This window comes from Populus alba, chromosome 11 (assembly GCF_005239225.2).
Source record: "Populus alba chromosome 11, ASM523922v2, whole genome shotgun sequence".
Classification (NCBI taxonomy): Eukaryota; Viridiplantae; Streptophyta; class Magnoliopsida; order Malpighiales; family Salicaceae; genus Populus; species Populus alba.
This window is the reverse complement of record NC_133294.1, coordinates 17,561,650-17,703,368: the sequence shown is the minus strand read 5'-3', so window position 1 is coordinate 17,703,368 and position 141,719 is coordinate 17,561,650. Positions and strand designations below refer to the sequence as shown.

At 32.3% G+C, this 141,719-nt stretch overlaps 13 protein-coding genes, 1 non-coding gene and 1 pseudogene across 27 annotated transcripts; 11 read left to right on the top strand and 4 right to left on the bottom strand.

The window, feature by feature from the left end:
- Positions 1-5,894: 5,894 nt before the first annotated feature.
- LOC118031435 (uncharacterized) lies at positions 5,895-8,788 on the top strand. The gene is made up of 3 exons (XM_035035858.2): positions 5,895-6,631; positions 7,036-7,438; positions 8,352-8,788. The coding sequence occupies exons 1-3, from the start codon at positions 6,103-6,105 to the stop codon at positions 8,407-8,409; spliced, it is 990 nt and encodes a 329-aa protein (XP_034891749.1). The 5' UTR covers positions 5,895-6,102; the 3' UTR covers positions 8,410-8,788.
- Positions 8,789-10,804: 2,016 nt separating this feature from the next.
- Positions 10,805-12,637, top strand: LOC118031434 (vacuolar protein sorting-associated protein 28 homolog 2). 3 transcript variants are annotated; one of them, XM_035035854.2, is made up of 2 exons: positions 10,805-10,920; positions 11,642-12,637. In XM_035035854.2, the coding sequence occupies exon 2, from the start codon at positions 11,770-11,772 to the stop codon at positions 12,397-12,399; it is 630 nt and encodes a 209-aa protein (XP_034891745.1). In that variant the 5' UTR covers positions 10,805-10,920; positions 11,642-11,769; the 3' UTR covers positions 12,400-12,637. The 3 variants fall into 3 exon arrangements, with proteins under 3 accessions (XP_034891745.1, XP_034891747.1, XP_034891748.1); XM_035035856.2 differs by having other exon boundaries at positions 10,806-10,916; XM_035035857.2 differs by lacking the exon at positions 10,805-10,920 and adding an exon at positions 10,923-11,038.
- A 690-nt stretch (positions 12,638-13,327) lies between these two features.
- On the bottom strand, positions 13,328-15,990 carry LOC118031433 (syntaxin-124). Its single transcript, XM_035035853.2, has 2 exons — positions 15,851-15,990; positions 13,328-15,368 (listed from the first exon to the last, which is right to left on the bottom strand). Exon 2 carries the CDS (start codon positions 14,602-14,604, stop codon positions 13,696-13,698), a length of 909 nt encoding a protein of 302 aa, XP_034891744.1. The 5' UTR covers positions 14,605-15,368; positions 15,851-15,990; the 3' UTR covers positions 13,328-13,695.
- On the bottom strand, positions 15,613-24,818 carry LOC118031432 (B3 domain-containing protein Os07g0563300). The gene is made up of 14 exons (XM_035035852.2): positions 24,425-24,818; positions 23,391-23,472; positions 23,171-23,269; positions 22,606-22,924; positions 22,160-22,481; positions 21,805-21,901; positions 20,996-21,170; positions 20,603-20,682; positions 19,476-19,523; positions 19,128-19,385; positions 18,251-18,300; positions 17,489-17,602; positions 17,019-17,089; positions 15,613-16,773 (listed from the first exon to the last, which is right to left on the bottom strand). The coding sequence occupies exons 1-14, from the start codon at positions 24,625-24,627 to the stop codon at positions 16,004-16,006; spliced, it is 2,688 nt and encodes an 895-aa protein (XP_034891743.1). The 5' UTR covers positions 24,628-24,818; the 3' UTR covers positions 15,613-16,003.
- A 14,681-nt stretch (positions 24,819-39,499) lies between these two features.
- Positions 39,500-44,667, bottom strand: LOC118031430 (sphingosine kinase 1). Of its 2 annotated transcripts, XM_035035850.2 has the most exons (10): positions 44,254-44,667; positions 44,044-44,166; positions 43,647-43,747; positions 43,433-43,505; positions 42,519-42,605; positions 42,320-42,397; positions 42,091-42,161; positions 41,189-41,485; positions 40,180-40,302; positions 39,500-39,884 (listed from the first exon to the last, which is right to left on the bottom strand). In XM_035035850.2, exons 1-10 carry the CDS (start codon positions 44,579-44,581, stop codon positions 39,687-39,689), a joined length of 1,479 nt encoding a protein of 492 aa, XP_034891741.1. In that variant the 5' UTR covers positions 44,582-44,667; the 3' UTR covers positions 39,500-39,686. The 2 variants fall into 2 exon arrangements, with proteins under 2 accessions (XP_034891741.1, XP_034891742.1); XM_035035851.2 differs by lacking the exons at positions 44,044-44,166; positions 44,254-44,667 and having other exon boundaries at positions 43,433-43,508.
- Positions 44,668-48,294: 3,627 nt separating this feature from the next.
- LOC118031429 (uncharacterized) lies at positions 48,295-51,274 on the top strand. Its single transcript, XM_035035849.2, has 4 exons — positions 48,295-48,502; positions 48,645-48,750; positions 50,306-50,417; positions 50,811-51,274. The coding sequence occupies exons 1-4, from the start codon at positions 48,381-48,383 to the stop codon at positions 50,957-50,959; spliced, it is 489 nt and encodes a 162-aa protein (XP_034891740.1). The 5' UTR covers positions 48,295-48,380; the 3' UTR covers positions 50,960-51,274.
- A 6,563-nt stretch (positions 51,275-57,837) lies between these two features.
- LOC118031427 (calmodulin-binding protein 60 B) lies at positions 57,838-61,996 on the top strand. The gene is made up of 8 exons (XM_035035848.2): positions 57,838-58,243; positions 58,672-58,747; positions 58,889-58,947; positions 59,119-59,612; positions 59,732-59,892; positions 59,972-60,175; positions 60,337-60,574; positions 60,818-61,996. Exons 1-8 carry the CDS (start codon positions 58,116-58,118, stop codon positions 61,366-61,368), a joined length of 1,911 nt encoding a protein of 636 aa, XP_034891739.1. The 5' UTR covers positions 57,838-58,115; the 3' UTR covers positions 61,369-61,996.
- A 555-nt stretch (positions 61,997-62,551) lies between these two features.
- LOC118031428 (calmodulin-binding protein 60 B-like) lies at positions 62,552-66,278 on the top strand (annotated as a pseudogene).
- Positions 66,279-71,924: 5,646 nt separating this feature from the next.
- TRNAD-GUC (transfer RNA aspartic acid (anticodon GUC)) lies at positions 71,925-71,996 on the bottom strand. Its single transcript has one exon. It is a non-coding gene; the product is annotated as a tRNA-Asp (tRNA).
- A 1,132-nt stretch (positions 71,997-73,128) lies between these two features.
- On the top strand, positions 73,129-91,266 carry LOC118031424 (ABC transporter C family member 12). Of its 8 annotated transcripts, none has more exons than XM_035035839.2 (27): positions 73,129-73,279; positions 73,473-73,823; positions 74,050-74,231; positions 74,959-74,998; positions 75,821-75,977; positions 76,176-76,290; positions 76,371-76,451; positions 77,126-77,150; positions 77,548-77,604; positions 77,956-78,021; positions 79,551-79,625; positions 79,794-79,901; positions 81,048-81,182; positions 83,294-83,400; positions 83,492-83,585; positions 84,269-84,436; positions 85,071-85,211; positions 85,475-85,675; positions 85,821-85,919; positions 86,006-86,158; positions 86,488-86,870; positions 87,474-87,654; positions 87,859-88,182; positions 88,714-89,470; positions 89,699-89,820; positions 90,191-90,436; positions 90,663-91,266. In XM_035035839.2, the coding sequence occupies exons 2-27, from the start codon at positions 73,488-73,490 to the stop codon at positions 90,813-90,815; spliced, it is 4,506 nt and encodes a 1,501-aa protein (XP_034891730.1). In that variant the 5' UTR covers positions 73,129-73,279; positions 73,473-73,487; the 3' UTR covers positions 90,816-91,266. The 8 variants fall into 8 exon arrangements, with proteins under 8 accessions (XP_034891730.1, XP_034891729.1, XP_034891732.1 ...); XM_035035838.2 differs by having other exon boundaries at positions 76,362-76,451; XM_035035841.2 differs by lacking the exon at positions 81,048-81,182 and having other exon boundaries at positions 76,362-76,451.
- Positions 91,267-93,361: 2,095 nt separating this feature from the next.
- Positions 93,362-97,325, top strand: LOC118031426 (uncharacterized). Its single transcript, XM_035035847.2, has 14 exons — positions 93,362-93,634; positions 93,740-93,802; positions 93,908-93,963; positions 94,119-94,199; positions 94,323-94,396; positions 94,690-94,772; positions 94,909-95,015; positions 95,105-95,247; positions 95,327-95,374; positions 95,766-95,818; positions 96,184-96,268; positions 96,384-96,450; positions 96,555-96,665; positions 96,953-97,325. The coding sequence occupies exons 1-14, from the start codon at positions 93,447-93,449 to the stop codon at positions 97,069-97,071; spliced, it is 1,278 nt and encodes a 425-aa protein (XP_034891738.1). The 5' UTR covers positions 93,362-93,446; the 3' UTR covers positions 97,072-97,325.
- Positions 97,326-100,479: 3,154 nt separating this feature from the next.
- Positions 100,480-102,605, top strand: LOC118031423 (putative FBD-associated F-box protein At1g61330). 2 transcript variants are annotated; one of them, XM_073412304.1, is made up of 4 exons: positions 100,480-100,707; positions 100,857-101,633; positions 101,758-101,922; positions 102,038-102,605. In XM_073412304.1, exons 1-4 carry the CDS (start codon positions 100,522-100,524, stop codon positions 102,386-102,388), a joined length of 1,479 nt encoding a protein of 492 aa, XP_073268405.1. In that variant the 5' UTR covers positions 100,480-100,521; the 3' UTR covers positions 102,389-102,605. The 2 variants fall into 2 exon arrangements, with proteins under 2 accessions (XP_073268405.1, XP_034891728.1); XM_035035837.2 differs by having other exon boundaries at positions 100,511-101,633.
- Positions 102,606-109,920: 7,315 nt separating this feature from the next.
- Positions 109,921-111,408, top strand: LOC118031422 (F-box protein At1g61340). Its single transcript, XM_035035836.2, has 4 exons — positions 109,921-110,072; positions 110,189-110,497; positions 110,627-110,701; positions 110,805-111,408. The coding sequence occupies exons 2-4, from the start codon at positions 110,237-110,239 to the stop codon at positions 111,036-111,038; spliced, it is 570 nt and encodes a 189-aa protein (XP_034891727.1). The 5' UTR covers positions 109,921-110,072; positions 110,189-110,236; the 3' UTR covers positions 111,039-111,408.
- Positions 111,409-117,576: 6,168 nt separating this feature from the next.
- On the top strand, positions 117,577-118,338 carry LOC118031474 (uncharacterized). The gene has a single exon (XM_035035910.1). It carries the CDS (start codon positions 117,577-117,579, stop codon positions 118,336-118,338), a length of 762 nt encoding a protein of 253 aa, XP_034891801.1.
- Positions 118,339-123,149: 4,811 nt separating this feature from the next.
- LOC118031421 (external alternative NAD(P)H-ubiquinone oxidoreductase B2, mitochondrial) lies at positions 123,150-132,396 on the top strand. 3 transcript variants are annotated; one of them, XM_035035835.2, is made up of 11 exons: positions 123,150-123,530; positions 124,114-124,381; positions 124,589-124,795; positions 124,938-125,188; positions 125,524-125,746; positions 125,869-125,973; positions 130,884-131,156; positions 131,248-131,369; positions 131,673-131,792; positions 131,884-131,993; positions 132,172-132,396. In XM_035035835.2, the coding sequence occupies exons 1-10, from the start codon at positions 123,442-123,444 to the stop codon at positions 131,969-131,971; spliced, it is 1,746 nt and encodes a 581-aa protein (XP_034891726.1). In that variant the 5' UTR covers positions 123,150-123,441; the 3' UTR covers positions 131,972-131,993; positions 132,172-132,396. The 3 variants fall into 3 exon arrangements, with proteins under 3 accessions (XP_034891726.1, XP_034891725.1, XP_073268406.1); XM_035035834.2 differs by having other exon boundaries at positions 131,884-132,396; XM_073412305.1 differs by lacking the exon at positions 125,869-125,973 and having other exon boundaries at positions 131,884-132,396.
- The last annotated feature ends 9,323 nt before the right edge of the window (positions 132,397-141,719 follow it).

Below are 141,719 nucleotides of genomic sequence, written 5' to 3'. Positions count from 1 at the left end.
TGTTTATTTTATTAATTTAATTAAAAAAAACATAATATATAGTGAGATTTGAACTTTCAATTATTTACTCATTGAGACGTTAATACTATGTTAAAGAAATATGTGATTTTATGTTTGATTTTATTAATTTAATTATAAGAAACAGGATAGTAAGATTTGAATTTTTTATCTTAATACTGTGTTAAATAAATATTTTAATTTTAAAATGAGGGATTTTATAATACTATCTAATTCAGTAATTAGCTAACGATAAAGCTAATTTATCAGCTAGCACCCTGCTAGTTAGGTTTTAAACATGATTATATTCCATGATTATTCATGGAAATTCAAGCTTAAAAAACAAGCCATGCAAGCTCTAGCTAGTTTGAAATGGTCATTTTCGGCAGCTGTGTCTAATGTCTATTAAAAACACTGAAACTTTGTTGCAAATGCATGACAAGTGGCAACCTTAAGTGCTTTCAAGTGTTCAAAACGAGTGATTTATTAGATTAGGGGAAATTGTTTTTGCATGTGAAAGTATTTTTAAAAAGATATAAATATTTTTTTTTATTATTTATTTTATGTTTTAATATATTGAAATCAAAAAATAATTTTTTAATATATTTTTAAATTAAAAATACTTAAAAAATACAAATATTATATTAATACGGGTTTATTTCCCAACATGAATATTCTAAACCCCAAAACGTGTAAGCACATGCATGGCTTTCCTATTCTATATATATATAGGGATAATTATTTTTTGTTTGGTTCGGTTTTTATAAAATAAAAAAAATCAAACCCAAATTAAAAAAAAAAAAAAAAAACCGGTTCAAACCGACCAGTTTTAGTTCGGTTTTTTAGGACAAAAATCGGTTCAAATCAATTTTGCTCTGTTTTTTTTGTTTAACTCGGTTTTTTCAGTTTGACTGGGTTTTTTGGGGTTTGGCTCGGTTTTTTCGAATTCGGTTTCAATCTTATAAAACCGAAATTGAACCGGTCGGTTTTTTTTAAATTTTAATCGGGTTTTTTTTTACGGTTTGATTTTTTCAGTTAATGTTTTTTAGTTTTCTTGGTTTAATCGGGTTTTTGGTTTTTTTTATCACTCCTCTATATATATATATATATATATATATATATATATATATATATATATTATTATTTTTTCTTTATGTAAATATTCTTCAACAATCCTGTAAGTAAAGTGTTGCCATCACATCGTTTTATTATTAATAATAATAATTAATCTTGTTTGTGCTAAAACTATGATGCAAGTGTGAGGTCATCATGAGATTATGTTTCTTAAACCTTTTTCAGTTTTTGGTCATATTGAATGGATGATATTCTTCGAGCACTAATGAATTGGCCTAATTAAGTAGAAATTCAATAATTAATTGACAATTACAGAATTATAATGATTATGGGCATTGCATCTTGAAATCATTCAAAGAAAATCCAAAGTACCACCGTCCAATATTGTTCTGGTCACGTACGTGTGAACTTAATCACTTCGCCAAGAAGGGCACGAACAAGCGAGGCGTTGGTATCCATAGATTTTCTTTCTTCCTGTGTTTGACGGCAGAGGTAATGGGATCCCTTTTTTTCTGTGGATAGAATACGTTACACGGAGCCTGAAATTTCGCTCCAAAAATTTCGTGCGACACAATTCTTCACTCTGTTTGGTCCATCTTGGGCATCTAGCTAGGTATAGCCATGAGATGTCTAGAAGGATGGTGTACGTTATTTTAAAAAAAAAAAATTAAAAATTTAATTTTAAAAAAAAACACATTTAAATTAAAAGGAGACATGATATTAATAATCAGACAAAACTATACATTAACAGCTTGAAAAGACCCAGAATTAAATGTGGATTTGGCTTCGTTAAGGTGCATGTCATTGATCAACAAGTATGTTCATATGTCTATTCTAGCTGAGGTGGCAAGAACAGGAAAACAGGCATGGCACGCCATCAATGGCTTCCTATCTTTTTGCTGGATCGGGAGGTTACATAAACAGCTGCCTCTGTGGATTATTGTTTATCTCGAGATTTAATTAAGATATTTTTTATCGGATATTTTTTAAAATGTTCTTTATTTAAAAGTATATTTAAATAATATTTTTTATTTTTATAAAATTATTTTTAACATCAATATATTAAAATAATAAAAAAATAAAAAATATTAATTTTAAATAAAACAATTTTTTTAAAATATAAACATAAAAGGTCATAATCCTAGGACACAACTCGAACCAAACTATACGTGTGTTTATGATAATAACATGCATGATCATCTTTTAATGGTAGGTTAGGTCAAACATTTGCTAAGTTGAATTCAGGAGACTTGACCAGTAAGAATGGTCCACGCATATAGATCTGGCATGGAGGGAAATGTGCTTATGAGGTTAGATCGTAATTAAGAAAGTAAAATTGAATTATATATGTATTTTTTTTTTCTTGCTGGAGGTTGCGCTGGCTATCGTAATAGATATTTTCCTTGAACTGATCTTTAATCTATCAAGATGATGTATTTGTGAGATCAATGGGATTGATTGATTAATTAAGCATTTTTAATTAAGATGTATTAAAGAAAGAAATATATATCAAGGAGCATGATTAATTTTTATAATTAAGACCCTGACCAAACAAGAGGAATTCTTGAATAAAAAAAAAAAAGAGAAGGAATTCTTGAATGTAAAGATCATCTCATCTCTTTATTTATTTATTTATATATTTTTGAGTAATAACTTTTTTATATATAATCAACCAGGAGTATTTGGCACTGCAATTGAAAAGCACTTTTAAAAAAAATTATATTTTTTTATTTTTTATTTTGCTTTAAATTAATATATTTTTTATGTTTTCATATCATTTTGATACGTTGATAACAAAATTAATTAAAAAAAATATTATTTTAATGTGTTTTGGAATGAAAAACACCTTGAAAAGCAACCACTGTCACATCCCAAAATAATATATTTTGGAATGATAACTAGCTTTTTGGCAAAGGCCCAACTACTGATTAATTAAAATAATATAGTTTTGTTATTTTATCTTTGTATTTTATCTGGTTTAATAAAAATCTCAATATGACTTAAGTTTTAATTTCTAGATTTCTAATAAACTTATCAAGACTAGTTGGAGTTTTTTTTTTTTTTTTTGGTTTGTGTCTAGGTATTCTTACATGCTTTTAAATAGTGAGACTAGTGACGTTTAGGATTTGTGGTTACCCCTTTCAATAAATGTTTTTTCTGGGGATCGAATTTGTATTCTCATTCTTGTAATGATATAGCAGTGCCTTAACCGTTAGACCAGCACTTCATTGGTCGAGACTAATTGGTTTTAATAACTAAATTTACCGTACAAATCATATTGAATTTGATATTTCAATACTGTTATTTTTTTAAATTAAATTTATCTCAGTTTTAAGATAATTATTCCTAGTAAAATAAAATGTCAAAGAAACAAATATATAAATAATTGCATAAATGCACGTGGGGCATGTTTAGCATTTTCATTGTTGGTTTTACGTGGGGCTTCAATCAAATAGATGTTAGGCGCTCCTTGATGGGACAAAGAAACCATAGCTCAAACCGATTGATCCAGAAATGCAGGCAACCTATGGGCTATGGTCATTGGGTCAATCATTATAGTCATTATATTAAAATATCATCTTTTTATTTTTTTTTTCGTGGTAGGTACATGTTTCAATAGTTTTAATTAAAAACTCAGTTTAAATTCTAAAATTTGGAGTTTTTTTTATATAAATTTCGTATTATGTTTAATAGCTGTAGCTAAATTGCACGTTTCAACTTGACTATTCAAAAGTTTTGAATTTTTTTTAATATTTTTAGATTATTTTAATGTTCTAATGTCAAAAATAATTTTTAAAAATTAAAAATATATATTATTATAATATATTTTAAGATAAAAAACATTTTAAAAAATAAATCTACAATTTTCATAAAGAAATGAATTGAAGATAATTATTTTATGAGTTTTTTATATTCATTGAAGCTTTTTTGATCTTGTTTGTTTTTGTGTTTAAATATATTTTTTTAAAAAAAATGAAAAGTTTTTATTTTTATTTATTTTAAATTAATATTTTTTTAGTATTTTCAAATTATTTTGATGCTTTAATATCAAAAATAATTTTTAAAAAATAAAAAATATATTATTTTAGAATATTTTTAAATAAAAAATATTTTTAAAAACAGCAATAATTATATTCTCAAAAACCCTTTAGTTTGCTGAAACGCAATCTTTAAACCTTGAAAAATCACTTTGTATTTTGTACCGAGTACTCATTATGGTCGGTTAGCGGGTACACACCTACCAAACTGTTGGTCACGTGCCAGGGGTGAGCCAGCCCGCACCCACTGGACTAGCGCTCCGGGATCCTGGTACAGCCTGCGGGGGCAACGGTCACTAATATGACCGTTGAGGAAAGGCTCATTTAAATATTCAAATGTTTCTTCTGACCGCAGAAAGGCTAAACCCCCACCTGAGCAACAATAAACTCAGAAATGCCTGAAACTAGCAGCGCTCTCTCTTTGCATTCCCTAGAATGATCAGAGCAGGATGAATCCAATTGGTATTTGGAAAGGAAGCCCAACTTGTTTAAGCATATGCAAGTAACATTTGACTATGTTTTTGAATTTGTGTTTTAAAAATTATTAGTTTGAATTTTACAAATTTTAAAACTATTAAAAATTTATAGGATTGTTAATTTTAAAATTCATGAGATTAGTCGAGGTGCACGTAATCTGATTCGAACATCAATATTAATAAAAAACATGAAGGGAGTAAAATAAATTTATATTTATGTATTAATTTGGGCTTCTCACTTTCAAGGGTCAAGCTATTTGATAGCATGAAAATTCAATATAATCCAAATTCATCTTACATTATAAATATAAAAGGATATGTGAAATAGATGTATTATAAATATATGAGTAATTTTATGATGAAGATGAAGTAATTAATTATATAATATTTTTATTAATTTTTGTGGACCATGAGTTTTATTATATCTTTTCTGCTCGTGTCTTTTTTTTTCTTCAAAGTGGATAACTCAATCTTGTGCATCCAAGAATTTCTCATGAAAATATAAAACAATAAATTTTTAATGTTATTTTTTTAAAAAAAATCAAGGTATACTTGAATATTCTTGTGTACATAGAAACTAAATTTTAAAATCTTAAATATAGATATCATTATTATTTTTTGTGGAACATGAATTTTATTTTTTTCTCCTTTACATGCCTTTTTTTTTTCAAGATGAACTCAAAAAATAATTAGTAAAATGTCACTAATTAATCCTCAAGCATCATAAAATTCTTCGAGTTTATTAGTGAGACGTTAAGATTGAATTTTTTTTGCAATAAATTCAAATTCGAATTAAGATTTGAAATTATTGCTTGAAAGTTTTATGTTTAAACTTGAAAAAAAAAGGGAATAAATTTTGCCTATTGTGAAAGTAAAGAAAGATATAATTTCTACTATTTTACCATCATTTAGTAGCTACTTTCCACTTTATTTTATTAGTTTTTTTTAAAAAATAAACTTCCCACTTTATTATTACTTTAACATGGAGATAATCACTTTGGTAAATTCTATATATATATATATATATATATATATATATATATATATGAGAAGAGAGAGAGAGAGACCACTTTCCATGTCACACCTACCATAAACAACAAACATTAATAAATTTTCACATTTTACAATATCGCCACTGTTAATTAATTACCCTTAAACGCTACTTTATCCTTCTACTCTCTTCCCTAATCAATTATTTCCCGTCAAGGGGGCCACCACAATATTCTAAAAAAGCACCATCGAAGAAGAAGATCAGTTAGGGGAACCTACTTCCACCCCCACACTCGCTCCAAAAAACCCACAAATCTCAACCGTCAGATCCCCTCTCCCTCAAATCCAACGCTCCGAAATCCATACCCCCCATTATCCCCTCTCTCCTCTATATATATGTACCCTCATTTCATCCTAACCTCACCCTCCATATCCCCCACACTCGCAGCCTCCCATGCTTTACACAAAATCCAGCTCTTCAAATCCTTAACATTCAAGCCCAGGTAAGGTTTTCAAGGTTCGAAAACATGGGTTCTCTTTCACTTTCCTTAAAAGTTATATTACTTTCAACGAGTGTGTTGTTCTTGTCCTTGTGTCTCAAAATCTCTGTTCCATTAGTGCATGATTTCTCTGTAAATCAAGCTCCTCTACTCTGGAGTTCAATCCTTTCTTGGCTTAAACCTCCTTATATTTACATTATCATAAACTGCATCATCATTACCATCGTTGCTTCCTCGCGTTTCCACCACAGCCACAGCACCGCTAATAGTACTACTACTCACGATCAAATTGAGAAAATCCCAATGGATGAGTATCTTCATGATGAGATGAAGATTTCCACAGTGGAGATTCAGTCTCATCATTTTGGTGGTGAGCAATTTGTTATTGAAGACAAGGGTCTTGTTAACGCTGTGGCAGTGCTAGAGGATAGCAAAAACGAAACGGTTGATTCGTCGGAGAACAATCTGTTGCTGCCGGAAAATCTTTCTCCTATGGAGAAACCCCTGGTTTCTTCTAGGTTCGGTCACCGGAAATTTGTTAAAGCTAGCCCTGAAGGTACAGTACTATATATTCCACCATTCTTTTTATCATGACAAAAAACTATTTTTGTTTGGTTCTATTTTCCAGGCAGATTTCCCGACCCGCACTGTATCTATTTTTTGACCGGTTCGAAAAAAGCTCTTTGGTCGGCGTCGACCAGGCTTTTTCCGGCGCCGTTTTCTCATCTTCTTTTGAAGTTTGAATTTCAGGCGTCAACGCTGTCGTTTTTGCGTTTCGAACTTTTTTAATTGATTTTATTTTTTGCAAGACAAAATAAAGTTCAAACATGGCGTCTGATTGACGCAACAGAATAAAATTCCCAAAAAGTCCTCGTATAGTATAAGTTTTACTATGTGCACAAAGAGGTTAATATGAAGGTTAAAATGGTCTCTTGATTGATTTTACGATGCCTTCTTCAGGTGGAAGGGCGTTAAGGGTGGCAAAGCCAAAACGGCACGAGACATTGGAGAACACATGGAAGACGATAACAGAGGGGCGTGCAATGCCCTTAACAAGGCACGTGAAGAAATCGGAGACGTTCAAGGACACGTGGGAGAACCATGGGAGTCAGTTTAACACAAGTGTCGTGGACCCACATGAAGTGAAGAAATCAACGACGTTCAAGGACAGGACCAATTATCAGCTGCCACTTGTGAACTCGTCTTCTCCTTCTTCAGGGAAATTAAGGAAAGAGCCTTCACTGAGTCAAGATGAGCTGAACCGGCGAGTTGAGGCTTTTATTAAGAAATTTAACGAGGAGATGAGGTTGCAAAGGCAAGAGTCATTGAATCAGTATAAGGAGATGACTAGCCGTGGAAGAAGGCATGGCCATTAATTAATTTTTTTTAAAAGTTTTGTTGTTTAATTACATGGTTTTGATGGGTTTGGATTGAATTAAAAAATTGAAGCTATAAAGAATTTGTTTTTTTTTTCAATTGTTATTATTAGGTAGATCTCAAACACAGACGGGGCTAAGAAATTCATTTTGATTTATAGAAATGTGTAAAGGAAAAAAAATTATGATTTTGAGTTCTTTCATTCATGTTTCTTATCTTTATTTCTGGCTTTTTAGTATGAGTAGCTGTAAAAGGTGGATGATGTCACATCGATCTGGTTTTGGGTTTCAGAAAGTAGAAAGATGGAAAGAAAAGAATCTTTGAAGGTCTAAAAAACTTTTCCAGGGAATTGGTCCATTCGCAAAGAGATGTCAGGTCATAATCTCTGCTAAAACCCACAAATTTGGAAATATATGTTAAGAAACATATCTCTTTTTTTTTTTTTTTTTTGGATAAACATACTTTTAGACCAAGGCTCCAGGCCACTAAATTAGCAGCGAGGTGGTGGGGGAAAGAGCACATTAGGGCTAAAAGCCAAAGCCTCATAGACCAAGGCTCCAGGCCACTAAAATAGCAGCGGAGGTGGTGGGGGAAAAGAGCACATCAGGGCTAAGCCAAAGCCTCATGGAAGTTGCAGCATAAACAGAAACAAGATGGACCAACATCTATATAATCCACGAACAAAAAATAAATTTAACTGATGAGTTCTTGAATTTATTTTTTTAATGATTACGAGTTTGAGTTCTTTTAAAATTATTAAAGATAATTATTAACTTTAAGAATTCATTAGATTAGTTGAGAGATTACATGTAAATAAGTTGCATAAGAGCAATTATAGAAGTCCATACTTGCAGAAGCCATGCATAATTGATGATGATTTGTGGGGTGGCTATTCGCAGGTCTACTATCCGTTCATATATGGCTCGAGTGGACTCAGCAGCTCCAGGGCACCTTTAAAATTCTGGTGTCTGATTTCCATTTCAGCCCAATCGCACCGCACACCAGCTAAATTATCCACTTTTTTGCTAATCCAGGCCGTCTATCCATTAGATACTCAAGGGGTGTGCTAACATCAAATCGACGTCGTTATCATCATCTAACCAAAACCCATTAAGTAACTTCTTCTCAAACTTAGAACTCCAATTCCACAACCTCCAAATTAACATCATCCGTAAGCTGTTACAATCCACACGAGGAGAATTCTGTTAGTAGCAGTTAGAAAATGGCAGTTAAATCAGTTACTAGCAGTTGTTAGGAGAGAATTAGTTAGATATAGCAGTCAGCTTGTATGTAATGGACGCAAACCAATTTCATTCAATTGCATAATTCTCCCCTCTGTTCTCTTCTGTTTCTCTCTATCTTCTCTTCTACCTCCTCCTTCTCTTCTTAAACATTGCTTGTTTAGGTGTGAGAACCTTAACATGAACATCAACCCCAAAACCAAATAAGCATGCCAGAGCTTGCAGCTTCCAGGCAATGCCTTGGGCTCGTTCGTAAATGATGAAAGAAAGGAGATTCTCTTCTGGCTATCAAATAACGCCACCAGAGCTTTAAGGAAAACGAGTTTCTCAAGATTTCTTCTTCGTAGAGACCATTCGAAGGGTACAGGTTCTTTTGAAATCGAAATTAGGGTTTTTTAAGGATTTATTTAGGATTACAGAAACAAAAACCTCAGATTCTTTTGGTTTGAAAAGAAGAAATACAGAGGAGGAGAGAATTCGCAGCGGGTAGTGAGAGCAGTGTCGCTCTTGAAGGATTTGTTTTTTCTAATTCGAATTCGGATTATGAAGTAGTATGGGCTTTGGCCCCATTTTTTCACCAAAAGGATATTGTGGGCCGGGAGCCTGTGGTGAGTTTTTGGAGAATTAATTCCGGAAATTAATTTAACAATATGAGTAAATTGGGAGAAATTTAATTTAATAATATGATTTAACTGTGAAAAATATATATGGTACTTAAAAATTAATTAAAAAATATGAGATAAAATTAAAAAATATATTTTTTGAAGAGTATTGAGGTATATTTTTATTACTTTTAATAGATTTATAAGAAACTATAATAAAAATATCTTTTAAATAATTTTAAAATAAACTCATATCCGTTCAAAACACAAAAGAAATAAAAAACATTTTCCCTCTAATTATATTTTTACCGGAAGACAACAATCATACAATAAAATAACGAACCCCTACAAAATGGACTTCCAATTTTCTGACAAAAAATCATCACGGGCCCACAATGACAGGCCTTGGAAACTGAAAGCGATCAGGATCTATGATCAATCATAAACACCACAAAGAGAATCAAACGGTGGAAAAAGGTTGAGAACATAACGGAGATCCCCTGCCTTTCTCTCCGTCACTTTCTTGTGAGTTCTTGGCATGGGTTTCTTTTCTGGCCATCTCAACTGCTACACGTAGATGCCGTAAGCAGTAATTATATTATAACGTCCCACACGCAACCCTTCCCTCTTTCTCCAAATCATAAAAAGAATATAATGGTAAACTACAAACAAGTCCCCCGACTATATATTCTTTCTTATAAAAGTCCACAAATAACTTTTTGCCTCAATTACATCCGCACTCATCCTTCTAGTGTGATATTATTAGATGATATATCCCGATTAGGGGTGATTATTTTCGGGTTCGGTTTGGTTTTTATTAAAAAAAAAGTAACCAAACCAGAATTTTTTAAAAACAAAAACCAAAACCAGTTCAAACCAACTGGTTTGGTTTTTTAGGATAAAAACCGGTTTGACTCAGTTTTTTGGTTTGACTGGTTTTTTTTTTTTGGATTACGATTCAGTTTTTTCAGTTTTAGGCTCATAAAATCAAAACCGAACCGAACCGGTCAATTTTTTTAAAATTTTAATCGGTTTTTTTTCATGATTTGGTTTTTTGTTATTATTTTTCTAGTTTTTTTCAGTTTAATCAGTTTTTTTAATTTTTTTACTCATCCCAAATCCCGATTCACTTAAAACTAGAATCTAAATATAATTGCCATGAACAATGTGTTTTAACCCAAATACCAACAAAAAAAAAGGAATCATGGGAGTATTCTATCAATTCTATAATAATAAATACTTATTTAGAAGAGAGATTCACTAATATCTTAATTTTAATATAAATTCATCTTTCAGTCTTTAGGGTTAGTTAAAGATTTTTATTTTCATAAGAACAATTACAGCTACAATCACATTCATATTTCATGATTGGCTATGGCTAACCTCTAAACCAATCACATGCTAAGATGGTCATCAATTACAATACTTTTGAGGACCCGATTGAAAAAACAATTCTTTTAAGACTCGTTCAAGATTTAGTCTATAATTTGGGGACTAACTTGAGGTTTGTCAAAAACAAATTACAATTCTTTTCCTTTTCTTATAATTTTTCTCTCTGCAAAAGTGAAGAGAAAGAAAGAAAAGACCCTTCACGTTATTCAAAGCCGCGTTTCACTTCCCTGTAGGTACCCCTCGACTCTCTCTCACTCTGTATGTATATATATAATAAGTTTATTTGTCTGTTTCTGTGATTTAAAGCTTTAAAGCTTGGTTGTTTCATTGCTTTTTAAACGATGATTTAAGGTAGAGTTTGAGCTTTTTTAATGGTTTCTTTCATTTTATGTTCTGGGTTTTGATTTTGGTTCCTGGGCTTTCCTAATGGTTTGTGATTTCATGATCTGCTGTGCTTATATGGTGATTTTTTTGTTTGGTTTTTGGAAACTCGAGGAATCTTGAAAAGAGGGACTTTTTGCGTTTTCTTTATAATTGAAATGAAATTTTCTTGAATATTGTTTCAAGGGTGGTAGCATTATTATTAGTTCTCTGATGGTTAGGTAAGTAAAAGGGTGTGGTGGAAATGGGTTTTTTATGGTGATGAATTCCAAGTTTTATGATTTGGGTTTTTTTAGCTTGTGGAAGTCTCTAGTCCTTTGTGTGTTCATTATTTCCTTCAAGCAAATTGCCTTGCTTGTTTAGGCATAGATGGGTGTTGTTTTGAATGATTTGTTTTCGTTTCTAGAACCGCTCCATGGAAACGACAATGTGTGTCCAGAACATGCTTTATTGAACCGAAGAAAAGTAAAGGAGTCTATGTTGCTTTTAGACTCATGACTTCATGTGTTGCATTTTAGATTCATGCAATTGATTGTATTTTTTTTTTCTTATGATGTGTATGATTGTTTGCAGTGAAGGTCAGTGCTCTTTGCGCGTGTCCCGTTCTCTTCTCCAGTCCTCCACAGATATCCTATTTATCCTACTTTGAAAGTGATTTCTATTTTTTTTTGCGTCTTTAAGTCTATACTTTGTGTAACTAAATGGAGGTCAAGCTATGGAACGACAAGCGCGAGAGAGAAGTGTATGAGAATTTTGCTGAGCTATATGCTATAATCAAAGCCACGGAGAAGCTTGAAAAGGCTTATGTTCGTGACATTATATCCTCATCTCAGTATGAAAATGAGTGCCAGAAACTCATTGCCCATTTCAAAACTTTGGCTTCCACTTTTAAAGACACAGTCCCTAGCATCGAGCGCTTTGCAGATACATACAAGATGGACTGCCCAGCTGCCATTAACAGGCTTGTGACCTCGGGGGTGCCTGCCACGGTGGAACACCGTGCTGCTGCAGCTGCCTCATCTACCACCTCAGCTGCTGCTGTGGCAGAGTGTGTTCAGAACTTCATCACAGCTATGGATTCGCTGAAGTTGAATATGGTGGCGGTGGACCAGGTGCATCCTTTGCTTTCAGATCTCTCGGCTTCACTGAACAAGTTGAGTATTTTGCCACCTGACTTTGATGGCAAGACAAAGATGAAAGAATGGATTTTGAGGTTGTCTAAGATGGGGGCAGCAGATGAGTTGACAGAGCAGCAGGCTCGGCAACTTCACTTTGATTTGGAGTCCTCGTACAATTCATTTATGGCAGCTTTGCCTAGTGCTGGCACTTGATTGATATGAGTACTTGTATATTACTAAGCAGGTTCATTTGGTTTGGGTTATGCAAAATATATAGTTTCCTATCTACTACTGCCGTGGCATAGCAGAATCTTGGGTGGTGATGGAGCAGAAGAATTACTAATTTTGTAACTGCTTTACCTTTGAATGGTTTTCGAGCTGGAGAATGGTATTCTGTGCCCATTTTAAGGGAGTATTTGTTGTCATATATGAAAAATTGGTTTGTACTTAAGTTTGGTTTCTTAAATTGTGTATTCATTCATCTACTTTTTGTGAAAAGATCCATCTTCTAACTGAAATAGAGTTAAAATTTCTTGCATTTCTGATGTGGCATACTAAAGCACTGCTGGATCATGAAATTCAATATGATCAGCTTGATTTTGTTCTATTGAATCTGGAGAAAAAATTGATCCTATTGGAAGAGCGTTGGCTTGATTTTGAAAAAGGTTGCGGTGTATTTATAGAATTGCAGGTCTATCATCAATAAGAAATCTGTTTTTCCAGCTTGTACTCGAGTCAGATAGGTAGGTACATGCCTAAATAGTCCATCAATTAACGTCTTTTCATTTGTAAAAGGATGCAACTCTTTTCCTGGCAATCATGCACTAGTTTTTCTCTAGTTGTTCAATAATGATTTTGCTAAGCTGATAGTACCCCCATTGGGACTCCCAGTTTGCCTCGTATGAATTAGGTTTCATGCATGACCTAGCTATATTAATTGCTCAGCAATACCAATAATTTCTCTTATGATACTGAGATATCCAGAGTCATTTGTATGTTCATTCAAGAAATGTTGAAAATCTTCTTGCTTCTGCAGAGATGCAGAGAAATTCACCCATTGATTGCAAGATTGATAGTTTTCTATTGCCATCTTCAAAAGATAATTTTCTTTCATGTATAATCAATAAGAAGAAATAGAGGAGAAAACAAAACTAGTTGACAGGCATGCAATTCCTTCCAATGAGTAAAAAAATTGATATTACAATGACTTCATTTTTCTCTCGATGCGTCTTCTTCTCCCCAGCCATGGCCTTAGTTTGGAATTTGCACCAAATTTCATGCAAACAATGCCAATTGCCTCTGTCGGGGGTGCCAAACAAGAAATGTATTTCTAGGATGCCTCGCTGAGGAGAAACTTTCCAATCATCCTTGCTGTTGTGCTTATCAAAATTGCTACCATTGGAAAATAAAACCAAGCTTTCCAAGATAACCTTACAACTAACAATTTTCGGTTGGGGTAAATCAAATGTGTTTCTAGAGTTTTAAAAGAAATTCCGCCCCCTATTATTCCTACAAGAGAGCCAAGATATGTGGTGAAAATGGTAGTAGCATGACAACAATGAGGACAACACCAGCTATGATGGCAATGCACGTCCACTTCCGAGAGCTCTTCTGATGTTCCCTGGCTTCCTGAAGCTGCTCAGTTCCTCGCCGCACGAACGAGCTGGCGTGAGCAACATGACTTTCAATATCATTTAGCTGGTGACCCTGAGCTTCCACAAGAGCAGCCATATCCAAGAATACCTGGTGAAGCTCAATCAAATTCTTCTCTATCTCCTTCACAGCATCATGTCTCTCTTGGATTTCTGATATCGTGTCAAGAATCTGGCCTCTTCCTTGTTCCTGAATTGCCTTTTGCATGAAACTTTCACTTTCACCACTGGATATCAAATTCTCAATCGTTTCGTCACTTGCTCTTTCTCCTGTGATAGTGAAATACCTGCGCTCCACAGTTTCCTTGTATTCAGCTGCCATTCTAGCTCTCAAGTCCTGAAAATTATCCATGAGATCCTTGAGCTTCTTTCCCAAACCACTAACCACAGATGTCCTGGTTCGATCCGTAGATGATCCTGGACCACACCCTGGAATATTGCGGTGAGCTGCATTGGATCGATCTAAGGCTTCGAGCTTTCCCTTGATGATTTTAACGCGTTTCAGCACTTGTTCAACGTCCATGTCCATCCGCGAACGGAGATTTTTCATGGTCTTAGCATTGTGAACAGTCTTGCTTTCTTCATTGGCTTCTTGTAAACTCCTGTAAAGCCTCTCAACAGTTTTCATATCTTCCTTGATATTTTCGACATCTTCAAAGAATCTGTCCAGATTCATACCCTCCTTCCCTGCCTCCATGTCATCCATTTGAGCCTGCTGCTTGAGGTCAGTGTACTTCTTGAACGAACTCGAGAACAAATCATTCATCTTGGAAGAATACGACAACCAATCCTATTCTTGGGCGGTTGTATTTCTTTTATGTTGGTGGGATTACTGGAAAATGTTTATAAAGCCAGGATAAAACAATTCCTGTTCTTCTACAAATGCACTAGCTTTTTAGGGTTTTTTTTTTTTTTTTTGTGATCATCTTCCAGTTCTTAATCTAGAGCCTAATGAGGAAGGGAAAGGAAGAGGTGGCAAAAACAAGAACTGACCAACAAAATTTTCTTTTATTTCTGGCTTGAGGTTATTATGAGAATAGGATTTAGGACCAGCCAAGATTTGCCTGGAAGACCGTTTACAAAGTTTCCAAAGGTTGTCAAATATATGTTAAAAACGGTTTCCCCCTCTTCTTTGGGAGGCATTATGGCTTTGCTGACTTGGTCTTCCTTTTCTTTAACCCTAACCACAAATCTAATAATAGAAATTGCACAAACCTATCAAAATCTCTACTTTGCTCCTCCTTCTAACTTTAGGGCATACAAAACATGGCCAGGGAAACATTTTTTATGTCCAAAGAAAAACTTGAAGGGGTTCGTTCATTCACTACTTTTTGATGCCTAAAGGAAATCTGGGATATGACTGCTGCTCATGCTCTGCCTACTTTTTTGGAGGAGAACATGGGAGTTATCCTCAACAATATATACTTACCTACAAGATTTTGAAGATCCTGGACATCTCAATAGATTCTTTCCAGAACATTTTTCAGTTTTTCTTCTCTGGCAAGAAGAAAACAATAGCACCGAGATTACCTTTAAGATTAGATGATGAATCAGAAGACTTCGCCGAAGGCGTTTTAAAACAAAAAAAATATCAAATTGATAACTTTCTAGTGCTTTAGATGATATGCTCATATAAAAATAAATTATTTTAATATATTTTGAAACGAAAAACATTTTGATAAAAAATTAAAACCACTGTTAAATTTCAACCACGTAGAGCAAAAAGCTACTGTTGATTGAGCAAAAAATCCCATAGTAGAAACCCAAACTAAAATTTACAAGAATGCAATTTTCTTTCGACTATGTGCGAAAAAGCACAAGCTTAATTCCATCCTCTGTGTTTCTTAATTAAGGGTAGCAGTGAGCTTCTAACAATAAACTACATAGCTGCAACCTGCTACCCACTTGATTGAATCATCAATCATCTTCTAAAAGCATGTCTGTGTCCAATTGTATTAGCATAGAGAAGAAGATATTATACAGCATGGACCAGAAAAAATATTGGTTCTCACCCATGTTTACTGCTTTCCTACCCCTCTCTACTTTATGTACAGAACAACGGAGTTTAAATGCCGGTGTGGACAAACATGCCACGAGAGTATCCTCGCGTTCAATCACGGGGTCTTTCTTGGTTGATGGCCATGCACAGTAAAGGGCATTGTCTATCAGGTGGCTGGAGTGGATGCAGATGTGATTATCGAAAAAGCTGAGGGGTGATCCTCACTAGCATCTTGATGGCTGCCACCAAGCATAATGCCACCACCAGCTTTTTCATCTGCCCCCCCACTTGACACCGAGTGATTACTGGCAGGGATACTATCTCCATCTGAGCTCAAGAATCTTTGCATCCTGAGGTATCTCTCAGAGGCATCTTGGAGCATCCTCATCATGCCTCCAGAATCCGAACCAGGTGAAAACTCATCCTCCCTCTCTGGCTGGATATTCAGGTCTATTTGGCCTTTAAAAGGAGAAGTCGAGGATTTCATTCTGTTAGGATCATCATCAGAAACTTCACTGACTGCTTTTTTCTTGTTAGGACTGCCACTTGCACTTCCTGCATTGCTAGATGGTGAGGGGTCATCATCAAGCAACTTCTCAGCAGAAGACTCCTGCTGCTTCCGAGTAGTTTCTGCTTCTTTCTCTGATTGCTTCTTCTCTCGCTTCATCATTAAGGTCTTAAAACGGCGCTTCACTGTTTGGCAGACATTACATGTGCATGTCTGCTTGTGTTTGGGACCCTTCCCACTTGGGGGCTGAATACACACAATGCAGGAGCAGCCTGGTCTGTGTCGGGGGTGCTTCGTGGTGGCCTGGGATGAAGCCAGAAGAGTCTCACCCTCTCCCAAAATAGCCAGGTTAGCGAGAGTGTCAAGGCCCCCCAAAGCTTCAACATTATCAATATCCTTCTTGGCAGCCTTCAATCTCTTGGAAGTGACTGTTGATTCACAAACATAGCACCAGGTGCAAAATGGGCAGTTGGGAATCATCACATTTTGCACAAGAAATTCCATTTTAAAATCATTAAAATACACATAAACAGCATCTGCAAAAATTGTGTAACATGATAGTGGAACTGGGTGCCACACTTGAGAATAACTTAATTACTCCACGACCATGAATTGCTGAATTTTAAATATGGACAAAACAGCAAAAAGCAAAGTCACTGTAAGCAATTTATACCTAAATTACGGGATGGCAGTAGATTTTCAAGCTGCTCTGGTGTCAAATCTTGAGCCGCCGAACATGATGATCTGGCAGCAGATGTAACCAAAAATGTTAAACAAAATGCAAGGAGCCTGCAATTAACATGTGTTCAGACAACATTCAACTTTCACATGTTGCCTTGTCCATTAGAGAGAAGGGTGGGCACTGCCTACGTTCATTATTTACCATGGAAACAACCAAACATTATGAGCTACTGGGAAAGAAAATGCCAAAGTAAACCAAGCATGCACCAAAGCTATAGTGAATTCTAGGACCTCAAATGCACGTTTGCATTCTGTAAAGAAATAGAATACATACAAACACATGCTTTGCACCACAGAATCATTTAAAAATCCCAGACTATATAACAGGCTCTCAGAGCATAAAACTACTAAAGATAGAGGGGAAAACCCAAGCCTGAAGGAATAAATGGATTCACATTATACCTTTCAGAATCCCATGTGTTACCAGAACATGTCCATTTGGAGGGAAGAAGAACATTGAGAGGCAATTTTCGCCACTTAAGACAATCTTCACATTGAACCCATTGAATCTTGTGACTGGCAGAAAACACATCATATTAGAATTATATTTCCTCAAAGAGATGAAAGAACATTGCAAATCTATTTTAGCATATGAAGCAGTGCTATAACAAGGAAAGTTTAGAAACAAAAAACAGAAAGTGCATATCAAGTCTGCATAACAGTCAACAGAGAGTAAACAATGCAGTAAAGCACCATTTTACCCGGGCTGCGAAAGGAGGAAACGTAATAATATGGAAACATCATCCTAGGTTTATGTTCATTGTTCACTCAAATAGTGTGAAGAGATTTACATACAAGCTTATAGGTTAGAGAGATCATATATTTCTCAAAGCACAACCAGCTAGTGTGAAATTTGAGCTGATTCAAATACATAGAAATTTATAGGACAGAGAATACTTTTCTGCTAGCACAGCCTGCAAGTGTGATACATGAATAGATTCTAATACACACACACTGACACCACAGATAGATGATATACTTGTAGATAAAAAACACCTGAACCACTTAGATCTGTCATGAGAGATCTCGCCATGTCAGGTGGTTTACAAATATAGGAGTGGATAAATTTTTGGTAGACATTTGTGTACCAAATCATGGTGAATTTAAGAAAACTAACAAAAAAGGTATAGGTGAAAGCTTGGGCATTCAGGATAAGCAATTTACCCCACATTATCCATTGCAAAAATTGTAGGTTTGCCGAGCACTGGTGCATCCTGTTATAGCAGTAACTAGTCAGAATCCATAAAAGTAGGACATCCTTGCCAGGATAAATTTTAGCTAGCTAAGTTCAGAGCATAAAACATATAGGAAGAAAATGTATCAGAAACCCAAAAAAAAACCCTTCAATGCAAACTCATTAAATGATGCAATGCATAAGGATGAAAAACATCTTAAATGATGTTTAGTTAAAATCACAAGGAAAGATTGTTCTTCAATCAAACAACCAATTGTATCAGTAATAACAACACACACAAAATAAAAATAAAAAATCCCATGCAAATGTGCAAGAGTTGGGCATTATTACACAATTGAAACAATCTTCCTCTGGGATTTCATATTCTTCTACAGTTGAATGTGCCAGAACCTAAAATTCAATGACTAGAGAAGGCAAGTATCTACCAATAGAATAGCAACATGTGATTATTCCAGGGCCTTTTGCAGCACTGAACAATGTATACCCATTATCTCCCTAAATGGCCTTATGATAGGAAGAAATTTATCTCTGCGTTTTTTTTTCTTCTGCCACCAGCCAAGAGTTTTTGGCAGGGGAACCAAAATTCAAGGGGTTTCACCCTCGCCAGATTAGCAGCCACATTGTGATAAGTTGCTAATCACAGTGCACTACCAAAGTTCTGTACATGCTACTGTAACTATACTCCAAAGGGACAACTAAATAAATAAACCAACAGTTATTGATATCAAAGTAATAAAAAACAAGCAGAACAGAGGAACAAATGGAAAAGGGAATGCCAAGGGCGGCTAAAGACAGAGAAAACCCCTCATTGGCAGAAACTTATTTTGGGCAAGGAAACAATCAAACCTCATATTCCTCGAACTCAAATCCTTCAATCACCACAATACTGGGAACATGGTCAGGAGCGGGGCGGAGCAATCCTTGTGCTTCTTCCCATGTTAGCTTCAGTTCTATCATATCTTCATTTTCAATCCTTAAGCGCTTACTCTTAGAACCTAACGTGCTGCTCTTCCTCTTTTTGATTGAAGATTTTGCTTCAAGAACTTCTTTTGCTATGTAGCCTGATTTGTCAACTTTAGACCAAGGACTAGGACCCAATTCAGCCTGTTAGGTTAATGGAAAGCTCGGTGACCTTGTGTTAATTTGAAAAGGAAATAAAGCAATTCCACTAATATAAGTTTTTGTGATACTAACATCTCCATTTGCAGAAACACCATCGCCAGTCTGGCTAGTTTCATTGTCCTGTAAACATAACACATTTAAATTTATTTTGGACTAACTGTTAAAGCTGACAGCAAACTGAAAGGGCATCATTTGACAAACCACAAATTTTTACTTTATTTAACTAAAAGCAACAAACCAAATCTTGAAGCACATTGCAATCACTCTTATGAAACTATCTACCATCCTATTTTCAGGTTATCACTAGGCTTCGTCAGATGAAATGCCAGACATGAAACTGATGGGGGAGAAAGCAACCAGAGGGTCTTCATTGTTGAGAAGCATTTGATTTGAATTCTTTTACTGTTAGGATTGGTTGAATTGTCATTTAGTTTCATTAGTCAGTAGCTTTTGTTTATATATGTAAGTGTTGTTTGTGTGTTAGAGTGGTCTGGTTTGGTTAGCCACGTGTCAGTGGTCACAACTGCCTCTGCAATTGTCGGGATTTGCTTATATAACCTGCAGCAGCTAAGAAAGGAATCAACAACAAGAATTTCATGAATGTGATGTGTGTTGTTTTCTTCTCTTGTCTTCTTTTTACAAACACCATAGCTGTCTTACCCTTTCACCATTGATCCATCAATGGGTTGGATTCAATTTGGTTTTCTTGATTTTTGCCACATATCAGAAACACAAATGAAGTTAGCCAGAAAAGAAGAAAAAATGAACTAAAAACCCCACTTTATCATACCTTAACCTTTTTCATGTAAAATGAATTACAATATAAATATTACCAGGCAACAAATTTACCATTCATCACGCGGAATTTGATTGATACATGAACTTCAAGTTTTTAAAGACATGCCATGTAAAGTTCCATGCCTAGTTTTCAGATCAAGCTATGTTGCAATGAATTCAGAAGAAAGGATGGAGTTAATTAAGTATCAAACTAGGACTTAACTATTTCTTGTATTGGAATATAAATTCATTGATCATGATGAGGTACCAGAGAAGATTTCAAATCTCCAGGGTCACCAATTATATTTTTTTCCCAATGATACCTCATAGCATTCAGAAACACTATCCTAGCAAACATCTACATAAACTATTGTTCGACCTCCAGCAAGTTAAGTGAATCATCTAGGAAAAGGAGGGCATACCTGATCAGATAGTGAAGCTGAGGATGCCTTTCTGAATCCCATAACCAATTTGCCTTCTGGCTCTAATCGACTAAACGTTACTGAGGAAACAAAATTACATTTCAGATCCAAAACCATAAACCCTAAAACCATGATGCACTAGAGCACAGGAAGAATTATAACTAAAATGAATTGAAAGGCATGAAACAAGAAAAAGAAAAATAAAAAACTATCAAGCAGCATTTAGACGTTTGACCAGATCCAAAACCATGACATTGACAAATCAAGAAAACAGAAATAAACCAAGTCCAACTTAACTAGAGAGAAGAGAAATGAAGATACAACCCAGAAACAACATAAACCATTGCTGAATTAAGACTCTTCTGAACCATTCTTTTCACATAATTTGGTTACCTATATCGCCTGCTTGCAATTGCATGTTTTGTATGCAAGGAGTAACTCCCTCCAGAACATACATTCTGCTATTGTTGTTGGGCCAAAACCGAAATTGAAATATCCACTCTTTTCCTTTAGAATCTTGGACCCTGAGAGGTAGACCTTCAGGCTGCGAGATGGGTGGGAAATAGGCCTGTGTCAGAGTGAGTACAATGTTAGTATTTTACAATCATTGATGACACGTGTTTCCATGCAAAGGGAGAGAGTTCAATATTAAATCGGAGAAGAACTACTTAATGAAATTGAGAAGAGGTACTCATGAAATTCTATTACTCATACAGTGCGCCATTAAAGTGGTGTACAGTAACTAAAATTCCACTTGTAAACATGCCTAAACTCTTCAATACTACATGTAGAATCATCTTTCAACTGACAATGCTGGGACAAAACTCTGACAGAATAAGAGGGCATGCAAGAGTACACAAGACTATAGTGGACTGCTGCTAGTATATGCTGCTGTCATCACAAGCAGTTTTGACTGTGAGCACAGTGCACATCAGGATTATTATCCGAGAATCACGACCGGATTTCAAAGCTCCTCGGTCCATATAAAGAAAATAAGACCACGACTATAAAAGCAAATATCTATAATCCACATATATTGTCAAGGCTTTTCTTTGTATCATAACCTTGTTTATTCTTTTTTCTCATTTTCTAAAGAAATCAAACAATAAATTCTTGGTTCCTCTAAAATCCAATATGCAAAGCTTTTAGAATAAAACCAATGAACAAAGTTAAAGGTCAAGCTGACAAACAAGAATACCAACCTCAGCACATTTTTTTGGCAGCACCAGACGCCCAATTCGTCCAGCATCACTGGCACTCAGCATCTTCTCAAACAAAGGTTTGATAACAGAATTAGGGCTTAAATAGGGTTAAGGTTTCAGGATCCCTGATCTTAAAGAGGACAGGAAAGATACATCATCAAGAAAGTATGGAGCAGACACATCTACGGAACCTAACCAATCTTCATAGTTCAGAAAAAAAATATGGCGAAGAGTAGAGAATTGTCCTATTTTTTATATATCTGCCTCAAACAATATGTGAAAGATTATCTAAAATGATAATTGACTTTGCAGAAAAATTAAAATGAAGAGAATTCATTATTCATATAAAGGATACTTTCCAGATATCTGCTGTAGCTCTTCATCAGTAAACCTTGGCCAGTACCGAGGAAGTAACTGGCTTTTTCCACGGGCATCTATTCTAGGTCTTCCATTGCGTATCTGGCCATCAACTGATGAGTCAACTCCTTTATGTAAAGTCCCATGAAAACGCTTAGCAAACGGAGGCAGAGGGGCTGGCAGTAAAGGATTTACAGAGCCCTCGATTTGATCTTTTAACTCGCTTGGAGATGCATAAGGTATTGTTATACCAAATTGTTGAGCAGATATATCCTCTCTTAAAGATGACAACATTTGTGGTTGCTCATCATCAATGATTCCTGCAACAAAAAATTCACATCCAGTTGTTTCTACTACACTCTCAAGCATGGCAGCATGAAAATGCCAAGTCATCATGCACTCCTTTCCTTGAAGCAGCATAAAATGCAGGTTAAGGATCTGTACCTGCATTCCCATTCTCAACTATATCCTGTAAGTGATTCCTTGGGCTTCCATTGATAAATCTTTCAGGAAAATCCTCAAGTTTCCTTTTTTCTAGGGAAAGGGCAGAAAATCTTTCACCAGCATTGAGCCTGTCAACTTCATAAGGCATCCTCGGTTGCAATTCAGACTGGGTAGCAGAAGAATTGAACAGACTGGGTGCTTGACGCCATGGTACAGGACCTGACCCAGCTAATTGACTCCAACTCTTGACAGAAAGGTCTTTGAGTCTTTCAGGAAAAGGAGAATGATAAAATAAAGGAGGCCAGGCAGGGTTTGATGTCTGGAAAACAAAATTCAGGGCATAAATAAATCTATTATGCTTCAAATTCCAATTGGTAGAGGTTGTAGTCAGAAGAATTTGTGGATTACTCTCATACAATAGAAATTATAATGTGAAGGCAGTAACAAGAGGAACATATTTTCCATTATCCAACTAGTGGCATGACAATCATCTATTTGATCGAAGAAATCATAAATGGTCATAAAATGATTATGATTAAACAGTAAGAGATGAATCCATCCTTACCAGAACAAAACTTTTCCTTGCACATGCCATGCAAGCAATACCTCCAGCATCCAACAATGTAAATGCTTGAAGTGACACAATACATCCACAATGAACCCTCTGTGGTGGAAAATTAAACTGTGATGATTCATGCTAAAAGACATGGCAGATACATACCATCAACTTGATAACAAAATAAGCACAAAGAGCATATAAACAAACCAGAAGACTTTCATCTTACCTTCCCACAAGACTCACAACCCCTCCAGCCACTGGCATTCACGTGGAAAGTCTCACAGAACCTCCCCTCCTCATGAGCAGAACTAAACCAGAAGGTTCAGTCAACCATTAAGTTAATAAAATAATAATGATAATATCAACAATAATGACATCGCAACCATGAAAAAGGATACTTGGTTAAGTATAACCAAGAACATGCCAGAAAATTGTCTTGATAAGCACCTGTTTGAAGGTTCATCAAAGGATTTCTTTCCTCCCCTCTACTCTCTAGAGGCAAAGCCAATTCAAGAAAACAAAAGGGACAAGAAATAAAATAAATTCCACTCATAGTAACCATTTATGGTCTCAACCCAAAGACAGCACACCAACCTTTCCGTTTCACGCCTTACCAAAACCATAGTCTGAGATTTTACCTGAGCCTTACTGATACATCACTCTCTCAAACCATTCTCCATAAAAACAATTCCCAAAATTTTCAAAAGTAAAAACAAAATACTAATTCCTTGATGGTTTTCTCTCACAACTGTAAGCTAGTCATTGCCAAATAGACTAATAAAACACAATCATGAACAACTAAATCACAGCCACACTCGTTGATTGCAAACTGCATTAAATTTAATTCCAAAAGAAAATCAAATCCAAAATAATACATATTCACCGAAACATAAAATGAGTGGCTGAATTTTACTCCTTTTAGTTACACATACACAGGGATGAAATTTGGATAAATAATAAACATAAATATTCCAAAATTACACGCAGAAACACTTAGTTAAGAAAAGATTAATTATTTTTAACGGAATTGAATTCTTTCCTATCCAGTTTACCCAAATTGACCTACAACTTGTTAGCTCCACACATAACCACTTGCTAAATTTAGTAACAAAAACACAAACACGGTCCACTACTCCTCCCAAGAAAAAGAAAAAAAAACCTCCAAAATTGAAATAAAAGAACCAACCCGAGTAATCAACCGCTTTTTTTAGAAAATCCAAAATTGAAACAAAAGAAACGCAGTCATTGAGTGGAACTCACGCGCATCGATCGCAGAGGTCGGCAAAGTCACCGGACCGAAGCCTCCATCCTTTTCGAGATTTGAAGTCCGTACACTCGGAATTGAAACACTTCCTTGAAAGCACCGTTGAAGAAGAAGAGCAACATGAAGTGTTGTTGTTGTTATTCGTAGCAGTAGCAGTAGTTGAAGTAGCAGCAAGAGAGGAGCAGGAGGAGGAAGACATTGGAAAAAAATAATATAATTATTTTGAAAGAGAGATTAAGGAGTAAGACATGACAATTATAAACTCTGTGTTCTGAAAATTTCTAGGGCTGGAGTGTTATATGGAGAGGCGTTTGGAGAGAGGGATGGAGTGGAAATGGGCGGCGCGTGGTGTTGTTTGTAAAGAGAGAGACTGCGAGGAATAATAAAAAGTGTGGGATTCTGGGTATTTATACATGCGAGTGGGCGTGGGTTTGGGATATTTGTTTTTGTCTTCTCTTTTGGCGTCGTCGTTTTTCTTAGCTTTGTTTTTTAATTAGTCCCTTTTTTAATTTTATTTCTTTTCTTCTGAAAGGTTTTTTTTTTTCTTGATTAATGTTTTAGAGCATAAAATAAGTATAGAAATTTCATGAATTCTAACTAATATAGGGTAATTGGTTAAGACCTGAATTTATTTTTTAAAAATAATTGGTTTAAGTTTTACAAATCTCTATATTACTAGAGATTTATATAATTATTAATTTCAGGGTCTGCAGAATTAATCGATGTGTATATAAACTAGTCGAATATCTATATTAATTTTTAAAAAATAAAGTTAAAAATAACATGATTTTTTATCTTTTTAAAAAACAATAAAATAATAAAACACTACCTAATCATTATAAAAGAATGGTTGAAAGTGACACTCTTTTAACAAAAATCTGTGAAAAATCTACATATATATACGTGTGTGTGTGTATTTTTTCTAATAATAAATGGATGCATTATATGGATGGCTACATGCAAAACATGGATGTGCTAGTTTTAATTTAATGCATGTTGGAATTTCCAATAAATGCGTGTGTGAAGTTGCAAGATGATCTACGTCCGGGCTTTCATGCCTTTCCTTCCCCTTTTTTTTATTTCTTTCACTATTTTAAGCCATAATTCTAACCAATATAAAAAATATTAATTTGAAACAAATAAAAAAATTTAAAATAATTATTTAAAAAATATATATTTTTGAAACACAAAAACAAATAAAATTAGAATTTTAGAGCACAAGTTCATTCAAGATAATACAATTTTAGCATTATTCTAGCACGACTCTAGATGTGTTTTGTTATTGTGGTAAGCGATTGTTGTTCAAAGTAGTTTTTGCTTAAAAATGCATTAAATTAATATTTTTTTATTTTTTAAAAAATTATTTTTGATATCAGCATATTAAAACAATCTAAAATTATATAATTTTTTAATAAAATAAATTAAAATTTAAAATAAAACAATTTACACTGTATTTCCAAAACCGCACATATTGTCTAATTTCTTCAATTTCTGTACTCATCGTCATGGCATCTTCCGGTTCAAGTCACCACCAACTAGTTCCCATTTTCAACGAAAACAACTATAATTTTCGGAGTATCAAAACCAGAAGTAACATACGAGCTTATGGATTCTGAAAAATGGTGTTCCAAAAGCCGCCGCAGCCACTAAGAAAAAAAAATTGAGATTGCAGGAGGCACAAACACTGCTCCCATAAAACTAGAGAGCTCATTGAGTTCCAGGATAATTTTGAGTGGAAGGGAGTGTTTGATGTGATGAATTTTGATTTATTTTTTTTACTTAAAATAAAAAAATATATATGTTTTGAGATCATTTTGATGTGATGATATCAAAAATAATTTTTAAAAAATAAAAAAATTATTTTATTATATTTCTAAGTAAAAACATTTGAAACTACTACAATCCTGAATAAACTCGAAATCTAATAGGAATAAGATTCTGATGTGCTTACCCAATTCATCTTGGTGCCTTGAAATCGATATTTCCAAGAATTATGAATTTTTTATTAGCAAAGCAAGCAGTATATATTCTGAGTATTAAAGAATAATATAAATTATATCTTGAGATTTTATCTAAAAATTTAAGTTCTTAGGTTGAATTAGTTTTTTAATATAATATGAGAACCTTGATAATCAAGCGACTATAAATTTGAATTTCATCATCCTTATTTATTTGATTAAAAAATTAAGAATAAAGATAATATAGATCTGCATAAGTTTTAAACTTAAATGATTTTTATTTAAGGAAATATGTTAAAAAATTAATATAAAAATTTAAATTTTGGAGTTGAATTAATTTATGGAGAGTGAGATAAGTTTAAGGCACTGTTAAAATCCAGCCAATAAACCTTCAAACACTAAGAAAAGACTTTTGAAAATCTTCGAATAAAATGAGAAACCATCAAAGATTTCTCTTACAGTGTAATTGAAGTTGTTAGTCAAACGTTGTTTTATTGAGAGTGATGGAGAAAGTCCTAATTTCCCTCACAGAAAATTTTGATTATGTCGTCAACATTATGGAAGAGTCAATAGATCTTACTCACCTCTTGACCGTTGAGCTATTAAGTTATCTCCAAGCTAAGAAATAAAGAATTTTATATATTTAAGATGGTTGGGTGGTTATGGTTGTTTTTTAAAGTGATTTTTATTTAAAAAATATATTAAAATAATATTTTTTTATTTTTAAAAAATTATTTTTAAAATGAATATATTAAAATACCAAAAAAATATTAATTTAAAATAAAAATATTTAAAATATTTAAATTTTTTAAAAATATTTTTAAAATATAAAAACAAACATGAAACCTCATATGATTTTTTGATAAAGCACAAAAATAAATTTTCATCCAATAAAGGTGAAAAACATAAAAAATAAATAAAAATCACGAGGCAATAATAAGCAAGGTGACGTGGCACAGATGACTCCAAGGAAGGAGAGAATAAAGGCAAGTTCTTCTTCTTGTGGCGTGAGCAAAAGGACGTGTCACCAAGAGAAAGATCGTTGGTTTAAAAGTCACACTGACCAAACCTGCAAATGCAAGCGTGGCCAATAAAATTTTTCTATGTTGATTCTAAACTTCAACATTAGATTTTTTTTTTTTTGGTAGTGTAGTTTTATAACTGTCATTGATTTATTTTTTTTAAATTTATTATAATATTATAATTCAGGATTATGAATTTAACAGATTAACTTGTAAGTTAATTCAAGTTGTTTTTCATTTTTTTAGTTGCTTTTTTAATTGATTTTTTTATTTTATTCTCTTTTCTTAATTTTTTTTTTTAAACAAATTTTCACTTTCCAACAACTCATTTTTTTATTTAGTTTTTTTTGTAATTTCACATTTCAATACTAGATTACTTGGAATTAAGTTTCGTAATTTTTTTCAATTTATTTTATATAAAGTTATCTCAATCTCATAAATTTAGTTTTTTTTTTATTCTTAATTTTAACCATTTCAATATTGTATTTAATGGAAATACTGCTTCATAATATTTTTTATTTATAAAGGCATCTCAGTTTTATGACTTAGATTGTGGGTTTAATAAGTTAGCTTATGTTAACTTAGATTTTCTTCATTCTTTTTTTAATTAATTTTGTTTGATTTCATCATTCAACATCGAGTTGGTTGGAAATTAGGCTTCATAATTTTTTTAACTTATTTTCTATTAAGTCATTTTGATCTTATGATCTGGATCGCGGGTTTGGCAAGCTAACCAGGTTAATTCGAATAATTTTTTTTTTAATTTATTCCTTTCAATATTAGGTTGATTAAGAATCAACCTTTATAATTCATTTTGATATAATTTTTATAGTGTTATCACGGTCTTATGATCTAAATTGTAAATTTGACAAGTTAACCCAAATTATCTCAATATTTGAAAAAAAAACCATATAACTTATCACTTTATCAATACTTGAAAAAAAAAAGTTGTCTAATATATATAATATTTTAAGTTCATCATGAATTTTTTTATTAGAAAATACAATGGTAATATTTGGAATTTTTCTACATAAAATTTAGTCCGATTTCATAAATCAGTCAAATGGTTTTGGTTGGATACGGACTAGGATCCACGGACCATTCCTCTTTTTTTTTTTTTTTTTTTTTTTCCTAGGATAAGAACGTTGTCGTGTGTGCCTAGGGTAGAATTTGACCCTGAAAAGGCAACGCGGGCGAGTATTGATGTATGTTGTACTTGAGCGAGTAGCAGAGGAATACACACTCTGATGATTTCATGCATGGCCCGCCCGCGAGAGTCATGCAATCACGTAATGCCTAAGTGCTTTTGCTTTTGCTGTGCTCCTTTTTCCTTTCCCTTTTCAAAGTTCGATTAAATTCAAACCAGGAAGCGAGGGAGGGAGGGTGGGTTTAGTTTCTGTCTCGTACTTCCTGTTCTGTTAAATCCGGTTGGATATAAAATCTATTTGTCTATTTTAAATTATGATATTAATTGCAATGGTTTAAAATATTTTTTATTTAAAAATATATTAAAATAATTTTTTTTTATTTTTTTAAAATTATCTTTTATATCAGCATATCAAAATAATCCAAAAATATAAAAAAAATAGCAAGACCAAATTCAAAATTCTAGGAAACGCGGTTTACACCGCATTCCTAAATAGACTCTAAATCATAAGTAAAATGAGTAAACCTAAATTAATTTAGGTCAATTTAAAAAAATCAAAGCTTGATCATTTTGAAAATATATTTTAAAATTATTTAATCAAGTTTTAATTGAATCAATTAAGTTAAATTAAATCAATTTCAAGCTAAATTTTTTTTTTAAAATATAACTTGAATTAGGGTGAGGCATAGTTATTAAACCCACACCAATCTAGCGGGTCAACCTGGGACCTGGTGGCTAGACCAACCTAGGTTTGCCAAAAGATTGGCTGGTGCAACGACCCGGTCAAACCTAGTTAACCTGGTGGGTCAACCCATGATACAGGCGAGACTCGTTGTTTTTTTCTTTTTCAAATATGATTTTTATTCATATACCTTTTTTTATATTTTTTGCAATTGGTTATTAACACTTTTTTAAAGCTCGTTATATGAATATTAGAAAAGTGTTTTATTTTTTCAATGTGAGATATGAAACCCTCTAGTATATATAATCTATGTTTCCAAGAAAAAAGTTATGTTTTTTTAATCTAGGATTTGAAACCTTTTAGTATATATACTTTATGTTCACAAGAAAAAAGTTATATTTTTTTAATTTGCGATAAATTTTTAAAAAAATATTCTTTTAAACTTTATTATTTACAACATGTGTCTATGTTCATATGGATTTTTTAAAAAAAATTTATGTAAAATATTTAAACTTTAAATATATATTTTTTAATTTTTTCGGGTTGATCCGAGTTGGCCCATAAAACCTGGGACTCGGTTTCTTGACCGTGTTAACTCCGGACCAGGTTTGATAACTAAGGGGTGAGGTTGTGAAAATTATACCGTGGATCTATTTAGTAAATTATGAAACATTGAAATAATGAAAAATGGAACCAGAGATGTATTTTCAATATCTGGGCCTGCCTTAATAGATTTTTGTCACGTATAAACTTCTTCAAAATTAAAATTAAAATCCAAAATGTTAGAAATGAATAGGGATTATAACATTATTGCCATGAGATATTGGTAAATGTTATAATCCTTCCACTAAAAAGGATTGTGACATTATTTTATTCGTATGTATATGCATACATCTGCTAAATGTTAACCCCTTCCATTTTCTTGTAGTTAAAACTAGAGATCCGATATAGAAACTTCTCAGGAAGATGAAAAAATATCAATATTAGGCGAGCCACACCTTCTCTAGCAATTTCTTGTTAGCACTTAGCAGGGATGGCACGAGACATTGGTAAATGTGTCGGCATTTATTGTCATAGACAAATAGAGAGATTTTAATAGTTATTTCAGTGGGATATTAATGGATACAGATCAAATGTAACAAGAAAACTCGCAAAATAAACCTTAAAAATATCCTCAAATAGGCCCAAAAAACATTAGGTGCGGGTTTAGAGATAGGATCCAAAGTGACCACAAGTAGAGCATGAGTGTGGTAATCCAAGCTCAACTTTCTAGAGGGCATGGCTCGGGTAAGAAGCTCGAGCCCATACAGGGCACATCTCAGCACCCTCATGAGCTCAGCATCAGTAGTGTACCTAGATTTTAACATGTTTGGGTTCAGGCAGCACACCTAAATTTATATTTCACCTCTAATGAATTAGAGTCGAATGCTCGTCAAGGGTTTTTTTAAGACTCCACACGGGTTCCTTGATATTTTATACTTATCTAATACATATTATTTTGAGTGAAATATAATTCAAAATATCACAAAGGTGAAATTACACTTTAGCTCATCCTCTCCACAAAAAGAATAAGATTCATAGGCTATAAATACATTATAAATCCTTCAAGTTAAAGGCTCACAATCTTTTCATTCTCAGCATTTTTAGCATATATATTTTAAGAGTTTATCTCTCTAAAATATCATTGCACCACCTGCTACTATCAGTTAACGGTTGCTTGGCTTACCAAGCACCATTTGTTATTATCATAGCTACCAGTCACCTGACTTACCAGATACCACCTGTTATTACCACAGTTCTCGGTTACAATAGCTACTGATTGTCTGGCTTACTAGATATCACTTGCTATCACTTATCAACTCTCTAGGTTTTCTATATTAAATCACTAAATACCTTGACTATAGATAATGTATCAAATTATTTAAAATAAAAAATGAGTTAAAATACCCAACACATTAACTTTATTCATAAACATCTTGGATTTTGAGATTCATTAATATTAACAAAAAAAAAAAAAAAGGGATACAAATAATATATACATATTATCCCTTTTAGTGGATTTAGATATGTTTTTTTCTTATTTAGATATGGTTTTTTCTTATTTCTTTATGTTTCATTTTCATCAAAGCAGATCTACAAAATAATTATCGATAATTACTTATTAGATATTCTAAAAAATTCCCTTTAATAGCAAAAGTTTCGACAAATATAGCGCGCATTCATTAAACTTTGAATCTTAATTTTTTAAAAACTAGTAGAAGAATTCATAATCTAACCCTCAAGAATTGAGATTAAGTTACTGCACGATTGAATTTTAGAATCAAGCTCTTCGCATATGCATTTAGGATGCTATAAATGCAACAATTTTCTTTTTCTTTAGCCATTCATACACAAGATAATTTATAGATAAAAATCCATTTATTCGCTGAGCCACCACTACAAAAGGTAGACTAAATTCTAATTGAAAAATATAATGATGCTAAAATGATGATAAAATGCTGTGATAGCAATGGTGATGAGGTGAGGATGAAGATGGAGTAGTCATGCTAATTAAAGGAGTGGATATCATTGACAAAAATTATAATATAATTATACAAGTTAGAGAATTATTAGCAAAAGAATAAGATATTCAGGTGTTTCATATCTATAAAGGTACAAATTTAGTAGCAGATTGGCTAGCCAATTACGATAACCAGGAGGTTTTTGGATATATTTTCTATTTCCTTTAATGACCCTCCTGCGAGTCTTTACTGTATTTTGTATTATGATTTGATTGGATTAACTTTGCCGCGTTTAATTTAATTGGGCGTATTACCCCTAATTTTAACCCAAAAAATAGATATATAATAATAATAATAGTGATGAAGATAATAATGGGGTTAGTCAAGGAGGTGTCAATGTTAATGGTTGCAGTAATAATGATAGTTATATTAGTTATGACAATTAAAAAATACCATGAATGAATTAATTAATGGTAGTTAAATATTTTATAAAATTTAAATAAATTTAAAAATTAATTATGTTTTTGTAAAATATAGAAAAAATAAAAATAAAATCGAGAATGCATTTTTCTATAAAATACTGCCCGCAAAATAAATCGAAAGTTTTTTGCAGCTCTCAAAGGGTTTTGACAACAGCATCTTAGGAGGTCGGGCTCATCAAATGAAGGGTTCTCGTACGAGTGCATTAGGAAACGAATGAAGAAGCACTCATGTTTTTTGATTTTGTACAGCGGGGTAAGAATTTAGGGCTGTGATTATTAGCGTTGTAATTGTTATTTTTTAAAATATTTTTTATTTAAAAATATTTTATTGATGAATTGCGGTGAATTTTTTTAATTGAATATTTTCTCACAGTAGCCATCAATAAATATTGATGAAAATATCAATGGAAAAAAAAAAGAATAAAAAAGATGAAAATATATTAATATTTAATTATTTGTTAATAAAAAAACCCCAATATAAAATACTAAAATTTCTAAAATAAGAGCAAACAAGCACATTTATCTTCTTCTCTCTTCCTCAACTGCTTCTTCTCTCCTTCTCTCAAATCTTTATCTTTCTTTCTCTTGTCTCTCTCCTATCCTCGACCCATTATCTTGTCTTCTTTTCTTTTCCACGCATAGGTATGTTTTCTCCTCTCTTCTCCTTCTCTTCTTCAACCTATCCAAATCCTTTGACCCATATAGAGAATTGAAAAAAATATTAATGCAGATGTCATTGTTTACTTACCGATGGAATAACAAACAGTCTGTTTGATGGTTTTATCGATAGAAAAGAAAAATCATCGATGGAATGACATATAGTTTTTTTGTTTGTGATATATTATATTCAACAATAAAAGTACTGACAAAATAAAACGGGTAAAGTTTTTTTTTAACACACTTTGTCCATTTGTAAAGTTATTATTGATAGACTCAATGATGAGAGTTTTTCCAATGGATTATTTTCATTTGTGATCACGTCGACAAGTTTCGTGCCAAAGGACTATGAATATAAATACTTGAAAAAAATTATATCAGTAAATCAAAAACTTCTAGTTGTTAAATGCACGAAAAAAAATATTTTTTTTATTTTTAAAAATTATTTTTAACATCAATATATCAAAACAATTCAAAAACACAAATAAAAAAAAAATTCTGAACAAAAATTATCAAAAAATCACAAAAAAACAACTTCAACCTCAAAAACAGTCTGCCGCCTTAATTTGTCTCCTTTAATTAGAAGTGGGGAAAGCTGTAGGTGCTATTTCAGGCTCTTTCTTTTTCTTTGTGGGGACACTAAATAGAATGGTCAAGTTAAGCAAAGCATAACTTAAACGACAAGAAAGAAGTTAGAGTTTAAATTACCGTTCGAAATTGTAATAAACAAAATTAAAAAATTTTAAATTCTAAAAGCACAGCGTGACTATAGATAAAATCATGATTTAAAAAAAAATCCTTGAATAATTTGTGCTAGGAAATAACACATAAACTGTTTAAATAATAGCTAAAACTGACATGCTTAATAAAAGCTAAACTAAATATTTATTATTATTATTATTTTACCTGAGTATCTTTATACTCTTTTAAAAAGTGAAATTAGTTACGTTCGAGGTTCGGGGCTACCCCTCCTAGTAAGTGAATTTCCTAAGTGATTGAACTTGTATTTTTATTTTTATAAGGATGTAGCAGTGTCTTAATAACTAGATCAACACTTTATTAATAAAGCAAACAAAATTTAAAAATCTAATTAAAAATAATAAATCCAGATTAAATAGAAAAATAAATAAGAATTTTCTAAAACACCAATTTCAGCCTAATTCAAGCATTTTTTTTTTTTTTTTATCTCTACGAGTTACAATAAACTAAGCCTTATAGAATTAGATCCGGAAAAGATACTGTGAAAATAAAAAGTTATACATATTACTTTTTTTTTAAAAAAAAAGAAACTCATTTGATTGGTTGGAATTTTTTTATTGAAATGGACTTGGACGCGTCCTCCGTCGTCTAAAAAAAAAAAAAAAAGTTTACATTCCGACCGATTAAAGTGTATTTATGATAATGACCATCGGAAATTAAGATTGATATTGTAGTAGGTTGACTTGTCCTCAAAAAATAAGGTACAGGAAAAAATAAGGTACAGCAGTTTAAGGTTTGGATCTCCTGCGAGTTGCTAATGATAGAGTCGTGAGTTTTGGGTGTGTTTGTTTACGTGGTGCTTCAACAAACCAAACCATGAATAATACATGTTTGGTAATATATAAATAATTGTTTACTGTTTGTAAATCCTAGTTAAATTTTTGTTGAAAAAGCATGTAAATAAAAAGCTACTCCTAGCTGCTTCTCAGCTACTGTAGCAGGAAGTGCAAGGTGAAATTCACTTTTCATGTCCCATGAATATTCTTCCATGTTAATGATCGGACCGGGTCTGGTTTGAACCTAAATATATTAGATCAATCTGATTTAGAAAAAAATCTAATTTTTTTAATTTTTAATTATGTTTTATTCAAAAAAATAATATTTAACATTATAAAGTATTATTTATTTCAAGATCTAATAGCATCAATTAAATTTATAATATTTAAATTAAAAAATCATCATATATATAACCTCAATTTAAAAGGCATTCTTAACCAAACATATTAAACTACTTTTTATTTAACCTCAATTTCAACCACAGTTTTAACCAAACATATATAAATACCAAACCAACTTCAACTAAAAGTATTTTTTATAAAATAATTTTTTTTAAACCATAAAAACTACCATAATACCAAACACACTCTCCTGGAAAACGGATTAATGTATTAAACTAACTTAAAACTTGAAATGTTATCTTTATTATTGGTAAAATTAATTTAAATAAAAAACAAGATGTGTAAATCGAAGTTATGAACATTTTAATTGCTCTACTGTATTTTCTTGAAACTTATATTTTAATTATTGGTAAATAATATTTTAATTACATGCTTGCGTCATCTTATCTCGTGCTTGGGCCGAACCTGAATTTATATTTATGATAAAATAATATTTTGAATCAAAAAATTATTTCCTGCCAAAAAAAATAGGACTTGGCCTAATCCATCTTCCAATTCATTGTTTTATCTAGTTTGTTCCATAAATGTTAATAGTTTTTTTCAAAAGTTTTTTTTTTACAAATTTAAACCATTTAACTTCTAAAATATACTATAAAACTGGGTGTATGAAGCGTCAGAAAAAAAAATTTTCTTTCTTTCTCTTTTCATGTTTTGGTTTTCCTTCTAAATTTAGAGTCTAGATTCATCTTACTAAAAGATATTTGAGTTATGTAGTATTTATTTTACAATCTTTGTGCATCTAAATTAAAATAATGGTGCTGGAGTCTTAAAAGATATATTGCAAATATTCTAAATTCTAATTGCATAAATGATGAGTGATAAAACTTTTAAAACAAAGGATTTATCATTGACATCAACAAAAATTTCATACTTTAAAGTATTTCAACAAGCATCATTTTTTGTTTTAATTTAAATATATATACTTTTATTATTAATATGTATGCTAGAACTTTGAATTAATATCAATTGCAAGTTTGAATATATCTTTAAAACATGTTTATCATGTGTTTTTATCTTGTATGATTATGGATTTAAACTTATATGAACTTTAGACTTTCTATAATATTTGTATGTATATATGCATGTTGTTTGCTAAACTAAACAATCTCGTTTAACTATTTAAATTTATAGATTAATTTCAGTTCAAAATAATAATGTTTTAAATTTTCTCTATAAAAATTAAAACAAAATTATTTTGACTATTTTTTTAAAAAATTAAACTAGAGTTTACTCATATTTATACTTGAACAACTAAGATAATATTTGAGATTATAGTAATGGTTGTTTTTTCAAAGTGTTTTTTTTATTTTTAAATATATTAAAATAATATTTTATTATTATTTTAAAAAACTCATTTTTAACTCAAAATTATTAAAAAATTAATTGAAATAAAAAAAAACTAAAAACCTTTAAAAAAAACGTTTTCTAGAAGCAAAAACAAACATAATTATTGATAAATTGAGTCAAAACTAAAATTTGATGTCATTCACTTTCAATCCAATTCAATATGAAAGCTATGTCGTACAAAGTCTCAGACAATGGATCACCGTATTGACATGACAGCTGAACGAGTTTTTATAAAAATGGCATCGGCTGCTTTTCGAGCGAAGACAAAGATTGTTGCGTCAAATGATGCGCGTACATTGGCGTGGAAATCGATCGTTTATAATTTCTCTCTCGAAATGATAGCGTTTTTTTTTTTCGGGTGATTGTGATTGGTTATTAAATAATTTTTTATGTTAAAATATATATTAATAATATTTTTTTTTTTATTTTTTAATATTAATATCAGCACATTAAAAATGATTTAAAAATACTAAAAATATATTAATTTAAAATTAATAAAAATTTAATTTTTTTTAAAATATTTTTAAAATATAAAAACAAATAGATCTTAAGTCTATGCTGTCTTATATCGTGGAGGGCCACGCCACTGGTTTTGATAGTGAACAGCGGACATGGCTGCCTTGCTTCCTTCCTCCTTTCTCAGTTTTGACTTTTGAGGCCCAGAGAGAATGGTTTACGAGACAAAACAAGCAACAAAAGCACTTCATTTCCTTAAAAAAGAAGAAGAAAAAACTCTCTTCGTGAAACCAAAATCAATGGCTAATCATCCCAATCGAATTGAATGATTATATTTTTTTTAGGTTAAGAAATCATCATTGTTCGATTATGATTATAGTTTTAAATGATAATTAAAATATTTTTTTATGGTTATTTTTTAAAGCGTTTTTTATATATAAATATATCAAAATAATATTTTTTTATTTTTTAAAAATTATTTTTAATATTAGCTTATTAAAATGATATAAAAACACCAAAAAAATATATTAATATAAAGTAAAGAAAATATAAAAAAAAATTTAAATTTTTTTTAAAATATTTTTAAAATACAAAAATAAATAGAATCGACCCAACGGAAGGGTTATTCTTGAGACAAATGTGTTTTTTCAGATCACTAGATTTGATATGCCAAAATTGCAATAATTCAAGGACTAAAATGACCTTAAACCTCCTCCGGCCGCTCCAATGAAAAATAATCTGATTAATGAAATTACATATTAATTAACTAATATTAATTTTAATTCTATGAAGGTTAATTTGCTCTGACCTCCCGAGTTAGAATTTCTGGATTAACATTTAAAATAGTTTATTATCTTAAATATACTTATCAAGATATCCGTAGAAATAACAAATTGATACACTTTGAATCGAGAATATTTATTTTAGTTTAATAAAACTAATAACAATAGTTTTAATTTATCAATATCAAAAATAAATTTTAAAAAATAAAAAAATATTTTAATTAATAAATTTTTTGAAAAAAAATAAAAAATTTTAATTTATTTTTAATGTTTCAAAAATAAAATTTTATATAATTTTAAATAAAAAATATTTTAAAAGAATGATCGTCACATTTTACAAACATGCAATTAATCTTAATCCAGCATAATGTTAGGTTTTGACTATGAGATATCAACAACCACTAGCAAACAAAATGCTCGACTCACTCCCACTCAGACAAGAAAGATCCCAATTCATAAGAAAGAAAGTCGGTCGTGGCGCATCTCCCCAATCGCCATGCTACTTTTCAATCACAAAAGTGCAGGTACAGGATGCTGTTCTTCTTTTTCATACTCCCACCCAGACAAGAAAGATCACAGCCACTCCACGATCCAATGTCATATGGGCATTATGTTTAGATTTTTTTGTTTGGGAACTCAAATTTAGCCTATAAAGTATTGTTTTTATTGTCAATCAAGTCTCAAATCTTTTGAGTTTATCAATTTTACCTCAACCTCCATCCATCAACTACCAGTGAGATTTAGAAGATTACTTTCAATCTACATGTAATTTACACATGCTATTTAACTAAGGCTCCGTTTGTTTGCAAGAAAGTGGTTTTCTTTTTGAAAAAGTGAATTCCGGAAAAAATATTTTTCGATGTTTGGCAGTGTTATGGAAAATGAACTGGAAAATAATTTATTAATGAATTAATTTTTTTTTCAAGTTTATAATATATATATATATATAATATTTAATCACTTACAATAAAAAAAATAAAATCTAAAAAGTATTTATAATGATAATTTTTTTTTTTATTATTCCTATATTCATACGTAGCTTATTAAAATAATGAGGAACAAATCTTACAAATTAAAAAGTTAAATGATAATGAAATTGAAAAAAAAAAATATAATTTCATAAATTATCTCAAATAAAATAAATAATAATCAAAATAATAGAGATCAAATCTAAAAAAATTTAAAAAAATAAAAGATGAAAAATTAAAATAATAATAATCAACATTTCATAAATTATTTCAAATAAAATAAGTAACAATCAAAAGAATGAGGACCAAATTTGATAGATAAAAAAATTCAATAAAAATATGATAAGGAAAAGGCAAATAGCAATTATAAAAATAAGGATCAAAGTTAATATAAAAATAAAATTTTAAGAGATGAAATTGAAAAATAAATATTCAAAACAAAATATATATACCAATCAAAAGTTTGAGGATTAAATTTAATATAATCAACAAATAATGACATTTCTAAATTTTTCACAACTTCCGGAAAGTGTTTTTCCCCCAAATTTTTCAGGAAAGTGTGCCAAATTTTCCTTTTACTGGAAAGTGTTTTCCATTGACTAACTTTTCTACTGGCAAACAAACACAAGAAAGTTTGGAAAGTGATTTCCCGGAAATCACTTTCCGGAAAACAAACACAGTTAAAGGGAAAACACTTTCCTGAAAACCAAGTCAAATTTTTTTTTTATTGAAATTGACTGGAAAGTGTTTTCCGTTGACCGGAAAATTTTCCGTCTTTTCCGTTGACCAACTTTTCTAATGACAAACAAACACAGGAAAGTTTGGAAAATTGTTTCCCGAAAACTACTTTCCGGGAAACAAACATGGCCTAAGAATTGAAGATAAGTAAACTAGTATCAATATACTACAAATTTAGTGTCAAGACAATAAAACAGGAAAATCTTAAGCTCGAAAATATCTTTTATTTTACACTTTTGGATATATTATGCTATTAGTTGGTGAGAAATTTATGATTTTTAGAACTTCAAACTTCCTTTTCTTGTTAATGTATCATTAATGATGGTAATTATTTTGATGCTTTGGTAATTGGTCCAGATGTAATTTTAACTGTTATATTGAGATAAAAATGATAAGATCAAAAGATTTAGAATAAACTTATGCATGAGGACTACATTTAGGGTTTTTTTTTTTTAGTACCGTTTGATATTGCAGTACAACCGCAACTTTGTGGTAAAAAATGAATACAAGACCCTAGAAAGCTGAACCTTTGTGGTAAATATCAGATGGCCATGAAATCGATACCCGTGTTAAACCATGAACTATTGTTGTACAGGGCAAAATAGAGTGGCCAAACCTTGATCCACTGTTATTTGAAGCTTATCATATGTCATCAGCGTCTTCTGATCATGCTTGTATGTTCCATTTCCTCTGGCCAGGACCTCACCATCTATGTCTATGATCCCTCCCTTGGTTGGGTCCTTGGTGCGCTGACCAGGCTCTAAAATGAATGCTTTCACCTGTAGTTTGTTTCAGAACACATGAATAGCATGGGGTTACTGAATTATGTAGAGTAACACTAGTAAAAGTTGCGTGAAAGAAAAATATAGAATGACGGCATCGATATACATGACAATCTTCTGCCCCCATTGGAATGAGGATGAATGATGCATGTTTGTGGCAAACATAATTTTCTCCTATAGACATGTCATCCGTCGTGCAAGAGAAGAAAACGAAAAGTAATGTGCCAATTTTTTGACAATTAGCATAAAACAGCACGGGCAAAACATAATGGTACTCCTTTAGTCAACTAACCTTGAGATACATGACATGTGGTGATTTGACATGACCTCCATCGCTCAAATTGGTCATCAATGCTAGCAAGCCCAACTTCGGGCAATCCTTGATGAGGATCAGGTCCAAATTACCATCTGCGAACTGCACATTAACCAGGCATGTGAGGGAAACTGTCGTTTGTGTCTAAAGAACAGGGCAAACAATGAGAAAGCACCATTTAAATCTGTCTCTTTAAACTCCTTCGCAGATGGGGTTCAAGCAGCAGACCAAGAGCTATAACTATGCTCATTCATGATTGAAAACTGAAGTGGAAAACAGAAGTGGCAGCATCCAGGCCATTTATTGGCCATAAAACCAATTCTAAAAACATGTGACGCAACAAGAGAAAAATCTTAATGACCCTATAAAAGAAACATATGAGAAGGAATGGTTTATAATGCTCAAAATATGTCAAACAAAGCAGAGGTAGATCTCATCCCATATGACCAGGAATAGAAGAAACAAGAAGTTGCACAGAATATACAGCCACTTCGTTTATACTACAAATGATCCTATTTTAGATGGAAAGAGATACAGGTGAAAACATAGTGAAAGCAGCTGTTTTTTTTTTTTCCTTTGCTAACACTTCATTTTGAGGGCTGACAATTTCTTATTGATGCTTTCATACTTCTACGAATCTCTTTATCTTAGCTTTCTAATGATCACAAAGCACTACCATACCACAATTAAACAGGCGAGATAACTGGAATTTAAGAAAACACATGCATACACAGCATATGAATTTGGTTTCCCATGCACAATAAGAATGCAGGACCTGTATTTCTCCAATTTCCATGTATATTATGTTTATGTTCATGTCATTTAGCAAAACAGTTCCTAAATTACGATGTATTAAACTCCATGCAAATGCTAAAACATAGATGATTGTGTGTTGGTCTATGATACGAAAGAGAGCAAGAGTTGGAAAACAGGAGCGGAAGCATGCTATTACATTATGCATCACATGACAGGCACAAGATAGACAAACCTTGGCATCAGGTGCTGCCATTGTATCTTCACCACCCCAAGGGACATTATGAAGCCAGACTGAAATAAACGGTCCATTAATAGTCCTCCACTCCAGATTTGTTAAGTCAACATCAGGTCCCTGGTAACTGTATTGTTCAGCCTTAACATGCTGCTCTTGGCCGGGATTGACACTACTCTGTGTGCTGGTAAATTCACCATTGTACCTGGTCGGCTCCCCATAAGCTTCAAAGCCAGGTGCAGGCACAAAAGATATGCGTCCACTGTATTGCCTCAGACACAACATTCGTTGAAGGCCCTGCACATGGAGGAGAGGAAAACAAAGTCCGACACTAATTAAATTTCTCACTACACTTGACATATTAGCCTTGATAAAATATATTTTTCCCTTCTTTAATAATATTTGACATGAGACAAAAATAACCTAAGGTATGCATGTTGATGCGGCCCATAACATCTTATTAGATAATATTATAAATAAAGCAATTCTATTGCGAGGTTGATAATTCTTAGGCTTCTGGCAAGAGAAAGCCACCAAGAACATTGTCATAATAATATCGAGCTATTTGTTGAAATGCTCTTTTGTTTTGATTTTTGGGATTGTTTCAGTTTCTCTTTGGAAGATGACTAATTCTCCATTTGTGCAACCCTCTTACCCTTCTCTTCTGATAAAATGTCTCTTTCTTCAATAATAAAAAAAAAGGGATCAGCTCTTACACAACAAATAAAAAACTACTCATTTGTTAATTTAATTTGAAAATATAAATTCTAGGCCCAAAACAATGCAATCATAATAAACTAGCAGACCAAAAAACATGCACATGCACATATCCATCAAAGTGCAAATGTACATAACAAGATAGAACACTAGGAAAGGAAAAATATACTATGAAAATAACATACATAGAAATCAAGACGGGCACTCCCCATCCACCGGTATTTCTCAGACTCAATGTCAATATCTGCCACTAAACCTGAAAGAAATAGAGCAGCTAGTAAAATTGATTAAATTACGGTTTGTTGTGAAGTAAAAGCCAATTACAGATGGCATTAAATTCCAAAGCATACTATTGGGAGCATAAGAAAGTCATGATTCAACTCTAAACCAGTATTAATTGAATATTAACCATACCCCATGCAAACATCAAGACACTAAAGAATTTGGTATCTCCTTGCAAGATAGTAGCTACGTCCAGTGAGCACTTATGGCCTGACAGCAAGTGAAAACATAAAACAGAAACTCATTGATCAATGAACTCCAATGAATGACAAAAGCAAAATTTTGCATATTTTAAACATGGAAAGCTTAAAGTTAAAAGGCTGTGTTCAACCTCGTATAATAGCAACCACAGCATTAGATGCTGTACATGGTTCACCAGCAGAATCCAGAGTAGATTTTACCATGCCATTTCCTGTACCTGCATCCAGATATAATTTGTATTAATTATCAAAACCACAAATAAGGTACTGATCTATGCAATGCAAAATCCTGAACTGCAATTTAAAATATGGAATGAAAAGATCCAAAATAAGTTACAATCATAAAAAGAACATCTAGAAAGTTACAAATAACGTTGTGGAGAGAATTATACAGCCTGTACAGTGTAGATTACACAAGACTTATACTTTTAGGCAGGCTTTGCTGAAGTCTGAATGCTCGGAGTTGCGTCAGTTTTGGAATTTTTGTACTCAATAGTTCAGGAATTTTTGTTTCTTTATATTTCTTTGATTCTTTTGTTTAAGAAATCAAACAACATCTCTTTGCATAGGGTGAGCTCCTACCATCAGTTACTTTTTGATAAATGAATTTCTTCACAACGATGATAGAAAAAACAAAACTTCCATAGTATCATAAAGATCACATTTTTCCAAGGGGGGAGCCAAAAAAACCTGACTTCATCTAAAAAAAGAGCCTCAATTCAGACAGCATTAATTTGAACAGTATTACAAGGTTGGGAAGAGAAAGCATTACACCATGCATCAGCAGTGAGGAAGCAACAATCAAACTAATATCATCACAATTGCTTGTCTCCATCAGCCAACCAATTTAGAAATTTACACCTGGGTAACATTTATTAACAGGACAAAACCAAGAGCCGCTAAAATTTAACAACTTAGTAGTTCATTGATAAAGAAATTTTACAATCAGTTCCCAAGGCACACCAACCATAACTGAACCTGTGATCTATGAACAGTTCATGGCAAACAAGAATTATGCTCCAAGAAAGAAACAAGAACAACAAACCTGCAGGAACCGTTCCAAGAGGCATCTTTATCGCAGCATTCCAATCTTCTCTTTCTAAAAGTCCATTTACCACCTACTAAAAAGTACAGCACTAATAAGAAAGAAAGAAAAAACACACAACATACCAGATACTAAAAAGGTCACCGTTTAGCAATAAAACAAAAACGCAAACAACACATTTTAAACGATAACACAAAAACATAAGCCAGCTAACCTCAACGAGTATACCATCTCCACTGACACAAACAATACCATCATATTTCGTAAGGTCCATCGCGCAAACAACCTCCTTAGCATGGAGCTGATATTTAGTTTCTGACAACATAATCATCATCAACAACACAAACAAAAGCAAAACTTTTTACCAGGTAATGCTACATTCCACAAACAGAAACCAGTAACGCAGACTATCGAGCTCATCCGTGAAAGTTGGAACCCACTAATCGAGGTGCTACATTATTCATTTTATTGAAACAATACATTCACCACCATTCGATTTTAATAAAGAAGAAGAAGAAGAAGAAGAAGAAGCTATACCTCTAGCATTACTCAATCAATCACAAACAAAAAACAAGCCATCAATAATAATCAATACACAGATAATTTTCTACCTTGAACTGTAATTTGGACATCAGCATCTTCAAGCAAAGGCTTAACCACATCAAAATATATCTTCAAAGCCGATTTCTTCCCTCCAAATGGATTGACAAATATAAACAACCTCTTCGGCCTCCCTGTCATCAAGCAAAAACAACAAAAAAATCAATTAACTAATTATTATTAACTAATAATTAATTAAGAGAGAGTTACTCATTAATTACCTAAAGAATTAATGTAGTCTCGGAGATGTTGACACCAAAGGTGCAGTGATTCATCACTTAACGGTTCAAAAACAAAATTCTTCCTCGCCAGAGCTCCTCCTCCTGCGGATGCGAAACAGCCGTCTTGTTTTTCTGTAACTGCTTTGATTATTATTTTGGATCCTTGAATTGTGAATCCAAGCACCTCTTTTTCCACGGTCAGACTATGTTGACCTTTCTCCGTCGTCCACTGGAGCTTTCCTTCTGTTGTTAGAGATAACGGGGTTAGATTTCCGTTGACCTTTACCTGGTCTGATATTATCGAGCTGTCTTCTTGTTGATTCTCCATATCCGACGTCTCTTTCTGTTTTCCTGTTTGGTTGCTTGGGGGATGAAAGCAAGCAAGCTGAGTGCGTTCTGACTGGGCTTGTTATTTTGTTGAGTATTACCGCAGTCTTTTTGGACTGCAGCAGATTTTATTTTTTTTTTTTATTAGTAATATATTAAAATAATATTTTTTATTTTTAAAATTTTATTTTTATATCAATATATTTAAAAACATAAAAAAATTATTTCAAAAAAAAAAAAATATTTTAGTATCTTAATCAGAGTTGACCATCGATTATTATTTATTTATTGGTACATAAGAAATAGCTAGGAAAAAAAATAATATTAGAAGCCCCTGATACTCGGAGGAGAAGGAGGAGAGTCTCGTGATAACTCCAAATTTAGTAACTTGATATAATGAGGACGATAGTTAAAAAAACTATATCAAGATTACAAATAAATATTAAAAGGTAACGGTTGATATATTAATCAAGCTGTTTCAAAAGAAGAAGGAAATTAAAGGTAACAGTTGATTAAAAGGTAATTTAATTAATTTGTTAATATTTGGCTTAATTAAATGATCCAGTTGATTGTTTAACTTGATTAGATAAACTGGTTGACTCGCTTGTTTATTCGTGATAAACATTTAAAAAATTTATAGAAATCGATTAACCACGGGTTTTTTAATTGATATATATCTTTTCTGATTGTAAAATTATGAATATAATTTTAACTATATAATATGCAAGCTATTCTAAGTTCAAAAACACATCAAAATTATCAATTGTTGATTATGTAATCAAATTAGTATTATTAAATTTTTTATATTATAGTATGGAAGTATTTAATTTCATACTTATTATGTTTAAACATAATTAAATTCTTTAAGTGTTATCTAATGAAATATAAAGATATTAAAACATTGAATTGCATTATTCATTTTATTGGGAGAGTTAATTGTACCAAAATTACTCGTGTAAATCTTAAAAAGTTAGGTAAAATTATTGGTATTGGTAAGGTTTTTTTTTTATTTTAAAATCTTTATTTGGTTGCTTCATGATTAAATTAAAAAATATTTAGAAAAACAAATCAATTAAACTCAATTGGATTTATAACCGAAAGTTGCGAATTTGACATATTAATTTAAATTGATCAAATATATTGTTTTTTAATATATATAAAAAAGGCTAGAATGACATTATCTTGAATTTCTTCTTTTAAGTCAAATTAGGTTTTAACCTGAACATATTTTTACTAATTGTATTGATTAGATCATGTCGATTCAACTTCCATTTAATTTTATTTAAAACTCTAGTTAAGTCAAGTTATTTTCATGTTAACTTGCTAAGTTGAGACGAGCTGAGTTTATCATCACTTTTAAAAGATCTTCAGATTTATAATATATTGTTTTTATATTATTTTAGTATATTTATGTTTAATTTATCATAATATTAATATTTTTTAGTTAAAACTTGGCTTTACTGTAATGATAAGATCTTGTCTGAAGAATAAATATTATGGTATTTTTTTTTTTTGAAAAAATGGTGCAGGTAAATAAGGTATAAAAGGTTTTACCTGTAAAGATGCCTTTCTTATTTTTATTTCAAATGGTCTTTTTGTTTTTTACTTGTTCTTATTGATTTTGATTTTTATTAAATAACAAGCATAACAAAATAAGAAAAGGAGGAAACATATTAACAAATTGCTTTTTTTTTTATGGAACTTAATTTATTACTATTCTTATAAAAAAATTACCATATGATTAAATAAAAAAAAATAAAAAGACTTCTCCAGGATTAGATATTTTAATTTGTATCTATTTTTAAACTTTATAATTTAATCTTTAATTGGTCTTAATAATTTTTTTTAATATTTATTAATATAAATGATTTTTTTTTATTAAACATACACGCTAGGTTTTTAGTTTATAAATAATTTTTTTTTTCAGTACAAGGAAACATGTTGACAATACATTCACATTTTTTTTCTGTGTTTGTTTATTTGTATACAATTCACAGCAAGAGATTGACATGGCGTTGTGCATTTGTGAGGTCTAGTTTATTTATTTTATTTTAAATTTTGAGTTAATCAAGGATGAAGTGTAGTTTTTCAAAATATGAAAGCAAAGCAAAAAACAAGAGCCACTCAATATAAGTTTTTTGTGAATTTTTAATTACAGGGGGTGGAAATAAAAAAATGAATACAGGAATAAAAATAAAGTTGGCCCCTTTTCGATGCACATGAACCCTAATTTGGTTGTGTTGGGTTGATTATTTTCGGTTTGGTTTGGTTTTTATATAAAAAATGACCAAACAATATATATATATATATATATTTAAATCGAAATCAGTTCAAATCGACCGGTTTTGATTTGGTTCAGTTTTTTAGGATAAAAACCGATTCAAACTAGTTTGACTAAATTTTAGCTCGTTTTTTTCCAGTTTGGCTTGGTTTTTCCGGTTTGGGTTGGTTTTTTTGGTTTGAATTGTTTTTTTTGTCTGGGTTCGGTCGGTTTTTCTGTTTTAAGTTTATAAAATTGAATCAAACCAAATCGGTTAGTTTTTTTAAAATTTTAATTCAGTTTAATTGATTTTTTTTTATATTTTTTTTATATTTTTTTTCTTAATTAATTTTTTTTCTCACTCTTAACTTGTGTCAAGGAATTGTCTTGAAAGCGGTTAGAATTTATTTCCACCACACACATTGAACTTTCTTTTGGGACCAAAAGGAGTTAATTTGATGGGAGTAAAATATGATTGTGCGAGTCTCACATCTTTCTTTTTCATAATAAATTACTATAACATTAATGTCATTTGCACATAATTGCTCGGATTTTTAATCATATTATTTATTTATTATTTTTTATTATTATACTAATCATTTTAGATTTGATAAAGGTCTCGATAACGCAGGGATGGATTACCTATTTGAGAAAAAAAATCAGGTTCTTTTAATAAAACTTTTTACAAATTGATGTAAGCTGTATTTAATTTTAAAAAATATATTTGCTTGGATTTTTTTTAAATTAAAAATTGAATTAAAATTCTTCTTTAATAAAATTTAAGAATCTATAATTTATTAAATTATAATTTATACTATCTTTTTCTCTCTCTTAAAAGTCTGTTTTTGAAGCCATGCTTTCAGCTTCAGATTATTTTTATTTAATTATGAACGTGATCATGATCAAGAGTTAAAAACTATTTTTTTTATATAAATCATTTACATCAACAAAATCTTAACGTAAAAAAGGTTGGTCCAATAAGTGTCTGTTTGATGCTTAGATTGAACTTATTTTTTTTTATTAAAATTAAAATTTTATTTTGCTTTGAATTAATTTTTGTAATGTTTTTGAATTGTTTTGATGTTAAAAATTAATTTAAAAAAAATAAAAAAAAATATATTAATATATTTTAAAATAAAAAATATTTTAAAAAATAATTTTTATCATACTTCCAAACAATTGCATTTTATGTACCAAATGCAAAAGAATTAAAAAGCTGTTCTCCCAAGAAAAATTCTTTTAGGTCATCGAAGTTCATACCTTTCCTTCATGAAATAATGAAATAAAATAAAATAGATCTCTGAGAGGACTGGTCAAATTCTTTTCTTTTTTTCATTAAGTAAAAAAAAATGCAATAAAGCCCATACAAATGATTGGGCCCACAAAGATGATTAGGCCCAACGCTTCCAAACCGAGAAATGAACCGAAGTCAACTTTTAACCCAAAACCAGTTTGATAAACCTCAAGCTCTCTCCATGTAAGTTCGAAACCCTACACATGGACCAGACAGACTCAACAAGAAAACAGCTCTGAAGCTACCATGAAAGGTGAAATCGAGGGCAATGGAGCAATACAGATACCGCCAACTCGAGTTGGGCACATAAAGAAACGAGTTCTTAAGAACAAAGGTGTGTCTGTCTCTTTCAACGAGAAAGATCTCAGGTACTGCATACAATGTTTCTTCATATTTTTTTTTGTTGTTGTTGTTGTTACTGTGCATATGTTGTGGTAATAATTCGAGAGAGTTATTGTTCAACATGGTTTGTTGATGGGATTAGTGAAATGGGATTTTGATTTTGTTAAGGGATTATGTTACTGGGTTTCATAAGAGGAAGAAGAAGAGGAGAAAGGAAGCAATTAAGCAACAAGAGGTGAAGTTAAGGCTCAAGCGTATCGCGGCACGCAAACAGGTTCTTAAAAGGATTCCAATTGATTGTTCTTTATTTTTTATGATAGCAAGTTGAATTGAAGGCATGGTAGACAAAATGACTGAATGGTCTTGTTTTGAAGGTGCTGGTATTGGTCATGTGACAATCTGTTTGTCTGTTTTTGGTAAGATTGGGTGGAAAGTTGTGTGCTGTATTATTCCTTGGACACATCCAATTCCTGAGTGGTTGTATTAGAGGTTGAGAATATGTTGTTTCTTTGGGCTACAATTTGAAGGTTCCTCATTCTAGATATGGTTTTCTTTGAATGAGAATAATAAATAATGGCAAGATTGAAGGGTCCTCCATGATGTTTCTTCTTGTAAATAGGATGAGTTTCTAATTTGTCAGATAAGAAACCCTAGCCTGGTCGCTGGTGACCTGCATTTATGGTCAATATGATATATAAGCAAATACTTCTTTGAAAATACACAATAGGTCAGATAGGAAGCTGAAGTTCTTTATTTGTTTAGTATATGGAGAGCACTTTTCTGTTATTGTGGCATGTTTTCAGTTGCACAACCACCACAGCTTAGCAAACTAGCATTCGCCTAACTGGTCATGAAGATATAGGGAGGAAAGTCTTCTATTAGAGATTGGTCTGGCACCTGTGAAATATTAAGAACAAACAAAACTCCGATCCTCTTACAATTCCAAAGGGGAAAAGATTTCTCAATTTCTGGTAATTAACACTGATGAGGATGATATATCCTATCTTGCTCTCTGTTCCTTGGAACAGTGAGTGTTTTTGGATTCTTTTGTTCCTTGCATACCCTCATGTAAGCTTAATGACACCTTTGACAGCTGAGTTTCAATTAGCATTTCATCTTAATCCTGAGCCCCTGGACTTTAGCAAGATGATTTGCCATCATTTGGTTCATCTAATGCACAGAATTGGTGCATACTACAGAGCTTGTCTTTTTCTCAAAAACTTTCCCAGCACGAGTCCAACATGTGTGTGCTTGGTTTTATAGCCATTAACATGCTGAAAAATTCCAATACATTACAACAATTTATTTGGGTTGAGAGGCATCCTATTCTACTTTATGCGTTGATGGCTACTCCCTAACTTCTCTGTCCAATCAACACATGAGCAGCTGAGCTTTAGTAAATTGTCTAATCAGCAATCACCCTTATGCCAAGTTAGCAGTTTATGAAATGACAATAAATTAAGGGGAATGGACCTTTTGCTTTGCTAGGATGCAGTCTGTAAGGCAATGGTCCCTGCAACATTATAAGATGGACCCTGTTAATTACTGTAAACATAAGATTTTATTAACGATGCATTATTCTGTAATTTAAAATGTTTTGAATGCACGTAATGTGTTCTTTGTTCTGTGGTTTGAAAAAGTAGATTTAAGGAAAGTTGCAAATTGTAGCTTTTCGTAACTAAGGTTTTAAGAGAATTTTCAGTGGGATCGAGTGTCACCTTTTCTGGGACAGGGCTTGGTGCATATGGGCTATGGCCTGAGAGGAAGTTGGGGACCTTCATTTCCTGAGTTTTGATTGTCCTGACTTTGCCACCTAACTTTTGTTGTAGAGGAAACTGGAAAAAGAACTCGTTTTAAATGGAGGAGCTCCACCAGCTGCTGATGAAAGCGATAAGTATGGAGAAGATGATGAAGAAGTTGAGCCAATTGCATCAATAAGCGGTATTTTCATAAACTTCCAGCTTATGTCAAGAGAAAAGCATGCTGCATGGAAACTATTGATTACAAAGCCTTATGCTTATGCATCTTCAGATTTAACCTCCCTTTGGGGCTAACTTTTCTGGTTCTGGGGGTAATTTTGGTTTATAGAAATGGTTGGTAACCATTCCAATGGATCACAATCACTCCCTTCATGATGGTTTCTTCTGTGATCATCGCACACAGCCAATCCAATGCAATAGTAGCATGAGATGATTGTTGCTTGAGGTTACTTCTAACCATATAGTATGTTTAGAGTGCTTGCAGCATAGGAGCGTGTCGTTTCTTCATCTATTTCTGCTATAGCTAAAGCACTATAATCATTAATTTGGTTTTGGGATTTGTTTGTGGCAAAAGGGACAACAAAGTACGACAATGGGGACATGCAAGTTACTGTGACCACTAGCGAGATTTCGCGAGAAGATGAGGATGGCCATAGTGAAAAGACACAAGTGACAGTGCCAAGGTTGAATGAAGCTGATAAATCGCACAAGTTATCGTCGTGAGCAAAAAGAATTCATTCAAGAAAGTTTTGAAACACAAATCACGGTCAAAGCCACAAAACAAAAGGGACAGAAAGAAGGGAAAGACGAATACCAAGAAGCGGTAGTTTATACTTTATAGTCTATCTTCTTGCGAATCATGGGTTCAAACTGTGTTTTCTATTATTAAAATACAGTCTAACAGAGGCCAGTTGCTGAGACGTTATGTTAGTCCATGTAGAAAATTGGTTCTTTTCAGCATTTTGTATTGTGAAAGATATCAGAGATTTTTGGTGGCAGTTCTATCATATCAAAGATTTTTGGTGGCAGGTTCTATCATTGAAGCCTTTCTATCTACCCTCCTTTGTTTTCAATCAAAATTTAATGGCCAACAGAAATGATGGCCTAGGTAGAGTACATCTGTTCTTGTGTAGTTTTCTGTCGGTGGTTATGCTCGTGTACTATGTTGTTCTATTCGAATTTTACCTTTATGTGCTGTGTCTGATGGCAACATCATAGCTACAATTGTATGATAAAGTTAGCGATGAGACTCTATAGTTTGGTGGGAATCGAAAATTTCCCTTTTCTGGTGGGGTTGGCTGTGTGATTCGAAACTTTCTGATGACAAGGTTACACTGAGAATTCCTCCTTTTTTATGTTTTTATTTTCTCAACGAGAGAACTAGTCAACAAAAAGGCTATTATAGACACCTTTGGAGATTTAAAATGGATCTTCTAGCATGGTTGCATGATCACTTTGGGTTTAGTACAAGGTAAATACATGACAAAGAACTCTAATATAATATCAAAGCTGGTTTGAAGATATTGGAATTGTGTTCAAGAATATACCACCTCATTTCTTTCTCAATCTTGTGCGAAATTATTCACGACACTAGAAGTTATATACTCTCTTTCTTCACATAAAATTAAAATTTATGAATAATTTTTACAATGAATCCTATATTTATGTAATTAGAAGTGATGCAATTTCTAATACACCCAAACAATTTCTTCTATCCCTTCTATTTCATATGACAACTTTCTGGATCAAAGGCGCGAGAGAGTTAGAATTTGTGTTTTTTTTTAGCCTTGGGACTCTTGCAAATGAAGAAACTGTTTAAGAGTATCATAACTTTTGTTTTTGGGTATTTTCTAAAGTGTGTTTCCTTAAAAAAAAAAAATTATCAAATTGATATTTTTTTTAATGTTTTTTGTGATTTTAATATATTGGTGTTAAAAATAAAAAAAATATATAAAAAATTATTTTAATATATTTTAAAATGAAAAATACTTTTAAAAAGCATTTGTACCACAATTCCAATAAGAGAAAAGACGAAAGAAAAAGAGGAATTGGTGGACCCTTCCTTGTCTTGAATAGTTAGATTAGCAATATATAATTAGATCGGATTGGTCTTGATGCCCACGATTTGTCATGAGACTAAATTTTTTTGTGTAAAAAAATGATGTTGAAGTATTGAAATGAGGTAAAAAAAAAAAGAATAAAAAAATAGTCATGACAAACCTTTACCCATGCTAATTAAGGTCAAACCCGCGATCCATATTATATAATTAAAATAACATGATACAAAAGTAAAGATAATTGAAAAGCTCTTTTAAAAAAAAAATTGTGATAATTTTTCAAACCCGTGACCAAAGTCATTAAACCGAAAACACATAATCTAAAAAAACCATGAAGTTGAATTCTCAAACAATGAAATATTGAAGAATGTGATTGAAAAAAATAAATTTAATTATAAAAAAGATTTTAAAAAATAATAATTAAAAGAATGAGGATCAAAATTAAAATATAAAATAAATTATATATATAATTGAATGGTGAAATTGAGAGGAAAAAATTAATTTAGTAAAGGGATGAAAGAAAATTAAAAGGAATGATGATCAAAATTGACATGAAAAATAAAAACAATATTGTAATTAAAGAGTGAAATTGAAAAGAATAATAACTTTTATAAAAAGGGTTAGGGAAAAAAATTAAAATCAAAATAATGAGGACCAAATTGAAAAATATAATACCATCAATTTGAAATTGAAGGATTAAATTGAAAAATACTAAAACTTTTACAAAAGGCCAAAAAAAATTAAAAATTCAAAGAATAAGGACCACATTGGAGAATAAAATATTTGGCAAATTGGGATTGAAGGATGAAATTGAAAACAAATAACACTTCTATAAAAAATACAAAGATAAAAAATAGAAATTAAAAAAAACAAGAATTAAAGTTGAAATACTAACAACTAACAGGACTAAATTATAAGTTTTTAGGGAAGAGAGATAGTGAAAAAGGAGAAAAAAGGAAGGCCAAGTGGCACCACACTGTACCACCATCGGTGACACTCACAGTATCATCAAGAAGAGGGCACGATGATGATTTCATCTAGACAATGGAAAGGTGTTTTTTGATGTTAGGAGAGACTGCATGAGCATCCCTAAAGGCGTGGGCGCTTCTTATGCGCACCAACTTTTTCTTGCTTTTTATTTAGCTAAATACAAAATTACCCTTGTGTTGAATTTATAATGACCTAAAAACCTTAGTGAAAGACCAAAACCGCCCCTTGACCTCAAGTTTAATTTTTTTAGCTTCAAGAGTATTTTAATCGTTTTTACTGTGCATTTAAATTATTTATTATTTTTTTATATTTGTGAAAATACCAAATTGCCTCTTAGCTTAAATTATAATAACCAAAACACCATTGTGAAAATATAAAAACATCCTTTCACGCCAGGTTTAATATTTTTGCTTTTAAGTGCATTTTGATTGTTTCACTATCCGCTCAATATGAAAAAAAGACTTAAAACTCGTTTGGTTGTGGTCCAAAGATAGAAATGCATCGAAAATAATATGTACAAAAAATTTGCAAAAGCGTTTTTGAAACATAAAAACAAATGGACTCGTTGTTTTTATTGATCAATTTGAAAATGACAAATGAACCATGTGAAAAAACTTCAATGCCCTTGTAAATCAATATAATTTTTTAGGGTGAAAAAAACCATTGCACTATTTTTAAGTGAATAGTGTAAACGTCTTTATAGCTTTAAGGATGCTTGTGAGTCTGATAGCAACCGCTTTTTAAAGTGTTTTTTTTTTAATCTAGAAATACATCAAAATATTTATTTATTTATTTTTAAAAATATATTTTTGACATCAGTACATCAAAACAATTTAAAAACATAAAAAAAATTAAAAAAAAAAGAATTTTAACTAACCTATATTTAGGCTGCAATTCCTAAATGGTGGATTTACCTCCAACACCACCATTTAATTGAACCAGTCTAGCCTAGATTGAGTTTCTCGTTAACTTACCATGCTAAATCAATTTAATAACTAAGCATTAAACACAATAAAAAATTAATTTAATTAAGTAATAATCTAAAAGGCGTGGGGAAAGTACTGCAGCTTTCCCCATGCCTTTAACATATTAGTGTTTCACTAATTTTTTTTAAATTTTTTTTATTTTTTTATGCCTTTATGGGTTTTTTTTTTGCTTTTTTTGTGTTTTTTTTTCTTTTAATGATTTTTTTTGTGTTTTTTAATGTGAAAAAAATAATTTATTTGGTTATCAGACTTTCATGACACGAATCTCGGTTTGACGAGTTAACCCGAATTGTTTTTTGCTTTTTTTTCCTTTTTAATCAATTTTTTTCATTTAGTTTAGTTTATTAATTTTTTTCGTTTAACTCGTCGATTTTTTTTTCTATTTAGTTTTATACTTTTATAACGCGAGTCTCAGGTTTGAAGGGTTAACTCAGTTGATTCAGATTTTTTTTCTTTTTCCTCATTAGTAACATGCTTATGTCTTTTGTTTGTTTTTGTTTTTTATTTTTAATTATTATTTTTTGTTTAGTTTAGGTTGTTAATGTTCAATTTGTTTCTATTTAGTTATTAGACTTTCATGACACAGATCTCGGGTTTGACAGGTAACCTGGTTTGACGGGTTAGCGCAGTTAATTCTAGGTTAACCCGTCGTTTGTTTTATTAGTTATCAAACTTTCACGACATGAATTTAAGTTTTTTTTAATTAACTTATTTAATTATCACACTTTTATCACACGAACTTGCAGCCAAACCCGTATCCAGGGCTATTAGGTCTAGTATTGGAGCGAGACCTACTGGATAATGCAAGTTTAATGTTATTATTAATATTATAAATATTACTTTTGGGTCAGACGTTACAACTAAACCCAAGATTCTTGGATATAGCTTTGCAGAAAGACCTAATACTTTTAAATTTTAGCTTTTTCTTGGTATTTTTTATACAAAAAAAAATTAACCAGCAGTATCACGCGGGTCATGTAACTAATATAAGACCTAAAACATGTGAGGTTTTCACTATATGATGTGATAAGAGACTTTTTTAATTGTAATAGTGTATTCATTATTTTGGTGTTTCAAGTGTTTTTCGATTTTAGTCGATAATATTTTTTTCAAGTTATTCTTTTTACATTCCATTGAATGAGAATTAGATTTGATCATTTTTTTTATTAATTTTTTCATGGAATTATTATGGTGTTAAAAAAAAAATCTCGACATTATGTTGTTGCTCGGCTTTACAAGAAAAATCAATTTTATTACTAGTAAAAAAGTGAAACTAATGCATCAAAATTGACAATGAGACAAAAATAAATTTTTTTTCAACACTATTCACGGGCATTTTTTCAGTAATTGTTTCCTTCAGAGTTTTGTAAATATTATTTTACTTTCCTTTAGTTTGACACTTTTACTTTTTTGATTTAAAACTTTATTTTATTTATATTTTAATCTATAAGTTTGAGAAATGTTAGAGAATATTGTTGAAAAAAACAATATAGAAGAGAAAAGGGTGTCCGACAATATAAAAAAATAATCTTTGTATCAATTGGTTTCATTTAATGAGATGAGTCTTAATTAGATGTTTTTGACCCATAATATCATTGGAAAAAGTTTATAGGGGCTTGGAATTTTTTTTCTTTTCAAGTTGATTTTCTAGTTTTTATTAATTAAATGATGTTTTTAGATTGGATATGAGTTTATTGAGATTTACCATGTATTTTTTATATATTTTCAAGTGAATTTTTTTTTGAAAATAGGCTTTTTTAGAATCACGTGCATGATACATCCACATAATATGAACAAAGTTGAACAAGTAGAAGACGCGTCACCTGCTTTTTAAAAAATAACAATAAAATCAATGGATGATGTTGTGTCCATCCATTTCAGGTAAAATAAAAATAAAATAATGGATAGGCATGCCAGCATGAACTTTTTTGAATGGGCCTAGTGTGCCAACTCATCTTGGCCTAAGCACTAAACTTTTTTTTTTTTTTAATTACAATTCACCAGGATGAGTTAATCAAAGATTTTTTTTATATTAGTTTATTAAATATCACTTGGTTTTTTGTTTGTATTTAAATAAGGCATGGCATGCTTTTTATAAAACTAGCAAATACTTTTTTACAATGTTTTTTTCTTTCCAATAGCTTTCCCATGCATGTCAACTTTTATTGTTGTATGATTAAACAAAAAATATATATTTTAACAAAATTATTACATCCAATTATGTTAGGTTCATGACTAAGTTGTGGTTTAATTTGAATTAACTAAAATCGATCCCTTATTATATATATAAAAAAGTATTAAAGTAACATCGTATTGAATTTTTTTTTAGGTTTAACCAAGTTGCATATGAACATGTTAGACTGACCAAGTCACATTAGATTAGATTCCACCTCTAATCATTTTGAAACCTAAGCTAAGCAAGGGGAAAACCTCTTTTTAATATGTGTTTTGGCTGGTTTTGGTTTTTATTAAATAAATAACATAGATAAAAAAATTTTTTTTTTTTTTTGTAAAAATAAAAAATATTAATAAGAAAATGAGGAATTGTTTTTAACAATATATTTTTTTTTTAAGTGAAATTTTAATCATTACACTTCTTATAAGATAAATTATTCCCATATAATTAAATAACAAATAAATTAAAGGCTCTCCACAGTATAAAATCAGTATCTTAATTTGCTTCTATTTCTCAATTTCTTTACTTAGTTTTTAGCTTGCATTCAAAGCCTTTTCTTAACATTTATTTGCATATTGAATTCTCAATTTATTTTATTAAACATGCATATTAAATTTAAATTTCACAATATTTTTTATACTACCAAAAAACACATTAATAATGCCAACATTCTTTTTTACTTTAAAAAAAAAAACTCTCGATAGAACCATGGAGAAAAGCACATTATCCATTTGTTTTTGCATTTTAAGCTATATTTTAAAGTTTTTTTTTTACTTAAAAAAACATTGAATTAATATTTCCTAGATTTCTTTAATAATTATAATATGCTGATTTAAAAAATAAAAATATATTATTTTAATTAAAAATTAATTTTTCAAAAATACGTAACTGAATTATCAAACACACTGTATTACACGTAACAGAATTAGCGTGGGAGTGGGACTCACGGCGGGAGGGATTCGCTTTCCCTTTTCGCTTTCATTTCATTTATTCGTCATCACTGTAACTAAGCTGACTTGTCAATTAAAAAGTCAAACTAAATATATGTCCTTAAATTATATACCATGTCTCAACTTAGTTCTCTAAGTTTCTAGTTTAACAATGTACCCTTAAACTACTTTCAAGTACTATTTTTCAAGGTGTGTTTGGAGGTAGAAGGAGACAATATGGGATAAGAGATACAGGAAGAAATTAAATGTTTCATTTTGTTTTAGTTTTACTTCAGAGAAGCAAAATGAAATAAAGTATATTCGACACCTGGAGGGTGAGATTGTTAAAGAGGACAAATAGAGGATTAGGTTGAAAAGTCACCATTATTTAGAGGACACATATGGAGTTTCTTAAAACCATGGAGAAAAAGCAACAAAACCAAACCAACGAAACACAAACACACCTTCACTCTCAGTTCAACGAAGATTCGCAGACACTTCGAGGAAACTTCACAGATTCATCCCTAAAATTCAGAATTTTCCATCAAACCCACCATTATTTCACTTTCCCGCCCCCTTTCTATCCCATATTTTCTCTTCTCTGTAAAAGAAAACAAAAGCTTGGTGGTGTTTCTGTTATTGTCTCTCTTATACACATAATACAGAAACAAATCTCTGTGTGGCAAAGGTAGTTTCTTGCTGCTTGTAAGTAGTGAAAGACAAGGTGGGAAATTTCTGAAGATGCAAACGAGGTATGTGGAGAGATCGAATAGTATGGCGGCGGCGCCTGCCAGAGAGAAGAGAGGACTTGACTCAAGCTCTGGTGGTGATGAAGGCCAGCCTGAAAGGAAAAGGCCTGCTTTAGCTAGGTAAAAAAAATATTATTTTTTTTGAGTGAGATTTATAATATATTTGCTTTGATTTTTGTTTTTAATTTCAGTTACTGGTTTTTTGAATTAATGTTAGTTATGAATCTTTTACTTTGTGTCTTTTAAGTAAAAGGGAGTCTTTGCTTCTAGTAACCTACACAAACTAGAAGATATAAATTTATGGTCGAAAAAAGAATTTTTGGTTTTCTTTCTTTCCCTTTTTATGTGATCTGTGAAGAATATTAAGTAGAAAGCAAAAAATATTAATTTTTCTTGCTTGGTATTTGTATGAAATACGCCTTCTGTATTGTTTGAGGGAAATGAAATGAAGGTCATTTAAGTGTGTTGTTGGGCTTGAAATTGTTACCTGGTTGAAACTTGATATCCCTGTTGAAATTTGTCTCAAAAGTTTTTGAATTTTCTTGCAGTGTAATTGTTGAAGCTCTGAAGGTGGATAGTTTGCAGAGGCTTTGCTCGTCATTGGAGCCCATTCTTCGGCGCGTTGTAAGATAATTTGTTCCTTTTCTATTTTTGTTACCATCTTTGAAGAATTCAGGATGTTTTATAGCTGACTCCGTGTGTATCTGTGAGTGTTTTCTATATTTTTGGAAAATTATTTATTTTTGAAGTGTTCAATGCAAACAGGTTAGTGAAGAAGTAGAGCGTGCTTTAGCAAAACTTGGCCCTGCCAAGCTTACTGGACGGTAAGTAATGTTTTCTTGTCTCTCTTCAGTGTGCTGGTGCACAGATAAGGTTGCATTTTCACATTCAATTATTTTGAAACCACATCATCTGATAATCTGTTGAAAGAGCATGAGATTTTGCATTGGGCTCTAAATTGGCATTATTACTAATGCCAATTGAATGGAATGCAGGTCATCTCCTAAATGTATAGAAGGGCCTGGTGGAAGAAACTTGCAGTTGCACTTTAGGTCCAGGTTATCCCTCCCTCTGTTTACGGGCGGGAAAGTAGAAGGGGAGCAGGGTGCTGCTATCCATATTGTGTTGATTGATGGAAACACAGGCCATGTTGTCACTTCTGGTCCAGAATCCTCAGTAAAGCTGGATGTTATTGTGCTTGAAGGTGATTTCAACAATGAAGATGATGATAATTGGACTCAAGAGGAATTTGAGTCTCATGTGGTTAAAGAACGTGAGGGCAAGAGACCACTTCTAACTGGGGATCTGCAAGTAACACTGAAAGAAGGTGTTGGAACTCTAGGCGAGCTGATATTTACTGACAACTCAAGCTGGATAAGGAGCAGGAAATTCAGGCTGGGGCTGAAGGTTGCCTCAGGCTGCTGCGAAGACATTCGCATTCGTGAAGCGAAAACAGATGCCTTCACTGTTAAGGATCACCGTGGAGAATGTAAGTCCATAATTAGAACCAGAACTTCATATTTCATTTGTGTGCATGTGTGTTAACTGTGGTGCATGCTTGTCTTATTCTGTCTAAAATATACTAAATCTGCCATTTTTCCCTTGCAGTATACAAGAAGCACTATCCACCAGCATTAAATGATGAGGTTTGGAGATTGGAAAAGATTGGAAAAGATGGATCATTTCACAAGAGGCTGACCAAATCTGGAATATATTCAGTTGAAGACTTCCTACGCCTAGTAGTTCGAGACCCACAGAGGCTGCGAACTGTAAGTAGGCTGTTTGGTTGTCAAATTATATTTCAAAATTCATTTTTTTGTACTTATTCTTCTCATCCATTTACTCTAGATTCTTGGGAGTGGCATGTCAAATAAAATGTGGGATAGTCTTGTTGAGCATGCAAAGACATGTGTTTTGAGCGGGAAACATTATATCTACTATCCTGAGGATGCGAAGAATGTCGGCGTTGTTTTTAACAATATCTATGAATTGAGTGGCTTAATTGCCAATGGAGAGTACTACTCATCTGACTCTCTTTCCGACAATCAGAAGGTAAGAAATCTTGGATTATTGATTGGTTTGTTCCATGTTGGATCTTTTGCTGCATCCTCCGTGCATTTGAATGAAATTCAGATTGCATCCATCTGAAATCAGGAAAAAGAAAACAATAAAGATGAAATCTTAGAAATTTGTGATTGGTTTGGTTCTTGCAGGTCTATGTTGATAGCTTGGTGAAGAAGGCATATGAGAATTGGATGCATGTTATAGAGTATGATGGCAAATCCCTTCTAGATTTCAAGCAGAATCAGGGCATAGTTGCTTCACAAAATGATGTCCCATCTAGTCAACAAGAGTTTTTGAACTCATATGATCATCAGGTGACTTTACCAATCATGTCAGTTCCAGTCCCTTCAGAGCAGCCTGTTATGGACTCAGGTCCCATTGTTGGAGGTATGCTTTTGACGTTCAGAACAATCATAACATACACGAATAGCATAGAAGTAAAAGTAGGAGAATTGTTGGAATGCTGTACGGTTGCTGTTACTTGTTTAAACTTAAACCACGAGGAAGTGTTTCTTTCATGAAAGTCCCCCTGTTTGTTTAGAGGTTTTGTATTTTCTTGTTAGTACTGAGTTACTTCATATATTTGGTTGCTGGCTCTTTGAATGCTCACTCATAGCACTCTCTCTCCAGGTTATAACAATGATATGGCTGCGAGATTCTCAATACATTCACAGAATGGAAATCTCAACACCCCATTTCAGTTCGATGCTGCTTCAATAACCTTACAGAATCCTATGGTCAATACTTCACAGCAAATCCAGGTTCCAGGAACTGACAATTTACTAGCTCTTGCCCCTCCACAGTCTTCTATGTCAGGCTTTCAGAGTTTTGGCACATTGAATCTTAATTCATACAGGGGAACTGAGGACTACTTTGCAGAGGAGGAGATTCGTACAAGAAGTCATGAGATGCTTGAAAATGAAGATTTGCAAAATCTTCTTCGTGGATTTAACATGGGAGGCCAGGGTACCTCCTTCAATGTCACCGAAGATGGTTATCCTTACTCATCATACATGCCATGCCCATCTCCAAACTACTGCTTTGGTGACGATCCATCTCGTTCATCAGGCAAAGCTGTTGTCGGATGGCTGAAGCTCAAGGCGGCCCTGAGATGGGGCATCTTTGTGAGGAAGAAGGCTGCTGAGAGGCGTGCACAGCTCGTCGAGTTAGATGATTCTTAGATAGCCCGCAAGGCAATGTTGATCTGGTTTTGGTGCTAACAGGCTTCCTGCTCAATTCCTAACTAACTAGAGCAGGCACTGCTGTTTTGGACGCATTTTACTAGGTAGTTTGCTTGAGGTTCCGCTGCTCTTAGACATTAAACTAGATTTCCAAGGATCTGTGTTTGTAGAGTCCTTTTACTGCTCAGTAAGCCAATATCCTCCATCAACAGCTGTTCTGCAGTTGCTTCCCTTCCAGCATTCGTGAATTCTGAAGGTTGACTGAGTTGAGCGGTTTGCATTGAAGATAGTTTTGGATGGCGGAGCCTTCTACTATATTAGGCAATGCCTACCGATACTGAGAATTCAGTATGGACCGTCTCCGTTTCTGTTAGGAAGTAAATAGAACAGGACCGGATGCTAATTGAATCACCTACGCATCTGGCTAGTAGGATTTTTATCGTATTTAGTGTGTTTTTGTTTATACAGGGTCAGCAAAATCATGCACAGCATATTTTTCTTGTTCCTCTGTAACGTTAAAAATAATTGTTAGTGCTAGTGATGAAGCTGCCAGATCACAACCTCAATTCAGGCCTAAACTGTTGTAATTTATTTCGACATAATGAAATAAAATTGGTATTTTGCTGGATGATCATCGCCTAAATATGATATGATTTTGTGTTTCCACCACACTTGCCAAACCTGGATTGACTCGATTCATAGGCCACTCAACAGGTTGAGTTTGAAAGTTAACTCGGTATAAAATTATAAATTAGTTAAAAATGTGTATCAACTAATAATTTAGTCAAAATTTCCTGTTGACTTTGAAGTGTTTAGGCGAAAACCTAGTTGCCAAAGTTTGCTACATGACAAGTGTTTAGTTTGGTATCATTTCCATTCTCAAACTTTGTAAATTATCAGTGAAAGGATCAAAGGCTGTCTCCAATTGCAGAACACCAACATATATGAATGATAGGAGCTAGTAAAACAATGGTCAACAAGAGCCAAAGGGCTAATTTATAAGTTTTAAAACATAAAGGGCTAATTTTTAATCCATTGAAAATACAGGGACTAAATAAAATGATTCACTTCAGAAAACTCTGTTAATCGTAGGGAGATGACTGTAATGTTTAAAAGGACAAGGTGCAAAGTGTAATTATGCTAAAAAGAGTAGTGGAGGTAATTAAGTCGAAAATATCTTGTTTAGAAAACGAAACAATCTCAGATTGGCTTAAGCTTAGTTCTTACTGTTTCTGAGTGAAAGGGAAGGCGGGTAATGCAAAACGCGGTAAATGGAGAGATCGGATAGCATGGAGGCGGTGCTGGCAGCGGCTGCGAGGGGGAAGAGAGTTCTTGATTCAAGCTCTGGTCATGATGAAGGGCAGCCTGATAGAAAAAGACCTGCTTTAGCTAGGTCAAAATCTTAAATTTTCTCCTTCTTCTTTTCAATTTTTGAAAGTGAGATTCGAAATATAGTATTTTCTTAGATTTTTGTTTTTTAATTTGAGTTACTAATTGTTCAGTTAATGTTAGTTTGGCAGTTATGAATCTTTGACTTTAGGTCTTCAAGTCAAGTGAGTTTTAGGAATCTACAGAGACTAGAAATTATGAATTTTACTATTCAAGAGATCGCATTTTAAGAAAGTAGCTGTGTTTTTTTTCCCCTAGAATGTTAGGTAGTAGGTTTTTAGAATCGGATTGGTTCAAATTCGTTTGAAGAGAATGAAATGAAGGTAATTTCTTAAGTATAAATTGTGGTTTTTTTGGGTTTTAAGTTGTTAATTGGTTGAAACTTGAAAACCCACTTGAAATTTGTCTAAAAGTTTTTGAAATTTGTTGCAGTGTGATTGTTGAAGCTCTAAAAGTGGATAGTTTGCAGAGACTTTGCTCGTCGTTGGAGCCTATCCTTCGCAGAGTGGTAAGATGATCTTATGCTCCTTGTCTGTTTTACTATCCTCCTTGAATGATTTATGTTTCTGTTGTTTATTTTATAGGATCCTGAAAGATCAATTTGATTATACATTAATCTTTTGGAAATTCTTTTAAATTTTCTGACATATCCAATGTTTAACAGGTTAGTGAAGAAGTGGAGCGTGCTTTAGCGAAACTGGGACCTGCCAAGCTTAATGGACGGTATGCAGTGTTTCTTTTCTCCTCTTGTAAATAATGCTCAAAAGGAACCTTTAGCCTTCAATGTGCTGGGGTATAAATGAAGTTGGATGTTTCCATTCACATTCAATCATTAGGTATTTGGCCCAGCTTGAAATTTTTTGCAAGAGAAATAGATTTTTCATTAAGCTTTAAATTAGCTTTGTAAATTTACACTTGAGGTTATCCCTAAATTATTAATGCATAATGGGATGGATTCCATTACATCCATGCCCGTTCCACCTTTACAAGTGATCAATTGTCTAGGAATTGGACGGAGCTTCAGATTCTTGTTTACATGATTTAGAGAGAATTATGGTGCTTCTAATGGTCAAGACAATGCAGGTCTTCTCCTAAAACAAATAGAAGGGCCTGATGGAAGAAACTTGCAGTTGCACTTCAGGTCCAGAGTGTCCCTCCCTCTCTTTACAGGTGGTAAAGTAGAAGGGGAGCAGGGTGCTGCTATCCATATTGTGTTGATTGATGCAAACACGGGCTGTGCTGTCACATCTGGTCCGGAATCCTCGGTAAAATTAGACCTTATTGTGCTTGAAGGTGATTTCAATGATGAAAATGATGATAATTGGACACAAGAGAAATTTGAGTCTCATGTGGTTAAAGAACGTGAGGGCAAGAGACCACTTCTAACTGGGGATCTGCAAGTGACACTGAAACAAGGTGTTGGAACTCTAGGCGAGCTTACTTTTACTGATAACTCAAGCTGGACAAGGAGCAGGAAGTTCAGGCTAGGGCTGAAGGTTGCCTCTGGCTATTGTGAAGGCATTCGCATTCGTGAAGCAAAAACTGACGCCATCACTGTTAAGGATCACCGGGGAGAATGTAAGCTCATGAATATAACCAGAATTTCAGATTTCATTCTGTGGGTGCATGTAACTGGCAGTAAGTGCATGTGTTGTTCTGTCTGACAGATGTTAAATCTGTATTTGTTGCCCCACAGTATACAAGAAGCATTATCCACCTACATTAAATGATGAGGTTTGGAGATTAGAAAAAGATTGGAAAAGATGGATCATTTCACAAGAGGCTGAATAAAGCTGGAATACATACAGTTGAAGACTTCCTGCGCTTAATAGTCAGAGACGCACAGAGGTTGCGGACTGTAAGTATGCAGTTTGGTTGTCAAATTATATTCTAATTCACATCTAGTTTATAGCTTTCTTCTTTTCTGTTATTGCAGACTCTTGGGAGTGGCATGTCAAATAAAATGTGGGATAGTCTTATTGAGCATGCAAAGACGTGTGTTCTGAGTGGGAAACTTTATATCTACTATCCTGACGATGCTAAGAATGTTGGTGTTGTTTTTAACAATATCTATGAATTAAGTGGCTTAATTTCTAATGGGCAGTTCTACTCAGCTGATTCTCTACCTGACAATCAGAAGGTAAGAAATCCAGGATTATTGATTTGCTAGTTCCATGTTAGAATTGTTTTTGTTGTATCACCCATGCATTTGAATGCAATTTTGGTTTGCATTTCATCTGAAAACCAAGAAATAGAAAATAACAAAGATGTGCACTTAGAAATTTTTGAATGGCATGGTTCTTCCAGATCTATGTGGACAGCCTGGTGAAGAAGGCATATGATAATTGGATGCATGTTATAGAGTATGATGGCAATTCCCTTCTAGACTTCAAGCAGCATCAGGGTGTAGCTGCTTCTCAAAATGATGTTCCATCTGGTCATCAAGACTTTTTGAACCCATATGATCATCAGGATAGTTTACCGACCATTTCAGTTCCAGTTCCTTCTGAGCAGCCTGTTGTGCACTCAGGCCCAGCTATTGGAGGTACCCTTCTGAAGTTCAAAACAATCATAATATTTTAATTGTGTTTCAGTTGCTTGTTGAAAGCATCAATAAGGTTTTCTTTCATGAAAGTCCTGCTGTTTGTTTAAGGCTCTTCGTATTTCCTTTGTTAGTACTATACTTCTTCATAGGTTTTGTTAATGACTTTGTGATTCTCTCTCTCTCTCTCTCTCTCTCCCCCTCCCTCTAGGCTATGCTGATGGTACGGTTTCTAGATTCTCAATAGATCCACAGAATGGAAGTCTCAACACCCCCTTTCAATTCGATGCCATACAGAATTCTCTGGGAACTAACAATTTACTTGCTCTTGGCCCGCCACAATCTTCTACCCCAGGCTCTCAGGGTTTTTGCGCATCGGATCTTAATTTACACAGAGGAAAGGAGGACTTCTTCTCAGAGGACGAGATTCGTACGAGAAGTCATGACATGCTTGAGAATGAAGACATGCAACAACTTCTTCGCATATTTAATATGGGAGGCCAGGGTCTCTCCTCCAATAGTGTCACCGAAGATGGGTATCCTTACTCATCATACATACCATCCCCATCCCCATCCCCATCCCCAAGTTACAGCCTCAGTGATAATCCATCTCGTTCATCAGGCAAAGCTGTTGTCGGATGGCTCAAGCTCAAGGCAGCCCTAAGATGGGGCATATTTGTGAGGAAGAAGGCTGCTGAGAGGAGGGCACAGCTCGTTGAGTTAGATGATTCATAGATAGCCTCTGAGGAAGAAGGCTGCTAAGTTCCTTACTAACTGGAAGGCACTGTCATTTTGGACCCGTTTACTGGCTAGGATCTTTTCGTTCAAGTTGTGAGAATCTCTCCATTTGTACAGAAAGCTACTAGGTTTTATCTCGTTTAATGTTTAGTGTGTGTTGCTTGTATAGGTCAACAAAAACAAACAGCTTGCATTTGTTATACCTTTGTAACATTAAAATTTAACTTTCAGTTTCTAGTGATGGAATCTTGCCAGATCAAAACCCCAATTTAGGCTGAAATTTTTTGTTATTATTTTTGAATTGAAGTAGTGTTCATGTCAGTTCATCGCCATTTGCCAGAGGAAGAGTTGGCCTATTCGAAGCAACAACAATTTCAATCCGTGGATACTTAATTCCTTTTGAGGGATTTCCATTAGAACCCAGATGAATGGCCATCATAAAGGAATGCTCATGATATAAAGTTTGGGTGATCAATCAAATATGAAATAAATTTGACTGGGAATTACAAAATTGATGCACGGATATGTATAGAATTACAAAGGAGCTGTGATGAGATAAAATTGCTCATATATTCATTTTCATTTTGCATGTATATATACAGAATGGAGGAGCATATTAAGCCTGAAGATTAGCTATTCTATAACTGATTACAAGCTGTCCATAATTCAAATTCTTAGCTATTCTATAACTGATTACAAGCTGTCCATAATTCAAATTCAAACGTGAGGATCTGATGCTGGTGAGTGAGGATTTTGTGGAAGAGTGATTGCTTTCCTTATATGCCCCCGCAAGATGGAGGTACCATCAGTAACGCCAATCTTGGATCTTAAGGTTTGAAAGCGTTGACATGGAAGGGGTTTTGTGAGCAAGTCTGCAAGTTGATCTAAAGTATGAACATGGTTGACAGCAATGCGACCTTTCTGGACAAGATCACGAACAAAGAGAAGATCAATGTCGATATGTTTCATGCGAGTGTGTTGCACTGGATTGAGGCTAAAATGAGTTGCACCAATGTTGTCACAGAAAAGCTGAGGAGGGTTTGGAAGATGTAAACCAAGTTCCTTGATTAAGGAGTGAAGCCAGACTGTTTCAGAAGTTGCAGCTGCTAATGCACGAAATTCAGCTTCTGTAGAAGACCGTGAGACAGCTCGTTGTTTGCGTGCAGACCAAGAAATAGGATTAGAGCCTAGAAAAGTGATGAAAGCAGTGGTGGAGACTCGTGTATCAATGTTGGCAGCCCAGTCTGCATCAACAAAAGTGTGGAGATTGAAGGGGCTGCTCTGTTGAATAAGAATTCCATGAAACATTGTTTGCTTGAGATACCGGAGAATTCGTTTGGCTGTCGTCCAGTGACATGCTGTTGGTTTGTGCATGAATTGGGAAAGTCGATTTACTGCAAATGCAATGTCAGGTCTGGTTAGACCAAGATATTGCAGGCCCCCAATAACTTTGCGATATTCTGTGCTGTCTGTAGGAGCTGAGCCATCCGATAAGGTTAATGGAGTGCTGGTGGACAAGGGAGTGTGAACGTCTTTTGCCATGTCCATGGATGTCTTTGAGAGTAATTCACGGATGTATTTGTGCTGCGACAGGAAGAGCCCCTTGGCTGTAGGAATGACCTCAATGCCAAGAAAAAAATGAAGATGTCCCATGTCTTTTACAGAGAACGATTGACTGAGTTTGGTGATAATAGCATCCAGAAAGGTGGAGACGTTTCCTGTGACAATAATGTCATCAACATACACAAGACAATAGCAGAGAACACTGTTAGAGACATATATGAATAGAGATGTGTCCGTAGCTGAGTGAACAAAACCAAATTGCAGAAGAGCATCCCGAAGAGCTTTGTACCACTGGCGAGGGGCCTGTTTCAGGCCATAAATACTTTTCTTTAGTCTGCAAACATAATCAGGTTTTGAAGCATCCCTAAAGCCGGGAGGTTGATGCATAAACACTGTCTCTTCAAGATTGCCATGAAGAAAGGCATTATTTATGTCAAGCTGCCTAAGAGACCAACCATTAGTGACAACAAGGGAGAGAATCAGTCGAATGGTAGCTGGTTTGACAACTGGACTGAATGTCTGGGAGTAATCAATGCCTGGCCTTTGGTGGAAGCCTTTTGCAACGAGGCGAGCTTTGTACCTGTTTATGGTGCCATCAGGATTATGTTTTGTTCTGAAAACAAATTTGCATCCGATAAGATTCTGATTAGCTGCAGGAGGAACAAGATCCCAGGTGGCATGATTAAGTAATGCAGAAATTTCTTCTGACATGGCATTGCGCCAAAGTGGATGTTTAAGTGCTTGATTAACGCACGTGGGCTCAGGGGAGTCAGGTAATGGGTGTGTTGTGGTGTTATGAAACTGTTTTGGTACAAAGATGTTATTCATAGACCGAGTGGTCATATTATGGCTTCTTTGAGGATCAACAGGAGCCTGAGAATGTACCTGAACTGGGGAGATGGTGGTGTTTAAATTTGATGCAGGAGGAGGGATGTTTTCTTGAAGAGCAGTAGAGACTGGTACAAGGATGTCTTGGCTGGTTGGAGGAATAAGCTGCAGGAGAGGAGCAGGGACTGGAGGAGCAACAGGCGTAGAGTTGGATTGGTTGATGGTATTCTGTAGGGGAAATGTGTTTTCATCAAAAGTAACATGCCTTGAGATATATAATCGCTGAGTAGGCAGATGAAGGCAAAGATATGCACTTTGTGTATTAGAGTAGCCAAGAAACAGATAGGGAATAGACTTGGGTTGAAGTTTGTGTGGGTGATATGGTTTCAGCCAAGGAAAGCACAAGCAACCAAACGTTCTGAGTTTGAGATAATTGGGAGTGGTCGCGAACAAGGTTTGAAAGGGAGATTTGTGATGAAGGATAGGAGAGGGTAATCGATTTATGAGGTAGGTAGCTGCTGCAAAGGCATAGGACCAAAAATGAGAAGGGAGATGTGCATGACTGAGAAGCGTGGTGCCTGTTTCGACAATGTGTCGATGACGACGCTCCGAGACTCCATTCTGCTGTGGAGTATGCGGGGCTGTGGTGTAATGGCTGATGCCATGGAGTGTAAGAAATGGCTGTAGAGAAACAAACTCTCCACCATTGTCAGAGTAGAGTCCCTTGATATTAGCATTGAACCGATTATGTATCATTTTATGAAACTGAGGAAAAATGATTTTAACATCAGATTTGTTACGGAGGGGAAAGAACCAGACATATTTTGTGAAGTGATCAATGAAGATCACATAGTATTTATGACCTTGAATGCTTATATGTGGTGATGGTCCCCAGACATCTGTATATATTAAATCAAAAGGAGCTGAGCTAGTGAGACCATGTTTATGAAAAGGCAGACGATGAGATTTATTGATAGAACAGGAATCACAAAAATGAGACTTAGAAGAAGTGCTGGAAACAGGAAGAGAGAAGGAGGAAATCATTCGGTCAACAACTTTTGATGAGGGGTGACCTAGACGCTGATGCCAACCGGGAATGGATGTGCGTTCATGAACCAGTGCAATGGGTGTGGAGGCTTGGGGATGAGGCAGAGGATAAACACCATTCTCACAGGGTCCTTGAAGAAGAGTTTCCCTCGTTTGTGGATCCTTGACAAAAAAACAAGAAGGATGAAATTCAAGGAACACATTGTTGTGTTTAGTAAAATGATGGACTGAAATCAAGTTTTGATTTATGGTGGGAACACAAAGAGTGTCTTGAATGTGGAATGTTCGGTTAGGAAATGGAAGAGAAAGAGAACCTGAGTGAGTGATTTTCAAACCTGAGCCGTCTCCAATAAGCACTTCATCTGTGCCATCATATTCAGAGTGTAAGTGCAGATTAGATACTTGAGAGGTGATGTTATGTGATGCAGCAGAGTCAATGAGCCAACGTTGGTCTGGACTTTGAGAAGCAGTTGTACAGTTTGCTGTAGGTTTTCTGGTATGTAATTTAGGACATTGTTTGGCAACATGGCCAAATTGATCACAGTACTGGCACCTGGGAGTATACCTTTGCTGCCTGTAATAACGAGATTGAGGCTTGGAATCATATCTTTGCGGGGCTGAATGAGAAGACCACGGTTGTTTTTGTGAAAAATTGTGATGCCTGCGCTGAGTATTATGTGCTGTAACAACCAGGGAGGGAGAAGTGATTTCCAGGCGTTTGAGGTAAGACTCATGGCCAATTAGAAGATCATGAAGTTCTTCAAATGAGAGGGCAGATTCTCGTGTACGAATAGGAGCTACCATTTCTCTATACTCAGGCCCTAAGCCATTGAGAGCATTAGAGAGTAATATCATCGGTAGAGAGAGGAGCATCAATGAGTGCAAGCTCATCGGCAATAGATTTAATAGAATAGAGAAAGTCTGTGACAGTGCGTGTGCCACGCTGAATGAGTGTTAGATCCTCTTTGAGTTGCATGACTCGTGTTCTGGAACGACTGGCATAAAGCTTGGTCAGTTTGTTCCAAGCTTGAGAGGATGTTTGTGAAGCTGCTATGAAGGGTATCACAGAATCAGACACTGAAGTGAGTATAGCATTCAAAATGAGTTTGTCCTGGCGAAACCAAAAAATGGAGGCAGCAGTAGGTGCTGCATCAGGACTTGTGGATGAAGGACATGGAAGTGTGCCATCAATATAACCAAACAGGTTATAACCAAGAAGGAGGGACTCAAACTGTGCATGCCAAGAGGGATAATTTGTTGGGGTGAGTTTAGTTGTAATTTGTTGGATGGCATTGATAGCAACAGGAGAAGAGACTGTGGAGGTCATTGCAGAATCGAAGAAGAGAAAAAAAAAAGATCAGAATAGAACTCGTTGGAGAAGAAGCTCTGATACCATATAGAATTACAAAGGAGCTGTGATGAGATAAAATTGCTCATATATTCATTTTCATTTTGCATGTATATATACAGAATGGAGGAGCATATTAAGCCTGAAGATTAGCTATTCTATAACTGATTACAAGCTGTCCATAATTCAAATTCTTAGCTATTCTATAACTGATTACAAGCTGTCCATAATTCAAATTCAAACGTGAGGATCTGATGCTGGTGAGTGAGGATTTTGTGGAAGAGTGATTGCTTTCCTTATAATATGAACATGAAACAAAACCAGTCAAATCCATAGAACATATTTGTTTTTAGCAACAGTGTTAGGTTAAACTCAACAGATCATTCTGTGTTGGGAACTTCTTATTCCCCCCTGTTTGGGAACATTTCCACCAAATTTTTTTTTATGTATTTATATTTGTTTTAATGGGCTGATATTAAAATAATTTTAAAAAAAATAATTATTTTGACACATTTCAAAAACGAAAAAGTATTATAATTACTATTACACTCCCAAATATAATTTTTCATCTTTCTCGAGAGTATGGAATATGAGAATATCTAGTATTGTTGTAGTTTTGATTTTTACCTCATCATTAAAAAAAATTTTATTTGATTAGCTAAGTAGTTTTTATTTTTTTGTAAGTATAATTGCACTTTAAATTTTAAACTTTTTAAAACCTAAAATAATATGGTTTTCATTAATGAAAATCTATTTTTTATTTATTTACATATAACAAAAAATCTATCTTGAAATCAAAACTATATATTTTTTTTAAAACCACAAAAATAGCGACAAAACTAGGGGAGACAGTCCATAATCTCTGGCAATTGAATCGATGAAGTAAAATCTTGGAATCTTCAGTTACCATTGCGAGGATTCCACTCTGCGATGGTGACCTGCGAAGCTACTGGTCCGTCGAATTGCGAGGGAGAGGAGTGGTAGTCGTGAACAGAAACAGAGGAGGGCGGGCCTTTTTGGAAGTTTCAAGTTTTAATTCATTAACTGATTAAAATTGTCAGAATTAATTAAGAAATAAGAATTGAAAATGAAAAATAAGAGCGCCGTTGCCGGGGATCGAACCCGGGTCACCCGCGTGACAGGCGGGAATACTCACCACTATACTACAACGACGTAGTTGTTACTCATTAAGTTTTTTAATGTATATTTATGTTGTTCATGGAAGGTAATCAGAACCACCGACCCGCTGCTACTGCAATAAGGTTTTTTTTTTTTTTTTTTTTTTTCATAATTTGATGGTAAGCATTCTTTGAGATCAAATTATATATTAATCGAGACTAAATTCTTTTAGTTTACGGTGTATCCTTCATACGACACTGTAATATATTCAGGAAATTCAAGAAATTTCTTTTAAGAGTTGATCATAAAGCTTAAATTAAAAAAAAAAAATAGATGAAATTAAATTTTTATAGATGAAGTTGAGACAAACAAATCAATTAAAAAAATAATAATTAGAAGAATTAGCACCAAATTTAATATAAAAATTCAATAAAAAGAAATGCTCAAGATAAAACTAAAGAAAAAAAAAATAAATCAAAAAAATAATAAAATAATAAAAAAATAATAATTAAAAAAATGAAGATTAAATTTAATAAAAAAACTAAACAAAGACAAATAATTAGAGATAAAATTAAAAAATAAAATTTAATTAGAAACAATTAATATAAATAAAACAATTATAATTAAGAAAAAAAGAATTGAATCAAAAGAAAAATGAAATTAAAAGGTTAATATTTTTTTTTATGACCAACATGTAATCCAAAAAATAAATAAAAGAAATTAGCATCAAATCAAATGTCATTATTATATACACGTTCCTTAAAAAAAAAAAAGACATCGAGATGCATCAAATGAGCAACTACAACGTGCCAACATGCATTAAGAGTGTTTTTTATGTGCACAATACATAAAATTATGACTAAATAACAATAAAAAAAAAAATTCTTACAAATTTATATCTAAGCCCTTAAAACCAAGCTTAAAAAAATAAAATGGCAAGAGTGTTTATGTAATTCAACTATTCATCAAATTATATAAAAAAATTGCTCCCGAAACTAAATAATAATAAAAAAACCATTAAAATATAACAAATAAAGTTCTCAAGTCAAGTCAAGAATAATAATTTTTCATAATAAAGATACCTATATAATTCAACTATATATATATATATATATATATATTTTAAATAAAGCTTTAAAAGTTAAATAATGAAAGGTAAAACAATAATTTCCCTGATATACGTAATGATTGCTATCGTTGATTTTCGTCCTCCTTAATTGTCTTTTGTAATTGCAGGAAAAACTCCAGAGTCCTAGTCCTAGTTGATGTTTCTAAAGTTCAATGAAAAACTCAAGTATCTTTGATTCTTCAAAATACCTACAGTAGCATCTGAACCAGTAAGTTGACCCTTCTTTCATTAAACTATCCATGTTGTTTTTGATTTCTTTCAGTAGCCTATATACCTTGCTATTCTTCTTAGCATTGTGTTCTGTTGCTACTGCTCATTTTGTTGTGTTTTTCTTCTTCTTTTCTTCTCCTCTCTCTGTTTAATCAAATAAGGTAAGAATTAAGCGGTTTTGGTTTGTGTAGGGGCGGTGGGGAAAGATGGGTGGGGGGGCATTGGTTTGGTATTGTCGACCTGTGCCAAATGGGGTTTGGGCAACAACAGTGGACAATGCATTTGGTGCTTACACACCCTGTGTTGTTGATTCCCTAGTCATTTGCATTTCTCATCTGGTTCTTCTTGGCCTTTGTTTGTATCGAATATGGTTGATTACTGACAAAAATTCCAAAGCTCAACACTATTGTCTCAGGACAAATTACTATAATTACTTGTTGGGATTGCTGGCTGCTTATTGCACAGTCCAGCCTCTATTCAGGTTGTTTATGAATTTTTCAATCTTCAATCTGGATGGGCAGACTGCTCTCGCTCCCTTTGAGGTACACGAGTAAGGTTTCTCATTAATGTTTCTGTCAAAGATAAAACTTCACTTCTAATCTTGTATTTGCTACTTTTCTTTCTTTTGCTTTGTTCTTTCTCTTTTTAAATAAATCTGTATTTAACTTGTTCGATTGGAAGATTACATGCTTATGTCTTTTGATAATTGTTTGTGCTGGAACACTGGCTTCTTAGTATATTGCTAAGTAGATTTTCTGTCCTTTACAGATGGTCTCCTTGATTGTTGAGGCCCTTTCCTGGTGCTCCACTCTTATTATGATTGGTTTGGAAACAAGAATATACATTCAACAGTTTCGATGGTATGTGCGGTTTGGAGTCATTTATGTGTTGGTAGGGGAAGCGGCAATGCTCAATCTCACTCTGTCAGTGAGTGATGATTACGACAGTAGGTCAGTCATTCTTCCATTCCCTCATCAACTTAACTCGACCAAGTTCTATTTTTTGGTATTTTCCCTGAGGTTGTAGTGTCATTTAATTAGAGTATTTTTGTTTCTGTGCTAGAGCCCCATCTTCTTTCTGCGTTATTAAGGTGTTTGACATAATTATGTTTATCAAGAGAAGAGGCAAGCTACACATTGTACTGTTGAATGGATAACCATTTCTTTGGTTTTACAAGTGTAATTACTTAGTTTATAAAATATGTGTTGCTAAATCGAATAGTAGCCTTCAAGGGAAATAAAAAAAAATTACAGTAATGATGACCATAATGACAATCTGTGCTGCCAAACTTCTTACAGTAGAGATGAGGAAAGAAAAAAATTAGAAACTGAATTTTTGAACAAGAATAGATGTCCTGGCATCTTTTTGAATAAAATGGATTGAAATTGCTCGTGAGCGTGAGCGTGTGTGTGGGAATACATGTCACAATTCAGGCTAAAAAATTGGCAGAAATAAACTATTTTATGGGAACTGGTACTACAGCTGTACAAGCCTCAGCAAGCATGTTTTTAGCATTTATGCAATTTGCGATGAGGTTGGATTGGCTGGAGTAAGATAATTTCATGGGTATTTTTTTATAAGAATGCATGCAACATTAACAAAGCTATTCTCTGGAGTTCATATCCTCTTGATAGATGTTGGGGGCAGCACTAAATTACAGTTCTTTTACAAATGCAGATTTATATTCTATATGTATTTGAGCACAGTTTTCTGCCAGGTTCGGAGCCTTCTTTTATTTCTCATGTAATATAAACAATATAGACTATATCAACTCTTCTAATATTCTCATCTTTCTTCTTGCTACTTTAACCTATCATCCATTCAATGGTCTTCAGAATAGGGCTGGTAAATGCTCATGCTAAGGTGGACATATCTAGCTCTTTTAAAGTAACTTGCCTTGGTCTTGAAACTTGGAAGAAACTACAACTTGAGAGCCTAGCCTGGCTTGCCTTATACACCAAATCAACAACATTTTTAAATGTAGCACCTGATAAGCAATTTCTATGTACATTTTTGGGAGTTTTTTAAAATTTTGGAGTTCGTAAGAATGACATGAAAGCTGCAGTTGTTTTGGCTGTGTTGATACTCATCAACATAGCTTTGTCCGGTTTCTCTTCTGTTGGTAAATGTGGGGAGTGGACAGCCATGGATGTAGGCATCTTTAGATCATAGAATTGAGCCTGTTGAAACTTTTAGTCATATCCAGATGCTAAAGTAGCCAATAGATACAATTTTGTTTCTCAAACTGCCTGACAGTCTCTTAACTCTTTGATTGAATTGTTTCAACTTTTGTTCTATAGGTCACTGCACATCTTGTGGTCTAACTACAACACAACAGAGGACTTTCCAGGGACTCTAGAATTTTGAATGTAACAGATTGATACTGAGATGATTGAGTTGTTTAGAGTATACCAACATTAACAATAATTCTTGGCATAGAAGTTAAATCTTGTTTCATTAGCTTGGCAAATTTCTTAATCATTCCCAAATATTACACACACCTCAATTATATCTTGCTGTGTGGTTACTTTTGTTTCAGGTTTTGTTTGGGATACTTCTACTTGTTTATATTCCCAATTTGGATCCTTGTTCAGATTATGTTATGATGGAACCTGAGTCTCCTGATAATAGTGCATATGAAGCACTTCCTGGAAGGGAGCAAATATGTCCCGAGAGGAATGCCAACTTATTTTCTAGTAAGTAGTTCATTGTTTACTGTTCTCAATGCTGAGAGACTTGAGAAATCTTGGTTCTATTTCTCAAGCAGTTGTTTAAGATAGTAAAAAGTAATGAACTTGGCTAGGGGTCAAAGTGTGGTTTCAGTTATAGCTAAGTTGGTTTTCTGAATTTTTGAGCTGCTTATATATATATATTGATTCTTTGCCCTCTGCAAGGAATATTTTATTGGTGGTTGACTCCACTCATGAAGCAAGCCAATAAAAGACCTATTAGTGAAAAGGATGTTTGGAAGCTAGACACATGGGACCAGACTGAGACATTGATGAACAAGTATGCACCACCTTCTTCTTTTTCCATAGTCTCAGGTCAACCTCTTATCCCTTTTTCATAAATGTTTTCAGCTCTTGCAGGTTCCAGACTTGTTGGGTTGAAGAATCTCAAAGGCCAAAGCCATGTCTTTTAAGAGCACTAAACAATAGTCTGGGGGGAAGGTATCAGTTGAATTACATTCTCATGTTGTTTCATTCCCTTTCATTTTGAAACTCTTTGGACTTCAAACATACCCAATGATGGGCTTATAGTAGTGGCCTAGCCTTCCTAACACCTCCAGAAATTAAGTTCTTTTGATCGAAATCCTTGAATATTTCTTTCTTTCTCTTTTTTTCCAACTCTTAAACTAGAAGGTGTTTGATTTAGACCCCTTGTGTTAGCTTTCATCCATTTATCTATCAAATGACACTTGAGTTACATTTGTTTTCCTATGAGTTCAAATTTCATAAAAGAAAATGAAAAAAAAATAAAAATCATCAAGAAATTATCAGCCTCCACCAACATTATGTTCAAAATATCATCAAGAAATCAACCCTTGAGATTTTTTATCATTTTCTTGATGCTTTTTTTTTTGGTGATTTTTGAGAAAAATATGGGGCTTGCATGTCATATTTAACAACTAAAAATATAAGATGAGAAATACGAATCAAAACAAGCTATAAAGCATGTTTGTTTTTAGGGGTTCAAACCTGTAAAGCATGTTAGGGGTGTTGTAAAAAATACTTACTATACATGAAATGTTTGTATGGCTTGGCTTCTTGTAACAAAGATTTTCTTTTACTATTGCTTGTATCCATCTCAATTTATTTGTTTTTCATCTATATATTTTCTGTAGGTTTTGGTTAGGAGGATTTTTTAAGGTACGTATTCCTTGGATTGTTGTTAATTTGCTCTATCTTGTTGAAATTCTTGATAAGTTATCGTTCTTACTTCTGCTATATTGTAGTTTGAAATCGGCGAACCTGGAAGTTTGATTTTTTTTTAGTTCTATTTTCTAAATTTCATGTTGTGCTATTATTGCTCTTGACACATAATGTATAGTGAAATTCTAGCCTCTCAACTATTATATGGCAGGGAATACTCATTTTGAACATTTATTAGTTGTGTACCATGCATTATTTTTTCCGGTATTATCCTAATTTCAATTCAAACTGATGTTCGAGATTGAAACACAACAAAGTGGACTTTAGGAACTCTCTACTAATGGCATAAGCCATAAGGTGCTTATACTGTTGTTATTTTTGTTTTATCCTGTAGATTGGCTATGATCTTTCTGAATTTGTGGGACCTGTTGTATTGAGCCACCTCCTGCAGGTTCATTCCTTTATTGGCATTAACTTATTCTATGTAATGTTCTATTTTGCTGTTAGCTAGAGTTGCATGTTTTGTAAGAATTTATTAAGGTATCATATAAAAGGGTTTTGACGATGCTCATAATCTATATTCTTTTGTGCATTTGTAAACAAGAGCCAATGGGATAGTTAATCCTCCATGAACACCAAATGTCTCTCAACATCTAGTCAATTTTTCATATGATACAAGAATTGATCATTAATTAACATTTTTCCTATGATAGAAATAGTTCAATTGATTAGCTCAAATTTGATATGAAGTACCACTCAAAACTCCTTCACCTTGGGCTTTTATTGCAAAATGTGTATGTAGTCGATGCAACGAGGAGATCCTGCCTGGATCGGTTATGTCTATGCCTTCGTAATTTTCCTTGGGATGGTATGACTTCTATCTCAGCTATTCTCTGGAATTCATTTCTATTAAGAAACAAACTGAACACACCCCTCTCACTCCATCTATTTTAATTATCTTTCTGTAGAATGTTATTTCTTGTTATTTCCATAGTGTTATCTTTCGGCGTACATAATATATTCCATTTATATATATATATATATATATATATATATATATTAGCATTCAAGCAACTTTCTTTGTTTATTTCATCGTTGAATCACATATCTTTGGGTGCCTTTTATTTGGGCATGGATCTAGTAGGTAGAACAATGTTATAATAATCTAATCACTATGGATGATAAATTCAGCCTTTAGCGCTTGCAAAATGTTGAAACCACAGTTAACACCTGTATTAGGCATTCGTTGATAATGGGACTGGCTTATTGTGAAAGTTGTGATCATGATCATCTCTGTCATTCATTTTTCTTATTTAGTAGTCCTAGTAAGAAATTATATCAATTTAGACTCAAGTACTTTTGGAGAATTTGTATTCCTTCCATGGAATGCTACATGACTGCAAGTATATAAATATGGAGTTTAGCTCATCTTGAAGTAAAACTATCATTAATCAATGACATAAATCACATCAATCATCCCGTGAACATTAACTTTATATTAGCTTTTATCATTGTATTTTCATTGTTTGCTTGATTACTTTTCCTTAATTTACCTCTGTTTTGTTGCTTTATTTCAATCTTCGCTCTTTTTTGTAACTGAGCATCAAGAACTCACATGATCTGGATAATGTTGCCTATTTATGGAGTCTAAAAACTTAGGAAGCTTTAGCCACATGTGCTTTCTATTAAAACAAAGATCCTAAGGAATATAACATAAATAACTGTTGTAATATAATGAGATATTCATCTTTTTTCTGTATTATTATTAATCTCGATGTTTTCATTAATATTCAAATTTCTTTGATATCACATTTTATTATTGATATCAAGATATGGGACTTCATTGACCGTGAAGAAAATATATATTTCTTTTCAAATGCTTAGAAGATAAATTCACATCAGATTTGGGTAAATATATATGTAAAACAAAATTATCAAAATGTGAAAAATATAAATGAAGTAGGAAAAGAGGATGTGTAATGTGATTAACTCATCTGTGATAGTAGAATTTCCAAGTTCTAATTTTTATGGTACCCTCTACCTCCCTCCCAATTTAAGGGCTTAAACAAGCCAAGATATATATGTTACGGCCAATCTTGCTTGCGCAATGGAAAGAGCTATTGGTTTTAGTAATGCATGGCTTGATTGGTCCATGCTTACTCTTGTGACTTCTTTTCAAGCAATTCTTCATGTTCCTAAACGAACTTTATTTGCTAGAGTATGTGGCTAGCCACTTCCTTTATTCCCCAAACCTTGTTTCTTTAAGCTTGGCTAATTTTATTATGTTATGGATATTGATTTTGGAACCTACACTACATGCTCCATCCTTACATTAATTGAGCAATGAGTTTTATTTACCTTTGGTTATGGATTGATTGGTTGATTTACTTGGTTCAGTTGTTTAGTGCGCTATGTGAATCTCGGTATTACCAGAATGTTCTGCGTGTTGGTTTTCGGCTGCGGTCAACTTTGGTAAAACTATATCTTAAACAATATTTAGATGTTTGTGAGCTAGTTTTTGAAATATCTCCTTAAACATTGCTTGTCTTTGGAATTGTGGCCACTTGCCCATTCTAAATCCGAACTCTACTGTTTTTGAGCAAGTTAACTATTTTCATATCAGCCTTTTTTCATTTGCAGGTGGCTGGTATATTTCGTAAATCCTTGAAACTAACTCACGAGGGTCAAAAGAACTTTCCATCAGGGAAGATAACAAATATGATCACAACAGATGCTGATGCACTTCAGGTATGCTCTGAATAAACAACTATTAATGTGCTTTTAGTAGTTCATCTCTTGAAAAAAAGAGAATTATTTAATCATGTTTACTTGAAACATGATACAATTATATGAATGCATGGAATATTTATTGTATATTATAGATACTATAAAAATATTTAGAAGTGAATGACCCACATGTTAGTCACATAAAAAAAAATATAAGATACTTTCTAGTCTCATTTTTACCAAAATCCAAAATTAATTGCTTTGCTAAAAGAAGCTTACAATGATTTTGTCTTTTTCTTATTTTTGTTTTTATGGATAATTGAATATGTTCTTATATAATTTGGTAAATCTTAATTATGTCCTTACATTCTAATTATTTTTATTGTGAAGAATCTTAATGGTCGAGAAACTTTGAAATTTTTTTTTTTTTTATCTTAAACAATTTAAAAAATTGTAATCTTTTATCTAAAAAGTAATTTTTAATTTCAAAAAAATTATAAAAAATCTAAATGGATAAGAATTTTCAAATTTTTTTTTATTTCTTAAATATTCATTTTTTTTTATTTGTTAAGATTTTTTCAAGGTAGGTGGGAGGTAGCATTGATTGATTTGTTCATCTTGGATTTGAGTGTTCCACGTAACAAATAATTACTAGGGAAGAGGGAGGAAACCATTTGAAATAACTAATTTTCTAAAAGGAATGTAATTATTTTATCGTAGTTGAACATTTCAAATATTAATAACCAATACCATTATTCTAATCTCTTTTAATCTTTTATTTTTCCGCTAAAGTCAACTAAGTCATTAATTTTTTTCAAAATAATATTTTTTGAGAAGTTATATAATTGGAAGTCTCAACCATATCTCAACATTTCTAATCATGTTTATTATGTCCTTGTATAATTGTGCTGTTCAATGTTAGTTTTGGAATGAGAAATACATTTTTATCAATTTGAACCTAAAAAACTGATAATTGAATATATTAGAGAATGTGATACTATACAAGATATGATATACATAATTAGAAATATAGTAACGGTATTGGAGACCTATTTAATTATATAAGGGGACATTGAGCCATTTATCCTCCTTGACTGTTACATTTCCTTTCCAATATTTTTATTCTTTTCTCATTGTATATAAATGCACCACCATTGCTTCTTGTAGCAAATATGCCTACTACTTCATGGATTGTGGTCCGCTCCATTTTGCATCACCATGTCCATGGTTCTCATTTACCAACAATTAGGTGTTGCTTCACTTTTTGGTTCGCTAGTGCTTGTTATCATGGTTCCTACACAAGTAAGAAATATTCTTCCCTTTGCTAAACTTGGTGCTATAGTTTATAACCAACATCTGTAGTGTCTTAATTTCATAGTTTATAACATGCAACTTGTGCGAAATTCCTATACGGGTATAATATGAATACAACAAGTGTCCCTCAATCCCGAACTAGTTAGGGTTGACTATGTAGATGTTTTTCCATCATTTAGCTTGATCATAACTAATTTAATACCAATAAAAAATAAATTTTACAAGGACTCCAAAATGCTTATTGATGTGGTCAGATGCTTATCTAAAGGTTGGTCTTGACCTCCAGAGACTCGTAATGCAAGTAAAAAAATATAGAAGATAAATTATATGATACGTGAACTTGAAATTGCATTGTAAATAACTTGTGTATCTACCTTAAGGATAGTTGTTAGAGAATAATATAAATTACTTATTGAGACCTCACCTAACAACTTAAGCTTTTAGGATAAGATGATTATTTGATATGGTATCAAGGTGGAGTATGCGCCTGTGTAAGTTTCAAGCTCGAAAAACTTTCACTTGAGAGGGTGTGTTAGAGAATAATATACATTATATCTTGAAACCTCATCTAACAATTTAAATTTTTTGACAGTAGTGTAGGTTATCATACATAACTAATAAGGATATGGCTTTGGTACCGTGGTAAAATAAAAAAAAATACAAATTATAAGGATATAATTTATATTACAAGACAAAATGAAACAACGAGTTACTATTTATTGAACAACTTTTGCTTCTACCCTGATGGTGGTGTGGGTTTATTTATATGTAACCTATACACTTAAATAAAAAAAATACATTCACAATCCCATTGAGCTTCAAGTCAATAATATAGTTATTACATAATATTCTAGCATAAACGCATAAGATTCTAACAACAAGAATTCTCTAAGGCCCCAATATGGACTAGAGAGACAACAAGTTGCTATTTATTAAACAACTTTTGCTTCTACCGTGATAGTGGTGTGGGTTTATTTATATGTAACCTATAAAAAAAATACATTCACAATCCTATAAATTGAGCTTCAAGTCAATAATATAGTTATTACATAATATTCTAGCATAAACGCATAAGATTCTAACAACAAGAATTCTCTAAGGCCCCAATATAGACTAGAGAGAACCGTCTAATGGTTAATTTGGTTGATAGTTATCACCTCTAGTGTGCATAAGGTTCTCCTTATATATCAAGGTTTATTTGCAATAAACTTTAGGTAAATCGATGGCTTAGCTCCTAAGCTATGAAAGTACTAGGGCTAGAATCTTCTTGAATGGCCCTTTGGTTTGCCATTGGTCAAATACCATTTGGGAAGGTACATTTTATTCCACATCACATAATTTTTGTGCTATTCACACATAATATGAAACTCAAAACAATGTTGTACTCCCACTCTCCATAACTTCTTGAAGACAGGACTTGCCAACATTGGAACTTTGATGAATATGTATCATATAATATTGTGCATAATTGTTCATACATAGAAAACGTGCAAATAGATGCCTTGAATGCTGAAAAGAGAGGGAAAAAAGGTGTTTGCAATGAGTATCAATTTTTCTTCTGGATGTTATATTTAATGCATATGCTTCTTTACTTTTTGTGTCCTTTGCACTTGATTACAAAAGGTCAAGGAGTGCATTCGGGTATCACCAAACAATATGTTATTTTGGGCATAATGTTGTAAGTTAACTAATATGTTTGGTAATATTACTGTGATTTGCGCTTCAAGTTTTTGTGTTCTCTGTCTGAAAAGATATTTTGAGTCAAAATATGCAATCAAATGTTAGAAAATTAACTCCTGCAAAAGCTACAAATTTTAGTTAAAAGCCCTACATGATTGTGTATTAGAGTGGAACTAGTTTCAATCAAATAATTTTTTGGACAACTCGCAATATGAGAAGAAGGTTGAAAAGAAACTTAAATCATGTGATAGGAAATACACGTGATATGCTTCGAGTTGTTGTATCAAGTCATTAGATTTTAGAAGGATCTTAATTACTTATATAGTTTGATAGATTTCTGCATTTATATTAGGTATCTGACCTTTTTTTTTTATTGCATCAATATCAATTCTAATTCTCTTTATCTTTTTGTGTGATAGGCAATCTTGTTGAACAGAATGACACGACTAACTAAGGAAGGATTGCATAGGACAGACAAAAGAGTCAGCCTCATGAATGAAATCTTGGCTGCCATGGACACCGTGAAGTATGATTTAAGTTTAAAAAGAATTGCTCTTATATTTTCAATTTCATTCCATTTAAAGTGATTGTTTTGACAGTACACTGAAATATTTCAGATGTTATGCATGGGAGAAGAGCTTTCAATTTAGGGTTCAAAGTGTGCGGAATGATGAGCTGTCCTTGTTTCGCAGTGCCCAATTACTATTTGCTGTATGGGACACACTACATATACTGGAATTTATTTTTTTGCTTCTTCTCTTTTAAGAACATGCCTAAAGCATGATGCTTCAGTGGTTCCATTTAAATTAACATTCATAATAAAATCTAGAAAATTGTAAAAGTGATCTAACTACTAAGTATGGTTTTTCCTGGGTTTGAACAATTGCTAAAAATTACATTACATCATACATCCCACCACCTATAGGGTCATGTATACTTATGTGTTATGATAAATATGTGAACTTTTTTTTTTCTTATGAAAAAGAAAAGCTTGTATACTTTGTTTAGACTCATAGTGAACATGTAGCTATATATGTATACTGATAAAATCTATCTCCTAACAATGCTTCTGACATGTATGTCATCATTTGCTTGCTCCTCTAATGTGTAAATATGGATACCAGTTACTCTAGTGTGGTAGAATCATAATGGTTTGCTCCTTGAATGTGTAAATAAGCATATTAGTTGATGTAATCTGGTAGAATCATAATGATTCACAACGGAGACATAATAACTAAACACTTAAAAGGGCATGATTCATTACTTTTTTGTTGCACAAGTGATCTTCATCCTCCACATGCAGATGCAATCAGAGGCAATTTTGCCATACAGCTATTACTTAATCTATGGCATCCTTACATGTGCATTGGCTGACTATTGCCCTTCTATTGCAGTTCAACAGTTTTATGGTGAATAGCATTCCAGTTGTTGTGACACTTGTTTCATTCGGCACATTCACCTCGCTTGGTGGAGACTTGACCCCGGCAAAGGCTTTTACATCACTTTCTTTGTTTCAAGTGTTAAGATACCCTCTAAACATGCTTCCTAACTTACTGAGCCAGGTTCTGTAATTTTTCTATTTCACTAATTATATTGCTTGATGATATTCAAATTTCAATGATGTTATCAGTGTTGCTTTTGATTTTAACTGATTCCAAGAAAAGAAAGAAATTCTCATGCATTTTTTTCAATAGTCTTTATAATTTCACATCACAAATGCTCTAAAGTACAAGCCTTCTCCAAAAAGCATGAATTTGTTCCTTTTTTTGAAAACTTAAGAATTTTGTTTTTAACTTACTAGGTTTATTACTAGGAACCCTTGTAAAAAAGACTTCTTGCCAACAAATTACTTTTGTCTATAAAATTCCATAATAAAATGTTACCAAAATATTTGGTTGTGTTTTTTTGTAGAAGATCTCTTTCACAGAAGGTTTTTACTAATTATGCCAAAACTGAGTTGGACAGGTATAAAACACAGTTCTGAACAAAAAAGTACTAGCTTTATATATTTTCTTGCATAATTCTATCTCAAGACAAATTTTTCATGTTCTTCATTGAATCTGTTTATGTGCTTCCAAGAAAATTCTTGTCATATTGTAATCAGTATTGTAGTTAAGATCCTACCCTGCATTCATGCACGAGTGCTCTTATTGGTTCTATTCTTTCTTAGATGTCTAATAGTAACTTGTTTTGTAGGTTGTAAATGCAAATATATCATTGCAACGCTTGGAGGAACTGTTTCTAGCTGAAGAGAGAATTTTAGCACCAAATCCACCTCTTGAACAAGGAATTCCAGCTATCTCAATTGAAAATGGGAACTTTTCATGGGATTTAAAGGTTACCTTCCAAAGCTTAAGCATCTAAGAAATTGGTCTTATGGTTGGAGGGTAGTTTCATATGAACTTTGTTTGAAATTCTTGTATTTGCATTTGACTGGAATTCTGTATTCTAAACATAGTTGCTTTACAAATTATACTAAAAACATTGTTAGGCAGTGGTGACAGTAAAAACATTACGTTATTCTTGTAGTCGACTTATTGATGTTAATTCTCAGACATTCTTCCTATCCAAAAAATCTTAAAATCTCATCCTTTCTCCAGCTAGAAAATCCTACGTTGACAAATATCAAATTAAACATACAAGTTGGCAGCTTAGTCGCAATCGTTGGTGGGACTGGAGAAGGAAAAACATCACTTATATCAGCAATGCTTGGAGAGCTGCCTCCTATGGAAGATGCAAGTGTTGTTATAAGAGGGACTGTTGCATATGCTCCTCAAGTTCCATGGATCTTCAATGCTACTGTGAGTTACAGCTTATTCTACTTTGTTGGAATTATTTTTGTCTCTGATCTAATTATTTAATATTTTGTATCTTTGTTGCTTCTCTAGTATTCTCCGGTTTGCTTCAATGGGGTGCACATTCCTGACATAGAAAAACATCTTGCAGGTTCGTGACAACATATTATTTGGGTCAAAATATGAACCTTCACGATATGGGAAAGCTATTGATGTAACTGCATTACAACATGATCTTGACTTATTTACAGTTAAGCGAATTCCTTTCTCTCTCCCAAATGCTTCTGTTTAATTCAAAATATCTCTTACATCATTAGCTCGTAATTGTTTATTCAGGGCCATGACCTCACTGAGATAGGTGCAAGAGGAGTCAATATTAGTGGTGGGCAGAAGCAAAGAATTTCCATGGCCCGGGCTTTCTACTCCAATTCAGATATATACATATTCGATGACCCTTTAAGTGCTTTAGATGCTCACGTTGCCCGACAGGTATTAGGCCATGTTAAACAGTATAAGTTCATATCAAAGTTAATTTGATAACTAGTGCTACTTGCTTAATTTATAGTGATGTTGATATGGTTTGCGGTGATGAGAAGCTCTTTATTATTAAGCTTATATTATATGAAATGAACATTCTGTAACTTCATTCCAACAATGTTATTTCTTGAAGATCATGATAAGAGCTGGAGAGAATTTCTTCATGTTTCCTTTTCATATTACTCTAGTGTTTTATGACAATCACTAACTTTACACATAGAAACTTTAAAAGTGAGCTTCCTCTTAAGCTAAACATTAGACTAATCTCAAATTATTTACAGGTCTTTAACAGTTGTATTAAAGAAGGGTTGCAAGGAAAAACCAGGGTTCTTGTGACAAACCAGCTACATTTCCTTCCACAAGTGGAAAAAATTATTCTTCTCAGTGAAGGTATGATTAAAGAGGAGGGAACCTTCGAGGAACTCTTTAAAAACAGCGAACTATTCCAGAAGCTGATGGAAAATGCAGGGAAAATGGAAGAGCAGGTGAAAGAAAAGGAGAACAGTGACAATTTGGACCACAAAAGCTCAAAAGCAGAAGCTAATTGGGAAAATGAATTGCCACAAAAGGCAGGCTCTACAATGAAAGGAAAAGAAGGGAAGTCTATTCTCATCAAGCAAGAAGAACGAGAAAGAGGTGTTGTCAGTTGGAATGTTTTGATAAGGTAATATAGGGGGCTTATTTAAGATTCTTGCTATATAATAATAATTGTATTTTTTTTTTGGTAATTCCTAACAATGCCTTGTGATAAAGACCCTTTTCTGAGTCCATCCTATGGATGTTTATATGATGCTCACAACACCCCAAAATAAAAATCGAGTTCATGGGTGAAGCCCTCTTTGATTTACCAAGGAAGCATCAATGCAAGTCAAATTGAAAACATATTTCCAGATCTTTAACTTACATGCTGCAATTGTGGCCAAGGTAGCACCAGATGACCTGAAGACCAGTGATGCTCAAATATTCATCTTTTGTATGCAAAATCATTTTGCACCAGTTGGATACCTACTACTTACTGTAGATGTTCCCATGTTATTCAAAGTCTTTGCAGTTTTAACTTTTAAGCACCCCAGTACGATTTGGCTGGACATGTAGTTGAGCCTTCACTATGCATGAAGGATGCATGAAGGCTGGAAACTACTGGTAGTAACGTTGTCTGATTGTTGATGATCATTCTGATACGTGGATACATTATTATATCCTAGTTTTTCAAAGAGAAGCTTGTTGTGCTTGTACTTGACACATACTGTTTGATATTCATATGCAGGTACAAAAATGCATTAGGAGGTGTATGGGTGGTTTCAATACTTTTTCTGTGCTACTTATTAACTGAAGTTTTTCGAGTTTCAAGAAGTACATGGTTGAGTTTTTGGACAAATCAAAGCACTTTGGAGAGTTATAGGCCAGGATACTTCATTTTCGTGTATGGACTTCTATCATTTGGTCAGGTCTGTTTGCAACCTGTGATTGACATCAATATCTTAGAGGCCCAGCATTTTGTATGATTTTAGCAGGAAAAAGAAAGAAATAAGTGAATCCATTCTGCTTTTGTTTCATTTGCAGTTGTTTTTGAACATAGTAGTGAGAGAAAATTTAGAATTTATGCAATTGCTATGGTCTTTGTGGTCTTACTTCATGTATTTCTGGTTCAGGTGACTGTGACACTAGCAAACTCTTATTGGTTAGTCAGTTCAAGTCTTCATGCATCCAAAAGACTTCATGATGCCATGCTAGATTCCATCCTACGAGCTCCAATGCTATTCTTCCACACCAACCCAACTGGGAGGATAATCAATAGGTTTGCGAAGGATGTAGGTGAAATAGATCGTAACGTTGCCAATTCTGCCAACAATTTTCTAAACCTAGCTTGGCAGTTGCTTTCAACTTTTGTGCTGATAGGCACTGTGAGCACAATATCATTGTGGGCCATAATGCCACTCCTGATCTTATTTTATTTAGCCTATCTATATTATCAGGTATGTTGAGAAATCCCTAGTTATTTATTTTTTTGGAAACTGTTATGGGTTTTGCAAAGAATGTAACTTTAGTATTTTGGTTGGGATGCTGTATGAGGTGGTTTCTTCGAAGTATCATTTTCTTGTTGTTTTTACCACTTTCACATATAAAGAGTGATCTTCTAGATAAGCCCACTTAGGTCTTAAATGAGTCAAATGCATGTCTCTTCAAATTTAGAGTAACCTTAGACCATTGTCTTTTAGGAGATGAACTCTATAAGAGGTAACCCTATGGATTTTGTTTGGGAGAAAAGACATGTTAATTTAAAACATGGGTAAGCATCCTAAAATCCAATAGGATCCCATTTTGTTGGACATATGCTTTGCGCTCTGAGCTTCCATGCTGCCTATCAAGAGATATACTCAACATGGTAGTTTCTGCAAGCATATATTTTCTGCTAATGTTGAATTAACATATTTATGTTAGAATTTTTCTCATCATCATTGTATGTACACGCTCTAATAACTTTGCTGATGCACTGTGTTGTACAGAATACATCCCGTGAAGTGAAACGTCTGGATTCCATCACCAGGTCTCCAGTTTATGCACAGTTTGGAGAAGCATTAAATGGTTTGTCAAGTATTCGTGCTTATAAAGCATATGATCGGATGTCCATCATCAATGGGAAGTATATGGACAATAATATTAGATTTAGTCTCGTAACTATTAGTTCAGATGGTTGGCTTGCCATAAGGTTGGTAACTTTAGGAGGGATGATGATTTGGTTGATAGCGTCATTTTCAGTTTTGGGGAATGGAAGAACTGAAAATCATGTGGGATTTGCATCTATAATGGGTCTACTTCTTAGTTACACTTCGAACATCACTGATTTGTTGAGTAATGTTCTAAGACAAGCTAGCAAAGCTGAAAATAGCTTAAACTCTGTTGAGCGTGTTTCCACATATATAGATTTACCCTCCGAAGCTCCAGCCATAGACAAGAACAATCGTCCTCCTCCTTCTTGGCCTTTGTCAGGATTAATTAAATTTACGGATGTTGTTCTACGTTACAGGCCCGAGCTTCCTCCGGTCTTACATGGTTTGTCCTTTGCAGTCTCACCTAGTGAAAAGCTAGGAATAGTCGGAAGAACTGGAGCTGGGAAATCTAGCATGTTAAATGCATTGTTCCGTATCGTAGAACTGGAAAGAGGAGAAATCACCATTGATGGTTGTGACATTACTAAGTTCGGACTGACAGATTTGAGGAGAGCTCTCAGTATCATACCACAATCACCAGTTCTCTTCTCAGGTACTTGTCAAGAGAAACTGAAAACTGGATTTTGGTAGTTCAATTTCTTTTACTTTCAGATGAGTAGAGATAATCTATGCTTTTACTCTCTTTTATTCTCTCCTTCCACTTGACAGCTTGCTAATCTATAACTTGAGATTTGGTCGCGAAACCATTGCCCAGTTTAAGGCATTTTATAGATTATTTTCAACACCCATGTCATTGTAATTGTCACCCATTTTCTTATAGGGACTGTGCGATTTAAACTTGATCCATTCAGTGAACACAATGATGCTGATCTATGGGAGGCTTTAGAGAGGGCACATTTGAAGGATGCTGTTAGAAATAGTTCTTTTGGTCTGGATGCTCAGGTATGATCTTGAAATTTCCTTTTATCAAACTATCTTCTGCCAGTGAATATTAATCTGTCAAAATGTTTTTGTAATATATATATATATCATTTCATATTATTTAAAAACCATTGAATGTGTAACAAAAACTAATATTAAGCTCTTGTGGTTGAAAATACCCCTTTAGGGCAAACATTCTGTAAACATATGGCATCGTGTTTGATTAAAGCTGATTTGAAGTCACTGAACTGTTTTTGATTCATAATGTTTATTTAAAGCTGATTTGAAGTCAATGACTGTTTTTGATTCATAATTTTGCAAATGCAATATTAAGTTAATTATAGTGTAATGCAAACTGTAAAGTTTTTTATTTTTTTCTTTTCGTGTCAAGGTTTTTGAGGGAGGGGAGAGTTTTAGTGTTGGACAGAGGCAACTACTAAGTCTCGCTCGAGCACTGTTGCAAAGATCTAAGATTCTTGTTCTTGATGAAGCTACTTCTTCTGTTGATGTTAGAATTGATGCTCTTATCCAGAAAACCATCCGAGAAGAATTCAGATCTTGCACAATGCTAATTATCGCTCATAGACTAAATACCATTATTGACTGTGATAGAATTCTTGTGCTTAAGGCTGGTCAGGTATGCTCTCAAATTTAGTTTCCAGAACTTGTTTCCCACTCGCTAGGAAATTTTGAGTTTATTGAACACATTCCTGAAAATTTAATGTCCACAAGAAGTAGCTGGAATCATCAAGAACTTTTATGCTAACTGACTTCAACTTCATCTTCATTCTCAATTTTCATGATTCTGACATCTTTTATAGTGATTCTTTATTCAACTCATGGTTGAATCTTTGATCTTTCAGGTTTTAGAACATTCTACCCCAGAGGAACTGCTATCAAACGAAGGAAGCGCATTCTCTAGAATGGTTCAAAGTACAGGACCAGCAAATGCACGGTACTTGCATAGCCTGGTGTTTGAAAGCAAAGAGAACAAGTTAATGTTTACACATTCCTGATAATGTCAAACAATCTTACTTCTTAGCTAAAGAAAAGATTTTACTCCTTCTCAAGTTGATGTTTTTAGGCCAATAAAACTATTAGGATGCCAATGGAGCAAATTAGATGAGGTGTACTTGTCAAAAGCTTGCACATTCTAGGAGATAATTGCTGCTGCATAAGGTCTTGGTTATTTGCATAAAGAGCCTGCATGTTCGCTACCAAGATGCAGTTCACAATTTCTTCGGTTTTACACCTGCAGAGAGCGAGGGAGGTAATATTTAATGTCTTCATTGTGCAACTCACAGCAGAGAGGCAAACTAAACTATGATTTCGTAATAATTGCTTCAGCTGTCAAATAATTTGTTGCTGTAGCTTCATGTGGACCTCATTGTTAGGTTGTTTCAATGTCAACTCCAATTTGTTGCAAGAATTGCAAAAGTGACGATGCCAATTTTGCAACTTATTTTAGCTCTTCTTTCATATTTCTGACTAATAAGCCTGTTGTTGTTAGGATTTCAGCATGTCATGTTGTGTTAACTCATTGAATATGATTATTTACACTTGGGAGATCTTATGATCAAGTTTGATCTTGGACAAACTTCTTCAGTATGACAATATTCGAACCTTTACTTTGTTGCTAGATACATCAATGCAGTGTCTGAATTAAGCTTTGCTTAATTTGCCGGAAACAAAAAGTGAGAATTGCTGGTTCTATTACTAACACTAAAATAAATGTCAATAAAAATTACAAGAAGAATTCTCAGGAGGCACGTAGACAAAGCCACAAGAAGAACTCTCATGGGGGCATGTTAATAAACAAAAGTTAACATAATTGTCTAAAATAAAGTAAGTATTTTCCTTTTCTTCTATTTTTTCTAATAAAGTATTCCAAATATGGTGGTTTAAAAAAACTTTGGGGGGGGGGGGGGGGATGGTGATACAGAAAGATGTAAAAAAATAAAATAAAAAATTAACTAGTCATTTGGGCCTAGCTTAAATTGTCAGCATTCTAGTTGGTGATTATTTGGGCTTGCCCAATGGCTAGAAGTCCTAGACATTTAAGGCTATGCTTGAATGATTCACATTGGTTTGTCCAATCTTGCTTGACACACATGAATGCAATATTTTTTTTTTATGCATTGCAAGCTTCACTTTTCTGGTTAATGATTATTTTCTGGTGTTATTTTTTCATTTATTGTCCATTATTGTCTCCTCCTATATTTTACTAGCTAAGTATTAGAGTTTCATCTATGTTCACAATAAACTTGTTTTATAAAAAAAACTTATGAAATATCCAAAGATAAAAGCCTTGGGAAGCCTAATTTTTATCTCAAGATTTTTATGACTTCATTAATTATTCTATTCCTTTTGTTTGTTGTATATTAATTTTAATTATCTATTTATTTGTTGTGTCTTATGCATCTTGCTTTAATTTCATGGATTAGGGGTGTTGGCGGCAACTTTGTTTTTATCTAGATACAATCTCCTAGTCTTGATATAGGAAAAAGAATACGACACGATTCAAGATTGGAGTTAGCCTAAAATAATCATTTTAATTTTTAGATAAAATGATAATGTTTAGAACAAAAAAAAATTTAAATGAATTTTTATTAATAGTTTATTTTTATGTTACAATCTGTTTTTTTAAAAATGATTTTTTTATTTAAAAAAATATTAAAATGATTGTTTAGATGATTTTGATGTTATTCTATTAAAATTATTAAAAAAATATCATTTTAATATTTTTAATTAAGAAATATCACATATCACATTACTAAATACACATAATAATACAAGGTAGTACTTAAACTAGCATGTTCTCTATCCTTAATAAAATCTTCAAAATTTTAGATACTTTGTGTAAATGCAAATACCTAAAGGGATTGTAATTAACCCTACTCAAATTTTTTGGGGCTGAAATTGCAGAATCTCAAAACATAAAACAATAAAAAAATTAGTAATCGTACTTCTATTGATATCAATTCGATAAATTATTTTCCATGAAAAAATATTTGGTCATTATAAAATTTATTTCGTTCAAACTAATTGGATTAAATTATAAAAATGAATATCAATTATTTTTTATAAAAATGTTTAATAAATATAAATTATGAGATTTTATTTCAACAAAATAAAAATTTTAAATTTGTTTTAAGGAATAATTTCAATATTTCAGTGACTTCTAGTTTTGAAAAAACATTATCTACAAATTTTAAATCTTTTTATTCCTTAAACATTTCAAAATTTATTTATTTTTTATCAAAAGTTTTATTTTTTATTTATCAAGCAATCATCTTGACCTAATAATATAAAAAAATATTTATTAGAATTTTGAAAACTTTATTTTTAAGTTTATCAATGTTTTGTATTCCTAAACATCTCTAAAAAAAAATGTTTTTGAAGAAAAAAACAATTTTTTTATTGCTTAAGCATTTCCAAAATTTTAGTCGATATTCTTTTATTTATTTAGTCCAATTTAGTTGGATTGACTAAAATCTTGCAAATACATGGTAAATTATGATCATTTTTTCCCCCTCATATGGAAGCTTATTTGCTGAGGGGGTACAAATAGAAGGGTGATTTTAAGGTTATCCAACAGAAACCTCAAATAAACCCTTGTTCAGTTTTGTCGTTGGTCGCTAGAAACCATGGAAGACGAAGCAGACCAAGAACATGAACAAGAACAGCAACACATTTCACCCACCGCAACCAGTCAACAAGACTACACATGGCCTGTAATTAGATATGATTTGCCTCCACAAAGAACCCATCATTTCTTTAAACAATTCAGGACTTCTTCTTCAAGCCCTAACAATTTCCTGAAAGGCATTAAATGGTAACGGCCCATCTCTTCATTTTTCTTTGTTTTCTTATATATGCCTCTGTTTATACTTCTCTATTGGGTGTCTGAAAGTGTGGTTCTTTTTTGGTTTTCTTTAAGGTCTCCTGACGGGTCTTGTTTTTTAACAAGTTCTGAGGACAATAACTTGCATTTGTTCTCATTGTAAGTACTTAAGATCACATGATTGATTAATTTGAGGCTAATGATTCATGATTGGAAATCAATGTTCCATTTTTAATGGTAATCTGGTGCTTTGTTGTGTATTAGACCAGATAATGGTAGTGGCAGTGATGCTGATGGGTGTTGTTTAGCTATTGATGAAGGTGAGTTTTTGAGTTTAGAGTTACAAAATGAGCATATTTTAAAGGCAGTAGGGAATACCAACTTTTTTTTTCCGCGTGGTTAATGTTGCTAAACTTCACAACTTTTGCGATGTTATATAATTGATTTCAAGATTTTTTTTTCTTGTTCTTGTTAGATTCATATGATGCAAGTCTTATTGTGAAGGAAGGGGAGTCTGTCTATGACTTCTGTTGGTATCCTTATATGACTGCTTCAGGTGCTAACATGGGATTATCTTGTTGGATTGTCATTTTTTTTTTGATCAAATGATTGTCATTTTATTTTGTTTTAGCTCCTGATGTAAAAAGGTGTAAATTGGATATATTGCTTGGCTTTTCAGATCCTGTTAGCTGTGTATTTGCTACGACAACTCGTGACCATCCGATTCATCTTTGGGATGCTACATCTGGCCTGGTACTGGTTTACCTATTTCTATGTTTGTGTTTTATTTATGTTCCTCAGATGAGATAAATGGTTATTTAGACTCAAGATTTTTAAATTTTTTTTTGGAGAATTGCCTTGTAGTATAAACAAAGGTGAGGGCTTTATGAGTCTTTGCATGTTTTGGGCATAATTGAACCAGAAATTTTGATATACTATACATGCTTATGTGAAAGATGTGGTTACATCCTTCGTTCTTTCATTTTTTTGGGTCCAGTTCTTGTTTATGTTAGTATGACCACTGATCTTGTATGCTAAAATTGCAGCTGCGTTGCACATATCGTGCTTATGATGCTGTGGATGAAATTACTGCTGCCATTTCAATTGCATTTAACCCAGCTGGAACTAAGTAAGAACATTCATTTTGAAAGGCTTATTAATTACTCAACGAGAGTTTAGATTTGAGGTTGGCATTGTCTGTTTTGTACAAAATAGTTCAGAATATAGCTACGTTCAACACTAACTTTATTCTTTCTGTCTGGTAGGATATTTGCTGGATACAATAAATCTATCAGAGTCTTTGATATACATCGTCCTGGTAGAGATTTTGCACAGTATTCGACTATTCAAGGAAATAAAGAAGGACAAACAGGTTGATCTCTGCCTAGACTACTCAAATAAGCAATTAATAATCAACAAAATGATGAAGCGTTTTATCCTTGATTTGTTTGTTGTCTACAGGTATAATATCTGCAGTTGCCTTTTCTCCAACTCACACTGGAATGCTAGCTACTGGTTCTTACAGCCAGACAACTGCAATCTATAGGGAAGACAATATGGAACTCTTGTACGTTTTACATGGTCAAGAAGGTGGGATTACACATGTAAGTGAGCATTTATTTTTATTACCTCGACTTTGATTGTGCTATCAATGAATTAAAGGTAAAATGCTTTCTTTCTCAGGTCCAGTTCTCAAAGGATGGAAACTATCTTTATACTGGAGGCAGGAAGGTAAATTGTTGTGCATATTTGCTTTGTATTGCAACTCAAGTTCATGCTATTTTCTTCTTCTTTTTTCTCTATATATATCTTTGTAATTACAAATTCTAAAATTACATTCACTCCTTCCATGTGTACCCTATTCCTGCACCAATCTTTCCTTCACTCAATTCTCTGCTTTCAGTGTTTCCAATGTGAGCTACAGAAAAGCTGCCCACTTTATCTGCAATTTATCTGTTAACTTATGGTGATTTTTCTGTTATACCACCTCTCATGAACTAGGCTGTTTCAAATATGCTATATCATAGGAGATTGATAGCAAAACATACATATTTTTTGTCTGATATGTGCTTGTGGTTATACTATCTATGCAATTGACACATCGTTCCCATATTCTTCTTAGGACCCCTATATCTTGTGCTGGGACATACGGAAAGCTGTTGAAGTTGTGTACAAGTAAGTATTTATCTGATTGGGACGTCTTCTTTCTTGTGGAAAAAAAGTAATGTCTGGTATTATTTATATTTTCAACAACATTAATCATAAATTCCTCTCAAAATCCATTTGAAGAACTGAGCAGGCTTCTAGATTCCAGCAACTTTGTTTGCTAGCCATATTTGTTTTTTTTTATTATTTTCTTAACCATCTTCACATAACTTGAATAAGTCAAGTGGCACTGTCCGGTCACTTGCATATTTTATTTCTCTGTAATTTAGATTCCTGGTAAAGGTATTTTGCAGATTTTTACGAAGCAATTTTTTTACAAGACATTTATAACAGTATATATGTTTCTCATTTTGAAACGTGTTCTGTGTTATTAGATTGTATAGATCCTCAGAATACACCAACCAGCGGATATTTTTTGATATTGAGCCCCTTGGCCGACATCTTGCAACAGGTGGTCAGGTATGATTCAAGATTTCATTCTATCCATGGTGGAGTAAAAGGATGTATTGGTACCAATAACCAGTAATTAGATCTTTGAATGTCTGGTGCTCATTTCCCCCATTTCTGCCTCTAGGATGGTTTGGTTCATATATATGATCTACAAAATGGGCAGTGGATTTCAGGATTTCAGGCTGCAACAGGTATGCGTATGTCATATCCATTTAAGTGGTCAGTATTTTTCTTTTGAAAATAGGCAAAGCGTCTCCTACTTCTAATCATTTTTTCTATTCCATGCACAATGCAGACACGGTTAATGGTTTTGCTTTCCACCCATACCTTCCTATGGCAGTCTCTTCATCAGGGCACCGAAGATTTAAAGTTCCTGATGCTTGTGATGAGAATTTGCCTTTGACTGGTAACTATAGTGACCCTGATGCCTTAAAATTATTCATTTAGGCAAACTTTTAATCACTATCCTTCCTATGCCAGTCTTGTTTTATGTGCATTTGCTGCATTCTTGATGGAAGTTTATGTAGGTTTGGCTTTTCCAGCTGAAATATGATAGGAGATTTCCTAGGCTTCCTTTTAAGTTTTAGCTAAAACTGTTAACCTAGTGGGTAAAGATAGTTTGCCGCAATATTTCTAGTTGATGTATTTTACAAGGTTATATCTAATCTATCCATAATTTTGCGTTTTATTCAGGTTATGAGAACTGTGCCTCCGTGTGGAATTTCTCCTGTGCTTCAATGGAAGATGGCATCAACATCAATGGTGGTGATTTTACTCAATCTGAAAATGAAACCCTCCACCAGGATCCTTGAGTCACTCCTCGATGGCCTTAGCCCATATATCTCATCTTAACATGGAAGTAAATCATAGAGACAAGCAACATTTGCCTGAATATTGTACCATTCAATTGGAGCAGAGAGACGTTTACATTCTAGAGCTGAATTTGGACTGATGTTGTGCGCAGTGTTCATTCTAGCAACTAAGAATTGGTGAGGAGATTTCAAGAAGGTGAAGTTACTGCGTTTGTAACCGAGTCAATACAGAAAACAAAAGGGGTTCTGGTCAACAGAGTGCAAGTGGAGTGTCGTAGACCTTCACAGAAATCAATTGAATGGTCTCCTCTAGAAAACATTGCGAGTTGAGGCCAAAATATAAGATATAAACCAGTGTTATATCACAATCAAACCAGCAGTTTGATCGAAAGACCAGTGACTTGACGACTCACTGGTCTGAATTGATCAAACCCAGACTAGCAAATTGATAATTGCATGGTCTGGATTGAAGGTATGTGATTGATCTGACCAAATCTAGATGATTGGACCAATTAAATTCATTCAAAATATAATTTATAATTTGTCATATGTTGCTTAATGAGAAATAATAAAAGGAGAAAAATAATTACTTTTTCCTAGGTATTGAACCCCAAAAGTCATGCATAAAGATAAAGGCCTTATGCCAGCAAACCATACATTAATTGGTTTTTTCTTTTAAAAAAAAAATAAAAAAAATATTAAGTCAGTATTTTATTGTACCTTTTCTTAAGGTTTTTTTTTCTTTGATTTTTTTTATTAATGTTTTTTTTTGTAATTTTAACTTTTAATATTAAATTTATTTTTTATTGAGCTGTTCCACTTTATGAAAAGGTTGTGGGTTAATTTGGCTGAATTTGCTTTTTCAATTAACTTTTTTTCCTTCAAATTTCATCATTTAAGAATTAAGTTTATTATTTTTTTTTAGTTTATTTTTTATTAGGTTATTTTGGCTTTATAATTTGAGAATAATGTTTAGAGAGTTAACTCAAGTTGTTTTTTGTGTCATTTTAATTAATTATTTTTTTAATTTTATCATTCAACAATATTTGGATCGGTTAAGAATTGAGTTTCATAATCTATTTTGATTAGTTTTCTATATGGATATCTTATCTTTATGATCAGGGTTACAAGTTTTAGCAGATTAACTCAGGTTAAATAAGGTTGTTTTTTTTTTTCAAAAGAGATTATCTTGGTCTTATTATCCGAGTCATAGGTCCTTTAACATTTAATTTATTTTTTATTGGATTGTCCTCATCTCATGAACAGAGTCGCAAATTTGACGTGTTAACCCAGTTGACTCATATTTGTTTTTTTTATTATTATTGATTTTCTTCTAATTTAATAACCCGGGTTGACTTGAGTTTTTTTTCTTTTATTTTCTTAATTGATTTTTTTATATATAAAATTTCATCATTCAACATTGGATCTGACATGGTTGGTTGAAAATTAAGTTTTATAATTTTTCTTTATTTATTTTTTATAGGGCTGTCTCGATTTCATGATCAGAATTACGAGTTTGACAGGTTAATACAGGTTAAATTATGTTATTTTTTAATTTTATTTTTATGAGATTATTTTAGTTTTATGATTTGAGTCATGATTTTGGTAAATTAGCTCAAGTTGTTTTTTATGTTTTTTTTTTTTTTTCTTTAAACATTGAGCTACTTAGAAGTTGCAAAGTTTGTGTTAAGTATGGAAAATAATTTTCACTTGGACTATTATAATTAATATTATTAAGAGATAATGACAAATAAAGATAATAATTAAACTTTGATGAGAGGATAAGATATTGGTAAAATTACATTTTCTCTTTTTTTATTATGAAAAAGCTTTTGGTTATGTTCACTAACATAAAGTAATTTTTCTTTTTCTAATAGAAAATTAGAAAATGTTTTCATTTATTAAAAATAAAAACAATTTTTCACACTAAAAAATAAATCAAAATTACAATTATTTTTAATAAAAATCAAAACCATATTTTATAATAGTCATTAATATTTTTTTATTTGTGATAATCTAATTACAAAAATATTAATTTTATCTCATTCAAATTAAAAATTATCATGAAAAAGTTATATTATTAACTCAAAAAAAACTTTATATCAAATTTATAAATTCGGAGTATTATTTTGTCTCTGAATAGATTTTTTTTCTTCATATTTTTGTTTCTATTTACGATAACTATTTATCCTTATTTATATACATATCATAATTATCAATATATTGTGATTTTCATTATCTAAAAAAAAACTCATCTCTAAAAAGGGAATATATAGAGTAATTAATTTGATTATAGAACTTTTAATCTCGATGCTAATTGGCAGGTTCTTGCCACTTAGCAGGTTGCTTGTTTACATTTGCCTTTTGCAGGCCTTTTGCCTTGCGTTTTCATATATTAACAAGATCAATTAAAAATGACAGAGGCTAGCTGGTGAAGCAAACGATCTTCGGAAATATTGGATCAAAGCCAAGAATCGAGGTCTGGAGTGTGTGGATCAATCAGACTAGCTAGAAATAAGGAATATATACTGCCCTAGTGCATGAACTTAGAACCTTATATTAGCATGAAATTAACCATGGCTACTGTGCTGTGATACGTCGCCACTTTGGTGACTTGAAAAACAATAGAAAACATGAGGACTGTGATGTTTGAATCTCCAACTACAAGAAATACAGAAGCAAGCTTAATTAATGAAGTAAGAAATACAGAAGCAAGCCTAATTAATAGAGTTTGGCTGCTTAACCTAATGACCTGAGACCTTAGCAGATTCAACCTGCTGCTTTATTTATACGTGTCCTTAAAGATTTCCATTCGGAAAGTTAAGTGTTTACCTAAATATTCTTATCCAGAAAGAAATTTTGCCAGCACAGATCATAAATGCTTCTCCTTCTTTCATTGTTCGGAAGCTGGGAAAAAAAGAAAGAAGAAAAACAACAATTAGTGGTTATCGTGAACTGTTGTATCATGTATGTGAACTTGCGTGTGAATATATATATATATATATATATATATATATATATATATATATATATATATTTGTTTTTATAAAACCTAACTTGATTTATTAAGAAGTGAATTAAAAAATAATGAATTGTAAAGATAATGTTACAAGCTTTATGGTTGATTTTTTTTTTTTATATATAATAAATCAATCTGAATCTGAGTTGTTCATGGGAGGATATTTTCATCATATATAGAATGATCCTATATTCAAAAGCAAGTTGGAAGCCATTAATACTTCCTTGAAGAATGAGTCCAAAATGTAAGGAAAGATTCATAATTTTGCGTCACTTCCAAGTTCTACACGCGGAAAACGACTCTTAAGATTTTATTGTATGTTGACCCGGTAACCTAATATAGTATCACAGCCACATCAGTGCTGTGATCTACTTAGTTGCCTACATCAGCGTGTTTCAAGAGACCGAAAGGGCAAGCTAACGTAGAAGCCAATGCCTCTGAACAGAAAAACAAGTCCAAAAACAATTACAAAAGCTTGGTGCAAATTCTCTTATAATTTCTCTGCTTATATATTTTACGTTTATAGCCATCACAGTAACAAGAAAGTTCAAGGTAGAAAGGGTTTCTCTCAATGGCTTCACCAGAAAGAGAGAGCCAAACATTCTTACAGATTGCACGTAAGAGACTAAAGAGGCAGTATCATTCTAGTTATCATCATCTCGATCATGCTAACACTAGTTTTACTCACGTTGATCATAGTGTTGATCTTCCTGATGATGTTCTTGATATGATTTTCTCTTTCTTGCCTATCAAAAATGCTATGCAGATTGGAACTCTATCGACGAGATTCAAGAATTCTTGGAACTTCAATCGTAGACTAGACTTTGATAATGATTTTGCAGGGGGTCGTAGTCCTGAAGATTTTAAATATATAGTTACTAAGGTTTTTGATCGCCATGCAGGCTCGAGAATCTTAAGTTTTCGATTATGTTTTGATCCAAACAGAGAAGAATTATTGGTCGAGAAGTGGATCAGGAAATCCATTGAAAAGGGTGTTGAAGAACTCGATTTGGAATTTTATCAGAGCGGAAATGTTTTTGAAGGAAGACGGCCTTTTAAACTCAATTCTGATGTTTATGAAGCTGAGTCCTTGAAGATTTTGAAGCTTACTTTGTGTCAACTTGATCCTCCACCAAAGTTGAAAGGTCTGCATGTTTTGAACACTCTTGTTCTTAGAAAGATCATTATAACCCCAACATTGATAGATACTTTATTTCAGAATTGCTTCTTCCTTGAGACTCTAGATGTAGCACACTGTCAAAGGATTTTTCATCTGAAAATCTTTGCCCAAAAGACGTTTAAGGTGTTAAAGGTCGGAGATTGCCAGGAGATTCTGAGGATTTACATTGATGCACCAAATCTACGTTCATTCCACTATTGTGGACATGTTTGTTTTATCAAATTTAACACCGTCCCTCAATTGAAAGATGTGATGCTCAGTTTCAGACCTTCAAAGGGCTTTACAGAGACTTTTCGAGTGAGAAATCTTGTCCATGATCTCCACCCTATTCAAGTTCTCACCACTACTAGTACTTTTCTCGAGGTATGTTTCCATGCATGTCTTTGTTATTGTCTGATCATATATTGTCTCTCCCGTTCTTCTTTTTGAGCGGTATATATATAATATTGCTGGTATATTAACTTGATGTTATGGTTTACATATTCAGGGCCTATCTCCAAAGTTTATCGGAGGAAAACTGAGGGAGATGCAATTCTTCTTTGGGAATTTGAAAGAATTTCATTTGATCATGGAAGGCGCAATCTACTGTAATCCTTATGATATTATTTCTTTCCTGAAGCATTGCCCTAGCCTGGAGAAGATATTCATCGATGTGAGTTGAGTTCTCGTCTCGGTCGATTGCATTAACACCAAATATCACAACCTTTTTGGAATATATTAACAGAACTAATCACTCTAATTTGATGGACGATAATAAATCCTTGCAGCTCAAAGATTTCTGCTTCGTACGTGGGCCGTATTGGGAATTGCATAATCGACAATCTTTCCAGAAATACAGCTCATCCTTTGACTGCCTGAAGTTCATCAAACTGCCGGGATTTAAGTTTCAGAAAGATGAACTGATGCTGGTGAAGTTTTTCCTGGAGAGGGCAAGTTTCCTGGAGAAACTAGTGCTGGTCACTCCCAAGTCTAGACATGCCAGAGCTCTTACACCAAATTTACAGGCGTTTTATCAGTATCTGCAGCCTTGGAAAGCATCTCCAGGAGCCCAAATAGCTGTTTTTGAGCACTTGAATGACACTTCTGTCTGTCCAAAGCACTCAAAGACCTGGTACTAGTCGAGAAGGATTGGCCTTGAGAGATTTTGAAGCTCAAAAATGCACTTCAGATTGCAGTCTGAGACCAAATAATGTAGGATTTTCAGGTGCCTTGTCAATTTTTAAGTTAGGGGAGAAATGAAAGCTCAACAGCAGAGAGGTTATATCATAGTTTATAGGTTTCTTGAGATAGTAATTAATTTATATATATATATTGGAAAGGCATTGCGGTGTTTATGTTTTCTCAACAATATATATTGTGTTTCTCATTAAGAATTTCTTTTCTCTAGTAGTAAATGAGAAAAGAAAGAAAGATCGATAACAATAAAATTACAAAACTTTATAAAATATAAGAATTTCTTTTCTCATTAATTTCTTTTTCTAAATTTTTTTATATATATATATATATGGAACTTTTTCTTTCATACAATCGAAACTTTATTTTCTATTTTCTAGTTTAAAATTTCTTTACATATTTCTGATAAAAAAAAAAAAAGACATGATTTTTTGATTAAGGAAATAATGCTCTTTCTTCTAAATTTAAATCATTTAAAATTTTATGAATATTTATTTTAATTTTTTTAAGGTTTTTATTCAAACGATCATATCTTTAATAAGAAAATATATAATGGTTTTGTGAAGATGAAAGAATTGCGTAAAAAATAAAAGAACTTGACTGAAAAAATAAAATTTTTATTCAAGAATTTAATAATTGAGATTGTTATAATTATTTATTTTTATTTTATAAAATAAAAAATAAAAATAGGTGAGAGCTTCTACTGCACCCTAAAGGAAGAGGTTACTTCTGGGATTTCCAAATCCCAAACCAATAATTGAACCAGTTTCATATGTTGCTGAATTGGCCCATTTCATAAAATCCACGAAAATTGCATGAGCTTGCAAACAAGAAAGGCCCACGTATTAGAAATTTGACTTGTCACAAAAAATTAAAAATAAATTTCATGTGATATTACAATTCGATTTTCTTCATATTTATTATGTATTTAATAAATCAGGTAGGGTTTGAGTTTATTATATGAATATATTTCTATTAATTTAAATTGAAAAATATAATAAAAAAATAAATCATAGAATAACCAGATATTAAAAAATATATTAGGATATACTAATTTGTATACCTGCTCTATGTTACTGGACGATCACAATTTTATTAAATGCTAAAAAAATATCAAAGTCTTGAGAGATTCTTTGAATTATTATTAAACCCGAATCAAGATAAATATTTTTTATTAATTTATCTCTTGCTTATCTTAGGGAATACAAGTTTCTTAACTAAGATCATTACTTTTGTAATAAACTAAATATTTTATGATTTTTAAATCAATTAAAAAATATCAAAATAATATGTTTATATTTTATATGTGATGGAAAGTCAAAGATATTATAAATGTGATAAAGCCATGTTAAAAATATATTTAAAAAATTTTAAGAATAAATAAAATCTGAATTGAATTCGCAAGAACCATTTATTATTAGGATTAATATGTTTGTATCATATACATAATAATTAAAAATAAATTTATTAAAAATCCAAATGAAAATTATCATTATATTAAATAACCATATCACAACCAAAGAACCATGATGAATCTAGTAAAAAAATCTTGGGGTGCAAAAAAGAAAGATAAGGCCCAGTGCCTGGCCCTTCTTTATTTTTCTTGGTTTCGGCTCTTCTTTTAAGGAGAAAGAAGAGGAAGAAATCATATCAACTAAGTATAACTAAAGATATGCCCCTGATATATACTAGAGTTTTCAATATTACCCTTTATCAATTGATCATATCAATTACACCCTTGATGTTATCTCATATTTCAATGCTATTTTTTCCTTTTAATAATTTAAAAAATCCCATTAAATGCATGTATAGAGAATTTAACAAAACAAAATAGCAAAATATTTAATAAAAATAAAATTTTCATATATAATACAACAATATAGAAAAAACAACGAGACAGAGAGAGGAAGAAGGCATAGGGAAGAATTTAGAAATTAAGATAAAATTAAAAGTTGAGATTAAAACCATTTTTTCTTTATTTTTGTTATTAATTTTGTATTTTAAGTTTTTCACTTCTCTCTTTTCTCCTTCTCCTCTATTTGTCATTTCCCCCCACATATTCTATCATTTACATATGTTTTCTTTCTACTCGGTATTTTTTAATAATTTTGGTCTAGTGATATTTTTATGGAATTTAATGGAAATGGTTAGCTTTTTTTCTCCTTTTTATGAGAGCAACATCGATATCTTTAACAATGTTTTCTTGAAATTGATGTAGCTAATTCATGATGGTTAACATTAAAAAGCTCACCTGTGGATCCATGATAGATTTGTAATTTGTAATAATAGTTGTTTTTAAAAATATTTTTTTTTAATAAAATATATTAAAATAATATTTTTTTTATTTTTAAAAAATTATTTTTGAAATTAACATATTAAAATATTCAAAACATACTAAAAAAAATTAATTTTTAGTAAAAAAAATATTTTTTTTATAAAACATGATTTGCATCGTATTTCTAAATAATACCATAATTAACTATGATTTTTAATTTGTTAGTGTCATTTATTTATTTATTTATTTTAACTCGGCAGAATCTTTAGACTAGCTTTCCCAAATAGAGAATAAATCAATTTCTTATATTCCAAATCTAGACGAAACCCTACTACTTTTACTTTCAATGAAAGGGTTTGGTCAATTAATTGATGATCGTTTGTGTGTGTAATCATTTCTACGATTCTCTTGACCGAGGTCACTTGACTTCGCTATTAATTATGGCCTTAGCTTTCATTACATTTTGTAAACAAAAAAAAAAAGTCATTATATTATAATATTCAACTTCAATTTTAAAACATAGTTAAGAAACTCAATGATAATTTAGCTTAAGATAAAGGTTGCGGATAAGTTAAATTAACTAAAATCAATTCAAGATTTTTCCTTTTAAAAATTAACATGATTTTTTATAATTTTTTTTTTTTATTAACATGAGTGTCCGAGCTAGTTTGTGTGTACCTCGATTAATCCTATGAATTATCCTGAAGTTAACAACATGTAAACCTATTAAGTTATTATATTAGTAACAACAGGACTCGAACATACTTTAGTTTTTTTTTATTAATCTGATTCATTCAAAGTTTTGAATTAATTGAATTGGATTTCAAAACTATGGTTATAAGCATTGGCTATATATATATATATATATATATATATATATATAGAAACTTTAAAAAAAAAAAAAAAATGGATGAAGATATAAACTTAAAATTTTTGATAGCTTTCGGGGAGTATGAACTCCCGCCCCAACACAAGCTATAGTAAAATTTGAAACTATCTCCGACTTAATAATCATGACTAATTCAATGAATAAAGTTTATTTTGTTCTAGAAACATTATTTGCTTTTATGAGTCGAAGTATCACCATCAGAGAGAGTGCATCACGCACTTGATATAGTTGCGTTTACAACCAATAATAAAAGGAAAGTTAAAGGGACACACCCATTTTACTATGAACTATTATAGTAAAATTAAATGGTGCGCAAAAAATTTAATGTGGATTATAATAATAATTCATAATATTTTTTTAAATTATTTTAATCTTTAATTTTTTTTATTTTGGTTCCTCGATTTTTTTATCTTGATATTTTTCTTTGAAGTTGTATTTATTTAGAATTGAACTTGGTAGTTTGTTTTATCTACCCAAATTATGAGATTTAGAGGTATTGAAAAAAAAACATCACTTGATCAATGCTTAATTTGAAAAAATTAAATGAAAGTTTATTGATTTAAAATAATTAAAGTTATGAAGACATAATTTGAATAATAGACAAGCATTCAACCCTTTTTCTAAAAAAATAAAGGACTAAATTACACAAGCAGGTAAAAGATCCACCCCAATCTTTTTGGTCACTCATTTTTTTTTTCAATTTAATCTTTTAAAATTGAGTTAATTTTGGGATTGAACTTAACAATGTTTTTTTGTTACCTAAAAGGTACTGGAAAAACATTGTTCATTTCATCCTAGTGGTTTGACACATGTTATTGGTGAAGAAGTGTGAGAGCTCATTTTTCTTTTTCTTTTTTTATTCTCATCTCCTTGATTCTTGTATCCATTCTCTCCAAAATAAAGGACTAAATTACACAAGCAGGTAAAAGATCCACCCCGATCTTTTTGGTCACTCATTTTTTTTTTCAATTTAATCTTTTAAAATTGAGTTAATTTTGGGATTGAACTTAACAATGTTTTTTTGTTGCCTAAAAGGGGAAAAACATTGTTCATTTCATCCTAGTGGTTTGACACATGTTATTGGTGAAGAAGTGTGGGAGCTCATTTTTCTTTTTCTTTTTTTATTCTCATCTCCTTGATTCTTGTATCCATTCTCTCCAAAATAGCAAAGGGGTTCTAGCGTTTTACTTGTTATATCAAATTTGATTCTTATTTTTTTTATTGTTATTTATTTTGTTTTAAATCTATTTTTAGTTTTTTTTTCAATTGCATATCTCATTATTGGGTTGGATGAGAATTGGGCTTCGTGATTTTTCTTTCTTTCTTTTACAGGGTAATCTTAGCCTCATGACTTGGTTCGTGGGTATAGAAGGTGAGCCTAGGCTGACTTCATATTTTTTTAGGTTACTTTTTAGAATTGACCCCCCCCCCCCCCGATTTTATCCTTTATTATTGGATGGTTAGGGATTGAGTTTTGTAATTTCTTTTCATTTTTTTTCTATGAGATTATCATAATCTTATAATTGGGTCGTGAATTGGTGAGTTAACTTAGGTTAAATTTTTTTTATTGTTTTTTTTAAATAAGATATTTTTTTCAATTTCATCCTTGAATGTTGTGTTTGTTTGAGAATTGAACTTCTTGATTGTTTCCAATTTACTTTCTTCAAGGTTATTCTTATTTGAAAATCTGAGTCCTTTTTTGTCAATTTGCTTTCTTTTTTAATTGAGTTAACTTGAAGATCCTTCAACAATGGATTGGTTGAGAGATGGACTACGTAATATTTTCCATTATACTTTTTATAGAGTAATCTTATTCTCATGACTCGGGTGAGGGTTTTGTGAGTTTACCCAATTGAATCAAGCTATTTTTTTAAATTGAATATTTTTTATCATTTTTTATTTTTGCTTATTAAAAATTTAGACTTTTTAATTTCTTTCATTCATTTTTTATGATGTTATTACGATTTAATAATCCAAGTCGTAGGTTATACATGTTAGTCAGGATAGATCTTGATCTATCTGATATTTTATAAAAATACTTTTAACAAATAATTAAAAAATATAATTTAAAATTTTTCAAAAACATAATTTTTAAAACACCACTACTTCCAAACAATCACTACAACCATCATTTCTAAACTAGATTAGTGTCGGAACATGCCTAGCCTTGAGTCAATGAAAGGAGTCAAACTCTTTAAACCTATCAAAAGTCCATAGATCTAATGACACACATAAGAGCAAGGGATCATCATTGATTAGAATCGAACCCCTTTCACACTCTCTCACTTGAAACCTTCTATTAAGTTTACGGAAGGCTTAATAGAGGCTTATCCAAAATCTTCAACTCATCTAGTTATGTGTTTTTATATTTTAAAAATATTTTTTTAAAATTTATTTTATTTTATTATTTTTTTTATTCAAATTAATATATATTTTAATATTTTTAGATCATTTTAATGTACTAATATCAAGAAATGATTTTTTAAAAATTAAAAAAATATATTATTTTGATATATTTTTGAATAAAAAACATTTTGAAAAGTAACCATAATTACATTTTCAAACATGCTTTTTAAAAAACTTCTGGGAGTTTATTCAGATGTTGTTTTTTTTATATAAATAGCTTGATTTTTTCATGTATTATTGTTTGCATATCCTTAGATCGCTCACAATTATATATATAAAATAAAAAATTCACTCATTCTAATCTTGATTATGTAGTAAAAACGTGTGTTTGATATTATGATAATTTTTAAATTATAGTTTTTTTTTTAAAAAAAAAATCTAGTTGTGATTTTTTTAAAATATGTGTTTAGTTAAAAATATATTGAATGAATTTTTCTATACAAAAATTGCATAAAAAATATAATATTTTAATTTCTACAAAATCAAGATTTAAAGTGAAATTATATATGAGATGAATGTAAAAAAAAAAATTTCTAGGTGTGTTTAGGATGGAGGTGGGGTTGAGTTTTTTAGGTGAAACCCATAAAAAGCATGTATTTTTAGCCTTTGTTGAGTTATAATTTGTGTTTTTAGAGGCTATTTGTTTTTATAGTTGAAATTATGTTTCATAATTTTTTGAATTTTTTTTGTTTGAAATTAATATTTTTTATGTTTTTAGATTATTTTAAAATACTGATATTAAAAATATATATTTTTTAAAATATATTATTTTTATGCCTTTCTAAACAAAAAAAATATTTTTAAAAATGATTATTAATACTTTTCCGAACACTTCTTGAATTATACCTATTAAAAAAAAAAACTTACCTCACCTCAGCACACGTCTAGCCTAGAACCTACCTTAAATGAACAACTTTCTACCAGATTTTGTCCTAACAAAAAGCCATAGTATTGACGTGTTGTTGACTCACGATAGATTGCTATCGTGCAAAACCTGCAACTGACCAACCGCGACCAGCCGCTTTCTAGAATCTTCAGTAAAAAAAAAAACCATTGGCCACCTCCACCTCAACTCGCTTCTCATGTGTACATCCACACTATATCCCCGCCCCCAATCAGAAACATCCCAATACATCACCCGCATCACCAATCCAATGATATATCGCCACGTAGTGGAGGAGCCCGAAATAAGAATATCCCAGACACGACAGATGTCAGTTTAGACAAAGAACAAAAAAAGGCCACAACGCGGATCGCCACGTCATCCATAAGCGACTCACCTGTTGCTTCCTGAATCCACTCGTTTCTTGCCACGTGTTCCTATCTAACGGCTAGTTTCTCTTTAACCGCCAAAAGGATTAGTCCAGTAATATTTTTAAATAAACACACCCACGTGAAGGATAAAAAATATCGGGGCAACTAAAAGCGTGCCCTCCACTCATTGATAAGGTTTCAATTTAGTCCTACCTCTTCTAATTACATCAATATTACCCTCCATCTATCCTCATTGTGGCAACATTTCCCCTTCCCCAAAGCATCATTGATGGGAAGAATGACATGCATAAAAACAATGGAGGGACTAAAAAAACAATTAAATATAGTTCGATGGTGATTTCTTATGCCCAAAAGTTTTTAGACTTTCAAAAATTATATTTTATCACTTTAGAGATTGTTTAAGATTATCATAATCATTATTTTTTAAAAATATTTTTTATTTTAAAAGATATTAAAATAATATTTTATAATTTTTAATTTTTTTTACAGCACATTAAAAAAATTTAAAAATAATAATAATAATTAAATTTTAACTCTCACTTCCAAATATTTCTTAACCGCCTCTGTATTAAACATATATTTTTTTTCATCGCTACACCTCGATTAAAAGAAAAAAGAAAATAAAAAGGGAATCTTTTTGACTATATAAGCTAAGCAAAGCTTAATCATTTTATTTTGTAAGGCAAGCCAAACTTGTTTCCCAACAAAGAGTCCCGCACTTTCTATATCATTCACACCCAGAGGATTTAGGGTTTTGTATCTCATCTTCATCCCTTAGCAAAAGGTTTGTCTCTCTATCTTTTCAAGATTTGCTTGATATTTTCTTGATTTCTTTTGCCTTATAGTTAAAGGGTTTTGTAATTAAGCCTAAACTAACCATTGTATTTTTGTTGTTTGCAGATTTAGTGAAAAAGATTTGGTGATTTAAAGAAGTAAAATCTCGGAAAGATGGCATTGGGGAAGAATTGTATTTCAATGAAGGCAAAGAGGATTAGTGGTGATGCTTTAGTGAGTGGAGAAGAAGAGGGGCTAGGTTTGAAGTTTGTTAGGTCATATTCATTTGGAAGGAAAAGGGTTTTGAGCAGTAATAGTATTCTTAACGATGAAGATCTGTTGAATCTTGACTCCACTTTTATTTCCTCGTTGAAGAGGCTTCGCAGTTTAAAGCCTGACAAGTCTAATCTTGAAAGCCTGCCTCAAGATATTTTGGTGAGTGATACTACTTTTATACAATCCTAGTTTAAAAGTTCTTGACTTGAGTGATTTTGTTTTGGGTTTTTGAAATTGAAGAGTTTTAGAATTTTAGTTATTGAAAGTTTCTATTTTTGGGTTTTGCAGATCAGGGTTTTGTGTGGTGTGGATCATGATGATTTGAAACAGCTTTTTCATGTCTCTAAAGTGATTAGAGAAGCTGTAAGTGTTCTAAATGTAGATTTTTTTTTTGTCTTGATTTGATTAGCTATTAGGTTTTTTTATATATATTGATTAACATTTTTGGGTTCTTTTGTGTTTACAGACTTTGATTGCAAAAGATTGGCATTTTGCCTATAGCACACCAAGGAAAACTCAAGCTTTTCGAACTCGAATTGATTTTGGGAATCCAAGTGGATTAGATGAAATTGAAGCTCCAAATGCGCCAAAGCAGCGAAGGTCTTACAAGTCGCAGTTAAATCGGAAGAGTATCGCTGATGTATCGGTGGCATTGTTTGCATCACCGAAGAAGGGGCTATTCATGGAAACAGAGATATGAGAAGCAGGGGTTTTGTAAATATAAGTTAAATAGTAGATTAAATTATTGCTGTAGATAAAAGAGTAAAAGGGTTTGGAGATTTGGATTGATCAAATCTCATTTTGGGTTCTGTACATGGCAATAATCTTCACAGGTTACACTTTGACACAGGCCGTTTTAGATTCTTCAACTGCTTTCATTGAAGGATTTGGCCTGTTATGTATCTCTTTGATTTATTAGCAGCATGTAAGTTAGGGAGAGAATTTGGTGTATTTATTTGAGGGGAAATCTTAGCCCTTCTATTCGGTATAAAAGATGAGAATTGTTGTGTACCTTTGCGTACCTCCTTGTTATCTTTTAATAAAATAAAGATGGAATATTTCCTCATTAATTCTTTGTTTATATGGATGAGCAAAATTGAGACTGTTTTTATGATCTGCTTCAGCGTGTGGTATTCATAAGACCTATAAGTAATAACTGGCATTAATGTATCGAAAGCAGTTACGTGAAAGCAAATATAGCATAACTTTAGCATTGACAGGTGCGGAGATTGATGTAGCAGAAGATCACCCCCCTGGCATTTAGGAGACAGTATGTTGGGGACAGTTTCTTTTGAGTCTGTGGGGGAAATCTAGACAGGGACAGCTGTTGGTGTGGGGAAGTTTCTGACTTGCTAGCGTGGTTAATGTTTGGTGGATGCCAATGCCAGCTGTGCTCAACTTAAATCAAGGAAGCAATAGATTTCAGCTGTGAAAGGGGGATAGGAAACTGAATCAACTTGTATCCTGTGTTTTCAATGATTAAGCTATTTCCATGTTAGGATCATGGTAATCATTTATTTTCAGCAATCCAAAAAACACTTATCCTCCTGTGATGCCAGGCTTTGGTCTTCATTGTCTTGTCTCTTACGCTGTCGGCACTTGCCACTTACCTGGATCACAATGGAGGAAAGTTGTGATGGCTTTTGACCTTTTCTTTGGGGCTCTGGATTATGCGCGTTGAAATGGGGTTTGGGGTTGAGACAGATATTTTCACTAAAAAGGCTAACTTTTCATATGGGAATTTTCGAAGAGTGGCTAGAACAATCCTTAATCCTTCTCCATGGACTTGAATATTTTACTATTTTATAGTTTGTGGCAGAGAATTTTTGTGGTGGGATTTACGAAGGTGGTGGGTTCTGTTGCCTTCATTTTAATTTTTTGTGGTGGGATTTGGTCGGTCTAATGGCTAATGTGTTCGGTTTTTGTTTCAATTGTAGGTAGGATTTAGTAAGGCCTCCGCCTCTAATTCAAGCTATTGAAATTTGTTATGGAGCACAATGAGGATGAAAAGATCAGTATCAGATTTCTGTAATTCAGTGTGTGTACTTATACATGTCATAATAAGCTACTTTAACATTAAGGCTGTGGCATGAACTTTGAAGGTGTAACAAGATAAAATTTGTGCAATAATCATAGCCATCTACTTTTTTGTTTACTTGGTAACAAGTTTTTCTTGAAATACTACAGTTTTTAAGAGAATCCTCATTGCTTCAGATATGATATATACAATGATGATTTTGAGGGATGTTTGGATCCTTTTTCTGAATTCAATGATTGCTACTATGGTTGCTTTTGTGGTGGATCAGTTTGTGGATAACATATAGCATTGAAATCCAACAACAACAAGCTATCTTCCAAGTTCCAGGTAGACAACAATAACAAGCAGCGTGGAAAGCCATTAGCAGGTTGATATGGAAGTACAATGCGTGCTGGAAGAAAAAAAAAAAGAAAAAAAAAATAGTAGTGCTTCTTTTTGTGGGATTTCAAACAATTTTCAAGTGTTTAAACTGTTGAGATGCTAAAATGTCTGCTGACAAAAGAGAATATTGTGCCAAGGATTTCTCATAATGACCAGGAACGGGCAATTTCTGCAAAACATGCATAAAAGATTGAGTTGCGAGGCAGGGTAAAGGGAAGATTTTTATGTCTATAATACCGGAAACTTTTTAGCCAAAGAATCTTAAACCCTAAAAGATTAAGATGTTACTTAAATATTCAAGATACGATGATTTTGGAGGAAGAATTAGCTAAAAGATCATCACAGCATCATTTTATTCTATTCAACCCGCAATATCAGAACAATATTGACTACTGTCCTGTGAAATTAAGAGAAAGTGTTGTAGAAAGAAAAATAACAAATTCGTTAATAAGATTTTGGTTGCTTTTATTTAGATTTCTACATTGAACATGATGGTCTTCAAGACTTCATGACCAGCAGAATGTTTGTCGCTCGGGCATTTTGAGGGGAGATGATGCTGTGGGAAACCCAGGGGAGACTATGCATAGCTTTGGGTTTGGAGGCACAGGGAAATTCTCTAGTGCTGGAATATTAACAGATTATGGTGAGAAGTTTGGGGTTGGAGATACAATCATGTGCTGTGTTGATCTTGAAAGTAAACCGTTGGCTTTTGTAGGACTCTCCCAAAACTGAAAATGGTTGGGATTTGCAAATGGTTTTGATGCTGCCCCAGCGGGTCTTCAACCGGTGGATTCTCCGGTGAAAGAGCTTCAATGTGAGTCAGCTCTATTTCCCCGTGTTCTACCGTGGTTTAGTTGCAGTTCAGTGCTGAAGATGGCCTCCTTCCTACTTATTGAAGAAGGCTACAAGTCCTGGCTCAGATGAACTTTTTGATCAGGTAGGCACCTGGAAAGCATAAATGACGCGAATCCCTTTTATACACTGTTTGAGCATAATGTGGCTGATAGGTTTGACTATTTTATGAGGTCATTTTTGCTGAACTCGATTGAAGGGAATCAGAGATAAATTTGGAGAAAAGAAGTGTGCTTTAAAGACTGAATCTCTGCCCTGTTCTCGGCAGCCTTTGATGGAGTTATATGCTTGCCCGCCTCTGGAAAATCATGGAGCTTTACCTGGTTATTGTATTATCTTACTATCTTTTTCAATCCATTTATTCTCATGCCATACATATAAGGTCCTGGTGGTTTTTCCATTTGATTTAGTTGGTAGCAGATCCAGGAAAATTTCTCATCCACCTCCACCTCCTCTGCCATTGAGTCCACCTCCACCATTGAATTATAGCAACCAAAATGCCAAGCCGCCACCTCCTCCGCCATTGAATTATGGCTACCAAAGCACCAACCCACCTCCTCTGCCATTGAATTTCGGCTACCTAAGTACCAACGACTATCTTCCTCAATCACTAAATGATGGATCTGTTTCTACTTTGCTTCTGTTTCTACTTTGCCTCAATCCTTAAATGAAGGCTTGCCGTCATTTCTCAAGACTTTGGCGTGCAGCATTCTTTAAGATATAACCCTAGCTCCTCCTCCGAGATATTAATGGTCACTGTATAGGCTTGTCGTCATTTCTCAAGACTTTGGAGATCACACTTCCACACTTAAAGACCAGAGAGTGCTGGAAGGAAAGGTTGAGGTCCCATATGTTTTGCACCAGACCATGTGATAATCATCTCTAAAGCTGCATATTCCTTGTCGCCAATCCATGCTTTGAACCCCACCATAAACCCTCGATGTTCTTTCAAGTTGCAATCATTTCTTTCCATTATTTTCTTGGAAGTCAAGTTAGGGTTTTAAGTAAGTGGACCGAATGCCACCTACAAATGTGATAGAAGAGAGAGAGAGAGAGAGAGAGACTGTGTTCTATTCGTTTCAGTAGCAGACCAAACCAAGGAGGCTTGCTGAACCTAAAAGCTTCGCATTTTGCTTCTTTTTTCTTTTCTAGTTTACTCTTTCTTCGAGCAGCTTTTCATTGATCAATGCTTTTCTTGATGGGGACATCTTACCTTTAATGGAGATCACCATGTGCATGATAAGTGAAAATATGGTGCTATAACACATCCATGTTGCTTCAATTGCATTTTCTTCCGACATAGAGCTAGCTAGTCTGGGATAATAGTGTAATCGAATCTAAAAGTTTAAGCTATTAGGTAAGATTTCAAAATATGATTTATATTATTCTTTTACATATCCCCTTAAGTAAAAGCATTTTAAGCTTGAAACTTGTACAGACCCACATTACTTTATGTTTAATTTTTATTATATAAATGAGAATAATAAGATTATAACTCGTGACTACTTGGTCATCAAAGCTTTGATATCATGTTAAAAAACCATCTTGATCCAAAAGTTTAAACTATTAGATAAAATCTCAATATATAATTTATATTATTCTCTAATAATTAAAATTATATTTTTTAAAGTACTTAATTAATTAATACACACAATAATTTTACAAGAATCTCACTAAAAACTCTCATCGAATAAGAAAAAACTATAATCTATAATTTTTTAAATAATATATAACTGTAAAAATTATCGCAATGTCAAACATGTATTTAATGTGAGATTTTCTAACCCCTCTAGCTAGATTTGTGGCATAGCTTTTCTTTTCTGTTAATTTGCCTACCCTCTCCCTTCATTCCTGCAACGTTTTCTTCTTATGGATAGAATACCCAAATATTATAAGCTTTAGATATTGCATGTGGACCACTAGACCATAAAATCGCATGATTTTTCATCATGCGATTCGTGTTGGTGGTCAAATCGCTTTTCTATGGTCGCTTAATTATTTAAAAAAAAATTATTATTTTATTTGTTTTTTTATTTTTAAAAAATTATTAAAAAAATTTAATTTTTTTTTAACTTTAAATTAATATATTTTTAATTTTTTCAAATTGTTTTGATATGTTGATGTCAAAAATAATTTTTTAAAAATAAAAAAACATCATTAATATATATTTTAACACGAAAAATTATTTTAAAAATAATTATAATCACGTTATCAAACAAGCTTGACATGCTATATAACTATATATAGCCAATTATGAGCCACTTTACAGCCAAAATTGAAGAATTGTTTTGAAAGCTTCACCTCCAAGGAAACAGAGACAACTTCTCTTGGACTGTTCGATTGAAAAAACCATGCATAGACAATTCAGACAATTCATTGAGGGAGAACAGGGATGTCCACGCTTGAAAAGTCCCCTGCCTCTTGTCTTCCTCTTGTCTACAGTGGCAAAAGGAAAAGAAATTTTACCATCATTACTAGACAAATGCCATCTCACACAGAAAAAGGAGATTGATACCTCCATGGCCATGGAAGAAAGAAAGAAAGAAAGATCATGACCTAGGAAACAATTTTGTTCATGGTGAATGGTGGTAGAAAAAGGAAGAAGTTATTCTCTCAAAGATAATTATACCCTTGAAAATAGTTTAGGCTCTATTTGAGCTTTTTGATAATAATTACAGTTTAAAGTATTTTTTATTTAAAAAATATATTAAGATGATTTTTTTTAATTTTTAAAATTTATTTTTGATATTAATGCATCAAAATAATTTAAAAATACTAAAATATATTAATTTTAAATAAAAAATTAAAATTTTTAAAAATACAAGTTGGACAAGATTTTCAAATGGGCCGTAAATGCCCACCATCACAGAAACGTTTTTCAGACAACATTGTCCCAAATGTCCATTTATGTGTTTTACTTACTAGCACACAATGACCAATCGACCTTTATGTTTCCTCGTGTCATTGTTAGACCTTTTGCACTCAACCAAGAACTTATAGTGGTATATCAAAAGGCATTTATTTCCAAGTCAATTTTCTCTCTTCTAAAAAAAAATCTGATAAATGAAGCGTTACCTTGAAGTGAGAATGAAAGGTGGGGAGGGTTTTGGTTCATGAATTAAGAACTAATCCAGCAATCATAGAAACAAGGTAATCCATAAAATCCAGTTGAGTTTGATCTTCAATCTCTTGAAAAGTGTGCTTAAAAAACCTAGAGTCAAGATCAATTGAAAAGTAGAAAATCCAAGAATGCAACAATACAAGGAGAGGTTTTACTTTTTTATATACTTTTAATGGTGAGGTATAGCTTAAAAAACTAGAAGTAAGATCAATTGAAAAGTAGAAAATCCAAGAATGCAACAATACAAGGAGAGTTTTACTTTTTTATATATTTTTAATGGTGAGGTATTATATTAAAAATCATCGCAATAATTAAACAATAAAATAGTTTTATAATCTTTTGATATGGATTAGTTATCTCTTAAATCTCTCTACTCTTAATCTTATCCTTAAATTTTACTATTAAATAGCCTTGATTTTGAAAACTCTTAATTTGACACTTAATTGTGTAATTTAATTACTTTGATTATTTGCTTAAGGATTACAAAATAGAAATAAAAGTCAAGGGATCAAAATGAACAAACATTAGAGTAAAGGGATCAAATTCACCATGGAAGATGGAATCCCCTTTAATATATGCCATGCCCCTCTCTTACGCATCCCCCCCTCTCAAGCCTATAAACCCCACAAAGCAACTCATTTAAACCCAACTTCTCTCTCTTTCTTTCTCTTGCATGTCTTGTAAAATTCGTTGACTCTCAAATGGGTTTTAAATTCTTGTCCAAAATCTCAACTCCTAGCCATAACTAATCCAAATTATCTACTTTTCTTCCTTCTTTATGGAAGAAAATGAAAACCTTCATGGGAATTGAATTCAAATACCATCTCATTTCTCATCATTGAAATCATGACTTCCATTAATCTTTCTTTTAATCCTCTCTTCTCTTGCTTTATCACTCTCTACACTCTAATTCTCTTATACTTTCCTCAAGCACTTAAACTCTCAATCTCTCCAATTCTGACTATTACTTTAACTCTCTTGCTCTTTGTTTTACGTCTTGGTGCAATTCAAAGACATCAACTTTCAGTCACAGAAAGCGATAAAGCCATTCAAATCAAGCAAGACAAAGGCACCCATTTTGGTGAAGCTTCAAGTTCTAGCTTTTTTACTCATGTAGACAAATGGGTTGCTTCCCAAAGTGCTGGAAAGGGTCGCTTTGACCCGGATCCGAACCTGGATTTTGAAGTGTCGTTTGTTGAATGGGATGTTAGAGCTCCATTGAAGGTTATAAATGAGGAATATGAAGGAGAAGAAGGGGAGGATCCAAATGAGAAGGATGCAGGTCAGGATCCGACCCGGTTTGGTGGTTTGGGAAGGTATCCGTTTTTGGCTATGTGTTATCCGGAAACGGATTCGGATTCGGATTCGGATTCTGAAGGTGGGTTTTCAGTTGCCGGAGAGTGGGACTCGCTGGAGAGGTTTTGCTTCAAATGGGAAGAGGAAGATAGAGAAGGGTTATTGATAGAGATAGCTCTTGATAGTGATAATAAGAAGGATACGGGTCCGGATTTGGATGCGGGTTTGGATTTTCATGTGGAAGAGGATAATTTGATAGAGATTGACATATCTCCGGCCAAAAACGACAAGATGTTTCCCGGTGAAGTGTGATTAATTAGTGCTTAAAGGGTATTTAAGTAGATAATTAGAGGGTTAGTTTCTTTCAATTTGGATTAATTGAAGGTGACAATGAGAGGCAACTTTTTCGGGTTTGGAGTCTTTTTTTTTTTTGGATATTTGTGCGGTTAATCAATCACTAAATCCAAGGATTTATTTGAGTTGACATAGATGACTATCGACTAATATAGCACCACATGGATTTCCTTTGGAAAAGGGTCATTAAATATTTTGTGAGAGTGGGAAAGGTTTTTGGGTCCAAAAGTGCACTTTGATAGAAGGTATGATGAACCACACAAAGTTGAATAATGAATAATGGATGAACATGGGAATGATAGAGAGAGATGGCATACAAATGGTGGGGATAGTCTACCGATTTTGTGACCAACTTATGTCTATGTGAAGCTAATTGGTATGGTACTTATTTATTGATCTTGTTTGATTTAATGTAATGAGAATTATAGAGTGATGAAGAAGAAAAAAAGATGTAGACAAGTTTGGTTGGACCAGCATAACTAGATTTATTTTCCGATTCGATTGAGTTTATTCACCTAAGTGAGCCTCATGCAAACTTGCCTCAAGAATTGTTAACCATGTCCTAGCTCAGCTCAAGGGACCATGGCTCTCCAACACTGACTTCAAATTATATTCTAATCATTTTAAAATTGAATCTTCACTTGCAAATTTTATCATTAGAGGGTGCTTACTTTTCACGTCAATCACCTTCAAGCGTTAACCATTCCCATTAACAATACAACAACCAATAACTCATTTTTTTAAATTATCTGAAAGGAAAAATAATTATTCTTCATTATTATTTTATTCTTCATGAGGTAAACTCACATGACCGAGAAAGATGTATAAATACCCCTATGTACATGCAAACAAATTCATTTGGCAATTCAATGATAATACTACAATAAAATCATATACAATATTCACTCTCAAAATCTTCCATTGTTTTTATTCCCTCTTGTAATTTAGTAACATTTGCAGTGATTACAAGGTCCATAGACAAAGCTCACATTCTACCTCCAACACTTCAATTTAAGACATAGCTACAAAAAGTTCAAATTCAATCTAAAATTTTGACAACTTCATCGTAGAGTAATTACATATTCATGTTTTGTAGTTTGTTTGCCTTGATTTTTGTTTTCTTGTTTGGTTTTCTTTTGATTATCTAGAAGAAATCCGTTGATTTGAATAAATGTTTCTGATTTGTGCAGCATTGATGTCAATAATGGAATTGAAACTAATTGGGCCCTGTTTATACAAGATAGCCATTGGCCCCGTTTATTTGATTCAATTCTTGTATGGAAAATGATTTATGATATAACGGATTAAATTTCAACGTTTTCTTGTATTATTAAAAAATCATTTGAAAATCATTTTTTATATATATGTTTGGATTTTTCATTGAAAAACAACATTTTAAGGTATTTATTATTTTAAAATATTACTATCAACCATGTTATGATGTTTGGTTTAAATTGTTTCTTTTCTATGCTATTCTATTTTTATTATAGAATTTATAAGATCTAATTTGTATGATTATTGAATATTTTAAAACATGTCATGTGACATATTCCTTATATTTTCTAGCAATATTATATAAATTTAAACATTTTTAATAATAAATCATATGCATTGATATATATATATATATATATTAGTAATTTATTATTTTACAAATAATATTATTTATTTAAAATATTTGTTGGCTAATATATTAATGCTCAAGTATATAAAAATAATGAAGTGTTATATTAATTTAACTATTGAGCTCTCATGAAAAGTTGTTTTAAAGAGAAAATACTTTTCTTCTTCTAATGCTAAAACAAAAGGTAATTAATTTTTGCTAATCAATTTTTAAAGAATAACCAAACATGGAAAAGTCAAAGAAAACAATCTCTGACAAAACATGGCTCCAGGTGGAATCTGAACTCAATACTTGTATCTGACAAAATAGTATTCCTGCTAAAATAGTACTGAATTAGGCTATTTTGGGCTACTAGGCTATTTGTAAATAATGCGGCTGAATTTGTTTTATTTTTCTAAATACAATGTATGTTGTGATCAGAAAACACATATTATATGAATATTATATTTTTAGAACTGCAATAGCTATTAAAATACTAACAAAAACAAAAGATTTAATTTAAAAAAAAACATTGTTTTATATTTTCTTAATTTTTTTTATCCAAAATGACATTATTATGAGAATATTTTTAATTTTTTTTTTTGTCTCAATCTTTTGAAGTTGAGATTATAAAATGTTTTTAAAAAGATAGAAAATTTTAAACATAAATATATGATAATTTTAGTAAAAAATAGTTTTATTTTTTAAACAGTTATATTCGTTTCAAACTACTCAATTCTTATCTGTTCAATTAGTTAATTCAAATTATTTAATTGATATTGACAGAGTTTATAATTTTAAATGCAAAACCTCAATTGAAAAGAAAATACTCAGAAAATTAATTGTATGTACAATAAAATATAAGGAACATAAACTTTCAATTAATGATTATTAGTAAAAAAATACAAGGAATAAATATTCAGGGATGAATATTTATATCATCAAGATATTGCTTTCTGTGAGTAAATGATATGTGACATTATTTACTACTTCAATGATATGTAACAATTATAAAAACATATGATATATAAAATTAATATTAATTGTATGTAGCCTCTTGCTTTGTGCAGGAGGTTGTGGAGAATCAAATTCTTTAGGCGATTTCAGCCCCATTTGAGAGGTGGCGCAATTCCAATATATGAAATAACTGGTTACTAAAAAGTTGTTTATAACACAGTTAAAATAATATTTTTTAAAAAATTAATTAATTTATTTTTTTTAAATTATTTTGATGTATTGATATAAAAAATAATTTTTAAAAAATTAATATTATTTTAATATATTTAAAAAATACTTTAAATTATAATTATTATTACATTTTTAAATACCCCTGAATTTTAGCTTTGAAACACAAGCACTGCCTTTCTAATTGACAAGTTATCTTTTCTGATATTCAACGGCAAGACTCCACCTCTGATGATCCATGCCAGATATTCTATCGTAGCCGGACTTCACCTCCAATAGGAGAGAGAAGATAAAGAGAATAATAAAAAAAAATAGAAATCTTATAAAGATATTAAAATTTCGATTACAATATTATTGATGTTATTAGAAACGACTGATAAAATAAATTTAATGATATCAAAAAAAATATATCAATAATAATTAAAATGGACCAAACTTGCTGTTAAAAACAATTAAGTCACTTATTATTTTTTTTGGCAAGCGTTACACATTCCAGTAATTATTAGTTATTTTTTTATTTTATACTGTTAAATTTATCTGATTGAGATATTTTTTCTAATATTAATAATATTGTAATTGGAGCTATGATGTCTCTTTTAGATTTATTTCTTTATTTATTTCTTTTTTTTTGTATCATTATAATTTACGCAATCAACTTCATAATTTATTTGAAATATAATATTTATGAATGCAACAAGTTTATTTTCATGTTTTTCAATTAATTATTGAATTATATTTTTATATAAAAAAATTATATCTTGACTTTTTAAATAATTACGGTCTTATTACTTTATAAATAGCAAGTCCTTCTATTTCATTAATCCAACACTCAAATGGAGTTGATCTATCTTTCTTTTCTTTTATTTAATAGAATATATATTATGGCCAAAATATTTTTGTTTTCCTAGTCTCAAAATCAATAAGAAAAACAACCAAGGAGCATTAATTCTTCTAGAATATAATGGCCAACCACTCCTCACTTTAAGAAATCGCAAGTTCGCCCGTCCCGAGTTCGATCCTTAAGAGTACCAGCCTGTCACCCCTGCGGTGTCTTACCTGTCTACTGAGCTTGCAGGATGTTCAGTGGACCCGAGAATTAGTCGTGGTGCGCGTAAGCTGACCCGGATACCCCGGGTTATCAAAAAAAAAAAATCGCAAGTTCGCGTGAGATTTGAGCGCTCCAATAGCCTTCAAAACACCATGTGATGATCCTGCCTTGATTATAAAAATTATAAAATAATTTTTAGAATCAAGGTGTGTAGACATGGTCCAACAGACGAATTCGTTTCTACACCATTGATCAAACCAAACCAAACACAATAATAAAAGTGCTTTTTAAAAAAATAGATTTTTTGAGTGTTTTTTAAATTATTTTTTTATGATTTTAGAAAATTTTAATATGTTAATATCAAAAATAAATTTTAAAAAATAAAAAAATATATTATTTTGATAGATTTTAAAAAATAATTACCTTAAAAAATAACAACTACTATAATTACAAACATTATCTAAGGCATCATTTGGGAAACACAATGTTTCACAAAAAAGTTATTTATTTACTTGCTTAAGATTAATTATTTTTTTATGTTTTATATTATTTTGATATATTGATATAAAAATAGTTTTTAAAAATAAAAAAGTATTATTTTAAAGTGTTTTTTAATGCAAATTTGTTTTTATGTTTCAAAAATGCTTTTGAAAAAAATTAAAATTTTTTATTTGTTTCAAATTAAAAATTTTTTAATATTTTTAAATAATTTTGATATAATAATATTAAAAAAAATTTTAAAAAAATTTTAAAATATATATATTTTTGATATGTTTCCAAATAAAAACACTTTAAAATCACTTTAAAAATCAACAATTAACGAAATCCAAACACCCCCTTAAAAGAACACAGCCGCCGCTCCACCAAATCGCCACGTGTCCAGCTGCTTAACTAAAAACAACAAATTTCAAGTCAGTCGCTACCGCCAAGCACGTGCCGCCTTTTCCTTCCCCTTCATGACAATCCACCGGAAAAAAAAACCCCGAAAAGAAACATCTCGCCACCAACTTACAGACAACGCAAACTGTAACGCTTCCATCTCCTCTCCTGTCCTCTACTGCCTTCTCGGGCTCTTTACATTTCTTCCTCTTCAAGCTACCAACACTGCATCTCTCTCTCACACTCTCTCTAAATCCTTTTGAAAGACTTTCTCTGTTTACCTGTAATTAAAAAGCGCCGACACTGTTTGGTCTTCACAAATTTAGAGAACCTAAAGTCGGTGAAAATGAACAGTTTGAGTTTGTTTAAGAGAGCTTCTAGATGTTTCGATGACTATCCTTCTCTCGCTAAACTCGCTGTCGTTTGCACCATCAGGTAATATTCCTCGCTCCAAATTTCTCTTCTTCAGCTCGATTAATTATGTTTGAACGATACTTTTTTCTTCCTATTTTTGGAAATTTTTAATTTATTTAATTTATTTTTTTCTTGATTGATTGCTGAGTGTGTGAATGGAGGAGATGAAGTTTTGTTTTTACGGTTGGTTGTTTGTGTGTGTTAATTAGGTGATTAGTAGTTTGGTAATTCTGCGATTAGCATTATTAGATCACGTTTTTGTTGCGGTTAGATGTGTTCTTTTTTTGCTTCCAATTTTGTTGGATGTTTCTAGAATTAGATAATTCAGTTTAACTCTATTATTGCTGCTGGCTACAATAGAGATCGACTCTGTTTTCCTCTGTTCTAATAATGAAGCAGTATAAATAGTAATATCTTAATATTTTTTTTCCATTAAAAATAGTGCTCGTTAATGGTATTTGATCATGTTCTTGTTTGTTGTTGTTGTTAGAATTATCGGGTTTTTTTTTTTTAATTTTAGATTTTAGTATTTCAGTTAATATTTTTTTATTTAATCAGAGTTTCTTGGTGATTGTTATTTATCATGTGATTGATTGAATTGCAGTGGTGGATGCTATGTAGCTTACGCAGATGCAAATGGAACAGGTGGTGCACCACCAGTTTTGGAGGAGATCAAGAAAAAGAAGGTGGTGGTGCTTGGAACTGGTTGGGCAGGAACCAGTTTCTTGAAGAAACTTAACAATCCCTCATATGATGTTCAGGTGATATCGCCTCGCAACTACTTTGCATTCACTCCTTTGTTACCAAGTGTTACATGTGGTACGGTGGAGGCTCGCAGCATTGTCGAACCAATTCGTAGCATTGTCAAGAAGGTAATGAGAAATGGAGTGTTCAGAATCATGAGCTTTGACTTTGGGCAGTCTTGTGAATAAATAAATCTTGTCTGTTCATCATGTGTGGGTCATATGATGTATAGGATTTATGTAGGTGATTGTGCATAGAACTTCACTTTAGAAAGAATAGATTTTAGATATGAGCTAATGCAGTAACCAGCCCTTGTTTGTTTCTTCCTCTCGCAGAAAAGTATTGACATTAGTTTCTGGGAAGCTGAATGTTTCAAGATTGAAGCAGAAAATAAGAAAGTTCATTGTCGACCTAATTCAGAATCCAGTAAGAATGGAAAAGAAGAATTTGTTGTGGATTATGACTATCTTATTATAGCCATGGGAGCCCGTCCGAACACATTCAACACACCTGGTGTAGTTGAGAACTGCAATTTCCTAAAGGTAACCTCCTCAGAATTTCAGTGCATGCTATCCTTATCAATTTAATTGTCTGGAAAATTTTGGAGAGATAGGAAATCCGGAATTGAGTTGCTTGATGCACATGCACGGTTAAATTGTACAAGGAAATGGATTTCTTCTGCAGGAAGTTGAAGATGCTCAGCAGATCCGTCAATCTGTTATCAACTCATTTGAGAAGGCAAGCTTGCCGACTTTTAGTGATGAAGAAAGGAAGAGAATGCTTCATTTTGTAGTTGTTGGTGGTGGACCAACAGGAGTGGAGTTTGCTGCAGAGCTTCATGATTTTGTCAATGAGGATTTAGTCAAACTGTATCCAGCAGCCAAAGATTTTGTAAAAATAACACTACTTGAAGCATCAGATCATATTTTGAACGTGTAAGTACCTGCCTTCTGCTCATGATGATTGATACCTCACTGGTTTGGTTTCTGGTATTAACTTTAGATGGAATGAACGCTAGTATTTGTTAAATATAATTAAGATGTCCTGCAGTTCACTTTGATTAAGTTGATTTTTGATTTGCAAATAGTTCAGAAATATTACAGTAGCAATCTAAACCAGACTTTAGGAACTGTTCAACATATGCAGGCAAGACTTAATATGTTAAGCTTGTTAATTGGGTTCAAGACTTAATGCATTAATCACGTACAGTTGCATATACTTGAAGAGTTCTAATAGATGAACTGATGCTGTTGGGGGTTCTTGTATGCAGGTTTGACAAAAGAATCACAGCTTTTGCGGAAGAGAAGTTCCAAAGAGATGGCATTGATGTGAAGTTAGGGTCGATGGTTGTGAAAGTATCTGATAAAGAAATCTCTACTAAAGTAAGAGGGAATGATGGTGAAATTACTACTATACCATATGGAATGGTCGTCTGGTCAACTGGAAATGGAACTCATCCTGTCATAAAGGATTTTATGCAGCAAATTGGTCAGGTGTGTTTCTGGCTTATAAAAACAGATTTATTTATTTCAGTGTCTCCAACATATCTTCTGTGAGATTTCATTCAAAATGAGCACTCTTAATTGAAAAAAAATAATTGTTCATGTGAACACAGAGTAATAGGCGTGCTTTAGCAACTGACGAATGGTTACGAGTTGAGGGATGTAGTACTATATATGCACTTGGTGATTGTGCGACAGTTAACCAGCGCAAAGTCATGGTATTGTTCTCATTACTTTTCTGTTATAATTGCACATCACCTGTTTTATTATATTTTTGTTGAGTTTATATGTTCCTCTTTATTAAGACTAAAAAGGAAGTTTTTACCTCTCTATTAGACTCTTGCACATTAAGTAGATAACTTTTATACCAATACACATACAAAATTGTTCATTCTTACAGTGAACAACAAAAATGTTCTTTTTTTAACTAATATTGTTATGGTATGTGGCTCATATTGAGTGAAACGCGTATATAGAGAAAGCTAGTTATTGCTGGCTAGGGACGGTTGATAGGTTAGAGGTGTAGGGACAATGCCCCACGACACTGTAAAGGAGTAGTGTTGGATCTATTACCTCTTATACGACTAGAGTTTACTATAAATTCATATGATGTAACCTTAACTTCATGCATAGTGAAAATTCAGCTCCTCGCTTATGTGGATGTAGCCGCATTACCAAACCATGTTATATATGCATTTATTATTATTATTTGTACTATTCATCATTATTGTCTTGTATCACAATAATTGGTATCGGAGTTTGGTTCACGATGTCAGGGATTTCTTCTGCAAAATTCAACATGGTCAAGTTCGATAGATCTGGTAATTTCATATTATGGCAAAAGAAGTGAAGGATTTGTTAGTGCAACAGGGCATGGTGAAGGTTATACAGAAAGCAACTAGAAGGCATGTATGACATAGATCGGAAGGAACTGGAAATGAGGGTTATGGCAACTATCAGGCTTTGTCTGTCGATTATGTGATGTATCATGTCATGGATGAGGAATCACCAACAAGAATTTGGTTGAAATTAGAAAGACGGTATATGTCTAAGTCGTTGACGAACAAGCTTTATCTTAAGTAGAAATTATATGGTCTTAAGATATCAGAGGTCACAAATTTGAATCAACATATCAACTTGTTCAACCATATTGTAAGTGATTTGAGGTGAGTTGATGTGAAGTTCAACGACGAAGATAAGGCGTTGATTTTACTAAATTCTTTACTTGTTTCTCCTACTTATGAAAATTTGGTTACAACTTTTATGTGTGGGGGGTGGGGGAGAAACTCTTGAATTTAAAAAAATCACAAGTGCCTTATGTTTCAATATGAGAAAGAAAACTAGTGATGAGAATTCATAAGGTGAAGGGCTTATAATGAGGAGTAATCAAGAACGTGAGAGAAACAAGTCCCAGAACGGATTAAGTAGCAACAAAGCTCGGTCTAAATCCAAGAAAATAAAGGACATATAGTGTTATAAATGCTGGAAAAATAGGCATATAAAACAAAAATATCCAAAGAAATAAAAGGGGGATACAAAGAATAAAAAGGGTTTATTAAAGTTTGTTAATGTAATGGAAGAAGAAGACTTAGAGAGTGGTGACAAGGATATGTTTTATGTTTCATCTAGTTCAGATCATCTTACAGACTCATCACTCATGGATACTAGATTCGACATGCTCTTATCACATGACACCCAATAAAAATTGGTTTGACACCTACAGGTTAGTTAATTTTGGTTCTGTTCTGAGGGGTAACGATGCTTCATGCAAAGTTGCTATAATGGGAAATATAAAAATTAAAATGTTTGATGGTGTTATTAGAATATTGTGTGATGTTAGATATATACTATATTTAAGAATTTGATTTTATTGGACATTTTAGATCGTAATGGTTTTAGTTTCAAGTCTGAAAGTGGAGTAATGAAGGTGAATAAAGGTATTATGACAATGATGAAAAGGAAGAAATTAGCAGGAAATATTTATAGACTGATAGGTATCATAGTTGTAGGTGGAGTTGTAGCCGCAAAATCTAAGTCAGATAGCACAGTTTTGTGGCATGTACGGTTAGGTCATATGGGTGAGTGTGGGATGATGAAGCTTCATAAGAAGAATCTATTAAAGAATGTCAAAACATGCAAGCTTGGTTTCTGCAAGTATTGTGTTTTTGGAAAACAGAATAAGGTGCAGTTTAAGACAACCACACATAAGACAAAGGGGATTCTTGATTATATTCATACAAATGTTTAGGGTATAGTAAGGGTAACATTATGGGAGGGACATGTATTTTGTATTGATGACTCACGAAAGGATTAGGTGTACTTCATACGACACAAGTCAGAAATTTTTTTCAAGTTCAAGGTGTGAAAAGTTGAAGTAGAAAACTAGACAAGAAGGAAGATCATATGCCTCGGGTTAAAAAATGATATTGAGTACATAGATTCAAAGTTTATAGAGTTGTGTGAGTAACATTGGATCAAGAGACATTTCATAGTACGCAAAACACCACAATAGAACAATGTAGCAGAAAGGATAAACAGAATAATAACTAAAAAAGTAAGGTGTCTCAGACTGAATGTAGGGTTTGTAAATAACTTTTAGACAAAGACACTAGAGATGATATATTTCTTGATTAACAGATCACCTAGGGCATCACTAGATGGAAAAGTAGCGGAAGAGGTATTGCCAAACAATAAAATTGGCTTCTCTGGTTTGAGAGTGTTTGGATGTCTAGTCTATGTGCATGTTTCTAGTGATGAGAGGTTGAAGCTTGATCCAAAGTCTAGACAATGTATTAAAGAGTGAAAGGCTTTAAGCTCTGGGATCCAAAGGAAAACAAGATAGTGATTAGTAAAGATGCAATTTTTTTATGAAAAAACATTGTTATAACAAACTCAGGAAGAGAAGAAACAAGTGCTAGAAAATTGCGGCAACAATAAACATGAGGTGCAAATGGAGCTAGAGACTCATGATAAAGAATTCAGTGCTCAGAATGTAGGAAGTTCTAGTTTAGAAGATCAGAAGCATGATAGTGTAACTACAAACAAGCTTAGACACATTATTAGGCCACCTATTAGGTATGGTTTTGAAGATTTGGAATACTAGTATTGGAGATCCTATTACGTTTCAGGAGGCATGACATAACTAAGAGAAAAGTAGATGGATGGGTGTTATAGAGGAAAAAATATGGTATCTGTATAAGAACCAGACATGGAAGTTAGTGGAGCTTCTAGAGAGGAAGAGGGTGATAGATGTATATGAGTGTATAAAAAGAAAGAAGCAGCATCAGAAAATGAGGGTGAGAAGTTTAGAGCTCGTCTAGCAGCAAAGGGTTACTTATAGAGAAAAGTGGTTGACTATGATAAGATATATTTGCTTATGATCAAATACACTTCCGTCAGGATAATGTTAGTTTGGTAGCACATTTTGATATGCAATTGGAGTAGATGGATGTCAAGACAACTTTTGTCTGTGATGATTTAGAGGAGTAAATTTACATGGTATAACCAGAGAGGTTTTGCACTTAGATAAGAACACTTGGTTTGTAAATTGATGAAATCACTTTATGGACTGAAGCAATCTCCTACATAATCTAGATTGACTACAAAAGATGCGAGTGTAATCTAGATTTACTCGTGTAAATCATGATGGAGTTTCCTAGAGATTATGGTTATCTCAGCGTAACTATGTTGAGAAAGTGTTGGAAAGGTTTAATATGGATAATGCAAAACTAATTAGTATAGCTTTGACGAATCATTTTAGATTACCTATTGATTAGCGCTTGAAGACAGATGATGCGGAGCAAGACATGTCAAGGGTCACATGTGTCAGTGTAGTGGGGTGATTGATGCTTTTATGGTTTGTACAAGACCACATTTGACACAAGCAATTAACGTGGTAAGCAAGTTTCTAACAAATCCAGGACAACAACATTAAGATGTAGTCAAGTGGAGCTTCAGATACTTAAGGGGCACTATAGACTATGGTATCATTTTAGCAAATAGTAGAGTGATCCTTTAGTTATGGGAAATATGGATGCAAACTATGTATATGACTTAAATAACAAGAAAATTACTACATGTTATGTATTCACTCTTGTGGGGGGCCTATTTGTTGGAGGTCCATGGTTCAGTTTCTAATTGCATTATCTACTACTGAGTCAGAATATATGGTAGTGGTCAAGGCTACCAATGAAGCTTTATGGCTTATAGTGTTGGTTAAGGAGCTGTGTATTTAGAAATGTGGGGTTTAGTTATGTTGTGACAATCAAAATGTAATTAAATTGGCAAATAAACAAGTGTATCGTGTAAGAACCAAGCATATAGATGTGAGATTTCATATAATCAGGGAATTGGTTTCTTTTGGCGAACTATTGATTGAGAAAGTTCATAATTCTAAGAATGCAGCAAACATGTTGATAAAGCATGTTATCACAATTAAGTCCAAGCATTGTTTGAACTTGATTAATATCTCCAGGTGCTAGATAAAAGATGCCTCAACGTAGAGTTTTAAGTTATGATCTCTCTTTTGTTCTGAAAGGTGGACATTGTTGTAGTATATGGCTCATATTGAATGGAATACATATATAGAGAAAGTTGATGCGTTGGGATGTAATTCATTGCCAAGGATAATTGATAGGTTAGGGGGTGCAAGGTAACACCCTCGAGATACAGTAAAGAAGTATTATTGAGATTTTTTAATACCTTTTGTTTGGCTAGGGTTTACTATAAATTCATATGTTGTAACCTTAACTTCATACATTGTGACAATCCAGTTCCTCGCTCATGTAAATATAAGCATATTTTCGAACCTCGTGTATTTTTTTTTCATGCACATAGCACAAGTATGTACTTGAAATTCTTCATGTCATCTTAAACACACATTGCACATTGAAATCATATTTGTAACTCGTAATGGCGTAGCTGAAAATTATTGGTATATATTTGTTATTATGACTACTGTTAATAGCTTCTAAATGAATAATCCATGCATGATGATGTATGACATGCACCAAATATACAAACAGTGTTGATTGATGTGAAAATAATATTTGATGTCAATATTACATTGAGAATTTAATCACCTAGTTTGTTGATTTATGTTATCTTTCTTGTACTTCCATGCTTGTAGGAAGATATTGCAGCAATATTTAAGAAGGCAGACAAGGACAATTCTGGAACTCTCACAGTAAAAGAATTTCGAGAAGTCATTAAAGACATTTGTGAAAGATATCCTCAGGTGGAGCTATATTTGAAGAACAAGAAGATGCGTGACATTGTTGATCTCTTGAAGATGGCTAAAGGGGATGTTGCAAAAGAAGCAATTGAACTGAACATTGAAGAATTTAAGAAAGCCCTTTCAGAAGTTGATTCCCAAATGAAGAATCTTCCAGCAACAGCTCAGGTCTTGTGTTGATTTGTGGTTCTGCTTTCTGTGAATTTTCATTCTCTAGGATATATCTCCTAATTATCTATTTTCATTTGTCTGGATTCAGGTTGCAGCTCAGCAAGGCACTTATCTTGCTAATTGCTTCAACCGTATGGAAGAGGCTGAAAAAAACCCTGAAGGTCCTATCAGGTTCAGGGAAGAAGGGCGTCATCGCTTCCATCCCTTTAGGTACATTTTAAATCTTGTTTGAATTTGATATAGTAGGATTATGTTATGACATCTATTTATTCCACGATCTTTTTATTGATGCTTAGCATTCCTCTACCATCCATGATGTATCTTTTTTCAATCAAAACATATAGTTTCCTCCCAGCATATCTTCTTCAGAATTAGTTGTTTAACTCGGACATCTATGGAGTCAAGTTACAGACCACTTTTTGAATGCCAGACTTGAAGCATATAGATCTCTACTCTAAGACTTGCAAGCAGTTAGGATCTCAATCATTTTCTTTATGGTGTATATTGATTCAGATACAAGCATTTCGGGCAATTTGCTCCATTGGGAGGAGAACAAACAGCAGCACAGCTTCCTGGTGATTGGGTTTCAATTGGTCAAAGCTCTCAATGGCTTTGGTATTCTGTTTATGCAAGGTACTGACCTTCTTCTTGGCTTCAAACTCTCTTAGAGATTTCAAATTGACTAGCTATATAATAATATGTTTTCGGTCTATGCCTCAATCAGCAAGCTAGTCAGTTGGCGTACTAGGGTGTTGGTGATTTCAGATTGGACAAGGCGTTTCATCTTTGGAAGGGATTCCAGTGGCATTTGAGCACCTATCAAGAGGTCGCAAGGTATCCATTTGGCAGAATTATAGTGTATACTTTGTTAACCCCATTTTGGCAGTGTTGGAAAATTTGCCTTCATATCATCTTTCATTAACCTGTTTTGTTGAATAAACAAACCCAGAAATCATGGTAGTTTACCATATATTAAATCTGGAAAGGTGAATTTGTATATTTTACGTGTCAGTGGTCAGGATAATTACCCTTCTCGGTGCACAGTTTTCGCATTAGAACCTTGTGCCGCTTTTGCAGCTAAACATCACTTGGAGATAGAGATGCACAAATTTTTTTTTGGCTGATACCAAATTCTCTGCTCTTCTTCTTTTTATGTTCTTTGTTTATAGTAACACTATATTGTTAGCCCTTGTTTTTTCAAGCTCAGAAACCACTTTATCCAGCCTTTTAGTGAAATTTTCTGTACGTGATGTGTGGTGGCATACAACACCCTTTTCCAAGCATTTTACTAGGAAAAAAATGGTAACAAAGTAGGCCAGCCATGGCCCACCATGATCTAGTTTAATTTAGTTTGATCAAAATAGTGCTGCCTCAATAAGTCATATGGGTTTTGTATATTTTTAGTTTCTCAACATCGAGCTAGATGGGCCTGAGATTTTATCAAGCAACTTATTCTAAAGTTTTGAGGGTTTAGGAAATCTTTGTTTAATGAATAAGCTTTTAATCCCTGATCCGCATAGTATTAGAAATTAATAAAGTTTAATGATATCTTAACCCATTAAATTCCTCTAAAAGTTGTCAACAGGCACAAGTTTAAATTGCTCTTGATCTTATAGATGTTTGCATATTACAAACGATTGGTGTTTATTTGATGATATTTTTTTTATCAGAATTTGGTAGGTGAAAAAAATATTTTTTTTATTTAAAAAAAAAAAAGAAGGTAAAATCTTGGTGAGCTACCATAAGAAACGATATTTAGGGGGAACCCGCAGGTGATACAGTGTGGCCTTGGGCTGTGAATTTACCATTTAATCCGATAAATGATTGTTTTGAAAATATTTTTTATACTTTCACAATGAAGTAGCATGCGAAAAAAGAAGTGATAAAATAACAATGTAAAAACTATTAGATAAATAATACAGTTTAGAGAGTCAAAGGATTTAATAAGGAGGGATGAGAGAGAAAAAAAATTATAGAGACACCGAAGCTCCGATAATGATATCATCGGCATGATTGGAAAGATATCAATGAGATGAACACAAAAACACCAAAAAAAGTTATCAACGGTGATTGAAGTAGGCCACACAAATGGTCCAAGGACAAATGAGCCCTGACACCTTAGAAAGGCTCGTGTGACTTATTCTGTTCACTGTTAGTGACTTTCTGTGGTATTGTTGGACTTGTCTCATCGAGATCTTTCTAATAATACTAATAGTGTTGTCGTTAGAGCTTTGTTGTGTCTCTAAGGGTTTTTTATTATTATTATTTTTTCGCTCTCCTCTCTCTTCACAAATTATAAGAAGAGAAAATACAAGGAAAAAAATTGATCCTAGAAACACCCCGATAAACTACTTTAAATTTAGTATCATGTCATTTGATTGGATTGCCTTACTTCAATCTAAAAATATGGCTGGTTAGAGCTTGGCCGACATAATGTTATGAATGACATTAAGAATCTTGGGCTGTGAATCTACCACAGCTTTGAATGGTCCTTTTCCTTTCTCGGTGGTCATGAAGTATCCACTCGTCATTTCTTATTTGGTGGAGCATCTCGACCTCAAGGAAATCTAGCGAAACACGTTTTAGGTTTCAATTCTTACCTAGGCGGTATAACTGTGTACTCTAGCGTAGGATCTACTCCAAATTCCCGTGGTGGAACTCTATTGCAAAAGAAAAACAAAACGTAGTAGGAGCAATTCGAGAAATTCTCTACTTAGCCTTTCTAATTCACTATAAAGCAGTGTTATAGCCCTCTTTTTACTTTTCTTGTTTTTTCATCAGGACAATTAAGGTCTTACAAGATATTTTCACATCAAGTAATTCTTGCAAAATCTTCTTTCTTTTCCCTTTTCAAGAGTGTTTTTTTTTTCTTCTTTTTTTTTGCCATTTTGTTTCTTACACAAACAATCAGCATCTGGGCTGATCCTACCTTCCCCGCCCCAGATGAACCGATGAAACTGGGCAAAACTGTGGGAAATGCCATCAAGGTTTCAGATTCGTTACAACATTATCATCGGCAATGAATAAGAGAGATTAAATGGGAGGAGTTTGAAGAACAAAATTATCTAACAAATTAACCCCATCTTAGCCTACAGCTAAACCGCCACATGTAGAATCCCCAACTGGTTGTCTTGTATTGTTGTAGTAGACAATGTACATAGATTGGACAATGATGTGGACATTGAAAAAAAGAGATGATTGGCATAACATGGGGTTCTTAATCTTAGAGAGACAAAAAGGGTAGGGGTCTATTATATTACTAGAAGATAAGTAAAGACCCTTTGTTCTTATAGGGAAGGGAGGGAGGAATAGGATTAGCTTTATAATTGTGCATAGGCTCTAGCTTTTTGGTTGAAAGGCAATGAGGGTAAGAGAGGGGTCTTGTTTTGAGTCAAGATTGATTGTGTTGTTCGGTGAATATTGCGAGTTTAATCAAAGTAAAATTATACTTCCTTTTATTTATTTATTTATGTATAGTTTTCCAAATAATTTTCTTACACCTTAACTGATTTTTTAATATTTTAAAGTTAACAATCATGTAAGTTTTCAATAATTCTAAAATTTATAGCACTCGAACCGGTGACATTTGAAGAGCAAATTTAGAATCTAACTAGTTAGTTACACCCCTCAAAGTTCCTTTATTTATTTTCTTGATAGTTCTATAATGGAAGGGTCCTTTAGTAAATTAGTATTTTTTTTACTATCATATAATCTTATCAAGAGATAAATTTTAATTGTTCATTTTAACTTTGACTTATAGTTGCAAGAAACCTCATTGATAAAGTTGTTGTTTGGAGATTATAATAATAATTATTTTTTAAAGTATTTTTTATTCGAAAATATAACAAAATAATATTTTAACTATCATATAATCTTATCAAAAGATAAATTTTAATTGTTCATTTTAACTCTAACTTATAGTTGCGATAAACCTCATTGATTAAAGTTGTATTTGAGATTATAATAATATTTGTTTTTTAAAATATATTTTACTCGAAAATATATTAAAATAATATTTTTTTATTTTTAAAAATTAATTTTAATATCAACACATTAAAAACAATTTAAAAACATAAAAAAAATAATTTGAAATAAAGAAAAAAAATTTAATTTTTTTCAAAAATATTTTTGAAATGCAAAAATAAACGGGATTTAAATCAACTTCAATGTTATTGTAGTAGTAGTACAACTATAGAGGATGAAATGTTATCTTACTGGTGTTTAATAGTTTTAAATCAACCCATTAAAATCATAAAAAAACATTAATTTAATATTTTTTAAGAAGTTAATATATTTTTTAAAAAAATCTAAAAATAAAAACTATTTTCCTTCGAAATATCCAATAACACCTTGCTGACAACTATTTTCCTTTGAAATATATTTTCCTTGCAAGTAAGCACAACCTAAATTAACAAAACCCTCCTTCCTTGGCTCCTCAAAAACCTCACCCAAAATATTTTCTTTTATTGCAATCCCAACCTCCTCCAATTGTTTTTGGCCAAAAAGGAAAATCCTCTCAAAGTGGTTGTGAGCTATGATTCTCCTTTTGAGAAAACTTAGGTAGAATGCTAAAAGGCTTACAAAGTCGTCTAATAAAGGCAATTAAGTTAATGACACTTTATTATTAATGCTAAAATATATGCAAATGACCTTTTCAAGAGAGTCGGTAATGGTGCCTTGCACATGCATCCCATGGTGGTGCTGGTGGCTGTAGATCTTTCAGGCTCAGAACCACCAATCAGGTGGCCGTAGAGCATGATCAACACCACAACTATCTCAGCACTTTCCTTTTTAAATTGAGGATTAAGGGCAAATGCAAGTTGGGAGCTTGTGTTTTCTGTGACCTAACCATCACCATTCCCCCATACTTTTGTATAATATTCTTGAATCGCCATCACCATACCCACCTTGAACAAGGGACCCACTAATCAGGGAAATGGGCGTCATGGCCCACAAGCCTCTCCTCACATGAGCACACAGTTGATCTGCCATTGTTGCATTTATTTGAAGCTCTGTCCCCTGATAATTTATTCAAAAACTGACGTGGAAGCTTCACCTCTGTAAGTTCGATGACCCACAGGCCACTCTTGTTGAAAGGAAGATATGCATAGATATTATTAATACATGGGATACGTCCATTTTATGATTGGACTCACGTCTAACATTGAATGTATGGTGTTTTAGTTGGGATTTGTCAGCGTAGGAGCTGTTTTTATTTTAAATTGATTTTTACTTAAAAAAATATTAAAATGTTTTTTTATTTTTAAAATTTATTTTTGAAATTAGCATTAAAAAATGCTAAAATTTTAATTTAAAATAAAAAAAAAATAAAATTTAACCAAATACAAGTTGAAACTCGCTTCCAAATACCCTTTAATTTGCTCTATTTCTTTCCTTTTTTTTTTTTTTATTAATTTTCACTTGACAAACTTTTATCCTTTTTTTATTTGCTCTATTTCTTCCTCTCTCTTTTTTTTATTATTAATTTTCACTTGACAAACTTTTATCCTTTTTTTATCAGTTAAAATGTTTCAATTAAATTACAAAAACAATACTGGTTTTTATTTATTTTAGTAAATTTAACTTTTTTATATATATCCACTCGTATCCATCCCATTAAATAAAAACAAATTTACCTATATCTTTATTTTCCATTTTATTTCTCAACAATACCTCTAATACAAGATTAGTTAAATATTTGTTACTTAATCTTCAACTCAGTAGCTAATTAACAATAATCATAGCTAAAAATTCACCAACCTCTACAATTTTAGTTTTAATTGTTTGTTCCTGTATTATTATATGAGCAACAGATACATAACTTATAAACACATCAAAAAATAAAAATAAAAAACTTAAAATATTTGAAATGATAGCTTAAAGAGTTTTTTATTTAAAAATATATTAAAATAATATTTTTTTATTTTTAATATTAGTGTATCAAAATCATCTATAAATATTTTAAAAAATAAATTTAATATTTTTTAATAGAGAAATAATTTTAAAAGCACCAAATTTAATGTTTTATATATATAACACGTGGCATTTATCAGCATGGAAGGTCAACCAATGGCATTTTATATACAGTACTAAGACAGTAAGTAATATTCTTTTCCAGAACAGATCAAGCTTAAATTACCCCCAACGAATAAATTCACATTAAAAAAAGAAAAAAACCTATACAAAAAACAGGAGGCCCACGTGTCTCCAGCTGAACTGGATGAGAGATTGACTTGCCAGCTGTTTCTTAGCAGAAGAAGCTGGTTTCATTCATTTTTAAACGGTAAGATATTATCAACATGTTAATTATTCCATGATTATCTTTAATTGTAGAGATTCCATAACATTAGATCAGTTCTGTTGTGAAAAAATAATATTAAATCTCAGTCTCATTTTAATATTCTCTTGAGTAAAAAGCTTTTAAAATTTAAAATTTATATAAATTTATATTATATTACATTTATTTTTTATCAAATAAAATAAAAATAGTAAGATTTAAACTTATATTCATTTGATCAATAAAGCTATTATATTATATTAAAAAATTATTTTTATTTAAAATTTTAAATAAAATTATAATATATAATTTATATAATTTTATAATAGATAAATGCTTTATTTTTTCCTTACCCTAAAACCCAGGTGACGGTGACTATTGTTTATGTTAGATTAATTTTATAATACAATGTTTTGATAAATTCGCTAGAAAATGTTTGGCTTCGCAATTTAACTAGAGTTTTTAAAAAAATTGTATTTTTTTAATTTCAAATTAAATTTTTTTATTATTTTTAAATTATTTTGATATGCTGATATCAAAAATATATTTTAAAAAATCAAAAAAAAATTATTTTAAAAAAAATCATTATCAACATTCTAAACATCCTTAATTCAATATCAATGAAAAACGTGTTTTGCTTTCCAGCCCAAGGCGTCTATTAAGACAAGAGTTTTTTTTTCTTTTTTTTTCTTTTTGTCTAAAATTGGATGCCCAGAGAGGCTAAGATCACAAGAAGCCGAAGGTATTTTACATCATTATATTAAATTATTGTCACAATCAAGTTTTAAAATATATTTAGGTGTGGTTTGATGGTTAAAGATTAAAAAGGTATATTCATTTTCTTGACTTTCTAGCTTTGATTCTTGGAAATGATATTTAAATTTGTTTTATTGAGCTTCTTAAAATACACCAAGATAATGACGGAGATGCGTTCTTAAAATTGTTTGTGAAAAAAAATTAATTTTAATTAATGTATGAAATATATAAAAATACCCTTTATCATCAAAGCATATTATCAATGATACTTGAACTTGAGAATTTTCTCTTCCTATCAAACTCCAAGTTCATTTATTTTTTATATCTATTTGTGATCCATCATTTTTTTTTAATCCTGCTAATAATAGTGCAAATGGCATGTCCTTATACTTGATTAATATTTTTTTTTTTTTTTCCTACAATCAAGTGATACTTTAAGGGCTTGTTTGGAAGTGTGGGTGCAATTATTTTTTAAAGTTCTTTTCATGCTGAAATGCATCAAAATGATATTTTTTTTATTTTTTTAAAAAAATTATTTTATGATATCAGCACATCAAAATGATCCAAAACATATATAAAAAATTAACTTTTAACAAAAATAATTTTAAATTTTTTAAAAACACTGGTTAACCTACGTTTCTAAACGGGCTCTAAAAATATCACCATATCAATCCTCACTGGTGTTTCTTTTTTATCAATTTTAGCTCTTGGGAAAGTGTAAATCAACACAAACTATGATGTTAAATATGCTTCTCAAGGATGAGAATTCCCATGGTCACACCATAAATCAAAGATTGAAGCCTCCAAATCACCCCAAAAATAAACCAAAACAAGACGAATTTGTCAACATAATAAAAAAACGAGTTTTTAGTAAGTTTTTGAAAGTGTAAAAAAAAAGTAATTTTGAAGTTCTTTTCATTTAAAAAATCATTAAATAAAAACAAGATGAATTAATGATTTTTTCTGGTTTTTTTTTTATGATATTGAAGTTATAATATTTAAAATTTAATTTTAAAAAAATATTACATAAAACTCACAATGTATTAGAAAAATGCTTTGATTGTCACCATTAGTTCTTTCTTGGGTACTGAAACCATACATCATGACAGTATCCTTACCTTTTCTTCTTCACATGTGTCCAATCATGAATCAAAGGTAGAGGGTCAAATCTGTCCATGCAAAACAAAAAATCAAAGGCCCTTATTCTTCTCAAATATTGCGAAAGTACCTGGACCCCCAGCTTGCTAAAAAGGTCACCGTATTCAAGGTGGTTGCCTTCCCTTCTTCTACGCTGACAAAAGCTGAAGCTTACACCTGGCGGCAGAGCAGCAGCGGCAGCAGCTCCACCTCCCCTTTTTGGCTGATTGAGATAGTGAGCTCTTTTCACCAGTGATCTTTACAAAGTGAGCTGACAAGACGAGTGGCACTGAAGTAAATAAACTCAACTGCAAGACCCAGTTGTGGGAGCCTCTTTTGTACTCCTAGTTCATCATGGGTAACGGAATATAACCGCCAGACATCTACATTTGCTTCTACTTTAAAATGACATATTACCCCCCTTTTTAGGGGATGAAGATGGGCAATTTGGTCATTGGATAATTGTGATGTGGTTTTCCAAGAAAAGTGATTTGTCAACGAAATGATTCATGGCAGCGAGATGACATGTCATTGTCCTTTAAAAATATGATTAGGTGTTTTATTCTTTTTAAATAGATTTTTTTGCGGTGATTATTTTTATTTGATTTGATTTTTATTTAAAAATAATAATAAAATTTATTTTTAAAAAAAATTAAATCAAAATTAATTCAAATTAACTGATTTTAGTTTTGTTATCTTTAAACAGGTTTTTTCCCCTCAAATTTTAGGTCAACAAATTGAAGTTTGGGTAGAAAATTTAGTGCATAGTTGTTAAACATATTACGAGGTTGATTTTAGCTTTTTTGGAGAGTCTCTAAAGTTTTTAAATTATTTTTATATTTGTAAATTATTTTGATATGTTGATGTTAAAAATATTTTTTTAAAAAATTATAAAAATATTATTTAAAAATATTTTTAATAAAAAAATCATTTTAAAAAATAATCACAACTACAATAACAAACACGCTCTTAAAAAAACTTCAAATCTTGAATTTGATCCAAGTCAAGTTTTTTAGTTGAACTACATTAAACATATGATGAAATTCTGTTAATCCCATCAAGACATTAGTAATCTAATTAATCCAGGAAAATCCAATGGGAAAACAAAAGGACATGATGTTAATAAAAATAGTTGACCCGATTGATTATATTAGTTTTTGCATTTCAAAAGCGTTATTAAAAAATTTTAAATTTTTTTATTTTTTTTTACTTTAAATTAATATATTTTTAGTGTTTTTAGATCATTTTGATGCGCTAATATCAAAAATAATTTTTAAAAATAAAAAAAAATATTATTTTAATATATTTCTAAATAAAAAACACTATAAAAAATAACCGTAACCCTTCTTTCAAACAAATTTTATAAAATGACTCAATAAGTCGGCAATTTAGATTTTTTTTTTTTCAAATTAGTCAATGAGACTAACATGACAACCATGGTTCAATGTGAGATTTTCAGCATCTAATCACAGCCAAACAAGTTAGGACATAACTACCAAGCTTTAGCAGTACAAACACAGTGATGTTGAGCCATTTTTGGAATACCTAAGGACCTATTAGCTTGGACTTTTGGAGGGGAAGGTTGGATAGGTGATGAATGAAAACGAAAGCTGTAGCTGATAAAATTCCATATAAAGTAAACAATTCATTAAGTTCAAATCTAATGATACAATAAACAATTTTATTTATTTTAACTAGGTTAAATGCTGCCTTTATGAAGTCAACATCAATAAATTTTTTTAAAATAAAATAATTTTTTTTTAATATTAACAACACCATCCAAATATGAACTCCTTTTCAAGTTAGGCTACAAGTATAAAGTGAAATAAATTATTAATTAAATATTAAATTAAAAAATTAAAAAATTAAAAAAAATCCAATTAAAACAAGAATATAAAAAAACCCAAGTCAACTTGGATTAATCAACCAAACTCATTACCCAGGCATGATTGAGATAACTTCATAAAAAATAAATCGAAATAAATTATAAAATCTAATTCTTAATCAATTTAATATTGTATGATAAAATTTTTTTAAAAAAAAAAGCTAAAAAATGACACGAGTCAATCAGGTAAACTCGCTAAAACCACGATATAGATCATAAGACCATAATAATATCATAGAAAATAAATTGAAATAAATTATAAAATTTAATTTCAATCAATCTAATATTAAAATATAAAATAAAAAAATCAACTAAAAAATAACAAAAAAAAATCAAAATTAAGTAGATTAACTCGTCAAACATATACATAATAATGTATTACAATAATTTCATAAAATAATAATAAAAATATAATTATAAAACTCAATCATTTACAAACTTAATATTAAATAAAAAAAATATTTTTTTTTTAAGACACGGTTTCAGTAAACACTGTTTTGGGAGG

Coding starts and splice junctions, on each gene's coding strand:
- LOC118031435 (XM_035035858.2), top strand. CDS start 6,103: ATGGGTTCTCTTTCACTTTCCTTAAAAGTTATATTACTTTCAACGAGT. Junction 6,632..7,035: donor TGTTAAAGCTAGCCCTGAAG/GTACAGTACTAT, acceptor TGCCTTCTTCAG/GTGGAAGGGCGTTAAGGGTG. Junction 7,439..8,351: donor ATGACTAGCCGTGGAAGAAG/GCATGGCCATTA, acceptor GGCTATTCGCAG/GTCTACTATCCGTTCATATA.
- LOC118031434 (XM_035035854.2), top strand. CDS start 11,770: ATGGAGGTCAAGCTATGGAACGACAAGCGCGAGAGAGAAGTGTATGAG.
- LOC118031433 (XM_035035853.2), bottom strand. CDS start 14,604: ATGAATGATTTGTTCTCGAGTTCGTTCAAGAAGTACACTGACCTCAAG.
- LOC118031432 (XM_035035852.2), bottom strand. CDS start 24,627: ATGTCTTCCTCCTCCTGCTCCTCTCTTGCTGCTACTTCAACTACTGCT. Junction 23,473..24,424: donor GACCTCTGCGATCGATGCGC/GTGAGTTCCACT, acceptor CTTCTGGTTTAG/TTCTGCTCATGAGGAGGGGA. Junction 16,774..17,018: donor ACTGCCATCCCGTAATTTAG/GTATAAATTGCT, acceptor GTGAATCAACAG/TCACTTCCAAGAGATTGAAG.
- LOC118031430 (XM_035035850.2), bottom strand. CDS start 44,581: ATGGAGAATCAACAAGAAGACAGCTCGATAATATCAGACCAGGTAAAG. Junction 44,167..44,253: donor AGACTACATTAATTCTTTAG/GTAATTAATGAG, acceptor GCTTGATGACAG/GGAGGCCGAAGAGGTTGTTT. Junction 41,486..42,090: donor GTGCCCGTCTTGATTTCTAT/GTATGTTATTTT, acceptor CTCCATGTGCAG/GGCCTTCAACGAATGTTGTG.
- LOC118031429 (XM_035035849.2), top strand. CDS start 48,381: ATGAAAGGTGAAATCGAGGGCAATGGAGCAATACAGATACCGCCAACT. Junction 48,503..48,644: donor TTCAACGAGAAAGATCTCAG/GTACTGCATACA, acceptor GATTTTGTTAAG/GGATTATGTTACTGGGTTTC. Junction 48,751..50,305: donor GTATCGCGGCACGCAAACAG/GTTCTTAAAAGG, acceptor CTTTTGTTGTAG/AGGAAACTGGAAAAAGAACT.
- LOC118031427 (XM_035035848.2), top strand. CDS start 58,116: ATGCAAACGAGGTATGTGGAGAGATCGAATAGTATGGCGGCGGCGCCT. Junction 58,748..58,888: donor AGCCCATTCTTCGGCGCGTT/GTAAGATAATTT, acceptor CAATGCAAACAG/GTTAGTGAAGAAGTAGAGCG. Junction 59,613..59,731: donor TAAGGATCACCGTGGAGAAT/GTAAGTCCATAA, acceptor TTTCCCTTGCAG/TATACAAGAAGCACTATCCA.
- LOC118031424 (XM_035035838.2), top strand. CDS start 73,488: ATGGGTGGGGGGGCATTGGTTTGGTATTGTCGACCTGTGCCAAATGGG. Junction 86,159..86,487: donor ATGCTCACGTTGCCCGACAG/GTATTAGGCCAT, acceptor AATTATTTACAG/GTCTTTAACAGTTGTATTAA. Junction 90,437..90,662: donor TTGTGCTTAAGGCTGGTCAG/GTATGCTCTCAA, acceptor TTGATCTTTCAG/GTTTTAGAACATTCTACCCC.
- LOC118031426 (XM_035035847.2), top strand. CDS start 93,447: ATGGAAGACGAAGCAGACCAAGAACATGAACAAGAACAGCAACACATT. Junction 95,819..96,183: donor GCTGTTGAAGTTGTGTACAA/GTAAGTATTTAT, acceptor CTGTGTTATTAG/ATTGTATAGATCCTCAGAAT. Junction 96,269..96,383: donor ATCTTGCAACAGGTGGTCAG/GTATGATTCAAG, acceptor TTCTGCCTCTAG/GATGGTTTGGTTCATATATA.
- LOC118031423 (XM_035035837.2), top strand. CDS start 100,662: ATGGCTTCACCAGAAAGAGAGAGCCAAACATTCTTACAGATTGCACGT. Junction 101,634..101,757: donor CTACTAGTACTTTTCTCGAG/GTATGTTTCCAT, acceptor TTACATATTCAG/GGCCTATCTCCAAAGTTTAT. Junction 101,923..102,037: donor TGGAGAAGATATTCATCGAT/GTGAGTTGAGTT, acceptor AAATCCTTGCAG/CTCAAAGATTTCTGCTTCGT.
- LOC118031422 (XM_035035836.2), top strand. CDS start 110,237: ATGGCATTGGGGAAGAATTGTATTTCAATGAAGGCAAAGAGGATTAGT. Junction 110,498..110,626: donor GCCTGCCTCAAGATATTTTG/GTGAGTGATACT, acceptor TGGGTTTTGCAG/ATCAGGGTTTTGTGTGGTGT. Junction 110,702..110,804: donor CTAAAGTGATTAGAGAAGCT/GTAAGTGTTCTA, acceptor TTGTGTTTACAG/ACTTTGATTGCAAAAGATTG.
- LOC118031474 (XM_035035910.1), top strand. CDS start 117,577: ATGACTTCCATTAATCTTTCTTTTAATCCTCTCTTCTCTTGCTTTATC.
- LOC118031421 (XM_035035835.2), top strand. CDS start 123,442: ATGAACAGTTTGAGTTTGTTTAAGAGAGCTTCTAGATGTTTCGATGAC. Junction 124,382..124,588: donor TTCGTAGCATTGTCAAGAAG/GTAATGAGAAAT, acceptor TTCCTCTCGCAG/AAAAGTATTGACATTAGTTT. Junction 124,796..124,937: donor AGAACTGCAATTTCCTAAAG/GTAACCTCCTCA, acceptor TTTCTTCTGCAG/GAAGTTGAAGATGCTCAGCA.